The 144,179-nt window shown below is 32.5% G+C and overlaps 4 protein-coding genes across 4 annotated transcripts; 2 read left to right on the top strand and 2 right to left on the bottom strand.

Moving 5' to 3' along the window:
- Nucleotides 1–21,779: 21,779 nt before the first annotated feature.
- LOC147810752 (uncharacterized) lies at nucleotides 21,780–22,580 on the bottom strand. Its single transcript, XM_087162065.1, has one exon. The coding sequence runs from the start codon at nucleotides 22,578–22,580 to the stop codon at nucleotides 21,780–21,782; it is 801 nt and encodes a 266-aa protein (XP_087018191.1).
- Nucleotides 22,581–35,081: 12,501 nt separating this feature from the next.
- LOC110282573 (U20-hexatoxin-Hi1a-like) lies at nucleotides 35,082–50,646 on the top strand. The gene is made up of 3 exons (XM_087160353.1): nucleotides 35,082–35,175; nucleotides 39,754–39,860; nucleotides 50,274–50,646. The coding sequence occupies exons 2-3, from the start codon at nucleotides 39,764–39,766 to the stop codon at nucleotides 50,414–50,416; spliced, it is 240 nt and encodes a 79-aa protein (XP_087016479.1). The 5' UTR covers nucleotides 35,082–35,175; nucleotides 39,754–39,763; the 3' UTR covers nucleotides 50,417–50,646.
- A 19,217-nt stretch (nucleotides 50,647–69,863) lies between these two features.
- On the top strand, nucleotides 69,864–108,314 carry LOC107455072 (putative inorganic phosphate cotransporter). The gene is made up of 11 exons (XM_021145937.4): nucleotides 69,864–69,976; nucleotides 80,831–80,874; nucleotides 82,784–83,007; nucleotides 84,889–85,122; nucleotides 87,037–87,220; nucleotides 87,306–87,433; nucleotides 96,169–96,318; nucleotides 98,713–98,845; nucleotides 103,243–103,398; nucleotides 105,305–105,390; nucleotides 107,967–108,314. Exons 2-11 carry the CDS (start codon nucleotides 80,841–80,843, stop codon nucleotides 108,174–108,176), a joined length of 1,539 nt encoding a protein of 512 aa, XP_021001596.3. The 5' UTR covers nucleotides 69,864–69,976; nucleotides 80,831–80,840; the 3' UTR covers nucleotides 108,177–108,314.
- Nucleotides 88,597–94,181, bottom strand: LOC147810751 (uncharacterized). The gene has a single exon (XM_087160713.1). It carries the CDS (start codon nucleotides 93,911–93,913, stop codon nucleotides 89,537–89,539), a length of 4,377 nt encoding a protein of 1,458 aa, XP_087016839.1. The 5' UTR covers nucleotides 93,914–94,181; the 3' UTR covers nucleotides 88,597–89,536.
- Nucleotides 108,315–144,179: the final 35,865 nt, after the last annotated feature.

Raw genomic sequence — 144,179 nt, 5'->3', positions numbered from 1 at the left:
CAGCTACCATTTATCAACCTGAAGTTGTGTTCCTTTCACGGGATTCCCAAGGTCCTTGAGAATTTTAAAAAGTTGTAGCGAAAATAAAACGAATTTTGATATTTTAATTTCTGTGTAGTTACGACTAATAATTGTTTTTAAAAAAATGCATATATGCGTGAAAATTCCAGCATTAAACAACAAAATACTACCAAAAAATAAAAAAATATATTTTACCCTAAATTTACTACCACTTACTACCAATAACATTTTTCAAGGACCGCGGGAACCCAGTTACGAAAGATATGCAGCGACATCACAGGCCACTAAAATGAAAAAAGTGGTAGAAATTTTATTTATTTATTGTTTGTTGTATGTATTGTAAGTATTTATTGTATGTATTGTAATAACACTATGAGTTACATTTCAAATTGTTTTTGTTGAAAATTTAAGGAAAATCATTTTCGAAATCCACTTTCAATAGTAAACTAGAAATAAAAACTTCTCCACTTTCTGAAAAGTTCTAACAAATTGATAGCGAATTGAAGAGTAAACCATGTAGAATTAACGCCCACTCTTTAAAAGTTTTACTACGAGACAACAGTATTAATGTTGCATTTCTAACGATACTTCATATTTTTTAATATGTCAAATTACTTATCTTGAAATTTGAGCTAGGCACCTGGATCTCATGCCATGGGTGGATCTGTGATTAGGTTTTTATTTTGATGATTGTGATATGAGGCGTCGGATGTAAAGTGCGCAGCCATTGTTCTTAATTTTATGTCTTTTTTGTAATTTTCTAAATTGAATATCTGGTTGAAGTTCACTGCACTGCATGTTGGGGGCTTGTCACAGAGATCTGCATTAAATTTTTTAATATACTGCGTTAATGTCGGGATCTTGAGGTCTTTGTGGATATTTGTATTTTTGATGAACCATCTGGCACGGGTGATTTTTCTGAGTATCTTGTTCTGGCATTGGCTAAGTTTTTTCATGAGATGTTCCAGTATGGTTGTCCAGAATATGTGAGAATTGGTCTGATCATTGGCGTATATAGTAGTCTTCTTAGTTTTAATGAGACATTCTGGTTATAGATGAGTGGTTGTATTATTGTTGTTGCTGTATTTGCTTTGTATATTATATTTTTGATAGGTGATATTATATTTTGATTCTATTATATTTATAGATATATAGACTTATTTGAGTCTATAATATTTTGGTAGGTCATTTCAGGTGAACTTGCTGTTTATTATAAGGCCGAGGTAGTACGTGGAGGTAAGGCCGTAGTAGTATTTTTATTCCTGCTTTCTGTATGATTAGGATTTGAAATTTGTCTGCATTTATGGCTTTTTTCCATTTAACGCACCAGTCTTCTATATCATGTATTTCAAGTATCACTGAGCCAGCTCAAATACCCAATTAATGCAGCCACCGGAAAATTTATGTCAACGTCTACTGTGCATAAAAGGCTTCATGAAAGTCACGCCATAAAAAGGAACGTTAGAGGTAGACTGAACAAGGTGTCCACTGGACGGCTGACCGATGAAGGGCTGTTCACTTCACAGATGAGTCCAGGTTATTCACCAAAACCATAGTAGGCGTTGTTTGATTTGGTGAGAACCTAGAACCCAATATCATCCATCAAACATCCGTGATAGAGATGCATACCGAGGAGACAGTGTATGTGTGTGGGATGGTATCGCTGCAGATGACAGCATGCTTGGATCGATTCTATATATTTTATGCACTATGGTAAATGGGAGGGTCGCATTCATTTCATCGACAATCACTTCATCGACAGGCCATTTCATCGACACCACTTCCTCGACAGGCCGTTTCATCGACTAGGTCATTTCGTCGTCAGGCCGTTTCGTCGACAAGTCATTTCGTCGCAGGGTGATTTCGTCGACAAGGTCATTTCGTCGACAGGTTCATTTCGTCGACAAGTCATTTCGTCGACAGGGTCATTTCGTCGACAAATGATTTCGTCGACAGGGTCATTTCGTCGACAAGTGATTTCGTCGACAGGGTCATTTCTTCGGCAATTGATTTCGTCGACAAGTGATTTCGTCGACAGGATCTTTTCATTGACAGGGTCATTTCCTCGACAGGGTCATTTCGTCGACAGGGTCATTTCGTCGACAAGTCATTTAGTCGACAGGGTCATTTCGTCGACAAGTCAATTCGTCGACAGGGTCTTTTCATTGACAGGATCATTTCGTCGACAGGGTCATTTCGTCCAAAAATCATTTCATCGACAAATCATTTCGTCGACAGGGTCATTTCGTTGACAAGTCATTTCGTCGACCGGGTCATTTCGTCGACATGATCGGTTCCTAGACAGGGTCATTTCATCGACAAATCATTTCGTCGGCAGGGTAGCTTTGTCGACAGGGTCATTTCGTTGACAATATTAAGAAAAGATTGTTTTGTAGGCAAAGTCGTGCGTAATTTTGAAACTAGCCTTATGATTTTTTGGGTCGCATTCATTTCATCGACAATCACTTCATCGACAGGCCAATTCATAGACTAGGTCATTTCGTCGACATGCCGTTTCCTCGACAGGGTTGTTTCGCCGACATATTTTCTCTTTAAAAAAAAGATCGATATAGTAAAAAAACAAACTAAGTTGTATGAGTGGCTATTACGAAGGTTGGCGAGCGAAGTGAGCAAGGGGCTGAACTTCCTAGTATTATAAAAATCTAGGAAAAAAATGCATGTGGGGAAAAATAAAATGAAAATCCAACTTGGAAAACATATTGGGAAATAATGTTGATGAAATTTTTTGTTCTAATCCTCTTCCTCATGTCTTTGTCAACTATGCTGCTGAATAGGGAAGTTTCTGACAATTCTTATAAAATTTGAATGAAATATTATTTGAACCAAAAATCTTGTTCTCGCATTTCCAGTTTATTTTATTTCTTATTTAATTAATTAATTATAACGTTTTGGCGTTTAATAGTTTAATATGTATTTTATCCTATATGTTTCCTAAACATTTATAAGTTCTTTTACCTTATAAAATAAACTTCGTTAATGTAAAAAAAAAATAAAAAACTTACAATGACTCCACATTCTCGGTATGCGATGCAATCGAAATGATATAAAAAATGGTTCTAAATCAGAGGAGGGGTGGAAACCTGTCTAATTGGTTTTTATGATCTAAAACATTTGGGGAAAAACGCAATTTATTACGATATAACAAATAAATTGAATTTTGAGTTTATAATTGAGGAGAGTTATCCATATGCATCTGATTTTATTCTCATTTAATGTTTTATTAAAATAAGTTCAGCAAACTTGTTTTTTTACTCAAATATTAAAATGTTTTTCTTTTCGACTTGCCAGAGAATAAAAATTTATTTAAATTAATAAAATTTGCGGTGAGAGTATATATTTTAAAGGCGAGCAATAAGTCCTTTAGAAAGTGTAATCGGAAATGGAAATGTTTTTAAATATCATGTTTGATATGTGTTCTGAAAAAGAAATGTGAATTTTTGTTACCAAAACGAAAAAAGTGGAATTTTGAATGTTGATAGAACATTTTGTGAAATTTTGCTCCTTTTGGTTTTCGCTATGTGTGAAAATTTTCATAATTATTTTTTCTCATTTGTAGTCCACTGAACAAATTTGATATTTTAAATATATATGGGTCATTCTCACGAAAACTGTCATTTTTCAGTTCATAAAATCCCAAAAAAGTAAAGTGAATATAAAGCTCTGAAACTTTTTATATTAATAGAAATATGTAATGGCATTAAAAAGAAAGTATATATCCTATAAATTATACTTAATATTTAAATTAATTAATTTTTTAAATAATTAATTTATAATTAATTAATTTATAATAATTAATAATTAATTAATTAATTTAATAAATGAATAAATTAATTTAATAAATTAATTTATTAATTTTTTAATTTATTTTTCAAATTAATTAATAAGTAAATTAATTATTTTCGCTATTTAAAAAGTGAGGGAATGACACTAATAGTGAGGGAATGATATTTTATTTTAATGCATGTTTTTATCTAAGTTACATCTACCTAAAGTTTGAAAATGATAACATACTAAGTATATCTAATATTTATTATAATTTAGTCTTATATATTTAATAGTTTTTACAGGTTTGGGAAATAAAATTGGCTGGCACGATTGAACAAAAAATTTTTTTATAATAACTCATCTTGAATCATTCCCTCACTTTATACACCAGTGAGGGAATGACGAATTCAATGAAATTTAAAAATAACAGTTAGGCCTAATTAATTTCTGAAGTCAATCACATACAATTATATTCATACAAGAAAGCAACATATAATTATCCACTTTCTCGATGAAGTTGTATTTTATTTTACTCTGAAAAATGACATGAGGGAATGACAAATGTAAAAAATTTTACCTGGTTTGATTCATTCAAATTTATTCCACAGCAAAGCTTCTTTAAGTTGAAGATGGAAACATACTGCAATTTTGTTCTATGATGCCAGTTGTTAACTTCTGAAGTTTTAATTAAAATATTTTTATTCTAAGAAGATTGCAGGTGATAAGAACATTGTTGTGAGGGAATGACGCGAAACACTGGGGACAAAGTTTAAAATAGTGCTGTGTTAATATTTTTATCAGAAATTAATTATAAAATTGATTTTCTGAATTCTATATTTCAGTATTCTGAAATAAAAAACACGAATTTGTAAAAAAAAATTTTTTATTTCAGAAACAATTTTTTTCTTTTTTTAAATCAGCAGTGGGGACAAGTGAGGGAATGACATATTGGTATATTTTAATTACCTAAAATAAATAAAAAATAAAAATTGATAATTTTATTTTTATTCTTTTGTTAGCTTGCATTCTGAAGGACACTTTCCCTGAATTTTTTTTCTTCGTAAGCTGTAAAACAAGCATAAAATATACTGGGGACATGAAAATGACTGTTTTTGTGAGAATGACCCATATGCATTTTTTATTTTCATTTTTTCTGCATTTTAGTTTTGAGCCACCTGGCTTGTTCAGTTGTTGTTGTTGCTGTTAATTTACGTCGCACTAGAGCTGCACAATGGGCTATAGGCGACGGTCTGGGAAACATCCCGGAGGATGATCCGAAGACATGCCATCACAATTTTGATCCTCTGCGGAGGGGATGGCACCCCCGCTTCGGTAGCCCGACGACCTACGCGCGAAGTCGAGCACTTTACGGTAGCACAGTTTAACGAGGACCCATACCTCACACCCTCGGTCCCTACGCAGACTGATCCAAGTGGTCACCCATCCGCACACTGACCGCAGTCAGTGATGCTTGACTTCGGTGATCTGCTGGGAACCGTGTCTTAACGATCGGTCCACTGCGGGATTGGCTTGTTCAGGCAGAAAATAATCAAGATTTTGATTGGCGATAAGTCGTGCTAATAGTTGTCAGAAAGCGTTTGAAAATTGTGTTTTCATCCTGTGCAGAAAATCAGTTAAAAATTTATACTATTAAAAAATTGGTCAAATTTTAATTGCAAGATTTTTTTTTCTTTTTCGTAAAGTAAGAGTTATTTATTCTTACGTTTAAATTCCAGGCTTGACTTTTTGAAGGTTTGGTTTTTCCTGGTTTTTTCTTTTAAACAAAATGTGTCTAATTTAAATCCTACAAATAAAAAATGAATTAATTCATCATTTACTTACTACTATTATTATTCCTATTAAATTATACTATTTTTATTTAATTATAATAATAGTATAATTCAAAAATAGTATAATTTGATAATATTAGATTAGAATTGAATAATTAATACTATTATTAAATCCACTATTAATAGAAAAAACACATTTTGTGAAGAGCAAACACTAACACGCTTGCAACATTACGCCCGTGCTTCTAAACATTTTTGGTAAGGTGAGTAGCACTTTAAATATTGTGGCAATCTACAACCGCCTCGGTAAATACCTAAACATCAAGTTCGTGTTCCTATTGTTCTTCGAAATCTTTAATAGTAGTAACGAAACTAAGACTCAGTTCGATTGTCCGAATAAGCATATTCCTGTCCTAATGTTAACGATGCTGAACAAAAAGTTTAAAATTGCAATTAAAGTGAACATTAAGAAATTACTTTTCCATCATAAAAAACCTAAAAAAAAATTCTGTTGTTGTTGTTCATTTACGTCGCACTAGAGCTGCACAATGGGCTATTGGCGACGGTCTGGGAAACATCCCTCAGGATGATCCGAAGACATGCCATCACGATTTTAATCCTCTGCAGAGGGGATGGCACCCCCGCTTCAGTAGCCCGACGACCTGCAAGCGAAGTCGAGAACTTTATGGTAGAACAGTTTAACGAGGACCGATATCACACACCCTCGGTCCCTACGCAGACTGATCCAAGTGGTCACCCACCTGCACACTGACCGCAGCCAGTGATGCTTGACTTCGGTGAACTGCTGGGAACCGTGTCTTAACGATCAGTCCACTGCGGGACGAATTTTTTTTCTACTTATGCAAATATATATGGTCTACGATTATTTTCATTTCTGTGAGAATTCGACTGAAGTCTATGTTTTTGTTAAAATTTATGTAAAAATGTTCAAAATTTTTACAGCAATAAATTTAGCTTTACCCTGCTTGAAATAGTGTCTAAATTTTCATTGTAATATATTTTTATTACTTTTAAATCTAAAAATATATTTTATTAATTTGATTTGATATTAAAAACAATTTGATTGTTAACGTCACACTATATTAACTAGTGACCACGGTCCGGATATCATGCTTGGTAATGTTCTGAAGACAATCCTTACCAATCCTGAAAATAAGTGTCGAGCTATTACGATTTAGATATAGAAATGTAGATTTCGATACATCAACCGTTTAAACGCTTCTCAACTACCTATTAATTAATTTAAAAAGCGAACTTCTTTTAGTGCAATTGGAACAATAAACAGCCATAAAGAATTTTACTTTAGTATAAAATTAAATAAGTGCATTTTTCTTATTAATAATAGAAATATTTAGATTAAATCTCTAAAATAGTTTCAGAAATATGCATGACATTATCAACGAAATGACCCTGTCGACGAAGTAACTTGTCGAAGAAATGACCCTGTCGAAGAAATGACTTGTCGACGAAATGACTTGTCGACGAAATGACTTGTCGACGAAATGACCCTGTCGACGAAATGACCCTGTCGAGGAAACGACCCTGTCAATGAAAAGACCCTGTTGACGAAATCTCTTGTCGACGAAATCAATTGCCGAAGATATGAGCCTGTCGACGAAATCACTTGTCGACGAAATGACCCTGTCGATGAAATGACCTTGTCGACGAAATGACCCTATCGACGAAATGACCCTTTCGATGAAATGACCCTGTCGACGAAATGACTTGTCGACGAAATGACCCTGTAGACGAAATGACCCTGTCGATGAAATGACCCTGTCGATGAAATGACCCTGTCGACGAAATGACCCTGTCGACGAAATGACCCTGTCGACGAAATGACTTGTCGACGAAATGACCCTGTCGACGAAATGACCCTGTCGACGAAATGACCCTGTCGACGAAATGACTTGTCGACGAAATGACTTGTCGACGAAATGACCCTGTCGACGAAATGACCCTGTCGACGAAATGACCCTGTCAACTAAATGACTTGTCGACGAAATGACCCTGTCGACGAAATGACCCTGTCGACAAAACTACCATGTCGATGAAATGACCCTGTCGACGAAATGACCCTGTCGACGAAATGACTTGTCGACGAAATGACCCTGTCGACGAAATGACCCTGTCGACGAAATGGCCCTGTCGACGAAATGACTTGTCAACGAAATGACTTGTCGACGAAATGACCCTGTCGACGAAATGACCCTGTCGACGAAATGACTTGTCGTCGAAATGACTTGTCGACGAAATGACCCTGTCGACGAAATGGCCTGTCGACGAAACAACCCTGTCGAGGAAACGGCCTGTCGACGAAATGACCTAGTCGATGAAATGGCCTGTCGATGAAGTGGTGTCGGTGAAATGGCCTGTCGATGAAGTGATTGTCGATGAAATGAGCCAGACCCAAATGGGACTACCCTCAGAAAACCACATAGAGGCTTTCTGATTGATCTGGTGATGGTTTGTACCTCATAATCTAAATTCGCGTTTCACATATTGATTTTAGTAAAATGTTTCGAACTTTCGCTACAAATTACTAATAGTTATTCATCCATTGATAAAAACGGAGTTTAAGCTAACGATAGAATTCGTACACACTGGCCATCGCACGAATGCCGGCTTACTCATGGTTGAAAGCGGGACGGAAAAAAAATACTGGTAGAAGAACTATTTCAATATTAGATAATATTCGGGTGGAGTTAATCTATTCTCAACAATAACAATTTACTGTATAAATTTATTTTCAAGAAATTAAAAAAAAAGTATTAAATTCAAGAAATTTATAACGGCGGAGAAGCAATTCAGTATAAAAATTGCATCCGTTAAAAACAATTGGTAGTTATAGATTTTTATTATGACTGAAGTCTATGTTTTTGTTAAAATTTATGTAAAAATGTTCAAAATTTTTACAGCAATAAATTTAGCTTTACCCTGCTTGAAATAGTGTCTAAATTTTCATTGTAATATATTTTTATTACTTTTAAATCTAAAAATATATTTTATTAATTTGATTTGATATTAAAAACAATTTGATTGTTAACGTCACACTATATTAACTAGTGACCACGGTCCGGATATCATGCTTGGTAATGTTCTGAAGACAATCCTTACCAATCCTGAAAATAAGTGTCGAGCTATTACGATTTAGATATAGAAATGTAGATTTCGATACATCAACCGTTTAAACGCTTCTCAACTACCTATTAATTAATTTAAAAAGCGAACTTCTTTTAGTGCAATTGGAACAATAAACAGCCATAAAGAATTTTACTTTAGTATAAAATTAAATAAGTGCATTTTTCTTATTAATAATAGAAATATTTAGATTAAATCTCTAAAATAGTTTCAGAAATATGCATGACATTATCAACGAAATGACCCTGTCGACGAAGTAACTTGTCGAAGAAATGACCCTGTCGAAGAAATGACTTGTCGACGAAATGACTTGTCGACGAAATGACCCTGTCGACGAAATGACCCTGTCGACGAAATGACCCTGTCGAGGAAACGACCCTGTCAATGAAAAGACCCTGTTGACGAAATCTCTTGTCGACGAAATCAATTGCCGAAGATATGAGCTAGTCGACGAAATCACTTGTCGACGAAATGACCCTGTCGATGAAATGACCTTGTCGACGAAATGACCCTATCGACGAAATGACCCTTTCGATGAAATGACCCTGTCGACGAAATGACTTGTCGACGAAATGACCCTGTAGACGAAATGACCCTGTCGATGAAATGACCCTGTCGATGAAATGACCCTGTCGACGAAATGACCCTGTCGACGAAATGACCCTGTCGACGAAATGACTTGTCGACGAAATGACCCTGTCGATGAAATGACCCTGTCGACGAAATGACCCTGTCGACGAAATGACTTGTCGACGAAATGACTTGTCGACGAAATGACCCTGTCGACGAAATGACCCTGTCGACGAAATGACTTGTCGACGAAATGACTTGTCGACGAAATGACCCTGTAGACGAAATGACCCTGTCGATGAAATGACCCTGTCGACGAAATGACCCTGTCGACGAAATGACCCTGTCGACGAAATGACCCTGTCGACGAAATGACCCTGTCGACGAAATGACCCTGTCGACGAAATGACTTGTCGACGAAATGACTTGTCGACGAAATGACCCTGTCGACGAAATGACCCTGTCGACGAAATGACCCTGTCAACTAAATGACTTGTCGACGAAATGACCCTGTCGACGAAATGACCCTGTCGACAAAACTACCATGTCGATGAAATGACCCTGTCGACGAAATGACCCTGTCGACGAAATGACTTGTCGACGAAATGACCCTGTCGACGAAATGACCCTGTCGACGAAATGGCCCTGTCGACGAAATGACTTGTCAACGAAATGACTTGTCGACGAAATGACCCTGTCGACGAAATGACCCTGTCGACGAAATGACTTGTCGACGAAATGACCCTGTCGACGAAATGGCCTGTCGACGAAACAACCCTGTCGAGGAAACGGCCTGTCGACGAAATGACCTAGTCGATGAAATGGCCTGTCGATGAAGTGGTGTCGGTGAAATGGCCTGTCGATGAAGTGATTGTCGATGAAATGAGCCAGACCCAAATGGGACTACCCTCAGAAAACCACATAGAGGCTTTCTGATTGATCTGGTGATGGTTTGTACCTCATAATCTAAATTCGCGTTTCACATATTGATTTTAGTAAAATGTTTCGAACTTTCGCTACAAATTACTAATAGTTATTCATCCATCGATAAAAACGGAGTTTAAGCTAACGATAGAATTCGTACACACTGGCCATCGCACGAATGCCGGCTTACTCATGGTGTGGATGCTGCCTTAACACATTCACGCCGGGTGTTGCGCCTGAAAGCGGGACGGAAAAAAAATACTGGTAGAAGAACTATTTCAATATTAGATAATATTCGGGTGGAGTTAATCTATTCTCAACAATAACAATTTACTGTATAAATTTATTTTCAAGAAATTAAAAAAAAAGTATTAAATTCAAGAAATTTATAACGGCGGAGAAGCAATTCAGTATAAAAATTGCATCCGTTAAAAACAATTGGTAGTTATAGATTTTTATTATTCCCCCAAAAAAAGCTAAAAAATTAAATTTATTTGTTATCAGCTTTTACTCTTTTCCGTCTTGATATATAAGGGCTTCCAGCCCTGGTTCTACAACAACATTTTAATTTTCTCTCAGTAAAAGATACTGAACCCCAACTGATACCCAACAGAAAAGATACTGAACCCTTTCAGTTGCGATTCGGCGATTTATCATTTATTTCCACTCAGATGAATTAGTTGGAGCCCCTAGCTGGGCTGACGCTAAGATAACCAACACATATGAGTATGAGTATGAGTTCTACAACAACGAACGAACATTGATTATATATATGATTATGCTAACAATAATTCAAGTAAAAGCAAAGTAAGTCTGTCAAATTACAAATGACTACATTTCAGTTACCGTTTTTTATTTAATTACAACTTAATTATGAATTTGACTGAATGCTTTTCTGAATCACCCGTTCCCTAAGGGTTAATTTAAATTTTACTCTTTGCGTGTTTCTCAATATATCGACGAATTTTCAAGCTTATCGAAACATTTTATACACAGCTATAAAATTCATTAATCCAAAGACAAAGGGTTCGCGACAAATGTTGTGATAGAAATGAAGTAGATCAAATTTTAGAAACTACCGTTTCAGAAAATAAAATACATTTAATATAAGTTATAATTTTGTTAAATCTTTGAAATTAACATGTGTTTGACATATCTAATAAAGGTATCTGACAGTAATACATTTGCCTGGTTGATACCGAAAATTAAAAAAGGAGATTATTTCTGAGTGTTTCTCAATGTATTAAAAATTTTGTTTAAAGTTGTGATAGTAATTAATAATAAAAAGGTCTTCCTTTGAGCTCTATTGATTGGCTGAAAAGTATTCTTCTTTTAGGCCTGAAAATTTCTTCCGTTTACGCATCGCTCTTGAATCGGCTTTTCAACAATTAAAAATTTGTTCAATTATAAACACAAATATAGATAATTAGGTCTGTCTGAAAGTTCTGTTCGAGAAAAGACACTTATCATTTTCAGCTATACAAAAGGTGCATTTATTCTCGCTATAATGAATTGCAATTTTTTTAAAATTTTCTAATGCATTAGGATTTTGTCCGGAAATTTGGCTATTTTTCTGTCGCTGAATTTAAATTCGCAGTCGATTTCATTCTGCAAGGTACAGTTTTTGTGCAAGTTAATTATATATTTATATCCAGAATTTTTTAAAATTTAATTTGCGTGCTACCAAGAGTTCCCACTTTTTAGCTTCGTAGAAAGTGGTAGGAGGAAACAAATAATAAAATTACGTTTACGGTAAGAGAAATTATGTTAATTTGTAATGGGAAAAATAATCGATATTACTTTTTTCCATAGCAAACAAATGTTATTAATTCATAGCTTGCATTTATCACGCTGAAGTCGTGTTCCTTACAAAAGATGCAGCGACGTCACAGAGGTAACTAAAATATAAAAAGTGGTTGAAATTTTATTTATTTATTGTTTGTTTAATAACACTATGAGTTAAATTTCAAATTATTCTTGCTGAAAATTTAAGGAAAATCATTTTCGGAATCCACTTTCAATAATAGACAAGAAAAAAAAACTTCTCCGCTTTCCGCAAAATTCTAATAAATTGATAGCGAATTGAAGAGTAAACCATGAAGAATTAACGACCACTCTTTAAAGGTTTTACTACAAGACGACAGTAATAATGTTGCATTTCCAGCGATACTTTATATTTCTTAATATGTCAAATTTCTTGTCTTGAAATTTGAGCTGGGCAGCTTAGCGGCCCCTATCCCATCCATTATGTTTCTTATATTTGCTTTAGAACTTTAAGGTAAGCAGTCTATGTGGTGGCTGTTAGCGGGAATCAAGCACCATACTTGAGTAAATAATAATTATGGAAATTATAAGATGTAGGCTTGCTTTGACCCTTTTGAAGGCAGTGGGAATTATACTTCCCACCACTTTTAATTAATATTTAAGTTTGTTAATAACTTCAGCTTTCTTGAAGTGTGTTTGAATGAAATTGGAAACCGCGTGGAGGCCTTCAGTTTGATCCGGCGATGATTTGTACCTCATAATCTAAATTTGAGTTTCTCAGATCGATTTTAGTAAAATGTCTCGAAATTTTGCTTCGAATTAATAACGGTTATTCGTCCATTGAAAAATCGGTGTTCAGGCTAATGATAGCGCTCTTACACACAGGCCATCGCTTGAATGCCGGCTAAATAAAGCGCTTGCACATCATGTGGAAGACGAACATATATCGCTCTGGTGCACACAGTGCATAACGTGAATACCGCCTACATACGGCACTTGCACACCACGCCACCTTAAAACGGAGTTCATGCCGAAAGTGTAAATGATAAAATGTAGAGCAATGTGAATCTCTTATATCGTGGGTAAAGGGCAGAAATGAAAGTTAATACACAACAAGACTAGTTAAATAGGAAAAACTAGAAATGTAGGTAAGGAAATAATTTCTTTCGAGGTTGGGAAAGAATGATTTCGACGACTACTAAAATTCATCAGTTAAAGCAGCTATAAAGAGCTGTTTCTTCCTCCGGAAAAAGTAAATTGTGATGAATAATTCTTAATTAAGAACAGCAAAATTTTATTTTGCTGCAACATTAATTGTACAGCGTTAAGTTTATTCATCAAAGCGTTAATGTCTGATAAATTTTCAAGTCGGATCTGATGCTGTTATAACTAATGCATTAAGGTGCACTGACGAGGCGTCCCAGAATTCTATCCTCTGAGGAAGAAAGTTTTTTACATAGGAAGGATAAGTGAAAAGAAAAGCATATGTTAATATTAAGTGAATAGCTTTTTTAAGATAGATCTTTCGCTTCTAAGATCAAGTTGCAATTTGGCATTAAACATGGAGTTTAAGACTAAGATAGCACATTTGACGTTTTTTAATATTATCGTTGATGTGAGCGTTATTAAACTTAATTAAAATTAGCATTTGCCGACCGGCCTGTGTATGGGGTGGGGAACTGTCCTCGCATCAGAAAGGTCCTGGGTTCGAATCCAGGGCAAGGCATGGATGTTTCTTTCTCTCTTTGTACGTTCTATGTTCTTTCTCCTTCGTGCTTGAATGTGACCCGCCCTATAATCGGTTTCTGGTTGTGTGAATAGCGTGGCAGAAGTCGAATTTCTGGCCATAGATGGCGCCACTGAAAGACTGGAACAATCGCACCCCAACTGCCTAAAAACAGGCATACGAAGAAAAAAAAATTAACATTTACTCTATGTATTTGCTATCATTTTTATTGTTTATTACAATGAATTATTTATTACAGTGAACAAGCAATTTATGCCATGACTCTTTAATCAATAACAACATTTTGCAAACTCATCGGGTTTAACCCCTTGGGGACGGGTGATTCAGAAAAGCATTCGTACAAAATAAGAATCAAGTTGCAATTAAATAAAAAACGGTAACTTAAATGTAGTCGTTACTAATTTGACAGACTTACTTTGCTTTTATTTTAATTATTGTTAGTTTAATAATATATATAATCAATGTTAATTCAAAGTATAACTAAATAGTTTTATTTTGAACAAAGTAATGGTGAATTAAAAAAATCAAACAATTATAACTCCGCCCACAAATAAACTGCTAAAGAAATACTTTGATTACCAGTTTTATCTTTTCACCCTGATTGATACGGTTTTTTGCTGTCACGTATTTGTGACAGTCGGCGCGAAAGGGTTAAAAAACAAACTTAAGAACCTCTTTTATTAAAATTCTTAATTTTAATCGTCACCACTTTTTGCAATTTTAATCAATCCTGGATATGCATACTATTTAAATAAAATTTAAATTCTGTAATAAATAATGATTTAAAATAAGCTCATATTTAGCATTTATTGCATAACGTGTTTAGTCTCAACTTTATCTCGTTTGTACTTTGCTTTTGTAGCAAAAAAATAAGAACTCTGAATAACATATAAACTAATGATCGGAATTAAATTTCAGGACCGATCTTATTGATTTTAAGGGCCAAAACTTAAATTTGCAATAATTAATTACACTAATTGAGTAGTGAAGCAGACAATATTTTAAGAAACATAATAAGTCATATAACTGCGCATTTTTTTGTTAAGTTTCTTTTCCTTCAAATTCGAATTCTGTCCAATTCCCATAGCGTGGTCAGGAGAGCGATCAAAAGTTTAGTTCTCTTAATTTTAATTTTACTTTTTACGTGTTTCGCAATATATCGACGAATTTTCAAGCTCATCGAAACATTTCATACACAATTATAAAATTAATTTATCCAAAGATTATTCTACGACAAAAGTAGCTTTAAATGATTATTTATAATTTATTATTACTTTTGTGAAAACGTTTCAAAAAATTTTGAATTTTAAGTTATACGAATTATAAAATCATTTTAAGAAATGTAATTTTAAATAAATAAAAACATACTGCTTCCGTTTACGTGACAAATGCAGAGACGCCAACTTGCTCCATTTTGTAAAATGGTATTTTCTAGTGGCAACGAAATTTAAGTTACTTATAATTGAGTATTTTTAACTTTAAATAATTTTTCCATCACTAAATTTTAAAAATTATGAAAATCCTATTACATGCAACCTAAAAGCATTAATTATTCGGTTACTCCTTTTTAAAGAAAGGGTAACTGCGCATATTTTGAAAGTTATACTACTAAATACGTTACCACTTTATTAAAACTTTTCCAGAGAGATGAGCAGTTGGCATCACTGCAAATGTTGAGAGAGAAATGAGGTAGTTGAAATTTTAGGAACTACAGTTTCAGAAAATAAAATATATTACATATAAATTTTCATTTCGTTAGAAATTTTTACAGATGTTAATATGCCGAAAGCATTTAATGTAGAGGTATCTGACAGCAATACATTTGGCTGGTAGATACTAAAAATAAAAAAAGCAATATTTCTGAAAATTGTCTATCTCATTGAAATGGTTAGAAAAAGTTTATTTATTTCTTTAAAAATTTTGTTTAAAGTTGTGATAGTAATTAATAATAAAAAGCATATCATTTGAGTTCAGTTGATAAGTATTCTTCTTTAAAGGCTGAAAAATTTCTTCTGTTTTCGCATCGCTCTTGAACAGGTTTCGCAACAATTAAAAATTTGTTCAATTATAAACACAAATATAGATAATTAGGTCTGTTTGAAAGTTCTGTTCGCGAAAAGACACTTATCATTTTCAGGTATGCAGAAGGTGCATTATTCACGCTATAATAAATTTCAATTTTTTTTATATTTTCGAATGCATTAGGTTTTCGTCCAGAAATTTGAATATTTTTTGTCGCTGAATTCAAATTCGTAATCGATTTCACTCTGCAAGATACAATTTTTATGCAATTTAATCATATATTTCTGTCAGAATTTTTTAAAATTTAAATTGTGTGCCTACTAAGAGAATTTTTCGTTGTTTATAGAAGTTCTTTCTTAGTTAATTTTCACCCCATTACATGTGAATGATTTAAAAGTTGACATAAAATTTTTTTCAAATGTTGGCAAGATAGAACAAAATTTTGAAAGCTATAGTTTTTGATTGCCTACCATTCTAAAAAATATTTAGTCGCGTGTAGCAAATCAGAAAAAATTTGAAAAAAATCACAATTTTTGTTTATTGATCATGTTAGTTTAAAAGTCAAAGTTTTCTTAAAATTCCTTATTTTAAATTTTATTATTATGCCAAAATTTTGACCAAAATAAAAGGCACTCATCAGCGTTTCGAAGCATTAATAGGAAAATCGAAATAGTAATTGCTTAGTCAAAAATGAAACACGAAGAAAGAAATATTGTAATATTTTTATATATATTGAAAACAGATAGTATTAAAAAACAGACAAAATGGATTTGTATTTTGTAAAATGAAAAATAAATGTTTGAGAATTTTTGATCAAACTAAATGATAGTTTGGTTCGATTGTCTTTAGAAAGCAATTAGATAAGTGGTTCACAAAGTGGTCCGTACGGAGCCCCAGGAGTACCCGATATCATTCTGGGGGTCAGTAGAAAATTAAAATTGATTTAGGGGTCCCCGAACAACGTCAGGGGGTCCATGCAATGTTTAATATAAAATAATAAAACTGTGATTCATTTTATTGTATTATAAATTGAAATAAATAACAATAAATAAAATAGTAAAGATTTTTAAGACCTGAGTAAAACAGAAATATTGGTGGATGCGTAAAATACAGTATGTTTTTTAAGTATTGAGCGTTATGTAATACTTGTGAATGAGCATTGGCAAAACTTATTTCAATTGAATTTGTCACTTGCAGTAACAGTGGAGTGTATAACTTGTTTTGATATTATTACTAAAACTGTTATTGTTCAATTCAGTTCAATAAATTTAAGTTTTAAATTTCCATCAACACCCTAACTACAATAAAGTAACAATGTAAAAATGAAATAACAATAAAAGAAACTTAAATAATCCCTCACAAACGAAAATAAAAGAAAATCTACTGACACAATACTAATACTACCTTTTTGAATTTATGCCTGATAGGGGTCTACCTTTTTGAATTTGTACCAAAGTTGGTCTACCTCTTCCAATTTATACCAGAGAGAGATCTACATTTTTGAATTTATACCAGAGGGAGGTATAAGAGGTACCGCTACCTTTTTGAACCAGAGTGACCAGACCAGAGAGAGGTACCGCTACCTTTTTGAATTTATACCAGAGATAGGTCTGCCGTTTTGAAATTATTAGAAGTATCCAAAAATGATCAAATCAAGTTCATGTAAATGGTGCGACTTGTACTCATTATTTTGCATATTTATATTGATTTGCCAGTTCTAGACACGCCTATGATTTTCCTGTTCTAGATGGCGCCTGCTATTTAAGTTAATAACGAGCTTAGCATGATGTGAATCAGACGGTCGAAAACAGGTTTATACAGCAATACAATAAACGCAGCTACATGCACTAATTTGTCGACAATATAAACATAAACTATAAAAAAGTCGGACATCAAATCAACAATTTAGTTCAATGTTATGCTGATACGAAGTATGTAAGCAAATTTTGCCAGTCTTAGACAATAAAAAAGTTATGCATTGTTAATTGGAAGTTTTGGTTTAGTTGCATTTTTTGTATTGATGCGCAGACAGAGTACTTTTGTTGCGTAAGTATATTTGAATGAAATGGATCTCGTTTGAAAAAACTATATATCACGTTTTTCAATAGTAATCAACGTAAATTATTCCCTTAACTTAAATTAAGGAATGACTTTTTTTTAATTAAAATCTTAGGAAGAGATTGCAATTTTTTTTGTAAATACAGATGTTTTTGTGCGAGAAGTTAATTAAAAAAATTTTACTTTATACAAAAATTACCTGAAATTTTATCCTTCTCGTCAAATAATTAATTCAAGAGGGCTTTACTGCAGCATTACTGCAGAAAAAGTTAGTAATTATTAACAGTGGTTTGCTACAAGTATAATATTTAATATACAAATTATCATATTCTTTTTTGGCCTTTTTAACAGAAAATGTAAGCCGAAGTATTGAATATCTCTTTATTTCTTTAACAGGAAATAGTACTTGACCTATGTGTCTACTTTAGGCCCCAGTGTCTTCGAGGGTCTATTGAACGTTATGCATAAAGAAAAGAAATATCATTCATACATAAACTAAATTTATTAACTAAAAACAAGAACACAACCATCTGGTTTGACGGCCGAGAATGAAAAGGTAAAACTGGAAAAGTGAAAATCCAAATTACAACTCAGTTGTCAACGGAACGTTGCCAACGGTGTTAAATAAATTTAAAGCTTTAAATAAAGTTAGGTGAGGCTAGATCTGTAGCTCACCATAGTACTCCCCCTCCAGTGAGGTCCACGAACGTTACCAAAAATAAACTGCGCAAATGTCTATTGCGGGTAACGAACAGGTACTTGAACTTTTCTTCCTCTCATTGTAGTTTTGGTTAAAGATCGAGGAGAGTTTTCAAATTTAACCTTATGCTGTTTCGGTTTGGAAGGTGTAAGATTCGTTGATTGTTGTGAAGATTCCATACTGTTCTTTAGAATAGATTTATATGGAGGATTTGTGGGGAGATTTTCAACTCTTGGATGCACATTGGACGTATTGTCTGTAAAACATGGTTTAAGTCTGTCAATGGTTACTGTTGATTCTTTATTTCCAATTTTTAAGGTGAACACTTTGTCGTTGCGTTTCACAACTTTATGTGGGCCGTGATATGGAGGTTCGAGACTTCGGCGGCCACTGTCAATTCTCACAAACACATGTGTGCACGTTTTCAAGTCTTGATGCACAAAAATATTGTGCTGTCCGTGCCGTGGTACTTGAGTAGGAAGCAACGTACACATGAACTCACGAAGTTTTTGTACAAAAACCGGGACATTGCGGGATTCTTTGCCAGTACTGGAAGGTCGGAAAAAATCTCCGGGCAATCGAAGGGTTGTGCCATAGAGCATCTCTGCACTTGAAAAGGTGAGGTCCTCTTTAATAGCAGTTCTCATTCCTAAAAGAATTAGTGGCAGGACTTCGATCCATTTTTCTGTGGCATAGGCTCTAATGGACGATTTTAAGTGTCGGTGAAAGCGTTCGACCATTGAATTAGCTTGTGGGTGGTAAGCTGTTGTTCGAGTTCTGTGTATACCCAGCATTCTGGATAATTGTGAAAAAAGTTCACTTTCAAATTGTGCTCCTCTATCAGTAGTTACAGTTTCTGGAACTCCAAAGCGAGCTATCCAGGTATTCAGTAGGGCAGCAGCAACAGTTTCAGCAGTGGTGTCAACAATTGGCGTTGCTTCAGGCCAACGCGTGAAGCGATCAATTGTTGTGAGACAAAATCTAAAACCTTTCGATGTAGGAAGTGGTCCGACGATATCAATATGTATATGCGCGAACCTATCAGAAGTTAGAGGATAATCTTTTAAAGGTGATTTCGTATGCCTTTGAATTTTAGCTCTCTGACACGAGACACAAGCTCGACACCACAGGGTACAATCTTTATTCAAGGAAGGCCAAATGAACCTTTGTTTAATGAGACGAATTGTTGCGCGTATACCGGGATGTGACAGGTTATGAAATTTGTAAAAAATTATTTGTCGATAAGATTGAGGAATAAATGGACGTGCAACATTAGTAGAAGTATCACAACAAAGTATTATACCGTCAGGAGGAAATACAATATTTTTGAAAACTAAACTAGAATTAGCTGACGACTTTAAAGTGCTAAGTTCGGGATCGGATTTTTGCGCTGCTGCAAGTTCAGCGTAGTCCATTGGACCAGTGAGTGCTATTTCCTCAATGCGGGAAAGTGCATCAGCAACAACATTTTCTTTTCCAGGCACGTGACGAATCGACGTTGTAAACTGACTTATATACTGTAAATGTCGGTTTTTACGAGGTGAAGAGTCATCCGATTTTTGCTGGAATGCGAAGGTCAGCGGTTTATGATCCGTTAGCACATGGAACTCTCTTCCCTCTAACATGTGAGCGAAGTACCGTATGGAAGAGTAGACTGCGAGTAACTCTCTATCGTACGTACTGTATTTCCTTTCCGTGAGCGTGAGTTTGCGAGAAAAGAATGCTAGAGGTTCGAGTGTGGAGTTTTTTAGCTGTTGAAGGACTGCGCCTATACCGATGTCGGACGCATCTGTATGCAAAAACAATTTTGCGGCGGGTGTGGGGTGTGCAAGTGTTGCTGCCTTAGAAATGGCTTGTTTGCAACTTTCAAAAGCGCACACAGCTTCGGTTGTCCAATTAATGGGTGTAGGGTCTTTCTTTTTATTTGTGAGTAAGGAACTAAGGAGAGATTGTTTTTCGGAAGCGTGATCTATAAATCTATGGTAAAAATTGAACATTGCTAAAAATCTACGTAATTCCGATACAGTTTTAGGTTGGGGAAAATCGGTAATTGCGGACACTTTACTAGGTGAAGGAGCAATTCCATCGGGAGACACTTCAAAACCTAAAAATGTTAACTTTGATTTTCCAAACACACATTTTTCGGTATTCAAAACAATTCCGTATTCATCAAAACGTTTAAAAACTATATTTAAGTGAGTTAAGTGTTCTTCTAAAGTTTTGGAAGCAATTAAAACGTCATCAAGGTATACGAAGCAAAATTCTAATCCCCTTAAAACGACATGCATGAAGCGTTGGAAAGTTTGTCCTGCATTGCAGAGCCCAAACATCATTTTAGTGAATTCGAATAAGCCAAAAGGGGTTATAACAGCTGTTTTTTCAATGTCTGCTTCCGCGACTGGGATCTGATGATACGCTCGAACAAAATCTAACTTTGAATAAATTTTTGAGTCATTTAGGCTATAAGCGAAATCATGAATGTGTGGGAGAGGGTATCTGTCCGGTATTGTAATAGAATTTAACCGTCTGTAATCACCGCATATTCTCCAAGTGCCGTTTGACTTCGGCACCATATGAATGGGACTTGCCCATGGGCTACTTGAAGGCCTGCATAAGACGGTTTTTAACATATAATCAAATTCTTTTTTGGCGGCTGCAAGTTTATCCGGTGGCAAACGTCTAGCTTTTGCAAACACCGGAGGACCTGTAGTTTGAATATGATGCTGAACATCATGAGTTGAAGTGCTGAAAGTTAAGTTATTCGTACATATGCGAGGGTACTGCAATAATAATTTTCGATAAACAGCATCTTCTGCAATAGTTGTTAAACCCAAAGAGAAAGTAGGAAATGTTTCCCCTTTAATACCAGCGTAAGTTAAGGAATCAATCAATTTTTTATTTTTTAAATCAACCAGCAATTTAAAATGGGTAAGAAAATCCGCTCCTAAAATTGGTTGAGTAACGTCAGCGACAAGAAATTTCCATTGAAATCGCCTGGAAATTCCGAAATCTAAAGTACATGTTGTCTGACCGTAAACTGCAATTTTCGAACCATTAGCAGCGTAAATATCAAAAGATTTATTAGAAATCAAATTTTTCTGCATATGTGTTTTTGGAATAACTGAAACAGAAGCCCCGGTGTCTATAAGAAACTGGCGGTTGGTGAGTCTGTCGTATACAAATAGGCGACTTTGACTAGGACCTATATCTGCCGTCGCATGAACAGAGGGTCCAATCAGTTTTCCGAATTTTGAGCGTAATTGCAAGGAGGAATGCATTTATTAGCTTTAGTACCGAATTTATAGTGATACCAGCATAGAGGTCCAGCCACAGTGCGCTGTGTCGACCTTGAACGAGAACCTTGTCTACGTGTGCTAAATTTATTTTTATTCCGATATTGTTGTCTAGACAAACGTGTAACGGTCTCTGAAAGTTTACGAATTTCATCCTCCAATTTTTGAAAACGCGAATTGTCATCTGTCACATTTATAGAATTAACTGTCAATGAATTTTGAGTTACTTCCAAAATTTTATCGGCTTTCTCGGCTAGGAGAGATAAATTTTGCTCACCTTTTTCCATGCAAACTGAAAGAATTTGTTGCACGGAGACCGGTAAACGCTGAAGAAAAAGTGAACGTAAAATTTCTGTGCTTATAGAATTACCAGCGAGATCTTGCATGGAGCGTAATAAGTGAGAAGGTCGTTTATCTCCCAATTCTAAGTCTTTAAGAAGCATTTTCAAACGAGCAGTTTCGGAATCTGCATAGTTTGCAATTATTCTATTTTTAATCGTTTCATATTTATTATCAGTAGGTGGCTGCCGAATAATATCCGAAATTAAAGTTAGAACGTCTCCATCTAGAGCAGACACAACGCAGTGATATTTTGTGTCGTCGGCGCTTATCCCAGATACGACAAACTGAGATTCCAATTGAATAAACCACACTTCTGGATTAGCGCGCCAAAACGGGGGTGCTTTAAAAGCGACGCGAGCAACATCTGCCACGCTTTCAGAAGCAGTAATTTCGTCAGGCATTTTGTTTATATGAGCAAGTCAGAGAGCAAAAAGTAAAAGGCATGCACAATAAATCACAAATTTAAATTTCTAATCGAAGTATATCAAACACAAGTTAATAAATGCATTTTGAGAAAGAATGCAAAATACAGTTGAAGAATACTTCATTTTAAATTAAAATTATTGTAAGTGAAGTTGAAACTAATTAATTGTATTTCTTATACTCTAATTAAAAATTCATTGCTTTTCACACATTGTAATTGAAATTTATAGTAAATTAAGATTAGAGTAACAAAGTTTACGAAATTGAAAAGTAGTTATTAAATGTCAAATATAATGACAGAATATTTTAAAAAGTTCAATTAACTTTATAGAAATATTAAAAAATTTGCATTATCTTAAGCATTTATAAATTTAAATTTCATCTAATATTTGAAATAAATGACCATATTTACGTCGTAGAATAAGCTTACTGAACGCCAGTTGACACCACCATGAAAGAAACACATTCTATTTGCAGACTATACGTGTTCTATGTCCAAACGGGTCACCACTTTTAGGCCCCAGTGTCTTCGAGGGTCTATTGAACGTTATGCATAAAGAAAAGAAATATCATTCATACATAAACTAAATTTATTAACTAAAAACAAGAACACAACCATCTGGTTTGACGGCCGAGAATGAAAAGGTAAAACTGGAAAAGTGAAAATCCAAATTACAACTCAGTTGTCAACGGAACGTTGCCAACGGTGTTAAATAAATTTAAAGCTTTAAATAAAGTTAGGTGAGGCTAGATCTGTAGCTCACCATAGTACTCCCCCTCCGCCATATCTACTTCGTAATAAAAATATGTCAAATGATTCAATGAAACCTTCTAAGCTTAAGAGACATTTAATAAAATCCAGAGTGACAAAAAAGATAAGAATTTAACGTTTTTTCACAAAACAAACACAAAGTCCAAGAAAATGATTAGAAAACACCATCCCTGCAACAACTCATAAGGGCAACATCTAAACGAGATGACGATGAACTGTGCACTTCTCATAGCATTTCTTTATTGGTTGCAAAGTCTGAAAAACCGCACATTATGGGTGAAGAACCTATTTTATCAGCTGTAATTGAGATAGTACACACTATGTTGCACAAACCAGCTTTAAAACATCATTAAAAAAAATTCTACTGAGTAATAATACAGTACAAAGAAAGATCGAGGAAATTGCTCAGTGCGTAGAAATATTTTTTATGTGAGTACTTATAAATTTCAGGTGATAAAACTGCATTCATACCGAGATGTACACGTGAATGAGATTATGCTGAGATACAGTGCAGACAAGGCTGGTGCTAGTGTGCAAACAAAGCTGGTGAAATGCTTACAAAATCCCAGAAAGGAAAACCAAACTGCGCTGGATTGCCTCGTTAAATATGCTGCCAGTCACTCACAACAAGAGAAATCGAATGATTCTCTTGATTTTACACCTAAATCTGCAGAGAAAAAAGTCTATATAGCTGAATTGTATTGAATTATTAATTTGAAAATGTTCCTATAGTTTGTTTGTAATTGAAACCGCTAATCTAAGCTCTTTGCGCTTCACATAAATAAGTAAAAATTATTAGTCTACAACACAAAACAATTGTAAAGGCGGAATAAAGATGATTCTTGCACATAGAAACATTTTACACACAGTTATAAAATTCATTTACCCAAAGATTATTCTACGCCAAAAGTAGTTTTAAATAATTATTTATAATTTATTATTATTTTTGTGAAAACGTTTCAAAAAATTTTGAATTATAAGGTATATGAATTATAAAATCATTTTAAGAAATGTAATTTTAAATAAATACAAAAATACTGGTTCCTTTTACTTGACAAATGTTGAGAGAGAAATGAGGTAGTTCAAATTTCAGAAACTACCGTTTCAGAAAATAAAATATATTAACATTAATTTTAATTCCGGGAGAACATTATTTTGATCACACATTTTTAGAATATAATATAGGTATCTGACAGCAATACATTTTGCTGGTGGATACTGAAAAAATAAAGTATTTTCTGAATATTGACTATTTTATCGAAATGGTTAGAAAAGTTATAGTTATTAATAATAAATAGGACTTCTTTTGAGTTCAGAAGCTTGGTTGATAAGTATTCTTCTTTTAAGTCTGAAAATTTATTTTGATTTCGCATCGCTCTTGAACAGGCTTCTCAGCAATTGAAATGTGGTTTAATTATAAGCACAGATACAGATAATTAGATCTGTCTGAAAGTTCTGTTCGCGAAGACACGCATCATTTTCAGATATACAAAAGGTGCATTTATTCACGCTATAATGAATAACATTTTTTTAATGCATTAGAGTGATTTAATGAATTAGCGTGATTTAATGCATTAGGGTTTTGACCGGAAATTTGGATATTTTTTCGTCGCTGAATTCTATTCGCAATCGAATTCACTCTACAAGGTACAGTTTTAGTGCTAGTTAATTATATATTTCTATCTAGAATTTTTTAAAGTTTAATTTGTGTGCTTACTAAGAGTTCCCACTTCTCCGCTATGTAGAAAGTGGTAGGAAGAAGGAGATAATACAATTGTGTTTACGGTGTGATGAATTATGTTACTTTGTCATGGAGAAAGTAATCGATATTACTTTTTTCAGTGACAAACAAATATTATTAATTCATACGTACCATTAATCACTATGGGTGAAAGCCCTTATATAGCAAGACGGAAAAGAGAAAAACCTGGTACGTAAAACATTTCATTCCAGCATTTTTTTCGAAAGAAATGAAATATCTGTAACTATCAAGATTTCTTTTATAATTCTGGCATATATATAAAACTGCTTCTTTTCCAAGATAAAGTAGATATTGTTGAAAAATTAAAAAAAAGAATAAGTAAACTCCTCCCCAAAACTAGCTATAACTGAAATGGTTTTACTACCAGCCTTTCCTCTTTTCCGTCTCGCTTTCACCCCTGTTTATCACGTTGAAGTAGCGTGCTGCTTACAAAATATAGGCAGTGACATCACAGGCAACTAAAATGTAAAAAGTGGTAGAAATTTATTTATTATTTGTTTAATAACACTATGAGTTACATTTAAAAGTGTTCTAGCTGAAATTTTAAAGGAAAAAAATTCTCGGAATCCACTTTCAATAGTAAAAACTTCTCCGCTTTCTGGAAAATACTAATAAAAGGGTAGCGAATTTAAGAGTAAACCATGTTGAATTAGGATAATAACGCAAACTCTTTAAAAGTGTCACCACGATGCAATAGGAATAATGTTGCATTTCTAACGATACTTTATATTTTTTAATATGTCAAATTTTTGTCTTGAAATTTGAGCTGGGTACTTGGGCCCTTTAGCGGCCCCTATTGCATCCATCTTGTTCCTAATATATATGTCGTAGAACTTTAAGGTTAGCAGTCTATGGGGTTGCTGTTATAGGGATTTAAGCACCTTTTGCTTGAGTAAATAATAATAGTGGGAGTTATAAGAAGCAGGCTTTCTCTAAACTATGTGCGGCTTTGAATGTAGATTGATGGTCAACTAGGGGAAACGCTTGATCAAGTTCTCAGTATTGTTGTAGAATCTGATGCCGTTTGTGGATCTGTGATTAGTTATTTATTTTGAGGGTTGTGATATGAGGGTTCAGATGTAAAGTGAGCAGCTATTGGTCTTAATTTTATGTCTTTTTTTTTGTAATCTTCAAAATTGAATATCTGGATGAAGCTCACTGCACTGCATTTTAGGGGCTGGTCACAGAGATCTGCATTTAATTCGTAAATATACTGTGATAAGATCAGGATCTTCAGGTCTTTGTGGATATTTGTATTTCTGATGAACTATCTGGCAGGGGTGATTTTTCTGAGTATCTTGTTTTGGCACTGTTTGAGTTACTTCATGAGATGTTCCGGTATGGTTGTCCAGGCAGGTGAGGAATATGTTAGAAGTGGTTTGATCATTGACGTATACAGTAGTTTTCTTAGTTTTAATGAGACATTCTGGTTATAGATGATTTGTTGTATTATTGTTGTTGCTGCATTTGCTTCGTCTATTATATTTTTGATATGGCCATTTCAGGTGAGCTTGCTGTTTATTATAAGGCCGAGGTAGTTTCTTTTCTACCTATTGGTATTTGGATACTGAACAGTTTTGGTTTTCACTGTGGTAATATTTTTATTCTTCTTCTCTGTATGATCAGGATTTGCAATTTGTCTGTATTTACGGCTGTTTTCCATTTAACGCACCAGTCTTCTAATTCATGTATTTGATCCTTCAGTTTCTGTAATGTTATATTTGGATTTCTGTAGGATTTGGATATTTGGATTGATGATGATTACTGTGTCGTCTGCAAAAAAAATCTGTTCTCTTAATTGGAAAGTCATAAATGCATGAAATATATAGAATCGGTCCAAGTATGCTGTCATCTGCAGAGATACCATCCCACACACAGACGCTGTCTCCTTGGTATGCATTTCTTTCACGGATGTTTGATGGATGATATTGGTTTCCAGGTTCTCTCCAAATCAAACAATGTCTACTATGGTTTTGGTGGCTAAACATGGGCTCATCTGTGTAGAGAACAGCCCTTTATTGGTCAGTCGTCTATTGGACATGTTGTTGAGCCTACCTCTAACTTTCCTTTCCGTGGCACGACGTTCATGAAGGTAGAACAAATTTTAGTAACTACCGTTTCAGAAAATAAAATATATTTAACATAAATTTTAATTTCGTTAGAAATTTACATCACAGCAATTTTTAAAGGAATATAATAAAGGTATCTGACCGCAATACATTTGGCTGGTGGATACTGAAAATAAGTAAAGGAAAATAATTCTGAATATTGCCTATTTCACTGAAATGATTATAAAAAGTTAATTTTTATTTTTAAAAATTTTGTTTAAAGTTTTGATGGTAATCTATACATAATAATAAATGCGGCTGTGTGTGTGTCTGTCTGTCTGTAATCACAATATATCGCCCCAGAAGCTTCGCCCAGGCACGAAACTCGGCACATAATTGTGTTTTGACATAATGAAGAAGTACTTTTTTTCTTTTTCAAAAATTTTGATTAGTTATTTAGTTATCAGTCATTTTGTAAGTCTATGCTTTTCGTCTGCTTTTTCGTCTTCAAAGAGCCATATTCAAAAAACTATTAAAAATGCATATACTTTTCCCCACTCTTATAAATGTATGCTAATGCGAACCTCACAATTGAAATATTAATTTTCGACAACTTAAACCAATAATATACGAAGGAATTAATAATTTAATTGTAAAGTTCGCATTAGTTTACATTTATTAAAGTGGAGAAAAGTTTAACTTCTGTATTAAAAATGTGGCAACATATTCGATACGTAAATAGAACGCTTCGCTTTGATATATTTGTCGCTGCTCATAATTGTTATAATAAGTTTTTCTTCTTCTTTCCACGCTCTATTTTTTTTTTCTTAAGCGAAGACGATAATTTTTATAGCGATATTGTAGTACTTTGTACAACTAAAAATTCTTTTCACAACACTTTAAAAATATTTACTTTATTTTCTTTATATATACAGAGAACAGTCGGCAAAGAATTCGATTAGGTTGAAAAACATTTCGCTAAAAAGGAACGAATTCCAAAAGAAAAAATAAACAACTTAAAGAATAAAAATGCTGATGCCAGCCAATTTTTTGAAAGTTAACTTAGAAATAACAAACCAAACGATGTTAAATAACAAACCAAACGATGTTAACAAAATGACGTAGAAAGCGCAACTAGATCAAAATTATACAAGCACAACTAGATCAAATTATAATACCTGAGTGCTTGACGTAACAGATATAGAAATAGAATTTGATACTATAAAAAATTATATAGAAATAGAAATTGATACCATAAAAAATTTATTCGTTTTCGTGTTCTTTTCATGTATTTAGCATTTTAGTTTTTTTTTTCTTAAGCGTTGTAGCTATATAATTTCAAACATCCTCAAGAGCTATAACACATCTGCAGCAGAACTGGATATGAAGACAAAATTGCTGGACAGGAACACTTTAATTGTCCACTAATCTTCAGATTTCCGGCTATGTTTTAAAAAACTTTATTTGTGAAAACCTTTAGCTTGGCGAACAGCTGGGCGCCTTTGGCGGCTAGTTGATAATAAAAAGGACTTCTTTTGAGTTCAGAAAATTGGTTAAAAAGTATTCTTCTTTTAAATCTGAAAATACCTTCTGTTTTCGCATCGCTCTTGAACAATCGCTTGAATCGCTCTCTTCTCAGCAATTGAAATGTGGTCAATTTTATTTATTTCTTAATTGTTTAATAATACTATGAGTTACATTTCAAATTGTTCGTGTTGAAAATTTAAGGAAAATCATTTTCGGAATTCAATATCAATAGTAAACAAGAAATAAAAACTTTTCCGCAAAATTCTGATAAATTGATAGCGAATTGTAGAGTAAACCTTGTAGAATTAGGATAATAACGTCCCCTCTTTAAAAGTTTTACTACGAGACAGCAGTAATAATGTTGCATATCTAACGATACTTTATACGAGGGTTGCTATTTATATTTCTGGCCTTGGCAACAGTAAGTGTTGCTAGGCGACCGCAGACGATTTTAATCGAAAGTTTGATATTTTTAAACATAAATTCAGCAGACGATTTACCATTATAGCTTCATTTGTGTTGTTGACAGTAAATTGAAAAGTTCTTCTCTTTCAAAAAATGGAATTGAATCGTGAACATTTTCGTGCCATTATTTTTCATAACTTTCGACGTGGATTGTCAAGACAAGAGTGCTTTGATGAACTTAATTCTTTATTCAGCGATAAATCGCAATCCTACAGTACTGTAAAAAATTGATACAACGAATTTAATCGTGGTTGATGTTCGATCCAGGACGAATCCCGTGCAGGTCGTCCAAAATCCGTCGTTGTGCCAGAAAAGATCGATGCTGTGCGTGAACTGATAAAGCAAGATCGTCATGTGACATACCGTGAGATAGAGGCGTCTTTGGGCATTAGTATGATTAGCATCAATAAAATACTGCACGAACATTTGAGCGTAAAAAACATTTGTTCGCGTTGGATCCCGCATAATCTGACAAACGCTCAAAAAAAGGCTCGTGTCAATTGGTGCAAGGAAATGTCGGAAAAATACATTCAAAGTACATCAAAGGCTGTGTATAACATCTACCTAGGTGACGAATCATGGATCTATGCATATGAGCCGGAAACAAAATAGCAATCAACTGTATGGGTCTTCCAAGACGAGGCAAAACCAACAAAGCTTGTTCGAAGAAGAAGCACATCGAAACAAATGATTGCCTGTTTCTTCGGCATTAACGGTCATGTGGCAACAGTGGCGTTAGAACAACGCAGGACGGTCAATTCTGAATGGTACACGACCATTTGTTTGCCAGAAGTCATGGGAGAAATTCGAAAAAAGCAGAAGAACAGGCGAATCATTCTTCATCATGACAATGCGAGCTCTCACACATCGACTCAAACAAAGGCATTTCTGACGGAGCGAAAGATCGAACTGATGGGTCATCCGCCGTACGGCCCTGATTTGGCACCCAATGACTTCTTCTTATTCCCACACATCAAAAATAAATTACGTGGACAACGATTTTCGACCCCCGAAGAAGCGGTTGATGCATTCAAAACGCATGTTTTGGAGTTACCTCTATCGAACTGGAAAAAGTGTTTTGAAAATTGGTTCAAACGCATGCAAAAGTGTATTGATCATCATGGAGAATATTTTGAAAAACAATAAAACCAGTTTCGATCCTACATATTTGTTTTTTCATTATTAGGCCAGAAATATAACTAGCAACCCTCGTATTTTCTAATATTGCAATTTACTTGTCTTGAAACTTGAGCTGGGCACAAGGGCCGCTCAGCGGCCCCTATCCCATCCATCATGTTTCTTATATTTGTGGTAGAACTTTAAGGTTAGCAGTCTATATGGTTGCTGTTATAGGGATTCAAGCACCTTGCTTGAGTAAATAATAATAATGGAAATAATAAGAGGCTGGCTTGCTTTAAATTATGCGTGGGTTTGAATGTAACAGGGCTGAAAGCCCATATATATCGAGACGGAAAAGTGTAAAAACTGGTAACAAATAAATTTTATTTTTAAGTTTTGTTTCGGGAATAATAAAAATCCATAACTACCAATTGTTTTTATCGGATGCAATTTTTATATAGTATTGCTTCGTCGCAGTGATAAGTATCCTCACAGTAAATTGTTATTGTTGAGAATAGATTGACTCCTCCCAAATATTATCTAATATTGAAATAGTTCTTCTACCAGTATTTTCTCTTTTCCGTCCCGCTTTCAGGCCTGGATTGTAGATTGATAGTCAACGTGTGGAAACGCTTGGTCAAGTCGTCAGTATTGTTGATGAATCTGATGCTATGGGTGGATCTGTGATTTGTTATTTATTTTGATGACCGTGATATGAGGTGTCGGATGTAAAGTGAGCAGCTATTGGTCCTAATTTTATGTCTTTTTTGTAATTTTCAAAATTGAATATGTGGTTGAAGTTGACTGCACTGCATTTTACGGCCTTGTCACAAAAATCTGCATTTAATTTGTAAATATATTGCGATAAGGTCGGGATCTTGAGGTGTTTCTGAATATTTGTATTGCTGATGAAATATCTGGCACGGGTGATTTTTCTGAGTATCTTGTTCTGGCATTGGTTGAGTGTTTTCGTGAGTTTAACGCTTCTTGTTTAAAACCAGTAAGTAATGTGTTTTTTTGTAAGTTCATTGCTGAAAAGCCCCTTTCAACCGCTGCAGTACTTCCAGACAGAGAAAACATCAATTCCACCGGACGCAGTATGTTGCTGTATTTCGAGATTAGAGGGTCATTTTAGAAGTGAGGCGCTAGATCACGAATGTATCACGAAGAATGTATCACGAACATTAACGGGAAATGGCCGTCCTCGCGGATGCTGGATTCGAGAAATTTGTTTTCCTCGGGGAATTTTTGACCGCCGAGGACGGGCTGTTTTTCGAGCCCTGGTGGCTGTATTATTGTTGTTGCTGCATTTACTTTGTCTGTTGTATTTTTGATATTGTTATTTCAGGTGAGCTTGCTGGTTATTATAAGGCCGAGGTAGTTTGCTTCTTTAACTATTGGTATTTTGATATTGAACAGTTTTGGTTTGCATTATGGTAGTATTTTTATTCCTATTTTCTGTATGATTAGGATTTGAAATTTGACTACTTTTACGACTGTTTTCCATTTAATGCCACTGTCTTCTAATTCATGTATTTGATCCTTCAGTTTCTGTAATGCTATATTTGGATTTCTTGATTTGATGATTATTCTTGTGTCGTCTGCTTAAAAATCTGTTCTATTAGTTCGAAAATTGTAAGTGCATGAAATATATTGAATCGGTCCAAGTGTGCTGTCATCTGCAGAGATACCATCCCAGACACAGACACTGTCTCCTTGGTATGCATCTCTTTCACGCATGTTTGATGGATGATATTGAATTCTAGATTCTCTCTAAATCAAACAACGCTTACTGTAGTTTTGGTGGCAAAACCTGGGCTCATCTGTGTAGAGAACAGCCCTTGATCGGTCAGCCGTCCAGTGGACATGTTGTTGAGCCGACCTCTAACGGTCCTTTCTATGGCGGGACGCTAGTGAAGCCTTTTACGCACAGTCGACGTTGACATAAATTTTCCGGTGGCAGCATTAAGAGCTGGCTCAGCCACTGAGTCACAGTTTTATTCCTTTGTGCATATGGGCGTTCGTCGCAGCTCGTAAGTGAAACTTCTGGATGCCGATCCAGTGGTTATAAATTCTTGCCAAAGTTTATGTCCCACAGAATGACTCACATTAGCCATGTGGCCACTTTTATCTGACTTCGTCCTGCCAGTTTTTTGTCCCATCTTCTAATAGACCTCCATCGCAGTTCTTCGGACAAATGATACCTGGAGGTCACTGTTACAAATTAGCTATCTCAAATTTCCAATTTCAGAAGCACAGTGAAATTCGCAGGCTTGTGATTAAACATACAGTTAGCTCATTGCAGATGACGTCACTCCATTGGAGCGTCATTTTTATATTGCAGTTTAACTTAGCTTTTCTTATTCGATTACATATTGAAAATTTATTTGGATTAGCTTATTTTTGGGTGTGTTATCGCTATTTTGGGAGTTTTATGACAATTAGTGTACGAAATATACTAATGCATTAGTATGAAGTGTACTTATGAATTCATTAGTTAATTGTTGAGTAATTTATCGAATAAAAGAGTTGTAACATTCCAAATGGCATATAAAAGGTTTTTCGTTTTCTTGTTTGGGTGGGAGGAGAAAAAAAATGTCGTGATGAGTGAATGACGGTTGCAGTCGTCAAGAGTTTCCACAAAAAAGCTGTGACAAAATGTGATAATTTTCACCTCCAAACATGAGTTTGACGTTCAACTTCATATTACTACATATGGTGGTTATGAACAATTGATAAATTTTTTTATGAGCCCGATTTACAAATTAAAAGTGTGCGGCAACGTGTTAAAAAGCTTTCATTCTCAAACTAGAAACCATCTTCAATGATTTATAAATAGATTGGTGTTCCAACCACATTAAAAGCTTCACTACGAAATACTTGGAGTTAAGAGACATTCTATAAACATGTTTTAATTATTTATGTGTATTGGAGAACAAAATCATTCTTTAAAAGGAACAAGAATTTTCCTGAAGAGGTGAAAGAGTTTCTTTTTTGAAAGTAAAAAATTGCCGTAACTGAAGTGAACACAGATATTTTTCATAAATATTCTCATAAATATCCTCATAAATTTTATAGCATCGTATGATTTAATCAAATATACTCGTTTCGGCATTGTTATATTTCTTTTTATGTAATTTAAGGGAATAGTTTAATTTTACAGATCGGGTAATAATAATAAAGTTATAGTTTGTATGTGCAATGTTTGGTATTGTTCAACTCAACAACTTCAAAGCAAAAATTATTTTCTCAAAATAGCAGAGTATTCAAAAATAATGTAAAGATCAGAGGATCCCAATTTTTTTCACCTACGGAACCCTAAATGATCAAACCCTCTTCCGGCGTAACTCCGATTTTATAAGGCAAATAAGAACAACTCTGAAGTATTAACTAATTAAAAAACTGCTTTATTTTTGAAAACATTTAATAAGAGGAATGAAAAAGGCCGTTATGACTCAGGGGATAGAGTACTAGCCTCCCAATGAGGTGAGCCGGGCTCAAATCCCAGCGATGGCTGGTTGAAACGAATTCTGCACCCGACTCTCTGCGATCTCATAGCTGACGTAAAATATCCTCAGTGGTAGACGTATGATGGGTTATAGTCCTCTTACCCTCTGGCTAACCGGGGGAAGTTTTCATGGTTTTCGTCTCTATGTAACGTGTCTCCGAGTAAGTTCCATAGAAAAAACTTCCCCACGAAACCTGTCTTAAATAATGACACAACTACTTTTACTTGAAATAGTTAAACCTCGTAACCATAGTTACCCCCACTACTCCAGACGAATGGCCGAAAGAGTTCTTTACATTGATAAAGTATAGAAAGCAGTTACTAAACAATAAACAAAGGAAAGGCGTTATTAAACAAGAAAAAAAAAAGAAGTTATTAAAAAAAGGAAAAGGAAAAAAGTTATTAACTTCCTCTCCTCACTTCGGTCGATTCGAATCTTTATTAGTTAATAATGACACCATTTCTAAAAGCTTTAAACATGATCTAACAAGTTGAGACTTCACTCTTGGCCTGCTGAATCTTCTAAAATATTTGCAGTTAAAAGAAAGATACTTTATATAGAATTAGTACAGAAGTGGTTCAGCATTATTTTGTCCTGTATCCGTAAATGATATCTTCAATTGAAGTTTCGATTTTAAGAAATATTTTGTTCTTATTTTTTATTAATGTACTTGAAGAAAATCTTATATATTTTTTTCCTTCCAAAAATTTAGCATATTTCTGAGAAAGAATTCTTTTTATTTGAACAATTTGAGTTGTTATTGTTTAAAAAGCAAAACTTTAATTAACGTGAAAATTGTATACATTTTCATAATTTTTTGATCAGGTAATAAAGTAATCAAGAAATACTTCTTTAAACGTGGTTTAAAATTTTATCGATTTCGTTCAATATTATTTGTTTTCTTATAAATATGACAAATAACGTCTTGCTGATAAGCGAAAAATTCAAATCATTGTTTAAAATTTTTTCCTGAAAAACAACACAGCATCAATTTCATTTTGCATTCGCATATATTAACTATAATATATTTTGTATCAACATTTCTTTTTTTTTAATTTTATATTTTTATAGTGATAAATTTGCTGCGTTTGTAAGACTAAACATTTTTGCAAAATTGTAGAAAGTAATTTCCACTGATAGTAAAAATTAATGACTTTAGAGTTGACAATTATCACAATGAGCAAGCATGATTTCTGTAGATATCTATGAATATTGAGTTGCACAGTAATGTAAATTGCTTTCGAGGTTTTATATATAAATTCACATTTTAATGCAATGAATTTAGAGTTTTTCCTACTCACACGAAAGTAGTGAAAACATTTTGCGAATATTGGAAAGTATTTTTATAGAAGAATTGTTTATAAACACATCGTAAGTAATTTTTTCCTAAACTTTCAATTTTCATGTTTGAAACAGTGTTCATTTTCTCCAACATTTCAGCTTTTAACAAAATTTTTGTTTTCTAGAATTGATGCACTTAAGGAAAAAACAAATTAAGTTCTGTTGTTTCGAACGAAGCTTGAATAAGCTTATCTCGTCAGTCAGTGACCTTTTCATGAATTAAGTCAGGAAGCGTTAAGCGAATTAAGTATAAACTTAGAGAGAACGTTTAGCACAGAAATCTACCGAGAGATGGCAGCACCGTTCATCCGTGAGGCCATTTTCTCTATTCAGTCATAGATCTAATTCTAAAGGGAAGGAGATTTTATTGAACTCTAATAAAACGTATAGTTCATGGCTAAAAAATTACGTGAGTTTTAATTTTGTTCTAATTAGTGGTTGGCGAAACTTCTTTTATTCTTATTTAAAGGGCTGCTGTCTTTTTGTGCTTTTTGGAAAAATTTCTTCCTGTGGAAGATAAGTTTTTTGATTTAATGTACGATTTTTATGAAACTTGATTAAAAAATATTTTCCAGACCACTACGTGAAAGTCACTCATAAAATAATACGAAACATCTCTTTGTTCCAGCTTTTCCGTAGTAAACTATTAAAATATCGACAAAATTATCGAAAATTCTAAAAGCTTTAGTTTTTAATTGTCATCCACTTTATCAAAATGTTTCCGAAAAGCGCTGCAGTAGGCAGCTCAGAATAATTAACATATAAATATAACATATATATTTTCAATAATAATTAACGTAAATAATTACTTACAAAGAAATTTTTTTTGAAGAATGCTCAAACTCTGTGGTTATTAGAGCCTTGTGCAGTGATAATAATATTTGCGATTTGACGTTTATAATCGGTTTAAATTATTTATATGTAATGGTTATTATATTTTTTAATTCTAACTTATTAAAACATTAACACATTGTCTTTACTAACACTAGAAGAAATATTTTCTAAAAGTGAGCAAAATCTTTTGTATTTGAAGAGAATGATTTTAACAGGGATGCCAGAGGCGACTAAATATGTTAAAAGTGATGAAAACTCAAATCACTTTCATTTATTTATTATCTTTTTAATTATTCAATCTTAACTTCCACTATAACTTAGATTTCAAATTGTTCATATTTAAAAAAACAAAAAAAAAACAAAAAAACACACACAACAGCGATGCCAACTTGCTCCGGACAGCAAATTAATATTTTAAAGTGGTAGTTTATAAATTGTGATTCTTGGTTTAATAAATTCAATTTAATAGATTTTAATCTACCACTATTTCTAAAAAATTCGTCGGCTTATGTAATTCGCCACTTTAAATATTGAAGTCGCGCTAGATCTTTTAAAAAGCAATTAAAAAGTGTCAAATAATTGCAAAATTTAGTTTGTAGTTATTTACCGTTTTTTTCTATTATTTTGGCGCGTCCGGAGCAGTTGGCATCTCTGACACAATAGCAGTCAGTCGCAATAATAATCTAAAAAGTATGCAACGAAAAGGTGCTAGTTTTGTTGTTGTTTCTCATCCCCACTGGTCTTGCGGAGCTAGACCAGGGGACAGTTTCTGTTGGCTGACAAACCCCGAGCACCCGAGGGTGGAAGTCTGACTTGGCTCCGTTCACCTACTCGCTTTAGCTGGAGTAGGACTTGGGGAGGGGTGCTAGTTTTAATCTCCTTTAGCAAAATTTTGAAATTTATTAGTCACCCGTGACAACCATAGGCTTACGCACCACTTAATATATACATATTCCTTTTTCACCTGCTGTACATAATTGTTGCTATTGTTTCTAAACATTTTAAATCTAAAAGCAGGGATGCCAACTTCTTCACTTTCTGCAAAAGTTTTAATAAATAGGTAGCGAATTAAATAGTAAAACTTGTAGAATAACGACAATTACGCGTACTCTTTAAAAGATACATTGAATGTTTGATATGCAGTGGTGGAAGAATGACTTAAATTGAAAAAAAAATATTGTTTTATTTTCGTTACAACTAGAAAATATTTTTTTACAAAGCGGCGCAAGTTGGTTTTTCTGCGTAAGTTAAAGGTTCAAATAATAAAATTTGGGGGTAGAAGAAAAGCCTTTAAAGGATATTTAAATCTTTTATTTTTTTTTCAAATATTGAAATTTTAATATATTTACAATTAAAAATGTTGGCACAATGTTTAACGATTCATGGTTGACTTACTTAACCACTTAACGGTCTCCTTTTCCTACCATATTGTGACAAAAAATAATCCAATTTTTAAAAACAATTTTATTCAATTCGATCATATGAATTTAAATCAGTCATCAAAACTGTTCTAAGCATTTCATTTATTAATTTTGCATAACTTTTAATTGTAGGAATTTTAATTTAAAATTGGCTTTTTTCTAAGGATGTTACAGAGCTGAAAAATATTTTGTAGAGGAAAAAAATGAAAAAAAATTTTTTTTTTCATTACTTGTTTAATTCTTTTTAAAATTCCGTTATGGTATGGTATATTTAAAAATATTGATATACCAAAATTGCATTCCAGTATGAACGATTTATTGTTCCCAATCTATCTTCCCTTATTTATTTTATTTTACTATTTCTTTTCATGACAAAATTACAAAAAAATGTTATTAGCAATGAACAAATTCGTAGTACAATGAACATGTTAAAACAAACTTTCTCAAATTCCGAAATTATTCGCCTAAAGGAAAAGCGCTGAAGCTTGTCCTTGCAGTAGATTTTACAATCGAATCCCTTCTGGATAACTAAGAAGCAGCTTTTGCCGGATAAAATCACCAACCGAATTCTTTTCGAAGCGAGGAGGTAGCGCATTCGAATCCCGTTGTTGCCCAGGATATGATTTCGTGCTGTATTTCTCTGCAAATGTGCTATCTGGCCTTCTGCTTGACATAGGTTTATTCGTCCTAATAGAAGACACCAGCCAGTAAATATATGTTGTTTCAATAAACAATGATGGATTACTAGAGACATCGATTAGAAACTCTGTGAAATGAAAAATGCGATTAAGCCGGACAAATCAGTGTTTCGGTGTAAGAAAAAGCTCTGTTCGGGAGGTGTTTGGACAAACAAGTCCCCTTTCGCAACGGCTTCTACAACTGAAAGCCTCTACACGGTTTCTCATAGGTAGTCCGATTAGACCACTATGAAGGTAACTTGGACTAGGATAAGAATTTGACCGAAGTACCTGCCCGCGAATGCGGGCACTTCACTTCTTTATCTGATTTCTGGCGCAGGGCAACTGAGACTAGTGGCTTTAGGTTCAAGGGGGGGGTGGAATGTATTGGAGATTTACTAACATAAGGCTAGTTATCTGTAGTGAAATTAACTGGGAAGGTTCCTTGAGTCAATAGCATGTAATAGCAATGGATAGTAAAAAATATGTACAAGATTATTCACAGAAGTAGTAGTATTGAAAATAGAAAAAATATCATATATTTATTTAGTATCATAATTTATATAACTTGTTTTTTTTTTATATTGTTTTGAGAGATCCTCTGTTATAACGGTGACCCGGTCGTCTCGGTGTTCGACCGCTCGTGCCGGGTTGCTCATCGACTATGAAGGTAAATCTAGTAAAAATAAGAAAGTGGTAGCAAATATATGTCTAAAACTTTGTGTAATTTACGAATATGATTGGTTTGTCTTATTTACTTGTCAAACACTACAGATTCATTTCTCAAATATTAGATGATAAATTTCTGGTTGGTTGGTTGGTGTCGTATCCTCTATTGAATCATATCTCATAGTGTGCATGAATAGTTTTTGTTATCTCTATGGCATTAAATGAATACAAATCCTCTTCTGTAGGGTAGTTTAGGAGGTGAAGGCCTGCAGCAACTGCAGGGCAGTTAAAAACATGATATGGTGTGAGTTCCACATTAAGACAGTTGCCACAGTTTTGATATTTTCTCGTCCCATCTGTAGAAATTTTCATGTTTTTATGATGTTTTGTTCTTAGTCTGATGAGAGTGGTGGCTGTCTTCCTGTCGATGTCAAGATTAGTTATTTGATTGCGGGCTTTGATTTTTAAAGGGGTAAATAGTCTTGACTTTGCAAAAGCATTTGCATCTGCCAACGTGGTTGGGATAGTATTATGATTGAGATCTCTGGCATTTTCAGCCAAGGAATCAGCTATTTCATTGAGCTCAAGGTTTGCATGGGCGGGAATCCACTTCAAGAAGCTTTTTTTCTGGAGACGTTGAAATTGCCCAAGTTGTTCTACGATAGTCAGGATTAGGCTTGAGGTACCTTTGCTGAGGGCCTGTAATGATGATACATTTCTCTCAAGTACTTTTAAAATAGAAAATGGGTTCATGCGCACAATTAGTTCACTTTTTAAATAGTCTGCGCAGTCTAATTATAAAATACTGTGTGGAGGCTTTCTGATGTAGGAGCTGATGGTTCTATTAATTTGTTAACTGACTTTTTTTTAAAAACTTAAAGGCATAAAATTCCCCATCATCTAAGAATGAACGATGTTGAAAAATTAAAGTGAATTTTAAGCATGGAAATAATAATGTTTTTTTAATTATTTCAACTTGTTCAGTAACTTCTGTTTATCTTTTTCAGCCAATCAATTATGAAGGTTTTCTACGTTTTACTTGTTCTCAGCTTGATTGCAGTCACTTTCGCTGCTGAAAATTGTACACTGGTTAGAGAGAAGGCCGAAAATTCTAGTAAGCACTTTTTTTTCTTAAAACATACTTCACTCTAATGAATGCTCTTTTTAAGGGCAATTTTAAAAGCTGAAATGTGAGTCCTCTAATTCCGCGTTTCTCAAACGACGTTCTGAGGAACAAAACTGTTCCATGGAAAAGTTAAAGAGGTTCCGTGAGTTAGTACTTTTTAAAACCAGTGACGAAACCTCCAATAATTTCCTAATCTATATTTTATTATTTATGTAATTTTTCGGTTGTCTTGATGAAGTTATTTTAAGTAAAATGCCAATGAAATAGAAATGACATTTTTTGAAAAGGAAATTTATTTCCATTAACAATATATTGAGCAAACTATGGAAAGAATAAGAATTTATAAAATATTGCCTTTGTTATCGCACTTTCCAAATTTTCAAAACAAAATAAACTAAATAAGTAAAATCAAAATACTGGCCCGTAAATAAAAATAAAAAGGCAAATTTTATACTATTCGCATTTTGGTTAACATTTTGTGTTTCACATCGTTTTTTTGTATTTTTTTTTTGTATTTTGTTTTTTTGCATTTCAATAAAAAATAAAAAAAAATATAAAAATTTTTGATCTCTTTATGACGATTACTGGTTACCTATTGGTCAAATACTTTTTTTCTGATTTGACTCCGATAAACGCCACAACATTTCAAATCATGGGTTGCAAAAACTGTCTCAATGGATGTCTGTCGTCGGATTGGTTTTCAAATCCTGACTATATTCGTGTTTCAAGACGTTACCTTCCTTCCTCAAGGCCTGGTTTCTTAAGGCCTGGTTTCTTAGGACAGGACGCCGTCAGCTGGAAATCAGCGCTAACCTTTGATTGGTCCATTTGTGAGCTTGATAGTATACGTCATCGAACGCTCATCTTGAACTACAATTGCCGTCCAACTCAACTGCAGTTGGATTACAACGTGACGTTAACCACAGAAGCAATGGCGGACAACATCCAACAGCACATTGAAATCAGCCAAGATTTTGATTTTGATATTAAACATAGCTTCTTCATAAAGCATAGCACTCTTCATTTAGCTCAGCTATAATGTGTTTCTTCTTGGACAAAGTCATTATTTGCTCTCTAAAACACTGGTCGACAATAACAAAATCAATATAAATTCAAAATAAATATTTGTTTACGTTATCAACGCATGCGCAAAGAGAGATAATGTCTGCGTTGGACGAACTGCTCACGCTGAGCTAACAAAAAAAATTTTTTTTGGCGTCAGCTCTACGTCAACTTTCCGCTGACGCCCAGATTATTGATGTAGATGTGTTAATAAGAAAGAAAAAACATTGGTATTTACATATTTAGAAAATCTGGGAGCACATCAGCACTACTAATTTAACTTTCACCTATGAAGCCCGTGCTCTTTATTATTTTTATATATATTACGATCATCGTTCCATTTTTGTTTTCTTTTTGTAGTATACTCAATAAACCATTAGTTTAACTTTGAGATGTTATGTTCAGTTATTACTTGCATAACTCAATAATTTCTACAGGTTATGGACTCCAGCAAGCTATTTACGCGAAGTTAAAATAATGAAATAATTGAGTTTGGCGATAGTTAAGCGGAAGTGTTAGTGCTAAGTTAATTCATATTCCGAAAGTCAGCAATTGCAGTTAGTTTAAGTAATGGATCAAGGAAAAATCCAAGTGAAACCATTGAGTGGTAAAAGTGATTGGGCAATTTGGAAATACAGAATTAAATTTGCTTTGAATTATCATGCAGATGCTCTGGAAGTTGTTGAAGGAAAGATGTACAAGCCAGAACTGCCTGAGCCAACAGCTTCTGAAACTATCAAAAAGAAATATAAGGATGATCTCAGAGAATTTAATAAGGCAAATAATTGTGCTATGATGGTGTTAACCAACTCTATGACAGAAGACACATTACAAAAGGTAATGAGATTTAATAGCGCAAGAGAAGTTTGGCTGGAACTTCAGAAAATTTTTGAAGATTCTTCTGACAACCAGCTCTATAGCATTTGTCTTCAATTCTTTAAATTTAGTTGGTCGGATGATGATATGTCAGCTCATTTATCAAAGCTCAAAAATTTATGGAATGATTTAAATAGTGGTCTTGAGAGTAAAAGTGAAAACCGGCTACCAGAAATGTTGCTAATTTGCAAAATTTTGGACACTCTTCCTCTCAATTATCGTACCTTTAAATCAAGTTGGCTACTTTTGAATGATGAAAAAAGAACTCTAGATGAACTAACAACACAGTTGTGTACTCATGAAAGAGAGATAAAGAAAGATTCAAGTTTTAGTGAATCATTAAATCAAGAAGCATTAGAAGCAAAAGTAACTAGAGCCAAACCGATTTTTAAAAGTAGAAGACAAATTGGAAAGTGCAACTACTGTCATCAAAATGGTCACTGGGTGAAAAATTGTCGAAAGTGGATTGCCGATGGTAGGCCAGCTAAGCCAAAGCAAAATGAGAAATTTCAAGATAGAGATAATGTTATAGCAAATAATTCATTATTAGCTCTTCACGAAGAAGTTTTTTCATTTGAAGAAAGCAGCTACGATTGGTTTATAGATAATGGTGCTTCAAAACATGTCACCAATAATAGTAAATTTTTCGCCAGTTTTGAAGTTTTTGAATCCCCGCATGGGATTACTGCTGCAAGCGGTAAGGTACTACCAGCTATAGGCAGAGGCACTTTAAAGATTATGACAAAAGTTAATGGTGAGAGACAATTTAAAGAACTTAAAGAAGTTTGGTTAGTCCCAGATATTAAGAAAAATTTATTTTCAGTACTAGCAGCACAGGATAGAAACGAAAACAGTAAATTCGTATCAACAACGGAAGAATGTTGGTTGAAAATTGGTAACAAAACTGTACTCTATGGTACAAGAAATGTAAGAGGTGGTTTATATAAAGCACATATGCAAGTTCTTATTCCAAACAATCCAGTGGAAGTGAACTTAGTTACCACAAGTGATTCTATTCTGCAATTATATCATGAGCGCTGGGGACACCAAGACAAACGCCATGTAAATAATGTTCTTGAAAAGCAAATGGAACTTAAAGTTGAATTTAACAATCAATTCTGTGAAGCATGTATATACGGTAAAGCTCATCGATTAAAATTTGGTAATAGACAGAAGACCAAAAGCCCAGGAGAGCTTATCTCAACAGATGTCTGTGGACCTTTTGATCAATCATTTAAAAAGTATCGTTATTTTGTAGTTTTTAAAGATCATTTTACTAAATTTCGCTATGTATTTTATCTTCATAAGAAATCAGAAGTTACCCAAGCTCTTGAAAATATGTTAGCACATGCCAAAAATCTAGGGCACAATATCAAGGAGATCTTGAGTGATAATGGGGGAGAATTCGATAATGAAAATGTGAGAAGAATCTTGCATAAAGGTGGAATTATTCAAAGACTAACAGCTCCTTATACGCCTCAGCAGAATGGCGGCAGTGAGCGAGAGAATAGGACTTTAGTAGAAATGGCAAGAACTTTGAGGAATTCCAATTCAGAAATAAATTTTCCTTCATCATTATGGGCAGAACTGATAAATACGTCTGTGTACATATTAAACAGAACAGGAAAAAGTTCATTACCAAACATAAGTCCTTATGAATTATGGATGGGGCAAAGACCCAGAATAAAACATATGCGAATAGTAGGATCATCATGCTATGTCCATATACCAAGACAGAAGCGTAGAAAAATGGATAAGAAAGCAATAAAAGGTTATCTATTGGGATATGATGGTGATGAAAGATATCGTATCTGGATAAAGGAAAACAATAATGTTATCTGTTCTCGAGATGTAATATTTGATGAGAAACCTCTAACTAATTGTGTAGATACTGCAGTAATACCTTTGATTGATACAATGAGTCAGTTACCTACAGAAGCTGAAAATGAGGGAAAGTTAGATCAAAATTACTTAAAAGAGAAAATGAGTTCAGAAAATGAAAGCGAAGATAGAGAAAATTTATTTACTATGAAACTGAGAAATCGCAGTGAACTAAAACAGCCAAAAAGTTTTGAAGACTATGTAATGGCAGCTGAAAGTTTCATATCAGATTCAAATGAGCCAGAGTCATACGAAGAAGCTATCAATTGCAAAGAACACAATTGTTGGATAAAAGCAATGGATGCGGAAATGAAATCACTAAAAGAAAACCAAACATGGATATTAACACCTTTACCAGAGAAAGCTAAGGCTTTGCCTTGTAAGTGGGTGTTTCGTATCAAGAAAAATCCTGACGGTACTATAGATAAGTATAAAGCAAGACTTGTGATTAAAGGATTTAATCAAAGAAAGGGTATTGATTACAATCAAACTTTTAGTCCAGTTACTAAGTTAGGAACTATACGTTCAATAATAAGTATTGCAGCTTGTGAGAATATGCATCTTACGCAATTTGATGTATCAACTGCCTTTTTATATGGTGATTTAGAGGAAACCATTTACATGTATCAACCTGAAGGTTACACTAATGGCACCAACGATGTATGCAAACTCAAGAAAAGTTTGTATGGTCTTAAACAAGCTCCTCGTTGTTGGCATAAATGTTTTGGTAGATTCCTTTTAAACCTTGGCTTTAAAGTTAATGAAGCGGATCAGTGTTTGTTTATTCGGGAGAAAGAAGATAAAAAGCTACTCGTAGCTCTCTATGTAGATGATGGACTAGTTGCTGCTACTCACGAAGAAGAGTCAAGAGACTTCATAAATCAGTTGAAAGCTCAGTTCAAAATTACAAGCAAGCCAGCATCAAATTTTTTAGGAGTAGAAATTTATAGACTTGATGATGGAAGCATTAAAATTGGACAAGAAGCTTACGCCACAAAGATACTACAGCGGTTTGGTATGAGTAATTGTAGGCCAGTTCATACACCCATTTTGAAAGAGGAAGAAACATGCACTACTGAAGAAGAAAATAAAACAGTATTTCCTTATCGTGAAGCTGTCGGTGCATTAATGTATCTTATGATGGGCACTAGACCTGACTCGGCATACGCTATTAGCGTTTTGTCACGTAAGTTAGAAAATCCTGCCAAAGAAGATTTTATCAAAGTAAAACGTGTATTTCGATACATTGCGAGTTCCAAGCAAAAATGTATTATCTATAAATCAGGCTATAAACCAGGAATTCTAGAATGTTTTAGTGATGCTGATTTTGGAGGCTGCATGAAGACAGGAAGATCGACGAGTGGAGTTTTAGTTTTGCATGGAGGTGGCGCTATATCTTGGTTAAGTCAGCGTCAAACTATGGTTGCAATATCAACCACAGAGGCTGAGATAGTTGCTGCAAATGAAGGCGCTAGTTCTAAGAAACCAGACCTTGAGCTAACAAACCAGTATTTTGTTGGCGTCAGCGGGACGTTGACGTCACGCTGACGCCCAGATAAGGCGCTTGTCCTAAGAAACCAGACCTTTAGGACAGGACGCCGTCAGCTGGAAATCAGCGTTAACCTCTGATTGGTCCATTTGTGAGTTTGATAGTATACGTCATCGAACGCTCATCTTGAACTACAATTGCCGTCCAACTCAACTGCAGTTGGATTACAGCGTGACGTTAACCACAGAAGCAATGGCGGAAAACATCCAACAGCACATTGAAATCAGCCAAGATTTTGATTTTGACATTAAACATAGGTTCTTCATTAAACATAGCACTCTTCATTTAGCTCAGCTATATTGTGTTTTTTCTTGGACAAAGTCATTATTTGTTCTCTAAAACACTGGTCGACAATAACAAAATCAATACAAATTCAAAATAAATATTTGTTTACGTTATTAAGGCATGCGCAATGAAAGATAATGTCTGCGTTGGACCGACTGCTCACGCTGAGCTAACAAAAAAGTATTTTTTTGGCGTCAGCTCTACGTCAACTTTCCGCTGACGCCCAGATAAGGCGCTAGTTCTAAGAAACCAAGCCTTGAGCTAACAAACCAGTATTTTGTTGGCGTCAGCGGGACGTTGACGTCCCGCTGACGCCCAGATAAGGCGCTTGTCCTAAGAAACCAGACCTTCAGTATTCATATTTATAATAAAATCACCGTCAAAACAGTAATTATAAGTTAATAATAAAAGAATATTAAAATCTATTATATATAATTCTTTTACTTGGCTCCCAAATTTTGGCTGTATTTCTTTTCCGCTGGTGGCAACAATTTTCATTTCCAAAGAAGTACTTTGTACAACTAAATAAGATTCTTTTCACAACACTTAAATATTTACTTTATTTTCTTCATTTATAGAGAAAACAGTCGGCAAAGAATTCTGTTAGGTTAAAAAACATTTTGCTAAAAAAATAACGAATTCTAAAAGAAATAAAAATGAACAACTTAAAAAATAAAAATGCTGTTGCCAGCCATAGAATTTTTTGAAAGTTAACTTAGCAACATAAATCAAAATAACATACACTCCTCAAAAGGGAAATTGCAACACCAAGAAATAATGCACGTAGCGTCATTCAAATTTCAGGAGCGATAGTAGTGAGATGGATATGCAAATGATTAAGAAAACAGACTAATAAAATCATTATAAAGCAATTTATTCAATATCTGATGTGGTCACCTCGGGCAGCTATACAGGCCTCTATCCGGCGAGGCATGCTATCAATGACTCCTTTGATGGTTGCCTGAGGTAACCTTTGCCAAGCCACATCCACTGCTGTGTGCAGATCATCGATGGTTTGCGCCATTGGTCCTCCGTTCATGCCACGTCCAATGAGATCCCATAGGTGTTCGATGGTATTGAGATCTGGAGAGGCTGTCGACCAGGGAAGGATGTCAAATCCAGTCAGGCTGTTAAGAGTTCGCCGTGCGACATGCGGCCTGGCATTGTCTTGGTGGAATACCGTGTTGGGTGCGCCCTGCAACAAGAACAGAACATCGGGATACACAACTTGTGTGACGTAGCGGTACGCTGTCAAACTGCCGTGAATGTGTACCAGGGGCGTTCTGCGATCAAACATTATGCCATCCCAAACCATGATGCCCGGTGTAGGACCGTTGTGACGCTCGGCGTAATGGGCTGGTTCGTAGCGTTCTCCGGGTCGCCGCCATACCCGTCGACGGCCGTCATTTCTCCACAGACAGAAACGAGATTCATCCGTGAACAATTCCCGATGCCATTGGATGATCCAGGTACGATGATGATGACACCACGTCAGGTTTCTAGCCCTGTGTAAAGCGGTCAACGGTACCCCTGTTGCTGGTACCCGTGCACGTAACTGTACTTCATGCAATCTGTTGCGTATGGTTTGGGTGGACACAGATCCACCTGCTCCTGAAGGCAACCGGCTTCGGATGGCACGTGCCGTGGAGAAAGGGCCTCGAATAGTCAACTGGCGAATACGCCGGTCTGTGCGCTCTGACGTGCACCTGTACGCACCACTTCCTCTTCGGCGTGCACGTAGACCTTCCTGAATCCATCGTGTGACACAACGTTGGATGGTACTCACGGTGTCCCCAACACGAGTTGCTCTTGCGCGCAGCGACAAACCAAGTTCGTGGAGTTCGATAATACGGTCACGTTCCCCGGTCGTTAACTGATGGTATTGAGCTCGCCGATGAATCAGAGGCATTTTCTACGCTTTTTCGAAAGTCGCTAATGCTACGCAAAACCTCAGATGCCGTTTATGAGAAGGGAAAGTAGCTGGCCTTTATAGCCCGAATAGCCGTACCACGTGATCAGATGTGTGCGCAAATTTAATCATTTGCATATCCGTCTCACTACTATCGCTCCTGAAATTTGCATGACGCTACGTGCATTATTTCTTGGTGTTGCAATTTCACTTTTGAGGAGTGTAGAAGCGCAACTAGATCAAAATTATGATACCTGAGCGCTTGACGTAACAAATCCTTCAATTCTATAAGTGTTGTATCGCCAAATGCCCAGATTAACAATTGTGTTTTAAAAGAAATTCTATAAAAAGTTTTAAATAAAAAGACTTCTATCCAGCTACTTCTACAACTTTGTTTTAATTTTACAGATCTAACTTTACTTCTACTTACATTATTGCTATGACCCTCTTTCATTACATTTTACAACTTCATGTTAAATTTGAGGACTTTAAGTTGTTTTGTGGTTGAATACTGACATTTAGAAATGTGTACATAAAAAAATAATATTTAGAGGTTAAGAGTTGCCTCAGAAAAATTTGAATTGTTGACACTGAATTTAATAACGGAAACAATCGTTTTTGTGAAAAATTGAATTGTATTGCTGACATCAAAACTAAAAATATTGTGTTTCAACTTAACAATACTACTTTAATTTTTACTTATATAATTACTATCCCTTTTTTATATATATATGCATATATATATGCATTTTAGAACTTCATATTAAACTTCTGTTGTGTGTCTGAAAACTGACATTTAGAACAAAATTAAGGTTTAGAATTGCCTCGGAAAAATTTGAATTGCTAACAATGAATTAAACAAAAAGTTATATTTTAACTGACAAATACTATATTATAATTTTAACTTCTTCTATGACTATACTCATTTTCTTGCTCTTTTCTTTGTTTGTTTTTTATATATTTAATATTTTTGTGATAAAATAAAAAACTTATAGTTGTTCTGCTTCTGAACACTGATGAAAACACAAAGTGATAGGCTTCATCAACAATCAAAAATATATACATTTATTTTACAAATTTCATATTATTAGGGTGGAGCCCTTCAGAGAATTAAAAATACAAAATTATCTTCATCGAAGCCGATGCTTAAATCTGGCGTTCAGTGGCAGACTACTATTTCATATTGTTTTACAACACATGGCTTTAGCCCTCTGGTGGGAAAGACTTTAAAACAAAACTTACAACAGTTACTTTTCTCAACAACTGAAATTTAGAATAGTGTGATTAAGCAAAATATGTGAACTGTTTGCAATTTCAAATTAATATTGAAATGATAATTTTCTACAGGGAAAAGTTTTCGGAACTTCAGTATTCAAAAAAGTATACAAAAGCTAGACGTTAAGAACGTATCCAATAATCGAGCAAAGCGAGCATTGGATTGCGAAGCAATCCGAAATGAGCTGCGAAAGCTGTTCCGGGGGTTGGCGAGCGCCAGCGAGTAGGGGGCAAAGCCTCCTAGTACTGTAAATTATTATTATGTAAATACATTAAGAAAGAAAAAAAGAATTCTGAAAAAGCAATTATCAAACAGCAGCGGTCGCCATAGCAACTCATGCAATGACGATGCATGCGACAATAGCGCTTTGAATCAGATAGGAAGTAGGTACAATTTTTCAGTAACATGCAGAGATGAGGGTGAAAGGGATAACGGCTCCAAATATCAAAAAAAGAAAAAAAGTGAACACCAGGGGCAACCATTTGAGATCTAAGGACATTAAAACTTAAAATACTTAACCTATAACTTAAATCTTTAACAAATAAATATTTATCTTAAGCAAAGAATAAACTATAATTTTCGGACAGATTTAATACAAAATTTTTGAAATTTGAATATATTTTTTAAATTTTAAGGAAAACTTAAGGATACTTTGCAAAAAATTTTAATTTTTTTTTACTACAGTAGAATTTGACCCTTCCACACATTATAAGCAACTCTTTTCAAGTGTATATAATTGGGTATAATATAGCCTACGTCACAGGTTGTGTTGTTCCTACTAAATTTAACCCATGAACGGCATTTTCTGCGAGCATAACTTCAAGCCACAAATAAACAAACGAAGTGTTCGATCGTTTAAATAGCTGCTCGCCAGATTTTATTGCATTATAAAGAAAAGTTATTGAAACTAAATACAACTAAATAAACAACAACAACTAAAACAAATAACAACAACTACTAATAACAATAACTAAATAAACAACAACTAAATTCCATTCGTTTAGCATTGCGTCATATGTTGTTCCTACTAAATCGAAGTAGTTGTGTTTTTTTCATATTATACCCAATTGAAGAGTTAAAATCTGGCATCGCCTCCTGTAATTGAAAGCTTCGACACTGTTTCTTAAAATTAGTACTATCAGACCAACGTGCAATTAAACCGGGTTCGATCCTCGACTCCGCTAGGACCCACCGAGTACAAGCGATATACGTGGTCACAAAATCTGTGGAATCGAATGTCTTGTGGTAGGTCACTGAGCAGTACCTTGGGTACAGGGACCAGGAGAAAATTTCCTTCCCCTTCAGATCTATGTCTAAATTGAGGAAGTGGCCTCACTGATTGTCATGGCATGTTATTTTATCGTCCTCAGGAATATTTCCCAGACTGTTGACTATAACCAGACTGTTGACTGTTGACATCGTGCAGCTCTAGTGAGCAGTAAATGAAATACCCATCTACCTAAATTAGACAATGAAGCATTCTATTTTTGATTAAAACGCATGCACTGACGTTGTATGTGAAAGTTTATTTGATTACTGATTATTCTTTAAACAAAAATTTAGATGGCGGATTCAAGCCTGATTGTTTGGAAAACGGTGACTATGCTCCTGTTCAATGCAACGGTAGTGTGTGCTGGTGCGTTAACAAGGAAGGCAACTTGCAAACCTTTCCCCAAAACGGAAAACCAGATTGCAAGAGGAAATAGAACATTGAATCACAAGAATAATGTTTGAAATTTAAATTGTCGTAAGAAGCGTAATTATTTTCCTTATGATTTAAGTGATTCATTCATTGTATTTTCCATCTTTAAATGTAATTATTTATACACATTAATAGCATTGCATTGTGACAATTCCTTTGCTAATGTATATAAAAAGTATGTAAAAGTACTTTGTTGTAGTATATAAAAAGAAAATAAAAACTATGTAGCGGTTCAAAGAATTTGTTGATTTTTTGTGGGCAGCCATAGATCACAAAAAAATCAACCAAATCACAACAAACAGTATCCAAATTCAATCAATAATATATTCGCGAGCAGGTCGTCAGGCTATCGAAGCAGGGGGGCCATGCAATGTTTAATATAAAATAACAAAACTGTGATTCATTTTATTATTATGTCAATTAAAATAAATAGCATTGAATTAAATTGCAGCGATTTTTACGACCTGAGTAAAATATAAATATAGCTGAATGCGTAAAATACAGTATTTTTTTAAAGTACTGCTCGTTATGTAACATTTGTGAATGAACATTGGTAAAACTTATTTCCATTGAATTTGTCACTTGCAGCAACATTGGAGTGTATATCTTGTTTTGATGTTCTTACTAAAACTGTTATTGTTCAATTTAGTTCAATAAATTTAAGCTTTCAATTTCCATCAACACGCAAATAACTACATTATAGCAACAAAGTAAAAATGAAATAACAATAAAAGAAACTAAGATAATCCCTCACAAACGAAAATAAAAGGAAATCCACTGACACACGCCTTTGATTTACCAGTTCTAGATGGCGCCTGCTACTTAAGTTAATAACGATCGTAGTATGATGTGAATCAGACGGTCGAAAACAGGTTTATACAGGAATACAATAAACGCAGCTACATGCTCTAACTTGTCTACAATATAAACATAAATTATAAAAGAGTCGTACATCTAATCAGCAATTTTGTTTTATGTTATGCTGATACGAAGTATGCAAACAAATTTTGCCAGTCTTAGACAAAGAAAAGTTATGCATTGTTAATTGGAAGTTTTGGTATAGTTGCATTTTTTTTGTATAGTTGCATTATTGATGAGCAGATAGTGTACCCTTGTTACGTAAGTGTATTTCAGTGAATTGGATCTCTTTTGAAAAAATTACGTATTACATTTTTCAATGGTAATTAACGTAGATTATTCCCCTCACGTAAATAAAGGGATTACTTTCTTTAATTTAAAACTTAGGAAGAGATTATAATTTTTTTCAAATACAGATGTTAATTTGAAAGAAGTTAATTATAAAAAATTATCCTTTATTCAAAAATTGCATGAAATTTTATCCTTTCGTCAAATAATTAATTCAAAAGGGCTTTACTGCAGCATTCCATTGAAAAAGTTAATAATTATTAACAGTGGTTTGTTACAAGTAAAATATTTGATATACAAATTTTCATTTTATTTTGTTCCCTTTTTAACAGAATAAGTATGCCGAAGTATGATACAGTGTTGCTTATCACTTCATTACTTTACCAGTAAATAGTACTTGACCTACGGTGACGGTGACTTATGGTGACTTGACCTATGATTTACTTTGTAATAAAACTATGTCAAATGATTCAATGAAACTTTCTAAGCTTAAGAAACATTTAATAAAATCCAGAGGGAAAAAAAATAAAGATTTAAAGTTTTTTCACAAAACAAACACAAAGTCAAGGAAAAAGATTTGAAAAGACCATCCCTGCAACAGCTTATAGGGTCAACATCTAAACGAGATGACGATGGACAGAGCACTTCTTATAGCATTTCTTCATTGATTGCAAAGTCTGAAAAACCGCACATTGTTAGCGAAGAACTTATTTTACCAGCTGTAATTGAGGTAGTATGCACCATGTTGCAGAATCCAGTTTTTCCCAGATTATTAAATAAAAATTCAACTGCGCAATAATACAGTTCAAAGAAATATCGAGGAAATTGCTCGGTGAGTAGAATTTTTCTTTTTGTGAATACTTAAAAACATCTGAATTTTTTTTTAAACAGTTTGGAGAGTCAGCATTAACAGGAAACGAAGCTAATTGTCAGCTTATGTAAGATTTGTAAAAGAGGAAACATTTTGCCGAGAATTGTTGTTTGCTAAATGTTGGAAAATCGAAACAAAAGGTGAAACGTTATTTACTGAATTAAAAGAATTTTTCTATGAAAAAGCTATGCCCTTGACTAGGACTGGGCTATACATCGACATACCTGCCAACTTTTACGCATTTGGTGTAAAATTTTATTTTGATATTTAAAGTGGTAGTAAATATATACTATATTTCCTTCTTTAAACTTAATTTTTAAACGATTTTGATCACCACTATTCTTAAAAAAATTAAGCATATATAGTAATATGCATTACTATCATGATTGTCAACCCCCATCATGCTGACTTACACCCAAGACATCCACAGCCCACCTGTGGTTTTACTTTCTGATGACATTACACTAGGCGCCCACGGGCACTATCTCAGTTGAAGGAGTGAAGTGTCCGCTTCGCGGACAGGTACTCCGTGACAGAAATTAGTCTAAGTCTAAGTCATGATTGTCAGCTGATGTTTTTTCAAATACAACGTATTTTTTTGCTTGCAATTGAAATTTTTATTCTATTTTACTACTACTGGGAAAAATTATAATGGAAGGGATTAAAAGTTGGCAGGTATGTATCGAGACATATCGAATTAACACATATATCAGAAAGCCGATACAGCAACTTTCGTTTCAGGCGATGAATCAGAAATTTGATGCATCGGATTTCTGATGCATCAGAAATCTGATTTAAGCCGTAGACTAAAGACGACGAGCGCAAAACGATGTATCGATATAAGACGCACAAGGATCTTCTTGCAACTGATACCGACTCGCGTTGTGGAAGACGATGTTCGTTTCGTTATATTGAAATAGCCTTGATTGATGAGTGGTAGAATCAGAACCATAGTTTTGAGAATATATATCGTGATCTCGCGTGTTCGTTTTCGCTCCTCATAGTTTTGCTTTGTCGCGTCTTGATATCGTTTCTTGTAGATTATTTTCAGAGGGACTGACTTTGTGATCGCCGTCGTTACCTTGTTCTGAACGTAATCTATTATTGAAAAGAATATGTTAAGAAAAGTTTCTTAATTAGGTTTTTTTTTTTTTTAAAACAAAACTTTTTTTTCATTTTTAAATGTGAAAATTAATTTTGATATTATATGTTTAAGTAATTTTATACATTATTGAATTTATTACAATTGGAAATCTAATTTAAGGTGCCCATAAAGAATTAAATTACAAAGTAATTGAATTTGTTAGGCTATTTTTTACTTTATTTTAATTTATTAAAAACTCTTTGGATAAAACTTCTAATAATTTAATGGGTTTTTATTACTGATTTTAAATTTATAAATCTTTAGTTGTTTTTATAAACAAAATTATAACAAAACTTATTTTTCCTCTTTTGGATTTGGACATAAGTCAATCAACTTTGTTTATTCAAAAAAATTAGTAAGCTTTGCGACTTATTATTTTTTAAAAAATCATTTAGCACTTCATTTTATAAATGAGTATAATCGTGTTTTTTAATTTTCTTTCAATATTGTTAGTTAAATATATTATCGAATATCATAATTCTTTCGTTTTTATTTCTAAGAAACTAAACCTTACTTTGTTTTTTCGTTCAGAATTCGGTGATTATTCAATTTAACTTAATTATTTATGTGAAATAATAATGAAAAAAAAGTGTTGTTTCAAAAGAGTTTTTTTAAATTTATTTAGCACTTTGTTTTAAGCATACTAAAAAATTTTAACCAACTTATTTTTTAAATTTTCCTTCTATATTGTTAGGTAAATATATTGATAAATTTCAATTTTACTTATTTTTTTATTATTTATTTTTAAACTAAGAAATCTTTCGTTATTTGAGCGATCATTTTTAGAAAATAGAACATTAATAATTTTCTTAAGCAAAACATGTATATCTTCAAATTCATAAATTGATTTAAATCAATCTGAGTATGAAGTTTTGATAGAAATCCGACTTTCTGTGCCTTACAAGTAAATGAAATTCAAAAATGCTATATCGCGATGCGAAACTGACGATGCATCACGATATAAAATTTCTTATATCGCCCAGTCCTACCCTTGACTAATATCTCTATTGCTATTGACGGTGCTCTGGCAATGGTAGGAATAGAAACCGAGGCTTTCTCACATACTTGAAACAAGCTGTACCGAATTATCATTCATCAATATCATTTAGTTGAGAAAAATCTTAGTGAATGTTTGAGTGGATCACAAGATTATCATATAAGAGCAGTTAATAAAATCAAAACCCAAAAGTCACGTACATCAACCTTGTTTCGGAATTTTCCTTTCATTGTAACGTTTGTTTAATGAAATGTTTGTACTAAAAACTTTTCATCCAAACCTTTCATCTAAAAAGAATAAAAAATAATTTTTTAAAGCTCTTTTAAAAACTCACTTTTTTAAAGTGTCACTTAGATAAAATGGTCCTTTAGGTCCTTTATGACGTTTTAACTGACATCCTACTACCAATAGGATCAAATTGCATTGTTCATTAAAATTTCGTGACAAGGTGGATTTTAGCCGAGCATTCAAGACATTGCGAAAAGAAACCTTATAATTACCTAGATATAAAATTATTTTCATCGTGAGACTAGCCTTATTAAAGAATTTTTTCCCGCTTGAAAAACCAAAGTCAACATCTAATTAAGGTTTTTATTTAGAAGGTTGTTTTCCAAGGTTTCAGAGTAGCGTAATGTGCATAGAATAGATCAGATTGCCACAGATCTCGTTTTAAGGTTAGAAGGTTTACACGTAAATCGCACAACAAACCCTTTTAGGTTTACAATAGGAAATTTTTGCTGGGTTAAAAAAACCTTATTTTGTTATCTGGGAAAAGAAATGCCTTCAATGAGAGGTTATTTGCTCCAACTTTGTTTGGAATATGACGAAGACTATAATCGTTTTCTACTTCGCACAGAAGTACGTCGGTTATCTATAAATGCGAAATCGATTCTATGCTCTCTTTGATTCAGTGTCGGAATTCCTGGGAAGTAAAGACTATGATTTGAGACACATTTTAATTAACTCAAAAAAAGGACATAGACTATATGATTGATTTATTTGCAAAATTTAACGAAACTAATTTGAAACTAAGAGGTGACTAATTACATTGAATCAAAACTAAAAGCGTAATATATGTACTTGTTAATGCGTAATTTCTGTACAAACAAAACAACAAGTACAGTAATTTCAACAACAGTAAACAACAGTAATTTCTGTACAAAGAGAATGTTCTCGGTTTCCAAATCTTTCAAAGATGAAGACTTGCTGTCAACACTTAATGACTCTTCATGTAGACTTGAACCAAAGACTGGAAGGCATTCTTCGCTTGGATATTCCCGACTGGATGTTGACCCCCTTTACGCTTGGACAAATTCAGATCCCAAGGACAGATGAATCCATACAGGAGGAGCTTATTGAAATACCCACAAATAATGAACTTCAATGTTTGAACAAGGATACCATAAATTCTGGTTTATAAAAAACAGTTCCCAATTTTATCCTGCAATCCATGCATTATGAGTCTTTGTACAGAAGTTTTTGGCCGCTTACCTGTCTCCCTATTTGGTAGAACATGGATTCAGCGCCGCTATAAACCTCATCACTTAAAAAAAAAAACAACACTAGAAATTACTGATCATGTGGATTTGTGGTTGCTACTCATAAACATTGAGCCAGACATAAATACACTCATAAAATCTCACGTTCATCCAAGTCTTTGCTTTTTTTTTAAATAGAAGTTATAATTTCAATAAATACTTCAACTAAATATTTTTTTTAAATTTTTAATTTTTATGCTAGGTATTTATGTAGCTTTTCCACCAGGGGGTTCGTGGAAAAGTTTTGATTACAAAATGAGGTCCATGGGTCAAAAACGTTTTTTAACCACTGTTCTAGCAAATAAATACAGAAGCTATCGAAATCTGTAAACCGCAGTTGAGGGCGGCAATTAAAGGAAACACTTAAACCCGCTTGATTGCAGGAGAAGACAGAAGATGTGAAAGACGTTTATTTGAAACACCTTAATATTTCAACCGGAAATTAAACAGGTCTCGATGTTTATGTACGTATACTCGCTTTTTTTAACATAAGAAATTCCATAGATTTTGATACTTGAAACATTTTTGTTTTTCCTTCTGTTAAGAATTTCTTAGCTATTTAAATAATTTTAATATTTTTTTTGTCTCATTTTTTAATAAGACTTTTTAAAATAAAAAATTATGTTTCGCTGCGAATTAACATTTCATACGATTTAAGGACGGAAAATAAATAAAAGCAAAATTTATTTTTGAAATTAATAAATACTATTTTTAAGTTTTACAATCTTAAGAAGCAAAATAGTTTGCTACCTTTTTATATTTTATGCGACATTTAGTGACATAAAATAGGAAATGATTCCTTTGGATGACTCTCTTTTGATAATAAAAATAGTTTTGACGAATCATGAAAGAAAAGTGAAAGAGAAACTTTCATAATACAGTTGTTATTTTTATGAAATGCTAATAACATTATTTCATGACATCATCATATTGTCCTGCCTCCTCATTTTATTGAGTTATAGCATGATCAATAACATTTAATTATTCCAATAAAAAACTAAAACTTCATCAATTAGAATTCACCACCTTTCTATTAATTAAGTACTCAACCTTTCTGAAAATAACGTTTCCTCATGCTGATACAATTCTGAGCAACTCCAAAATCAAACAAACACAACTATAGAGCAAGTTGCTCATTTTATTTTTTGATTCCTTTTTTAGTTATTCAAGCAAAGTGCTTGAAACATTCATAAAAGCAACTCCACTTCCTGCTTACCTCAATGCTCAACCAAAACAGTATTAAAATTCTAGATGAATGGGATAGGGGTCGCTTCGCAACCCGGGTGCCCAATAAAATCAAAACTGCTAAACCTTTTAAAAAACAAGCAAAAATAGTGAATTATTTGCAAAAATTTGTTTGTAGTTATTGATCGTTTTTTAAAAAAAAATTTATTTTGGCATGTCCGGAGCAGTTGGCATCTCGGCAGACTACTTAAAAAGTGGACAAGCTGGGCGCATGAACCCAGATTCTATATTAAAAGTAATTGAGAGAAATTTATCCTATAGGGGAGAGTCGGGTAGCCCCGCCCACTGTCTATTTCATATGTATAGAATATTTTTTCAAGTCAATGGGCCATCGGACATTAATTGTTTTATAAAAAAAAAAGATTATTTTCAAAGTTTCAAGTATTTATGCAGCTGGTAACATGGTAAACAATAGTTTTGAAAATATGTTGAATACCGTAGTCATGAAATTAAGAAAAATTGGTTGAATGTTTCGATTAAACTTCATTTTAATACTAAAAAAATAATTTTTTCTGTACATACAGCATTAAAGTATGTAGTCTTAAATTTAATTTGCACAAAGAAAGAAGTTTGTATGTAAAAACTTGTTCGAGTAATTACAAATTTACAAAAAAATTGGATTTCGGGTAGCCCCGCTCACATGAATGTCGGGTATCATCGCCCAATTTTATTTCGTCGATAAATGTACGGTTTCAAAGATTATTATTTTATTGCTTCAAATTTGAATGTTATATGCATTTTTAACAAATATATGTTTTAATATTATATGAAACATAAATTTACATATTTAAAAATGAAATATTAAATATTTTTAAAATGTAATTGATATATCCAAATTAAATTTAATATCAAGAAATCATAAATATTATGATAAGTTATTTGCTTACTTATTTATTTTCACTTATTTGTGAACGAATCAATTTACAGAAGCATTTGAATGCAATCAAAATACGAAGTGAATTTGTAATTTTATAAGAAGTATTTTATATTAAGTTTATAAGAAGAGATCAACCAAATAAGATTATATTGAAAACAACTATTGTTATTAATTATTGTTACTTAAATTAAAATATTTTCGTTAAATATTTAATATAAATACATTAATATTATACTATATACATTAATAATGATAAAAAGTATGGCATTTGCTGTTATTAAATGATAGAATTCACTAAAAGTATATAAATATGTAATAAATAAAATAATTTTGTGATAAAAATGATAAATGAGGTTTATCTATTGTCAATACATTGGTCATTCTCATTTACACCTGAAAAAATAGCCAAAAAACACAATTTTTGTAACTGGGCGGGGCTACCCGACACATTTTGAAAAGAGCTGAAAAACATGTTTTTTTAAATTTCTATTTTTTTAAGTTTAACTATTCTTTTTTGGTTTATTCTTTTTGCATTATTTAATTAGATGATAAAACAATAGAAACATACAAAAATGTTGAATATTACTCAGTATTATACAGAAATATGAGCAATACTCCTTAAGTGAGCGGGGCTACCCGACTCTCCCCTATATTTGAGAATTGAATCTGTTATGGTTGTTGACTAGTGAATAAGACAAACTAATCATATTCATAAATTAAAAAAATTTTTACACATATATTTGCTACCATTTTCTTACTTTTATTAGATTTCGTATTAAATCGATCTTTCGTAAACAGGTTTACTTGCATAATGGTCTGATCAGACTACCTGTGAGAGACCGTGTGGAGGCGTTGCGATTACTCCTGTATGATATAGCTGTCACTAACGCGATACCTTGTGTCTACATGCGCCGTAGTTAGCCATCATCATCGCGATACCCTTTGATAACCGACCGAATCTGCTGCATGCTGCCACTGGCTAATATTCCATTGACCCATACTGAATTAATACCAGTCAAAGTATATTTTGAATGATTTTATGCAATTCATAACTCAGGAAATTATTTTCCTTCAGTTAATTATCCCTTTTGAAGGCCGTGGTAAGTATACTACCACCACGTTTTACCACTTTTAATTTAGGTTTCCATTTTTCAATGACTTCAGCTTTCTTGAAGTGAGTTTGAATAAAATTGGTAACCATTTGTCACTTTTAAAAAATCGTATAAAAGTTATAAAATACATAATTCCTTTCGAATTTTGTAGCATGTAAGGAATTTATTTTATAAATAAAGAAAAATAAAAGTCAGTAAGTTCCTAATAGTTCATGTTAAATATATTTACCACCAAAACAATGGCATTTTTATAAACTAAATGAGTTTTTTTTTTATATATCAATTACTGTTCTTAAAACAATTTCAATTCCAAAAATACTCTAGTTTACCTTTACTAGAAATAAAGGGCCCATTAAAGGGTTAAGAGCTATTATTTTGAACTTCAAACAATGTGTGATAGTAATATTTTTTTATAGGCTTGATTTATTTTTTAGATTGAATTATGTTATAAACAATGAATATTGTGTTCTAACTTCTAAAAATTTTTTTCTTCCGCTGTGGAAAATTTCAAAGTGCAAGGTAATTTCTTTAACCCCTTGGGGACGGTTGATTCAGAAAAGCATTCGTACAAAATCAGAATCAAGTTGTAATTAAATAAAAAGCGGTAACTTAAATGTGGTCGTTGCTAATTTGACAGACTTACTTTGCTTTTTCTTTAATTACTGTTAGTTTAATCATATATATAATCAATGTTAGTTCAAAGTATAACTAAATAGTTTTATTTTGAACAAAGTAATGGTGAATTAAATAAATCAAACAATTATAACTCCGCCCACAAATAAACTGCTAAAGAATTACTTTGATTACCAGTTTTATCTTTTTATCCTGATTGATACAGTTTCATGCTGTCACGTATTTGTGACAGTCGGCGCGAAAGGGTTAAAAGTGAAAGAAAAATATGTTTTAAGAGGTTGTTCTAAAGAAAGTATCAACAACCGACAGGTTTAATTTGCCATATTTTTAGTACATCGCTGCCTGGTTATGGACATGCACGCGTTTACATAGAGCATCGATGCTTTTCAGAGTTATGCTCTGTAAAAGTTAGTGAAAAATTTAGTTTTTGACATTTTTCTGTCCTGAAAATCTTGGTCAAACAACAGCACCCCAATAATTTTTTACCCGATATCACAGTTCACTATTATGATATAAGCTCTGTGACCTAGCACTTTCCTGGGTTATTGAAGTTTTTCGTAGATAAGCCATTTGAATTTTTAAAAAAAAATTCCAAATCGTCCCTCTGTTTATTCAGCTTCTCTGAAAACAGCATCGTCACTCAAAAAGTATAACAATGCCATCTTATAGGTAAATGCATTTACTAACACTTAGCAAAGAAAAATCATTGTGATATCGTGCGATTTTTAAGATAAATATTACAAAATTTGCTTATAAATGATATGTAAGAAATCATGTCCCTCCACTTTTTCTAGACAGCTATGATGAATCTTCCCCTTCAAAACAGGCTGAAATAAAGAGATTTTATAAGAATTCTACTTTTAATTAAAATATATAATTATTATTCAATTGAAAAAACAGAGGCGTTGCTCAATAAAAAAACTGAAAAAGTATAGTTTTCTTAGTAATGTATTTGTATGAATACTGTTAGAAACGAACAATTATTATTTACTTATTTCTTCGTGTAACTTGTTGTTGTTGTTGTCGATCATTAAGGCAGAGGGAGAGTGACTGTTCTTGCTTTTCTAGTGGCGCCATCTGTGACCAAGAGTTCGACTTCTGCCACACCCATACGTCACATCCCGTGTATAGGGCGGACCCATTCATACATCCATTCATTCATCCACAGATCGTAATTTTGACCTGAGCCAGAGAACGATCAATCTCCAATTCAGTACCCCCAGAGATATTCATTTGCTATGGGAACATGGAGGACTTTGTTGACCCGACAGATTTAACGTCCTCCAGTTACCATTTACTACACGGGGAGTCTTCGGCCGACTGGATTCGAACTCCCGTTCTCACGATCATGAGAACATGGCCCTACAAAGCAGTTTATTCCGGCCCTATGGTTCTTATAACCAATGAGAGTGATTTCGTTTACTGCAATGCATTGCTAAAATTTCGATATACAACCCTTTCGTTACAAGCGCTATACTTAACCGGCATTTACGCGATACTCTGCGCATAGGAGCACCGTATTTAGCTTGTATCCACACATGACGAATGTTTACGAGAGCCGTATTAAGCCGGTTCATTTTTTAAATTCAAGATATCTTTACTTTCTTCCCAGTAATCACCTTCTTCCGATATTAACATCTTCCCGCCTTAAAACTGATGCAATTGACTTTTGCATCACTGTTTCAGATAACAATTATTTTGTCAGAATAGCACATATTATTAAATAAAATAGCAATCTGATTAAAAGAATCACTAATATTACTGAATATGAACCTCATAATATTTTCTTCCGTTTCCTCTTTTATTATCAAAATCGTTTTTTTCTGATGAACTTTGTATTTCACCAAGTTGAAAGATCCTTTTTCTTTCTTTCACATTGATGTAGCACGTGATGCTGAATCGTATTTTTTTTTTATCTTTAGGATAAAATCTTTTTTATCTCTTCTGGTATATCCGCTCCAATTACATGCAGAATTCTGAATCTTTCTAATGTCTTGATTTTTTTCAAAAATTAAATATGTCAACCAAAAATTCATTTTGTTGTTTTGAAATATAAGAATCTTTCTCGCAAGAAAATCTTTACCCTTTAAAAATATTCACATAAAGTTTGCTTAATGAATTTTTCAGAGATTTCATACATTATCATAATATATGCCAATAATTGTACATTATATTATTTAATCAAGTGAGTTTGAAATCAAGTAAGTATTAATCAAGTAATTTAATAAAGTAATTCAATAAAGTTTTATTATGTCTTTTAATTACATTAATTATATAATTATATTAATTAATTACATTGATAAACACAATTAATGCATTAAGTAATTATATTAATTACATTAATGGCATTAATTTCAGTAATTAATTACATTTAGTATCTTAATTAATAGCATTAATTAATTACATTAAATAAAATTAATTACATTAATTAAAATTTCTCATAAAATCTTCTTATTTTAGCCTATTTCAAAGAGAGGATTCTTCATTACTATCTCTAAAAGGAAAAAGAATGCCATTTCTAACTTAGAATAAAGATGGAAAGTTGGAAATTTTTTTCACGAAAATAGGATGATGTCCCATAGATTTTTCTTTTTAACGTATTAGTAGATACATTTATCTACAAGATAGTACTGTTAGTTTTTCTTCTTTTTTTTCGAACAACGATGTTGCTTGGAGATAAACTAGTTAAAAAAAATGCAGACTTTGCATTTTTATGGAAGTTTAAATGGTTATATCTAATAAAATAATCAACAGCTCAGGAAAGTGCTGGGTCACAGAGCTTGTCGTAATAGTGAACTTAATTTATTCAGCAAAAGAATTATTGAGGTACTGTTGCTTAATTAAGATTTTAAGGGCAGAAAAACACCACAGAACGGAATTTTTTACTATTTTTGACAGAGTATAACTCTGAAAAGCATCAATGTTCCACGTATACCAGTGCATGTCCATAACTGGGCAGTGATATACTAATAACACAGCAAAGCAAAACTTTAGGAGTAATTGTAAAACGCACTTATAATTAAATTTTAAAGAAATGAAAATGACCTTTAAATTTGAAATTTTTCAAAGCAGAGGGAAATTTTTTTTAGGATCTTAAACTTGCACATTATTCATTTTTAATAACCTACTTGGCGGGATCACACGGTCCTTCAAAATCCCATAACAACTCAATACCTCTGGGGCACTGATTTGGAGATTCAAATTACAGGTTCAGCTCTAAATTACGACCCGTTGATGAATGAATGGAGTATAATTGCGTCCCCATTGTGAAATGGGCTGTGACGTGTGTGTGGCTGAAGTCATATTCCTTGTCATAGAAAGTGCCACTGACAGGCTTGTTGGTATTGGAAAGTGACATAAGTAACAACAACATCATATCAATCTGCACAACAGTGGACAAATCATGGAATTATGTTGCTTTCTCTATCGCTCTTTTGATTAAAAAAAGGCTTGATTTTTTTTCATTAAAAAAAGGGACCATGATTTATCAAAGCTCCAATTATAGAAGAATTTTATTGGTTGCTAATATTCTTAAAATCGTGTTGAGTTTTACTTTACTCACTTTGCCAACAATTTTTTTCGTCAGATGCTAGATGTTAGTTTGTCGGCGAGAACATATATGGTTTCTTCAAAAGTTTAAATTCTACCCCATTTTATGCGAACCTTTAAAATACAAAAAATGGAAACTAACTGCGATTTTATATTTGGAATTTAGGTCATGTCATGAGGCATTCATCGAATATCCGATCATAAAATATCCTCCAATATAAGATCAATATACAGAAAAACTTAAATGGGCATAACTGTAAATAGAAAACTGTCACAAACTGTCAATCCAAAAAAAACAAAAAATGAAAATAAATAAATAAAACATAAAACTTAATTATTTTTTTCCTTTCTAAATTCTATCATATCTGTGAGGAAGGATCCTTCTTATTTCACAATTTTAATTTTTTTTATTTTAAAAGACAAAATTTCAATTATTTACAGATTTGGAAACATACATGGGAACGTTATTTTAAAGTAATATGTAAAAGTTCAAGTACTTTAAGCGAAAGAAACGACTAAAACGTTTTGATTTTAAAAAATAACGAGTAAAAGTACAAGTACTTTAAGCAAAAGAAACGAAGTAAAAAGTAAAAAGTTTTGATTTTAAAAAGTAACGAGTAAAAATGCAAGTACTTTAAGCAAAAGAGACGAAGTAAAAAGTAAAAAGTTTTGATTTTAAAAAATAACGAGTAAAAATGCAAGTACTTTAAGCAAAAGAGACGAAATAAAAAGTTTTGATTTTAAAAAGTAACGAATACATGCACTTTAAGAAAAAGTAATGAGTAAAAAGTTTTGATTTTAAAAGTGACGAGTAAAAAGATAAAATTGTTTTGATTTTAAAAAATAACGAGTAAAAGTACAAGTACTTTAAGCAAAAGAGACGAAGTAAAAAGTAAAAAGTTTTGATTTTAAAAAAATAAGGAGTAAAAATGCAAGTACTTTAAGCAAAAGAGACGAAGTAAAAAGTAAAAAGTTTTGATTTTAAAAAATAACGAGTAAAAGTACAAGTACTTTAAGCAAAAGAGACGAAGAAAAAAGTAAAAAGTTTTGATTTTAAAAAGTAAGGAGTAAAGTAAAAGTAATGCAAGTACTTTAAGCAAAAGAGACGAAGTAAAAAGTAAAAAGTTTTGATTTTAAAAAATAACGAGTAAAAATGCAAGTACTTTAAGCAAAAGAGACGAAATAAAAAGTTTTGATTTTAAAAAGTAACGAATACATGCACTTTAAGAAAAAGTAATGAGTAAAAATTTTGATTTTAAAAGTGACGAGTAAAAAGATAAAATTGTTTTGATTTTTAAAAATAACGAGTAAAAGTACAAGTACCAAAAGAGACGAAGTAAAAAGTTAAAAGTTTTGATTTTAAAAAGTAACGAATACATGCACTTTAAGAAAAAGTAATGAGTAAAAAGTTTTGATTTTAAAAGTGACGAGTAAAAAGATAAAATTGTTTTGATTTTAAAAAATAACGAGTAAAAGTACAAGTACTTTAAGCAAAAGAGACGAAGTAAAAAGTAAAAAGTTTTGATTTTAAAAAATAACGAGTAAAAATACAAGTACTTTAAGCAAAGGAGACGAAATAGAAAGTTTTGATTTTAAAAAGTAACGAATACATGTACTTTAAGAAAAAGTAATGAGTGAAAAGTTTTGATTTTAAAAGTGACGAGTAAAAAGAAAAAAGTTTTGATTTTAAAAATAAAAAAGTAAAAATTTTAAACTACATTTCGAGGAAATCGAAAATTCCAAGTAACCTTAAATTTCATTAAAAACATGCAAGAAAAATGCAATTTAAATTGCATTGCATTTTAATTAAAATGCATGAAAATAATGGTTAATGCATGAAAATAATGCATGAAAATGTTATAAAATTCATTGAAATAGTGAGCGTTGAAAATATCCAGGAACAAAACCAGAAACAAAGAATCATTGTTTGCATATAAGAGTTAGTTTATTAATTTTAAAGCTACAAATAATTAGGAATTTTGTTTTTACTTTTGAAATTCGTAGTATTAAATTAATATATTGAATTAATTTGATAAATATTATATTTTTGTTTAAAAAAAATAAGTAAGAAAAGTATTCAGGTAATCAGTTATTCTATTCAGGCAATCAATTGAATTAAAAATTAGATTACGTTTTTTAAAAAGTTAAAAATATAATTTTTAATATTGATGATTTATTAATTTGCGATTTATATTTTCCATATTGAATTCATCAACAAAAATTGAGCATTGAAGTTTTATTTTTAAAATTTGTTTATATGATGATCGAAAGAAAACGAAGAAAAAAAATTGCTATTCAAAATCGAAGAATTTTTTTTTTACAGAAAGATCAAGGAATTTCTCTGAAATTTCTTTGCATTGCTTACTATATTTTAATTAAATGAAGTACAACTTTTATATTTTGAAACTTGAATGCTAAAAAATCAAGTAATACTCTTGATATAAATTTATATAAATATCAACAACTGGCCGCTTGATTGAAATAATTCTAAGAATAGGAAATAATTGGTTTTGGTTCTGTCAAAAATAAAGTAAAGACGAATAATTTGTTATTTTTCGAGATTGTACGAGGGTTGCTATTTATATTTCTGGCCTAATAATGAAAAAACAAATATGTAGGATCGAAATTGGTTCTATTGTTTTTCAAAATATTCTCCATGATGATCAATAAACTTATGCATGCATTTGAAACAATTTTCAAAGCACTTTTTCCAGTCCAGTCTTCGGGGGTCGAAAATCGTTGTCCACGTAATTTATTTTTGATGTGTGGGAATAAGAAGAAGTCATTGGGTGCCAAATCAGGGCTGTACGGCGGATGACCCATCAGTTCGATCTTTCGCTCCGTCAGAAATGCCTTTGTTTGAGTCGATGTGTGAGAGCTCGCATTGTCATGATGAAGAATGATTCGTCTGTTCTGCTTTTTTCGAATTTCTCCGATGACTTCTGGCAAACAAATAGTCGCGTACCATTCAGAATTGACCGTCCTGCGTTGCTCTAACACCACTGTTGCCACATGACCGCTAATGCCGATGAAACAGGCAATCATTTGTTTCGATGTGCTTCTTCCTCGAACAACTTTTGTTGGTTTTGCCTCGTCTTGAAAGACCCATACAGTTGATTGCTGTTTTGTTTCCGGCTCATATGCATAGATCCATGATTCGTCACCTGTGTAGATGTTATAAACAGCCTTTGATGTACCCTGAACGTATTTTTCCAATATTTCCTTGCACCAATCGACACGAGCCTTTTTTTGAGCGTTTGTCAGATTATGCGGGATCCAACGCGAACAAATCTTTTTACGCTCAAATGTTCATGCAATATTTTATTGATGCTAGTCATACTAATGTCCAAAGACGCCTCTATCTTACGGTATGTCACATGACGATCTTGCTTTATCAGTTCACGCACAGCATCGATCTTTTCTGGCACAACAACGGATTTTGGATGACCTGCACGGGATTCGTCCTGAATCGAACATCGACCACGATTAAATTCGTTATACCAATATTTTACAGTGCTGTAGGATGGCGCTTTATCGCTGAATAAAGAATTAAGTTCATCGAAGCACTCTTGTCTTGACATTCCACGTCGAAAGTTATGAAAAATAATGGCACGAAAATGTTCACGATTCAATTCCATTTTTTGAAAGAGAAGAATTTTTCAACTGTCAACAACACAAAAGAAGCTATAATGGCAAATCGTCTGCTGAATTTATGTTTAAAAATATCAAACTTTCGATTAAAATCGTCTGCGGTCGCCTAGCAACACTTACTGTTGCCAAGGCCAGAAATATAAATACCAACCCTCGTATATAAAATACAACTACAAAACTAGTTCAAAATTGATATTTATTTATAATGTTTTTATTATTTTTTATTTATTTTTTCTTATCTTCAGTCACAAAAATACGTGACTGCTAAAAATTATAATTTTACTGCAATTAGTTTTTCCTTTACATTTAAAAATCCAAAAAAAAAAGGTCAAAACAAACTATTTAAATACTCTGAAACTAATTCAAAATTTAAGCAAACTGAGAAGAATCATTCTTTTTCAGAAACTATAACAGTGCTTAGCTTCAAAGATCGTCAGATAATCTAAACGAAATATTAAGAAAATGTTAAAATGACTGTCGTTTTCCGAGATCATTTTTTTTATTGACGTTCATAAATTCTTTAATCACTTAGACTAATATGTTTCAGTTTTGAAAAATATTTAAACTTTTGAAGAGAATAATTTTTCCAGCCTCAAGTCTTAAAGTGAAGTAGATCTCAATATTTTTTAAATATTATAATTATTTAAATTATCTAAAGCAAATTAAAAATTAGGAGAATCTGAAAATTTAGAATTTCTTCTTAGCCCGTAACTTTGACCTTGATCATACATAAAAAAAATTCCCTAAAATTTAAAATTTTAGTGATGTCCTAAGTAAGTTTTCACAGAACTTCCTTAACATAAAGGACTCAAATAATTCCACTATTCAAATTTTATTGATAACACAATGTTAAACTATCAATATATACATGAGTTACATAATTATACAACTAAGATATACATGAATTATTAATACATATGACATATAAAAAAAGCACATAAGTATTTTCTTAATTTAACGAAAAAGGGACTAGATGGCAAAGTATTTTTTAGTGATGAGCGCAAGCAAAATACTCACATCAGGAGGGCCAAAAAATTTGGTGCTGCTCCTGGTGACTTCAATCGAAGCTCAAGGTTGTCCATCTCTGTGGTTTCTGATTAACAATTAAGAAAAAGAACCCCCCGAAAGTTTCCACAGGAAGAAATTTGGGTCTGAAATTCGGAAAAATGACCCTGTTGGCCCCCAAGCTATAGGAGAGAAAATTTGAAGCTCCGAAAGTCCGGCAACACTTTTTCTGAAGTAATAAAGATAAGATCGAATGACGTTTGAATTAAAAGTATTTTCCCATTGGTCAGCAAAGGGACATACGTCACCTCTGAAGGGAATGATTTTGTTGCAGTTTCCGCCTTGAAATTCAGTGCAGAACCAGTTATCCGGAAATCAGAAAACCGGAAAACCAAAAAACTGGAACGAAATTCGAGAATTTTCCCGCCATTTTTTTTTTAAAAAAAAAAATTTTTCTTTATAAGATTTTAGGATTTTTCTTCTTTTTTGAAAGATGTTTACCTTACCATCATTTTGGGAATAATCATTAGTGTATTACTTTATCGTTTTTTCTTCTTTTTAAGATTATTTCCAACTATTTTCGTTTTTTTAGTTGGGTTTAACAATAAAAAAACGGCTTTTTGTATCGATTCAGAAAACCGGAAAAACCAGTTATCCGGAATCGCGATGGTCCCGATCGTTCCGGATAATCGATTCCCTACTGTAATGACTTTTTTTTTATTCTTTCTTTTTTCTTTAAAACCGAGAACTGAAGGGTTCTATCAGAACATTTTGTTTCTGATAGAAACAAAATTAATTAAGCACGTGGGGATGGTTGTTATTTACTAGGAATTTGCCATCGGTTATGCTATGAACTTCAACCTCTTTGCACCCCCCGTTGTGGTCAGTTGTAAGAAAAGGAAAATAAAAAACTATCTTCCTTAGAGAGAAAGAAAATATAATACATTAAATTTATATCTTAAAAGGGAAATAATTTCTTACAATTCTTAAAAAAAAATTGTTGTGGAGGAAAATTAAATAAAAAAAAATTATAAAAATATTCTTTTGAAATTCGACGATTTCTTTTGACATTTTCGTTACAAATACTTGCATTTTTATTAAGTAAAAGTACTGAATTTAAAAAGTAACGAAGTACAAGTAAAAGTACTTTTCACTTTATTACTTTCGTTACAAAAAACGAAAGTTTAAAGCATTGCCATGGTAGTGAAATATCAGAATAGGAAATATTTGTCTGGTAATGAAATACCAATAGGAAATATTTTAAAATAGCATTGAGTTTATCGATTTTTGCTAAATATTATTCGCTCTCTTATATATACAAAAACCGCAAATGTAATCTTGATAAGCAAAATAGTCAAATCATTCTTTAAAATTTTATCCTGAGAGATACAATGCAATTTAATTTTAAACAAAGGAAAACATCACGAATCTATTTTACATTAACATTTCTATTTTTACTTTATTCTATTAAAGTGATAAATTTGCTGCGTTTGCAAAGCTAAACATTTTTCGTAAAATTGTAGAAAGTGGTTTTCACTGATGGTAAAAAATAATGAGCAAGAATTGACGTATACGACAATGATGACACATTTACATTTGACATCAACTCTAGATTCTCTAAAGATATCCGTAAATTCTGACGATATTTATGGATATTGTGTAGCATCGTTATGCAACTCTATTTTAAAGATTTTATAAATAGTTTTACATTCTTGTAATTCCTTCTTTTCATTCTTGCTTTCGTCAGACGAAACTTCATTCTTCAAATTCACTGACACGAAAGTGGTGAATGTTTTGTGAGTATTAATATTTTTTTTTATCGAAGATTTGTTTATAAATACATCATAAGTAGATTTACTGGCTAAATGTTTAATTGCAGTGTTGAAAACAGTGCTCAAAATCTCTAACATTTGAGGTTTTACAGAAGTTATTTTTTCCAGTTTTGATGCACTTAAGTAGATATTGCGAAAAGGAATTGCATCTATTAAAACGTATTTAAAACTTTAGTACATGGTACAATCAGTATTCAGTACGGTCTAAAAGAACATATTTGAAACTTCAGTACATAGCTACGAAAATTTGTGATCTTTTATATGTCTTCAAAGATGCTAATTTGCTCCGGACAGCAAATCTTCTAGTCTTTTAATGTATGATTCTTGGTTTAGCAAATTCAATTAATAGGGTTCTTACTTATCGCTTCTTCTAAATAATTCAAAGGCATATAATGGTACTCCAGTTTTTTTTTTTAACATTTAGGCCGTGTTGATCCTTTCAAAAAGTTTGCAAAATTAGCCGAAAATTTACGAATTTCAGTTTGTAGTTCTCTGCCGTTTTATAAAAATATTTTGTCAATTCTGGAGTAGATGGCATCTCTGGGTCTATTTTAATTATTTCTATGTAGTGGTGGACGAAATCTTTTTTATTCAATTTTAAATGACTTCCAACTTTCTACGCTTTATAAGAAAGCTTCTTCTAATGATAGCTAAGTTTATAATTTAATACATTATTCTTTTTTAAGCAAATTTTCCCCATCACTGCATATAAATGATTTTAAAGTTTGTGTAAAACGCTAAGTTCCAGCTGTTGCTTTAAACATATAGGCAACGTTACCGAAAATTCTAAGGGCTTCAATATTTTATTGTCTAAGAGAGTCTTCTATAAAATTTTTTACGAAAAGAGTAGAAGTTTGCAGTCCTGAATGATTTATTAAAATATAACACATATTTTATGATATACGTGGATAATCATTTAATAGGAAAAATATCTTCTAAACGTACTCAAATCCTATAGTTATTTGAGGCATATGCAGTAGAGATATGACGTAACAGGTATTTTTTTAATAACAGGTCACAGTTGTTACCGTGCAGAATCATACCTCTTAATAACAGGTCTTTGTCAATTGCTTTTTATTTGAGATATTTGGCATAATCTTTTTTTTCGTAACTGATGTATATTATTCTCTTATTTATTTATATGTATTTTATCACCTTTTTATGGGTTGAAAAAATAAGTGAAAATTTTTTCAAATTATTTTGTCAATAATAGGAAGGCAACTAAAATATATTTATTTTCATATTTTTTTTTTTTGTGTTTTTGGTAAAATTTTTTGATTATGTCTCAGATAAGTAGAGAGTTTGAAATATAAAATTCCCAAGCAATTTATTATGATAAAAAACTTTTGTAAAACGTTTTCGTTAGCGTGTGAATAATAATAAAAATGATAATTAAAAAAAACATAACCCTTTTTTTCAATACATTTCTACGTGAAATAAAGTATGCAAAGAATTTCGTTTACCAAAATTTGAATCTTTTTACCAAACCTTAAATAATTTAGGAAGCTTACGGAATTGAAAACATTAATTTCTGATTATACTATACAATATTGCAATTTACTATTTTTAAAGAAAAACAAATTTGAAGCTACACATTGCATTCTGTATACGTAAGGATATAATCAGCATTTTATTCACTTTAAAGAAAAAAAAGGCAAAAATTAACCATTTTTATTTAAAAGAAATAATTTTAAAATAAAATGTGTCGGGGATTATTACATGAAATAAATTCTGAATAAATTGAAAGCAATAATTGGATAAAGTGTAAATTTTCTCTCTCTCTCTCTCTCTCTCTATATATATATATATATATATATATATATATAAGTTCAAAATGAAGAATAAAACAAAAAAAAATTATTGAAATATGAAAAAAAAGTGGGGGGGGGGGTAAATAATAAGTAAAAAAAATAACAAACAACAGTTTAAAAAAAAAAAATTGATGAAATTTTATTTGAAAAACTGGAAAAAGATATAATCTTTTCATCAGCCCACACGATTATATCCGCAAAACAGATGCAATCCTTTTTTTTACTTTTTCTCTGTTGTTTGTTATTTTTTTACTTATTATTTCCCCCCCTCCTTTTATTTTTCTTTCATATTTCAATAATTTTTCTTTGTATTATTCTTCATTTTGAACTTATCTAATGAGTTCTGTTTACTTGCAGCCTAAGCGCAATAAATGAAACTTATTGTTCTTCTTTACTTTCTTCGTGTTTTCTTGTATTTATTTATTTATTATATATATATATATATATATATATATATATATATATATATATATATATATATATATATATATATATATATATATATATATATATATATATATATATATATATATATATATATATATATATATATATATGATTTTAAACACTTTTTCTTAAAAAAATACTAATATTTTATAGATGTTTTTTTTAAAAAAAAAGTTTAATAAAAAAAGAAGCAAAGAAGCAGAGTGTCAAACTTTTTCCTTGCTTGCTCTGCAATGTTTAAAACTTGCATGAAACAACTTAAGTTTTTATTTCTTTTTCTGTCATAAATCGAACTATATTCTTTTTAATATTTCTTCTTGTTACAGATTTTTAGAAAAAAGTTAAAATACCTTACTGTAAATTCATAAACAAATTTCTAAATGTTTTTTTCCCCAAGACTTTTTAAAGATGAGTCAAGAAGTCGGGAAGACACTTGTTGCCGAACACAATAAAAAATTTTGTAGTACCTCAACATATATCGTTTTCATCCTAGTACAATTTATTTTATTTAAAAATGAATTACAATTTATTCAATTTTTATATCTTACAAAATTTAGTTATAATTTTTTATTTTCATTCCATTCGCTTGTTCAATTGTTTAAGGAAGCATTGTAAGAGTTACAAAAAAAAAAAAATAAAAATAAGCACACATTTTCGTTCTAGTAATCCAAAACGTGACAAAAGAAGAAAAAATGCATTTTGTTTCAAACTCAAACAATCTACAAAAATAAATTGTATACCTTTTGAGCATAATGTTATATGACCAAATATAAGCATTTAATTTATTACAAGGCCTTACAAGCTTGGGCAGTGGTCCTTTGAATTTCATAAAAATTTTGTCTTTAATATTTGTTTCTGGAATTCTAAATCAGGCCTTCCAACTTCGACGCTTTTTGCAAAATATTCAATAGAGTATTAGATATCTCAAAATTAAAGCTGTCAGAATTTTCGGCAACATTTCAAAAGCCTCACCACGAATGATCTGCAATAAAAGGACGTTGCATATGAACTTTTAAATCATTTGCATGTAGTGTTGTGGTAAATAAGTTTAAAAGAATAACAAAATATACATCAAAACATAAACATAGCTATCACTGGAATAAATTTTTACTAAAAGAGTAAAAAGTTAGCAGCCCTGTCTAAATCAACAAAAATTAAAATGGGCATAAGCCTAAATTATTTTATTGTGTCTACTTTATTATGTTTCAAATTATTCAAAATCAGTTGTCCATCGACAATATGTATGTTTGTTTCAAAATTACGATTTGAAGAACCCCAGAAATGTATGTGCCTGAAGGCTCTATTCGGATGATAAAATTTGTTATAGTAAATATCAAATTTAAATTAAATTTCAAATTTTTTGTTAAACTGATTATCTAGTAAAAAAAATTGTTGTTTTATTTAACTCCGAAGAAAAGGATTGAGCATAACAAATCAGGGAATCTCATTCATCAATTCGCATTCATTTTTGTTTCTCAGAGCAAAACAGATCGTTTTTATCCAATTGGAAAATGTTCACTTAAATATTACTTTTCTTTGCTAATGTCATCATTTTTCCTTTCCCGAAGATTTCTTTTGTGATTATTTATTACTGAAATACCTTTGTTAACTCCTCATGCCGCTTCCATTTTCCGTCATTATACTAAATTTAGGTTATTTTGCTGATATTGAGCAAAAATTTTGTTTTTTAATAAGACAAATAGGCTCATTGCATGAATTGCAATTTTAAGTATGACGGTGAATATTCTCTTCGGGATGATGTTATTGGCAACGAACATGACACACTTTAAATTTTTTTATTTTTATTTCCAAACAGTTCTTAAAGTTGCAAAGCATAAGTAATGTAATACGCGCGTAGTTAAACTTAAATTTACTTTATTATTCCATTAATTTATATTTAATACAGCAAGAACTAGTTATTAATTGTTCGAACAACATAAGTTTGTAGTTTTAAACTAAAAAAGTGTGCTTATTAAAATGAAATGGATTAAGCTCTATTAATTTAAGCGAGATGAAACAGTTAACGAATAAAGAACATCTAGAGCATAATATTAATTTTGTGGTATTTAAATAGATAAATAAAATTAAAATTGAAATTCGAGCTTAGTATAATTTTAAAAATTGAAGCAAATCTGTTTAAGAAAATTAAAAAAGCTTTCATGCTTTATTTGAAAGTTAGTTTTTTTTCTAAGCAATTAGCACATTAATTTCAAATTATCTCATAGTATGTAGCCCTTTAAGGTAATTTTAATGTCAAATAGACATTGGATAGTTCTGCTTCAAGAAGAAGAAGATCACGGTTACCCACACATGTGACCTACGAGCTCAGCGTCAGCGGATCTTTTATAAGCAAAATGGAGTGTTAAAGTCGAGTTAAGTTTCTCCACATAAGTAAGAATATTAATTAACTTGAGATTAATTAAAAACAGTTTCGTATGCCCATCGAATATGTTGAAATGTAATTCTTCCTCGTTTACGTCTTTTACTTCATTTAGATTTATTATTTGCTTATGTATTTTATTGCTACCGTGGTATACTTTTGTTTTGCGTACCTGGCAACTTCGATGCATAATTAGTTTGGTACCCATAGCTAGGTATTAATTTAAAGGTGTAAATAAATAAAAATTTCAGTAAGAAACACAACATTTTCTATTCATTATTTCTCGTGATGTTATCCGACCAGTTTGGATATCACCGGGTACTAGCAAACTTCAAAATAATTAATTAATTATAAAATAATTAATTTTTCCTCCGAAAATATTATTTTTCTACTTTTAAAGATGCTTGTTATTTAAATTAAAGTGCGATTTTATCATTCAAATAAAAATTAAGTTATATTATTTACGTAGCGTTTAGAGAATATAAGAGAAAACTTAAAGACACTAACTTTTGACAAATTTTCCCCAAAATTAAATTATACTAATAACATAGTTTATGTCCAAAAATGCGAAATGGACGATTTTGTTGTTAATTAACGGATTACGCTTAAGTTTGTTTGAGCTATTTTGAAACAAAAATTGAAAGTGTATTCTTATGAGGGAAATATAATTTCATGACGAGAGGTTGAATATGTCTATTTTTGTTTAATAGATGATAGTTAGACCTGAAAATTTAAATAGGTTAGTAGCCACTAAACTCTAATAACTTCACTTTTTCCTCAAACCTAATGAGTCGGGCACTGATATCGATAGGTTTTTCTCATTTAATAGCCACGTTTTGGAAAACGTTCTTTTTTTTTTAGCTCGGATAAAATTATATTAAAAAAATCGTAGTAGACATAATCTACGGTTATAAAAAATTAATATAACAATAATAAAAATAATATAGCAAACTTTAGCTAAACATACTGACTTTAAAGAACTTTATTTAAAAATATTTAGTATGGCAAGATACATTTAATGTACGTATATATTACCGCGAATGGCTAAAATTGGTAGTTAATTTCTATCGATGAGTGTTGATAATCATGTCCGAATGGTAAATGTCCGAAATATATACGAGAATCACGAGAACCTCCCAAGGTTAGCCTGACGGCAAAGGGACTCTAACCCTTGATCCGTCTACCACTGAGGATATTTCATGTCAGCACTGTGGTCGGTGCAAGCCGGATGCGGAATCGTAACAACCAGCCATCGTGGAATTCGAACCCGGTTCACCTCATTGGAAGGCGAACGCATACCTGCCAACTCAGGTTATTCCAATTAACTTTTTGAATTATAATGATAATTACAAATGAGTTTGACCACCACTATATATAAATAATTACAATAAATATATAAAAGCATAATAAATCTTGCGTAAGCGAATTTCAACGGAATCAAATTAAAAATATATTTTTGCGCCAGATTCTTTTTCGTTTATTGTTTTACAACCCCTCTGAAAATCCATTCTCGGACAGAGTGAAAGTTGGCAGGTATGCGAACGCTGTATCCTTGAGCCATCGCCGCTCATGTTTTTCTTTTATCAATAAATTATAAAAACACATGAACGATGTTTAATAATTTTTATCATTTAAGTCTCGTATGCTTATTTAATATAAGTCGCCACTCCTTTCTGTTGACTCGCCATGTGGCGAGTGGTGGATGCTTATTTTCATGTCTAATAATAGTCGCTAAACAAAAACTTGTTCCATGTGTCGAAAATTTTATTCCAAAAGCTTGTAATAATATCGACTACCATGAATGGTAGATGCCTTTTGCAACGAAAAAAAAAAGTTTTGCTTTCACAATGTGAATTGGGACTTGGCAGAAATTTATTCAGATTGAATTGTTTGATTATTTATCGTTTTGTTACTTGATTATTCATTGTTTTCGGTTTCGTAAATTCTTTCGAAACGAATTTAAATTGGATATTACAGCTTCAGTTTTTGAAGTATTTAAGAACACTTCAGTTTAGATGAATTAATCACTCGTCTGGAATAGATAGCTTTAACCATTATAAATAAAATATTGAGTTGAAAAAAAACTGATAAAACTCATTGTCATGATGGGATGATAGCAGAGAAAATAAATATCGCTTCTCACTTGAAACAGATCTGCAAGAGTAAATAGATTTTTAAAATAATCTTAAGAAATTACGATTATTTCTTTTTGTTTTATTCAATTAATCTTAATTCAATATTGTAAATGAAATAAAATAATAATTTAAGATTTACAATTTTAGCTATTTTTCTAAAAAGAACTATGTTTGTGATTTAAAGAAGAATTGATTTTATGAGTAAAAATCCTTTCTTAAAACTTCTAAGTGAGGAATCTTTTACCTTAAGGATTTTAGCGTGACTGTAAGTATTGAAAATAACAATAACTAAATTATGTTAGTTGCACTGCATAATATAAATAAAAACGAGATTTATTTTTTTTCCGAAAGAGAGTAAGTAAGTAATCTGAGGTTTTAATAAGTAATTAGAGTAAGTAAATGAATTTTTAAAATAATCTTATTAAATTAACATTATTTCCTTTTTATCTACTTTATTTTGATTTTAATTTATTATTATAAATTTAAAAAATTATTTCGCATTTCTGATATTCAATTTTAATGATTTTAAAAAAAATCAAATGAATGATTTAAGAGTCTTTCCTAAATTTTTTTTAAAGAAGTAACAATTTTTAGCGTCATTGTAAGTTTTGAAAATAGCAATAATTATATATTAAATCGCATTGCATAATCTAAGTAAAAGCGAATTAATGTTTTCTGCGAATTAGATTACCAGTAATAATGGGTTGTTAATGGATGATGAGAGTAAATAAATGGATTTTTAAAATAATCTTATGAAATTAACATTATTTCTTTTTCATCTATTTTATTTTGATTTTAATTTATTATTATAAGCAAAAAAAAAAATATTTCATGTTTCTAAAATTTAATTTTAATGATTTAAAGAAGAAAAAATTCAATGAATGATTTAAAAGTCTCTTCTAATTTTTTTTTTAAAGAATTAACAATTTTTAGCGTGATTGTAAGTTTTGAAAATAGCAATAATTATATATTAAATCGCATTGCATAGTCTGGGTAAAAGCGAACTAATATTTTTTACGAATTAGATTACCAATAATAATGGATTGTTAATGGATAATAGAAATAAGTAATTGGATTTTTTAAATAATCTTATGAAATTAACATTATTTCAATTTATCCCTTTTATTTGATTTTAATTTATTAATATAAATGAAAACAATTATTTCATGGTTCTGCAACACAATTTCAGTGAATTAAAGATTGGTTAAAGTGTATTTTAAGATTGCATAGTGGACTAAAAATGTATAGCGTGAATTTAAGCATCGAATATAGTGATTAGGAAATTTAGTCATTTTCATTATATTTTAGTCATTTACATCATTTCATTATTTCATATAGGGTTGAGTAAAAAGTAATAGCGTTTTTTTCGCAACAGATGGCAGTAGTGCAGTTTCCAAAATACCTGAACCATTTATAATTGTAGTTTCAATGCCGCTGATAACAGTCAGTTTAAGCTTCATTGTAAAGAACAAATTGAGATATTTCGTTGAGTTTCGGAGACTTGACAACACGTTAAACATGGAAAATCAATGTTTTCATTTTCGCTATATTTTACTATTTTATCAAAGTAAATGGAAAAACGTGTATCAAAGTTGTGAAAAGCTGCGTAAAGTTTACGGTGAAGATCAGGAAGGCCTAGTTATATTGATGATATGACAAAATAATGGCACTCATTATGTCGAACCTACTTTACATGACGCGAGAGATTGCAGGGACAGTTAAAATCACTCAAAAAAGTATTAAAATACATCTAAAGAAACTGGGATGCGTAAGCAAGCTGAGATGTGTTTCTTATGAACTCTAAGAAGTTCTTGAAACGTGAAGAAAACTACCAGTTCTTGAAAAAAATGGTTGTTTTGATATAAATGGTGATGAGAAATGGTGTGTATATGGTTGTGTGAGCAGTGATACGGGTTTCGTCGCGCGATGAGGATTCGCCATTGACGAATAAAAAAACAAAACTTCATCACAGACAGACTATTGGGATTGGAAGTAGTGTATGGTGTTTTTTGAGCTCCGACCAGGGAACGGAACAATCAATCTAGACGTGTACTGTAGGCACTAGGACAGTTTGAACGTAATTCTCTTCCAGAAGATCCCTAAGCTTATCAATCTTAAAAAGGTAGTGTTCCATTACGAGAACGCGAGACCACGCATATTTGGCGTCCAATTGAAAGTTGTTGGAGTTTGGATGGGACGTATTGCCCCACCTATCGTACTCTCCTGACCTTGAGTTGTAAAACTTCCACTTCTTTCACTCTCTTCTAAACTCCTTGCTACGATAAATTCAGATGTGGCTGTAATTCAGTTCGCTTTTCCGCAAATGAAGACTGGTCTTTCTACGAACGAGGGTTATGAAACTCACCAAATTTTTACTAAAAGTAATAGAACAAAAGCAAAGACATATAATTGATACACCTTTCACTTTTTGTGTAAATATATGCCTTCCAAAAATTTGAGAAAAGGAAAAACGCTATGACTTTTTACTCAACACAATAGTTAAGAGTGTTATTTATAAATTAGGATATGCTATAAAATTTTAATTGCGACTATTAGCCTTCATTGAAAACTACGCAAAATCATCGCTATTTTATTACAGCTCGATTTAAATAGTGATTTAATAATATTTTCTTGAGATATTTTTATTAATTTAAAGACCTTTAATGTAAATGTAAGTGTTGAAATTATCAATTAATAAATTTAATCATTTGCATTACTTAATAAAATTAAAAGCAAAATAAATTTTTTTATGAATTAGAGTAATTAATGATCTTTTTGATTTTTTGATCAAGACTGTTCAAAGTCAATGAAAACATGGAAAAAATCACATAGCTATTACATTATAGCTTAATTTAATGAGTAATTGAACTATACTTTCTTCAAACATCTTAGTAACTTAAGTAATGTTTGAGGAATATTATTTAAAGTTAGATATATTTATTTAAATTAATTTACTCAATCATAATAAAACATCAAATTTGTAGAACCAGGATAAAAACGATTACATTATAGCTTGATTCAAAGAGTAATTTAATTCTATTTTCTTCAGAGTTCTTAGTGATTAAAGTAATTTTCGCAGAATATTATTTCAAGTTGTGTATATATTTATTTAAATTATTTTGCACAATCATAATAAATCATCAAATTTGAAGAACCAAAATAAAAACATAACTGAATACTTAACCAATTCAGGTGTATAAAAAAACTTCCCGATGAAATCATTTTATTTCATAGCTATGATATTGTTACAGATGATTTGCATGGTCCTTAAAAAACTTAAGTAGTAGAAAAATTAATTAAATAATGTATATTTTAATAAGTCTGCATGTACCACATTACTTAACGCTTCCAAAATGAGGTACCTAAGCAACAGGTTTCCAATTTTTAACTTTAAAGTGAAAATTAGTATACTTAAATTTGTAACATTATTGTCTCCTCTTGTATGAACCCTGCCATAGATAATTTTAATATTTATTCGTGCATTGAAATAAAATTGACTATAATTTTTAAAAAAATGCAGTGGCTTTTAAATAATTTAAAAAGTAAAATTAAAGCGTTGAAATTCATGACGAAATACCAAGTTTGCAAATTAATAAATAAATAAAATTAATAAAAAATTAACAAATTTTTTTTTAAATATCTATTACATTTTAATGTCGTTGAAAAAAATCTTCTGCAAAAACGTAAAAGTTAATAGCTATAAAATTATTGAAATTTTAAGTTATAGTGACTAAAGTTTAGTAATAATTGGGTAACAATAAATTGGGTAATAATAATTAGATAACAATAAATTTGGTAACACTAAACTGGGTAACAATAAATTGGGTTATTGGGTAACAATATTTTGGGTAATAATTATAATTTGGTAACAATAAATTTGGTGATAATAAATTGGGTAACAGTAAAATATATAATTGGTTAGCAATGAACTCTGTGACAATAATAATTGAGTAATAATAAATAAACCTACACAGGTTACATTTTGTTTTATTTTTTTCTTTAAGCAGATCATCTTTAGATAATAACCAAATTATTTGTATTTTAGGAATAATGAAATGGTAAATAATTTCTTAGGAATAATGTATCTAGGTAAGTTGCTTTATATTTATTGTTCTGTTTATCTTAATAAAATTGTCGGCAAAATTGGACAAAATTTTGAAAGCTTTTGTTTTTTGTTTGTTTGTTTGTTGTATGTAACTTCTATGAAACATTTTGTTGCTCTATAAAAAGCGTAGTAGTTGGCAGCCTTGATATTAAAACAAAAAGATTCCTTATCGTACTTTCTGGAACTAAAAAAATTTTACATTTCGTAATAGAACATAACGGTTGACGAAATAAACTTTACTAAATATGTACAAAGTAATGGAATAGTGCAAAACCATTATAAGAACAAAAAAGTTTGACAATTTTCGCCAACGACCTGAACTGAGTACGTTTGAATCAGGATAATACTTTAGTTATACTAGTTGCAGTTCATTTACGTCGCACTAGAGCTGCACAATGGGCTATTGGCGATAGTCAGGGAAACATCCCTGAAGATGATCCAAAGATATGCCATCACAATTTTCAATCTCTGCAGAGGGGATGGCATCCCCACTTCGGTACCCTGACGACCTGCACGAGAAGTCTTGCCCTTTACGGTAGAACAGTTTAGCGAGGACCAATACCGTACACCCTCGGTCCCTACCCAGTTTAATCCAAGTGGTCATCCACCAGCACACTGATCGCAGACAGTGATGCTTCACTTCGGTGATCTACTGGGAATCGTGGCTTAACGATCAGTTCAATGCGGGATATAATACCTTAGTGATGTATATTAAGAATAATTCTTAAGTAGTATAAAGCAATTTCTTGATCATAATTTCCAAATAGCAAATATTACTTAGTTTCAGTGAAATTAAATTTTAATGAACATCGCGGATTTATGTTACGTGAAATTTACGATTTATTATTTCAATGTTAGAGTTTAACATAAAGTACACGGTTAGAATAGTCATTCTAGAAACCGACAGTCGGCTAAAATAACCAGTAGCAGTCTCCCCATCTAATTAATCGTAAAATTTATGGTAAAGAAAATTTTTACCTTTACGATTTCGAAACCATTTACTACTAGCATGGTAATAAAATTATGAATACAAATCTATACGTGTTTTTACAATTTATAGCTAGCATAGTTTAAGAACGTGAGAAAGAATAACTTGTCACATGATCTTTTCGTTAGGTAATGGTTATCTGAGAGTGCAGGATTCTGGAAATTGTTCATGTATTAAAGGGAATGGAGGAACGTTTTCAACGTTGGACCTTTGCTCTGTCGGCTACCAGATTAATCTTCCCGGCAACAATACGTACCCAGCTGCAAGGAACTACGTGTCTTCATTAGGAGTGACAGAATTCTGGTTGTTTAACGGTATTAGATAAAAGTAGTTAATAAATGATTTTTCACACATTCAACGTCCCTCAGTGGACTGATCGTTAAGACATGGTTCCCAGCAGATCACCGAAGTCAAGCATCACTGGCTGCAGTCAGTGTGCCGGTGGGTGACCACTTGGATCAGTCTGCGTAGGGACCGAGGGTGTGCGGTATTGGTCCTCGTTAAACTGCTCTACCGTAAAATGAGGTCGTTGGGCTACCGAAGCGGGGGTACCATTCCCTCTGCAGAGGATCAAAATTGTGATGGCTTGTCTTCGGATCATCCTCAGGGATATTTCCCAGACCGTTGCCAATAGCCCATTGTGCAGCTCTAGTGCAGCGTAAATTAACTACAACAACAACACACATTCAACAGTTTGAATACCATCTCCTTTATGGTTATTTGACTTTTTTGTTTGAATATGGTAAAATAACACTTAAATAAATTGTTATTTAACCATATTTTTCATGAAATTTCAACCAGTGTATTGATAAGTTCTTCTAATTTATTAGTTTAATACTTGAATCATTCAACTTAAAATTTCAGAAAAAAATATTCTAATCATGCTAATAATAATATATTTCTAGATCCAAAGACCATCTACTTCCCCAGAAGACATGTTATTGTTCTTCTTGGATGTTTCGGCTTGCTTGCAGTCTACACCATGAGAATCAATCTTAGTGTAGCAATAGTGGCCATGACGAACCACAACCACACGAAAACAATTCCTGAAAATAGCACAATCGAGGAGGTTCTAGAATGCCCAAATCTTGCTAGAAATCAGTCTACAAATGAAGTCCCTTCCTATAAAGTAAGAATGGATTCATATATGCATAAATGTCAACTTCTCCCGTTTTGAACAATATGTGCCATTTAAAAAGACAGATTTTCATTTTCAGAGAAAAATAAAGGGTTTTTTTTTAAATTTTTTATTTTTATTTTGCTGAAATATAGTTCCATTTATCCTTATAAAACAATAATATAGATATTTACAGGGATTGGGCAAGAAATATGAAAACATTTCTATACTAACTGTAGGTAAACAATATTTCTCTTTGCTCCAAAAGTCTTGGAAGATTTTACATGCTATTTGTATTCAAAATGTACATTATATTTCATATTTATTTAATAAATAATTCTTAAGAAACTGTTAAGCGGTAAGATATTACCTGAGTAAAAACTTCCTTCGCTTCAAAAATCTGTAAATAGGAAATAACAGTCGACAGGTTTCAAGTGCCGAAAAACAGGCACCCATTTTTGTTTCTTGAATGATCAGAAACAAAAGTGACTTGAAATATAAAACGGAAAGTTGCCAATGAAAAATGAAAAAAAAAAAAAAAGAGAAACCACAATAACCAAGAGAAAAAAAAGAAGATAAAAAGGAAAAACTGACTAAACAAAAAATAAAAAACCACATTGGCCGAGAGGGGAAATCAGGATAAAATGCATTTTCATGCGTTTACAGATAGGTGGTGAGGAACTAATGTTGTTAACATAGGAATAAAACAGGATTCCAGGGCATCAAGATAAGCTGATGTGACTGGGGGGGGGGATAAATAATTTTAGCTGTGCCGAAATTGAATTCATGCCTAAGATTCCAGCAATGTGCAGCAATTGCTGATTTCTCGTATTCTAGATAAAGAAAGTAATTTAATATGGGACTTCTCAAATGTTGCATTTTAATTGTCCTAGAGATAATGTTTGAAAATTGATGCACCTCAAGAAAACCTTTTAGAAAGTTAAAATCTGTAAATATCCTCCACGGGATGATCCGAAGGCATGCCATCACGATTTTGATTCTTTGCAGAGGGTGTGGCTCCCCAGCTCTGGTAGCCTGACCAAAGAATATACATCGAGGAAGAATTCCAGCTCCATAATGTAAACCAGTCTCCCAAGGTTTGGTTCGATTCCTGTGTATAAGAGAAAAAACAACATTTAGGGGCATAGCAGCAGATGTTTTTGAGAATGTTTTGCTTCTTTCTGTCCTCCCAACCACTGCTAGGGTTGGGGAGGGGAAGTTTTGCTTTTTTTTTGCACTATTTATAAACAGTACTCTACTATTATTAAGATATTTCTTTGAGATATCATCCATATTGATTAAATATGCTAACACATTTTGACGTAAAAAGAAAGAATGAAGTTGCTGTTTGCAGTACGCAGCAACCGGTCCAACAACCTTCTCACAGGGGACGTACTCCGGACTGTCACTTTGCTTCTAATGCGCATGAACTGAATTTTAGTACACATGATGCTTTGCTAAATTTAAATATATTTCTCACCCTATAAGTTGTTTTTCTGGTATATCATACCGCACCGAGCAGTTTCCCACATTAGTTACGTATTCTAAGAGCCCTACTTTATTCCCTTTCCTTTTTCTATGACAATACGACCTGCGCGAGTACTGTACTGTAAATACGGTAAAACGACTTGATGAGGTCCGATACTGCGCACTTTCGGTCCCTAAGCAGGCTGATCAAAATGGTCACCCAGCCACTTCCGGGGATGGTTGAGTTCTGTGTTATACTGGGCTTCGTGACCTAACGATCAGCGACCTTACGATCAGCCTACTGCTGGAAATTTAAAATGCATTTACCACATTCTAATAGTTTGAACACAATTTATATAGTCTGAGTAGTAGATATTTCACGTGCTACAACCTAACTTATTAAAAACATAACATTTTTCTTTCTAGGGAGAGAAATACGACTGGAATCCTAGAATTCAAGGTATAATTCTTGGTGCATACTATCAAGGGTACGTTGTTACTCAGTTGCCAGGAGGCATTCTGGCTGAAAAGTTTGGCGCCAAGTGGGTGTTTGGCGGTGGTGTATTGGCAACATCAATATTTTCCTTGTTAACTCCCCTGGCTGTCAGTTGGGGTACAACTGCTTTTATTTGTGTTCGAGTTCTTCAAGGGTTTGCTGACGTAAACATACTTATCATTAAATTTTTAATCCTAACCCATTTAATTAATTCAACTGATTAATTAAGTTTTATATTTATGTTTAAAGTGGTTGTAAAATATATTTCTCAGATTCATAAATTTGATTTAAAATGACATTGACCAACACTACAAATTAATAAGTTAAACGAACATATAAGTGCATAAAAATCATTCAATGTTGTGATTAAGCTCCAACAAAATAAAACGTATTTTTCTGCCGATACTTATAATTCAAATTTTAATCCACTCAATTAAATCATCCTCGGAAAGATTAAAAGCTGTCATATTGAAACTAACGTCTTATTAAAAAGACTTTTCCTTTTTACGAAAAAATGATGGCATAATTATTTTATTATAAAGATTCATATTACAGAAACAAGTTTTAACAATCACCATGTATTAATTACGTAAATGTTTCAAGTTAGATCTGAGTATTGCTTGAATTCGCTTAAAATAAATTTTACTCTAATTAATTGAGATTATGAAAAAAGCCCTCCCTAGGGACAAAAATACTTCACTATTCTAACACTACATGATCTTGGCACTGCAATCGATTTAAATTGATATTTTAAGAGGCTCTCCAGTAACGTACAGTGGCGCTGCTGTCGATTTGAATCACGACACTCTAATAGTTTTAGGCGTCGCAGTTGTACGGTCGTCGCTACTCTTAGAAGCTATAATGGCATCACATTAACTAATTATATTCTAGCTTATATTGTATGATTTTGTTTGCCCAATAATTTATTTATATTTTCTTCTTAATTTTAATTTATGAGTAAAACTACTTCAGGATTAAGCATCACGTGATATAAAGAAAAAAGGCCCATACGAGGCCTGAAGGCCCCGGACAACCAAATGACTATGGTACAATTGTTCTTTGAAACTAAAGTTAATACAAACAAAAGAACATTTTCAATTTAAGGGAAATATAACTGAATGTTAAAATCTTCGAGCTAATGCCTATAGTAAAATGAATCGTTTGCAATCCAATGCCCAAGCTGATAGCTATTGCCAACGGATATTTTGAATGATTCGCATGAGCCCAAATTCTATTTGAAAAGTACTTGAGAGAAATTTATCATTTATATTTGAGAATTGAATCTGTGATAAATAAGATAAGTAAATAAGACAAACCAATCGTATTCATAAATTAAAAACAATTTTTAGACATATATTTGCTACCACTTTCTTATTTTTACTAGATTTTGTATTAAATGGCTCGTTCGTAAGCGGGTTTAACTTCATAGTGATCTAAACCAAAAACTTACCAGAAACCGTGTGAAGGCTTTCAGTTATAGGAGGCGCTTCTCTGCTCGCAGTGCTGATCCAACGCCTCCTATAACTGAAATTCTCCACGCGTTTTCTCAAAGGTAGTCCGATCAGACCACTATGAAAGTAAACCAGTTTACGAAAGATCGATTTAATACGAAGTCTAGTAAAAATAAAAAAGTGGTAGAACATATATGTCTAAATTTTTTTTTAAATTTATGAATATGATTGGCTTGTCTTATTCACTTGTCAACCACTACAGATTCAATTTTCAAATATACATAATAAATTTCTCTCAATAACTTTTAAAGTAGAATCTGGGTTCATGCACCTAACTTGTTCATTTTTTAAATAGTCTGCGCAGACTACTTCTAAAAAACCGTGTGGAGGCTTATCACTTTGTCACAATCATGCCGTATTGATGAAATTGTGGAGCCTTAACCTAGATGTTACCCCTGGTCCACAGCGGGCTATGTGAAACAGAAAAAAAACGACAGAATTTTGCAAATTTTTTTAAAGCAAGAAATAAATAAAAAGATATTTAAAGTCTAACAAACTATCTAAACAAATTTTCTAAATATTTATTTAACTGTTTGAGATTTCATCTGAATTACCTCGTTTTTATAGGGTGTAACAGCACCCTCAATCCAAATCGCCATAAGCAAATGGTCACCAAAGATGGAACGTAGCAGAGCTTCAACAATTATTTTTTCTGGAGTCATGGCTGGTGAAGTTATAGCTATGACACTCTCTGGAGTGTTATGCGGCTTAGATACATTTGGTGGATGGCCATCTGTTTTTTATCTGTTTGGTAAGCATATAGTAATATTGATTAAAGCTAATAGAAGTTATCTCTTATGAAAAACTCTAAACTAAATGCATATCTTGTATTTCAGGGGGAATGGGTGTCCTGTGGTGTATTTGTTGGTTTCTTTTTATGTATGAAACACCAGATATACATCCAAGCATCTCCAAGGAAGAGCTGTTTTATATTGAAGACAATCAAGACGTGCAATCAGAAAAGGTTTTATTTTTTACAATACAAATTTTCAGAACTGAAATTTCAAAAGTGTCTATGTTAAAAAGAGAAAGTTAACAGAAGATGAGACTATTATGGTCTTTAAATATTTTGGTTGGTGCTTAAGGAGAAAAGGAAACACAATTATCTAAGGAACTAATACATAAGTTTAATTGTAAAGTCAGTGTTCGGTTTATTCAAATATTTTCGTTAATTAAATAGATAAAATACCATAGAATTTTGATGACCAAATCTCTCATTTATTTCTTATTTAGTTATCATATTTTGAGATTGTGGGTGTTCTGAGGACTGCACCGAGTCTCTAATATAGTTCTTATTTAGTTATCATATTACTAGCCGTAATCATATTAAGTTTTCATATTACTAATCAGAATATATTTGAGACCTAGTGTCTAATATATTTCTCATTTAAATATCATATTTTAAGATTGTGATTGTTCTGAGGACGATATTGAGTCTCTAATATACTTCTTAATAAGTTATCATATTTTGAGATTGTGGGTGTTCTGAGGACTGCACCGAGTCTCTAATATAGTTCTTATTTAGTTATCATATTACTAGCCGTAATCATATTAAGTTTTCATATTACTAATCAGAATATATTTGAGACCTAGTGTCTAATATATTTCTCATTTAAATATCATATTTTAAGATTGTGATTGTTCTGAGGACGATATTGAGTCTCTAATATACTTCTTAATAAGTTATCATATTTTGAGATTGTGGGTGTTCTGAGGACTGCACCGAGTCTCTAATATAGTTCTTATTTAGTTATCATATTACTAGCCGTAATCATATTAAGTTTTCATATTACTAATCAGAATATATTTGAGACCTAGTGTCTAATATATTTCTCATTTAAATATCATATTTTAAGATTGTGATTGTTCTGAGGACGATATTGAGTCTCTAATATACTTCTTAATAAGTTATCATATTTTGAGATTGTGGGTGTTCTGAGGACTGCACCGAGTCTCTAATATAGTTCTTATTTAGTTATCATATTACTAGCCGTAATCATATTAAGTTTTCATATTACTAATCAGAATATATTTGAGACCTAGTGTCTAATGTATTTCTCATTTAAATATCATATTGTAGTATCAGCGGTTCGTGAGTATGGACTTATTGAATAAATACCAAGATTAAACTTAATAACATTTATTAAAAATTAGGAAAAACAAAATATAAACAAATGAGCTTAAGCCGGACAACCTTGCTCGTTGCCGGTTAGAATACTAATTACTCCTTTTAGGAAGGAGAAAACTACCAAAAGCAATGCGATGGCAGCGCCATCTCTGAATTAACACAAATAATAGTCAAAATGATAAATTCTGGTATCACACCTTTCCCCCAAGTTATGGGTTTGGGTTTTTAAAATAAAATTCAAATACAAAACTGACACTGAAAATTAGAATTTAGCATAATAAACAGAAATAATAAAATATAAACATATGAAACATTTAACCATATGAAAACATGAACTGTCCTAGACACATTTGCTTGAAGTACTTAACAAATGCTTCAAAATGTAATTACTTGATCTAAATTATTAGATCCCAAAATCAAGCTAAGAAATACCGAAGAATTAAAATTCAAAATTAATTTTCAACCAAAATTATTCACAAAAATGGGTATGTTCGTACTAAGAAAATAACATAATACACACAATTCAATGAAGGTTTCAAATATCAAAAAAAAAAATATTTTTATCAAGCAATTCTCATCTCAAATAATCAGCATTAATATAACATAAACATTACTAAAAAAAAACTTCTATGAAACAATTAGCTTGATAATAAACAAAAGAAATATATTATCAATTATTATACACTTATTCTCAAAATATAATTTAATTTATATAACTGAATTAGCTGAAATTACATAACAACAAACATTTGAAATGTTAAAAATTATTATTACGTAAAGTAGAAGTTTGAAAATTAAGTAATCTCATAAAATGTTTAATTACCTATAACTGAGTTTTTAAGCACTTCTTATATAATCTATTATAGGTTAATGAATAAAATATTTACCTTCAAGCATACAAGAAAAAAAAAAGAAATAATCCAAAATTAAACACATTGTTTATGAAGTAAACAATCTACTTAATGCATCTGCATTAGTTAATTTTGATCCTGGACAGTGAACGACCTGTATATTATATTTTTGAAGAGCTAGTGCCCAACGTTGTAATTTTGATGATTGTGGTGCATTTTTCACCACAAAAGCGAGGGGGTTATGATCGGTAATCACTTTGATGTTTGAACCAAACACCCAATGTTCAAATTTCTTTAGAGCCCAAACAATGGCGTAAGCTTCTCTTTCAATTGTTGGCCAGTGTTGTTGAGTCGTGGAAAGCTTCTGACTCGCGTAACAAATGGGATATTCTTTCTCACCACTCTGTTGAGCTAAACATGCTCCGATCCCGATTTGAGAAGCATCAGAATGGATAATGAATGGCAGTTCTTTAGTCGGTGTATATAGCTCCGGTGTATAACTTAATTTTTCTTTGAGCTCAATAAAAGCTTTCTCATGTGTTTCATTCCAATGTTCCAGCGCTTCAGGTGCTCTTTTCTTTGTGAGTTCTGTGAGTGGGTAAGCCATTTCTGCGTAACGAGGGATATAATCTCGGTAGTAATTAAATAAACCTAGCAGGCTTCTCAATTGTGTTTTCGTCGTAGGAGTTTCAAGGTTTCGGATGGCCTTAACCTTTTCGGGATCAAGTTGATGTTTCCCAGATCCGATGATATGACCAAGATACTTAATTTGAGATTTGGCAAAGGAGCACTTCTTGGAGTTCACAGTAAATCCGAGGTTTTCTAGTTTGGCAAACACTTTCTGAAGATGTTGTAAATGTGTTGTAAAGTCAGGAGAAAATATAGCTATGTCATCTAAGTAAGCTCTAGAGAATTCTTTAAATTCTTTTAAGGCATTATTCATTACTCTCTGGAAAGTAGCTGCAGCATTTTTCAAACCAAATGGCATAACTTTGAATCGGTATTGGGCCCGATGTGTTTTGAATGAAGTGTACTCTTTACTCTCTTTCTCCATTGGGATTGCATAATAACCCTTAAGTAAGTCTAAGGTAGTTATTACATTTGACTTCCCTATGCAGTACATTAGATCGGTAGAATTCTCCATAGGAAAATCATCAGGTTTTGTAACTGTATTCAAAGTTCTATAATCGATACATAAACGTAAACTTCCATCCTTCTTGCAAACACAGACTACAGGGTGTGCGATATCAGCATCACTTTCTTCAATCAAATCTGCATTCAACAACTCTTCGATCTGTTCATCCACTCTTGGTTTCAACGCTTCAGGAATTCTGTAAATATAAGGCTTCTTTCGTTCTTTATTAGGAATCAGTCGAATTTTGTGTTCTTCCACATTAGCTTTCCTTATTTTACCTGTGAAAAGTGCTTGATGTTGGCACATAACAGACGCGATTTTTCTTCGTTCATCGGCGCTTAGATGATTAAGTTCTATTACTTCGTTGATTTTTGTCTTTTTTGTTGGCACGGAATAGTCCTTTTCTGGAATCGTTAAGATTTCTCCAAATTCATCTTCATTTTCAAAAATTACACCAATGGCATTAGTTCGAGCTTGATATCGTCTCACCTTGTTTACATGAACATGTTTAACCCGACCGTCTGGTAGTTTAACCATATAAGAATGTGGCGGACAGTGTCTGATGACTTCTCCAGGTCCAGTCCATCGAGCATATAATTTATTGCTGCTATCTGGAATAAGCAAGTATACTAGATCTCCAGGCTTGAAACTTTTGCAGACTGTTCTCCGGTTAAAGTAATCTGAATAGGCTTGTTGTTTTCCTTCTGCTACCAACTTTGCTTGTTCTGCTGCTTGTTCAAGGTTAATTTTTAATTCTTGTAGATAATCAATTATAGATTTACTCATATTCAAAGGGATAGGAATGTCTCCGCACCAGCTAGACTTCAATACACTGAGTGGTCCTCTCGCTTCCCTACCATACATGAGTTTGAAGGGTGATACACCAGTAGTGCAGTTGGGAACTTCTCTGTAAGCGAATAATATAAAAGGTAAACATTTGTCCCAATCATGTGGATTTGTACGAATTACGTGATGCAGAGCACTCTTTAGTACTTTATTATATCGTTCTACTAGGCCATTGCTCGCAGCATATCCTGGAACTGATAATCTGGGTGATGATCCGAGACGATTTATGAATTCTTGTGTCATTTTTGATACGAAATTGGTGCCCTGGTCGCTTGCGATCATTCGGGGTATTCCGGTCCTCATAAAAATTTCTAAAAGAGCGTCGCAAGTACTCTTAGCATTTAAAGATCGTAAAGGGATCGCTTCTGGCCATCGGGAATGTTGATCAACTAAACATAAAACGTATTTATGTTTTCTGGCAGAGGGTGGATCAATAGGTCCAATAATGTCAACATTCACTACTTCAAATGGTAGGTTAGGTCTTACGACAGGAGTTATCGGAATTTTATCGGTACATCTTTCTGGGCTTCTTAACTGACACGCCTTGCATGTTCTACAATATTCTTCAACATCTTTAGCAAGTCCGGGCCAATAAAAAGAATACCGAACTCTTTCTTTTGTTTTTTTCATTCCTAGGTGACAAGCAAAAATTGAATCGTGAGCAAGTTCAAGGACTTTTTTTTGTTTTGATTTCGGAAGTACCAGCTGAGTAGTAGGCTGTCCTAAGATGTTTTCTTTATGGTGCAGTATTCCATCAATAAATAAATAACCGTTCTTCTTAATTTTCCCATAGCGCCAGGCGTCTACTAGTGACGTACATTTTTGTTGTTCTTTTTTAAATTGTATTGCTTCACTCTCGCTATTCAATTGCACTTCTGAGTCACAAGCTCCGCCTTCAATTATGACGTCTTCACTAATTTGACCACACAGTATGTCTTCTTCGAAATGTAGGTGTTTCTTTTTTTCGTTCGCGTTTTTTTGTTCAGCCTTGGTTGTCATGGTAACGACTTCATTATTTTCAATTAAATTCAAAATGTTCGGAGGGAGTATACAATTTTCTTGAATTCTGTCTGTTACTGCAGCGAGAATTTCGACTGGCTCCGATAACATAGTATTTTCTTTTTTCAAGGCTATTTGGAAGCTCATGAGATCGGCGTCGATCCTTTCTCCGAATGCGCTACTAAGCATAATTTTACCCTTTTCTGTTTTCGATTTTGAAACTAAATTCTCATGTATCACTGGAATTTGACACCCGCTGTCTATCAAAGCTTTTGAAGATTTGTTGTCAATTAGAACATCAATGAAATGTAGAGGATTAATTTCAAGGTTGGAATTCCCATTAAATAATTCAGAACGAATCTTGGCTGTTAAAACTTCGTTTTTCTTCGAATTATCCGCCGCTCTACTAAATCGTTTTGAACATTCTCTTGCGAAATGGGATTCGCCACAAATATAACAATCTTTTGTAATTCTTCTTGTTGTATTTTCTTCTTTTTTAAAACTTCTAAATTTCTGCTGTCTAGCATATGGGGGGATATATTTCGATTCAGTTTGGATTCTCTGTTCTCGTTCAAAACTTGGTTGTTTGAAAGTTTCTTTTTGGAAATCTCTCGGTTTTGTTTTCATATTCATTCTAACGTTTTCGTAATCATCTAATTTACTGGATAAATCATTCGGAATTTTAAATTTACTCCACACATCAATAAAATGTTCTTTCATTTCCAAAGGGACTTTTCTTTTAATTTGTTCCGTAATCATTAAATCACAAAGTTGTTCGAATGTTGTTATTTCTAACCCTCTTATCCATTCGTTGAAATAATTACTTAGTTCGTATGCGAAATCAAGCCAACTCGTCTCTGGCTTTTTCTGATGTTTTGTGAAAAACTGTCTGAATTTCTCGGGCGTCATTTTGAATCGTTTTAACAATAGTTCTTTCACTTTGCTGTAATCATCTGTTGTTTCTTCTTCTTCTCTGGCGATAATATGAACTACATCGTACGGCAATAATCCTATTAAATGCGATACCCACAGTTCTTTCTTAATTCCTACTCTTTTCGCTTGCCTTTCGAACAATACCAGGTATAAGCTGACGTCGTTCATTTTCGGGTCGAACTTTTGAAGAATATTGTGCAGTTCTAGTTTCGGTTTTATCAGATCATTTTCGCTCCTTCCGTTTTCATTACTTCTTGATTCATTTTGCAGACGCAATTTCTCTAATTCAAAATTTATTTCTTGGGTTCGATTTCTTTCTTCCGATTTCATTTCAGCTTCTTCTTTTCGTCTATTTTCTTCTAATTCGTCCTTACGTTTTCTTTCTTCTATAAGAGAACTCAACCATTCTTTCACGAAATCTTCCTCGTAGTTTTCGTTTTCCACTATGCATTTCTTAAGTTCAAATAATTTCAAATTTTCAGCATTCGTAATGCCCATTTCGTTGGCAATATTCAGCAAATCTTCTTTCTTGCCTCTCGCAAGGAAAGTCATCTTTTATTTATCAATATAAGCAGTTCGAGATAGAATATAATTATTCAAATAGATCCATAAAATCCTGTACGGGTGCGACAGTGTAGTATCAGCGGTTCGTGAGTATGGACTTATTGAATAAATACCAAGATTAAACTTAATAACATTTATTAAAAATTAGGAAAAACAAAATATAAACAAATGAGCTTAAGCCGGACAACCTTGCTCGTTGCCGGTTAGAATACTAATTACTCCTTTTAGGAAGGAGAAAACTACCAAAAGCAATGCGATGGCAGCGCCATCTCTGAATTAACACAAGTAATAGTCAACATGATAAATTCTGGTATCACACATATTTTAAGATTGTGATTGTTCTGAGGACGATATTGAGTCTCTAATATACTTCTTAATAAGTTATCATATTTTGAGATTGTGGGTGTTCTGAGGACTGCACCGAGTCTCTAATATAGTTCTTATTTAGTTATCATATTACTAGCCGTAATCATATTAAGTTTTCATATTACTAATCAGAATATATTTGAGACCTAGTGTCTAATATATTTCTCATTTAAATATCATATTTTAAGATTGTGATTGTTCTGAGGACGATATTGAGTCTCTAATATACTTCTTAATAAGTTATCATATTTTGAGATTGTGGGTGTTCTGAGGACTGCACCGAGTCTCTAATATAGTTCTTATTTAGTTATCATATTACTAGCCGTAATCATATTAAGTTTTCATATTACTAATCAGAATATATTTGAGACCTAGTGTCTAATATATTTCTCATTTAAATATCATATTTTAAGATTGTGATTGTTCTGAGGACGATATTGAGTCTCTAATATACTTCTTAATAAGTTATCATATTTTGAGATTGTGGGTGTTCTGAGGACTGCACCGAGTCTCTAATATAGTTCTTATTTAGTTATCATATTACTAGCCGTAATCATATTAAGTTTTCATATTACTAATCAGAATATATTTGAGACCTAGTGTCTAATATATTTCTCATTTAAATATCATATTTTAAGATTGTGATTGTTCTGAGGACGATATTGAGTCTCTAATATACTTCTTAATAAGTTATCATATTTTGAGATTGTGGGGGTTCTGAGGACGGCACCGAGTCTCTAATATAATTCTAATTTGGTTATCATATTACTAATCGTAATCATAATAAGTTTTCATATTACTAATCATAATATATTTGAGACCTAGTGTCTAATATATTTCTTATTTAAATATCATATTTTAAGATTGTGATTGTTCTGAGGACGATATTGAGTCTCTAATATACTTCTTAATAAGTTATCATATTTTGAGAATGTGGGGATCTGAGGACGGCACCGAGTCTCTAATATAATTCTTATTTAGTTATCATATTGCTAGCCGTAATCATATTAAGTTTTCATATTACTAACCATAATATATTTGAGACCTAGTGTCTAATATATTTCTTATTTAAATATCATATTTTAAGATTGTGGATGTTCTGAGGACGAGACCGAGTGTTTAATAAGCGTTTTATTTAGTTATCATATTTTAAGAGTGTGGTTGTTCTGAGGATGAGACCGAATCTCAAATAAATTTCTTATTTAGTTTTCATAGTTCAAGATTGTGGATTTTCTGAGGACAAGAACCGACTCACTAAAAAATTCCGTATTTAGTTATCATATTTTAAGATTGTGGATGTTTTGAGGACGAGACCGAGTCTCAATATATTTCTCATTTAGTCATCGTATTTTAAGATAGTGGATGTTCTGAGGATGAGACCGAGTGTCTAATAAGCGTTTTATTTAGTTATCATATTTTAAGATTGTGGTTGTTCTGAGGATGAGACCGAGTCTCTAATAAATTTCTTATTTAGTTATTATAGTTTAAGATTGTGGATTTTCTGAGGACAAGAACCGACTCACTAAAACATTTCGTATTTAGTTATCATATTTTAAGATTGCGGATGTTGTCAGTTTAAATTTTAATGACATTTATAAACTAGAAATCACAGATTGAAGTGCTGTGCAAATTCTTAAGAAACGAACAAGTTTCATAAATTAGTTTGAAAAGTGAAATAAAATTTTATGTCCATTTTCTTAAACACGCTTTCAATCTGCGTTCAGCTTTCTGCGAGACTCATTCCGAGCTATTTCCAGAATAGAAAGTTCGACTAAACTATTTCCCCTTTAATTCTTAACTTGTTATAAATTTCTAAAATATTTCTTCACAAAGATACAAGCTGGCAGCTATGTAATAATTAAATTTTAATATAACAGAACATCTCGATCCCATGGAAAGAAATGATGTTATCCGCACCTGTATGGGCATTTACTTTTGCTGTGATAGGACATAGTTTCGGTTACATCATGTTGATGACAGAGTTGCCAACGTATCTACATACAATTCTTCGTTACGATTTGACATCGGTAAGTACTTTTATGATTTAAATGTTCTTTCTCTGCAAAATTTAAAGCATTTTTGATACATTTAAATGTGCTTTAAGAAATAATCAAGGGCCGGGAGAGCAAGTGGCATCATTTACAATATTTTCTTTCATTTATATCTTTCCATTCTATTCTTTCAAATTTGCTCGCAGGTTCTTGATACAAATAAGAATAATTCAATAAGTGGTATTTAAGGTTTAATGTTGTTTTTCGAAACTCTGTTGTCAAGGAAAATTAAAAAAACCATAGTTTAAATGCTTTTTACTTGAAGCATAGCGATAATTTTAAACTATATATATAAATCTTGACATGATGCAGAGATGCCAACTGCTCCGGACACGCCAAAATAATTTAAAAAGCGGAAAATAACTACAAAGTAAATTTTGCTAATATTTGACTATTTCTGGTTGCTTTTTAAAAGGTATAGCATTACTTAAGTACAGTACAATGAAGTGAGGAATTTTATAAGCCTACGAATTACTTAGAAATACTGGTGGATAAAAATCAACTAAATTGAATTTATTAAACCAAGAATCACAATTGATAAACTACCACTTTAAAATATATATTTGCTGTCTGGAGTAAGTTGGCATCTCTGATGATGGATTATCTGGGCTTTAGAACAAACAAATAACTTGAATATTTTTTAAAAGTTTTTTAACTTTTTTAAAATCGCCAATTCGGTGACATTTTCCTACCTACATAAAAATTATCAAAATCACTGCCTTATTCTCAGTTTTTGCAAATGTTTATGATCCCAAATAATGCAGCATTTAAGCAAGATTTTAACTATTAAAAATAGACCACAAATGCTTTTCATTTTCACAAATGTTATGGCTTTTCTCCAGATTTTACGCCCTTTTCAAAATAAGCGTAGACAGCGCTGGCTTTAGATAGGCTAAACTTGAGCTAACAGTCATAAGTAACAGTTGCAAACTTACATCAGTAATAAAAATAGCTTATTATTTGCGAAAAAGCATTATTTCATATTTCAATGGAGTCTTCAAAAAACAGTTTTAATGAAGCTACTGAAAAATGTTATATTTATCAGAGATCTTTATATTTAGATCTGAGCATAACAAAAAAATTCCTTACGTTAAGTTTTAATTTCCTTTTGATTATTAACTTATTTTTCGTTTATTAACTTATTCTTTTGCATCTATATTTTCTTTAAATTGAAATTTTGTCAGTAAATAGTTATAACTTAACACATTTATATTTTTCAGAACTTTGCGAACACCTTAAAATCATTTTTAATAGGGTAAAATTCTCACAAAGTTTTAAAAATTAAGCCCACTAAACATTTTAGTCCAGAACTTGCAGTTTAACATAATTTAAGGACTTTAAAAATATAGCAAATAATTGCAAATGTTTATTAGAAGATTCATGTTTTCAGATACAAAATGAAAGCCGAAAGACATGCTTGAATAAATCTTGTAAACAATTTAACTTTTGAGGATAAAGTATGATGCTGAAAAAAAACCATGTTTAATAAATTTGGATCTATAAACCGTTTTTTCACGTACTAGAACTCAATCTTATAATAATTATTTCATAATGACGAAAAAATAGGACCAAATTTTTTCAATTTTTAAAAAATGAACTATCCCTTAAAAAGATACCAGTCACAAATAGGTTAATGGTTTGAAATGAAATGAGGCAAAATATTTTGCGAACTCGATATTTTGCGTAACGACATCAGACACAAAAACGGATTTTTTTGTGTATAGTATAATTTTTCTTCTGTATTTGGATTCTTAACAGTCAAATAGGGGTAGGGAGATTTGTAAAGTATGATCCCTATAGTTTAGACAGGAAAACAGTACTTTAATGCTATTCGCAATGTTGTAAAAATTTACAGAGTCTTTGATTTAAAATTTTTTAGACAAGTAGTAAATAATATAATAATAGCAAAAAATATTTCTTCACGAACTTATGTTTGGATATTTGAGCTTTATAATTGTGGCAAGGAATTTTCAATTTGTTTTAGAAACTTCTAACGTATGGTGAAATACGTAGAAAGAGTAATCAACATTAAGAGCTCCAAAGCTTCGAACACTGTCATACATAAATTATCGGAAACATATTTTCCAGAATACAACTACCCCCCCCCACCCCATAAATTTTGAGGGTCAAGTATCCAAATCCATCGGAATAAAAGGTATGTTTATTCAGAGTAAGTTTATTTTTGTGTCTGATTCTGTAACTTACTTGATAGCACAAATTGGTTAACATATTTGAGGTAAGGTTTTTGAATCATTAAGAGTGAGTTCTAATGCATGAAAATCCGAATACAAGATCACCAGGTACTCAGTATGTTTTTAACTTTGCGCATTGTGGATCTATATTTATGAGTGTTTGTGTTCGGTTGTTTAGAATGGAATCCTGTGTGCAATTCCCTTTATTCTACAATTGGTTGTTTCATGGATTGCATCATGGGCTGCTGATAAACTAAGGACGACAAACAAGTTTTCCATCACATTCATTCGAAAATTATTCAATACTATAGGTGGGAATTCAGCTTTTTTATCTTATTTTGTAATCAGTAATATAGCATACACAAACTAAGGTAAACAACGTTTAAGAGCACAAAAAATATTTATAAATGCAGAGAGCTGTTTCGGATGCTCAAAGGGCAACCTTCATCAGTGCAACAGAAAGAAATGAGAGAAAACAGTGTTCTCTCATTTCTTTCTGTTGCACTGATGAAGGTTGCCCTTTGAGCATCCGAAACAGCTCTCTGCATTTTTAAATATTTTTTGTGCTCTTAAACGTTGTTTACCTTAGTTTGTATTTTAGCACAAAGGTCGCTCACTTGTGTATTTAATACAACATATAGTAATAACATGGGGTAATAAGAGTAACATTTACTATTATTACCCCATGTAAAGTGGGAAAGAAAAAAGCTCACATCGAACAACTTTTGATCTAATGATCGGATCATCACGTACTAGGCATAAATTGTAAGGGTTCTAAGGAGTGACTTCAAATATGCTAATAAATTAGGGCAGCACTACTGAAAGTTACGAAATCAGACACAAAAATGTACTTTCTCGGTATAAACATAGTTTTCTTATGATAGATTCGGATTTCCGTCCACTAAGGATAGGGAGTAGCTGTAATCTGGGATATACTTGTGTGATCTCCATAGTTTGGAGTGGAGAGCGATCCCAAATTTCAACCTCTTAACGTTAATTTCCTTTTTTGCTTATATTGCCATATGTCAAAAACTTTTTAAATGAATTGAAAGATTTTTTTATACAAATAATAAAATTCGTTTCTGATTTTATAATTAAAATTTTTGTCACACTAAAGAAAATTTCAAGAAAAAAAATAACTTTAACTAAGTATTTATTATTCGTCATTATTTTATTTATTAATAGTTGAAAAAAAAACTGATTCGTGGGTTTAAAGAATGCAAGTTTACATTGCAAAATACGAAGTTTGAGCGAATAGTTCCAGAGAAATTGAACTTTAAAAAAGTCGTACATTTAAAAATTTGATTCGATTCGACCGATTTTGCTCAAATTTTAAATTTTGCGAAGTGAAATTGCATTTTTTAATGTATTTTAAAATTTTATATAGCTTATACTTCGAAATTGTTACGACAATTAATAAATAAATTAATAAAAATGATAAACATTTACTGAAAGTTATTTTGTTGCAAAAATATTTCGGGGTGCAAAATTTTTTCTATTCGTTTGAGAAAATTCTCAGGATATGGCGAAATACGCAAAAAATAAAATTGACTTTAAGGGGTTCATACTTTGGATCAGTCTCCTGACCAAATTATATAGACTATATTTCCCAAATTGAGGCCACTTTCTACATTTTAGGGGTCAGTAATCCGAATCCATCATAAAAAACTATGTTTATTCAAAGAATGCGTTTTTGTATCTCATTTCATAACACTGCGCTGATTAATTAGCATATTTGAGATTACTCCTTCTGAGCATTGAGATAGAGTTCTAGAAAGTGAAAATCCAATCATTCGATCAAAAGTTACTCAGAGTGATTGTTTTCTTTTTTTGCACACTGTATACCTAAGATAAGAAAAAATTTAGTTAATTTATCTTAAAAAATCACTATAAATTAACCCTTTGCACTCGAGGGTGCTGATCTGGAGCCGTAAATTTTACCTACCATTCTAAATGTTAAAATGTATGTATTTTATTGTTTTATAACTTATTAATGCAATGTTTACTGTGTGTTATATGGTAGTTATGTAAATTTTGCCTTGTTAGCTCTTTGTAGTTTACATCTTTCATTTGAAATTGTAGAAAAATCTTGAGTGCAAAGGGTAGAATGCGATTAGCATATACCATTTAAGACCCATTATTTTGAACTTCAAACAATGTGTGACAGTTGCATCTTTTAATTGGCTAGATTATTTTTTAATATGGAAGTAGGTTATAAAATATAAATATTGAGCTCCTAAATCCCCCCACTTTGTAGAAAATTCCAAAGTTCAAGGTTATTTCTTTGAAAGTGAAATGTAAGTATGCTTTAAGGGGTATATCTTACAAAAGCAACAACACCTAAAGCTTTGCTTTGCTATATTATTAGTATATCACTGCCCAGTGATGGACTAGCACTCGTTTCTATGGGGCATCGTTGCTTTTACAGTTATGGTCAGTTAAAGTTAGTGAAAAATTCGGGTTTTGGCGCTTTTCTGCCCCAGAAAAGTTTGGTTAAATAACAAGACCCCAATGATTTCTTTACTGGATATTAAAATTCACTATTAGGCAAGCTCTGTGATCCGGCACTTTTCTGAGTTATTGATGCTTTTAGTAGATATAACCAGTCAAACTTTCAAAAAATGCAAAATCTGCATTTTTTTTATTTAGCTTTTCTCAAAACGACATTGACGCTAAAAAAACACTAACTGTACCTTCATTTACAAAAATAAATCTACCAACATGTGGAAAACAGAAATCAATAAGATCTCACCTCGTTTTCAAGAAAATAATGATCAAATTTGCATATAAATGCTACGTCAAAAATCTTAGCCGTTATTATAAATCGTTATTATACCTGAAAGATCACCTGCTCACATCTGCACTCTCTCCCTTCTTTGAGGCTCATTGAGATGATTTGAGGGGGACGGTTGAATTATTTCTAGACGGGCAAGTGATTTATTGTTTCAGGTGTATTTTTTCACGATGAATTGAATCGTAGAATTCGGAGGATTCTAATAGTTTAGAAGTTATAAACGTTCCGTGTACTTAAAAAAACAATTTTCTTCAAGTATTTGTTTACGCACCTGACATAGCTAGCAAGAAATACACCGAAGAGCCATTTCCTTAATAACATGTATGACCACCTTTAGTCCTCAAAACTGCTAGCATCCCCCGTGGCATTGATTCCACCAGGTGCTGATAGGTAGTCTGATGTATCTGGTACCAAGCGCTCATCAACTGGTCCTGCAATCTCCTTACATTGCGAAGGGGTAGCGTGGCAGCATGAATTTGGTTTTTCAAGTAGGACCACAAATGTTCTATTGGATTAAGGTCAGGTGAATTTGGGGGCCAAGACATGACTTGAAAGTCACTGGAATGTTCCTCGAACCAATCCATGACGATTCGACCCTTATGACATGGTGCATTTTCCTGTTGGTAAACACCATCTCCCGCAGGAAAAACTGTTGCCATGAATGTGTGAACCTGGTCTGCAACTATGTTCAAGCAGCTTACAGACGTCAGGGATTGTTGTATGAGGATTATGGGTCCCAATGTGCCAACACCTCCTAGAAAAGAGTAGGCCTCTGCACGGGTTACCATAACTATCCTTTAGTAGTCCAAACGTAATGACATATATCGTATTTTCAACCACTGCGCAGCTTAATACCCCGAACGTAATGACGTCTTTCTTATTTTTCATCAACTGCGCAGTTAACTTCGTCACATCGGACTACTAAATTGATCCGTGCTGAGGCCTTCATACTTCTAGGAGGTGTTGAATGTGCCCCATGAAAACATTGTTCCTGGGCGAGAAACCATGAAAACCTGGGCGAGCCCATTATTATAGATGGAGGGTGGTCATAATGTAATGGCTCTTCGGTATAATAAGCTTCGTTTTCTATATTTGTTTACGCTAAATTGAATAAGATTATAATACTGTTCCGAATTTGTAAATATGTGCTTAGTTTTGTAAATATTCCCTAGTTACGAGGCTAAATGTCTCAGACTGACAGTAAATAAGCAGTTTAATATGAAACTTTCCAAAAAAGTCCCGGAATTCTAATGTAATTTAGAGAAAAAAATAAAGCATACATTTCTAACACATTTTTGCCGACCAGGCGATAATCTTGTGTATGGTACTTGGAGACTATTTTGGCGACAAAGTTAAGTTTTGGAAAATTTGAATTTGGAAGCTAATATTTACTGAGTCATACGAGAATTTTCAGGAAACATCTCTAAATTTCCTCGCCAAGCTGTATATACAAGAATATACCTCGTCAGATAGTAGATAGTATTAGTCTGCTTGAAATAGATTTCTGATTTGCGAGTTCGTTGAAACCGCTTTGGAATGAAAAGTCTATATAGTACACTGCTATTTAATTTGTAATTGAGTACTAGAAATAGCTGTATATTTTGGAAGATTCTGCTATTACATTTTTAAGAATTTAGAACTGTTTCATTCGTCTCCAAATGAAACGAACCCCTGTGCTAATCCCAATACATAAGTCAATAGAAACAAATAGTTCGAAGTAAGAGTTTTTATATATAAAAAAGTACTTCTTTTGGCACGTACTTGTGTAGACACTTTTTAACTACTTATTGTTAATTTTACTCTACCAAATTGTGAAAACATTATTAGTTGGTAACTTATAAAGACAAATAATTTTTCTTTTAGGAATGTTTGAATTATGCCGAATTAAATGATTTGTGATTAATTATTTCTTAGGTATGTCGGGACCACCTATTTGTTTACTAGCCGTGACGCAATCTGGTTGTCGCCCTGAACTCATAGTTGCGTTATTGTCAATTGGATTGGGAATTGATGGATGCGTATTTTCAGGTTATAACATAACCGCTGTTGATATGACTCCTAATTTTTCTGGTAAGTTCAAATGAATGAACGATTAATTGATTGAATGAATGAATGAATATGTGGACGGATGTGTGAATGAATGGATGAATGAATGAATGAATGAATGAATGGTTGGATGAATAAATGAATGAATAAGTGGATTGATGTGTGAATGAATAGATGGATGAATGAATGAATGAATATGTGGAAAGATGTGTGAGCAAATGAATGAATATGTGGAAGGATGTGTGAATAAATGAATGAATAGATGGAAGGGTGGATGGATAAATGAATAAATTAATGAATGAATATATGGATGGATGTGTGAATGAATAAATGGATGGGTGGGTGAATGAATGAATGTGTGAATGAATGAATGAAGGAAGCATTTTTAGGTAGAAATTTGTATGAAACGTTAAAAATAATTAAAACTTATTATTGGTTTTATTGTTTGTACAATTTCAGATTTAAAACCCTAGCAGACCTTCATACATTGTTTTAAATTAGTACTAGGAGCCTTCGCTCCCTGCTCGCTGGCGCTTGCCAACCCCCGGAAATGCTTTCGCAGGTCATTTCGGATTGCTTCGCAATCCGATGCTCGCTTTGCTCGCTTATTGGATATGTTCTTAACGTCTAGCTCTTGTATACTTTTTTGAACACTTTTCACTGTAGAAAGTTATAAACCTGTGCATTTCAGTATTAATTTGAAATTGCCAACAGTTCACATATTTTTTTTTAATCACACTATTCTAAATTTTAGTTGTTGAGAAAAGTAACTGTTGTAAGTTTTGTTTTTAAGTCTTTCCCACCTGAGGGCTAAAGCCATGTGTTGTAAAACAATATGAAATAGTACTGAACGCCTGATGTAAAGCATCGGCTTCGATGAAGATAGTTTTGTGAGAATTTTTTGATAATTCGGTGAGAATTCACCCGATTAGACATATGATGCTCACTACGTGCTCTTGCTCGCCGAAGCCTATCAATTAAAACGTATTAGCGTTTTATTTAATATAGATTAGTCATATGATGCTCACTATGTGCTCTTGCGCGCCGAAGCCTATAAATTAGAAATGAAAACCGTTGCCAACGCGAGAAACAATATATCATCGGTTTTATTGATACATACGTACGTATTAGCGTTTTATATAATACTAGGAGGCTCCACCCCCTGCTCGCTAACGCTCGCCAACACTCGAGAATTGCTATGCAATCCTATGTGGTTCACGCCGTGAACCATGGCTCGCTGCGCTCGCTCGCCAATGAACACAATGTTCTAGCACAAAGACATAATATATTATCATCAAAGACATAGTATTTTATCATCAAAGACATAGTATTGTACTTATGTAGAAGAATTCTACCAATGTTCTTATTGGCTTTTAAAAAAGTATATTAGCATGGTGAAAAAATCAAAACATTAGCTAAATAAGAAATATATTAGCAAAATAAATTATCAAATATTGCTTCACTAATATTCTGCATTTTAAAGCGTGAAAATTCAATGCATAAATAAACGCGAAATATAAAAAAATTCAATGCATTCAATACAAACACTTAAACGTTTTTTAGACGTTTAGGTAGCTCCTTGTAGAAAAATATCAATTCAACAGCGGCCTTTTAAAGCATTCTCACTTCAATTAATTAATTAATTCCTAATTGAGTTTAAATTAAATATTGTCATGTTTTTAGTGCATGAATCTTAATTGAACAACCTGATAATGCTCACTCTGGTTATTGTTATCTGGTTGCTCACTACGTGCTCTTGCGCGCCGAATCCAATCAATTAAAAATGAAAACTGTTGCCAGCGCGAGAAAAGAAATATCATCGGTTTTATTGATACATACATACGTACGTATTAGCGTTTTATATAATAAGATAGAAGATAACATTTAAAAAGCTTTATCAAATATATTTTTAATTGTTTAATCTCTTTAGGAACTATTTATGGCATAGCAAATACAATCGGTAGCATATCTGGCGTTATAGCGCCAATGGTGGTAGCCTATTTCCTACATGGTGGAGTAAGTTACATTTCTTTTTCTCTTATAGTTTCAATGTTCAGAGCTTAAATGTTAATCCCACATTTTGTTAAAACAACATGTGAGGTTAACAGGGATGTAAGATACGCTAAAAAAGTAAAAGGATATCTGGTCATGAAGTGTGCTAAAAAATCATATTTATCTAAACAGTTTATTTTTAAAAGTCACAGACGGTCAGACCTTGTACTATGAAGAATCATTAAAAGTAATAAAAGGTTAGATCCTGCTGTTTGAAAAAGTAATTAAAAATTATTTTGATCTTATGAAAATTATTCAGACAAATATTTATGCTAAAAGAAATATTACCTCTTATGAATTTTATGGCAATTGTTTAAAAATTTACATATTACACAATCACATGTGAACGATATTGAACTTATGTTTAACTGAACTGTTGAAAAAAAACACGCGAAGAAAAAATCGAAACTTTTTAAAAATCAAGATAAATAAATGAATTTTCTTTTAATTTACCCAAAATCAATTTTTTAGATAAGTTACATAGTTAATTAAAAGAATATGCGAATGAATTTAAATTATAGGTTTTCTACGTCAGAAATACTCTCGAAACAATTCACTGGGGATAAGACATTATGCGAGTGCGTGAGTGATATATAGTTCTTTTCTTATAATGGTGTTTCACAATTTAAATATTTTTAACTGACATATTTTTTTAAAATTAATTTAAATTGTTACGTTAAAATACGAAATATAATTTTATTTCATAACCGTCGTTGAAAGGATTTCTGTCGTTAAAATGTTAAATTGGAAAGTTAAAGCGGCGCGTTTTCAAAGATTTGTATCGAAGTTTCACTACCAGTTTTTTAATTAAGAAGGATGCTGGTCAGCAGTAACACCACTGAGAAGTGCACCACGTGACGAATTGTGTCCATTAAATGCCGTTAAGCTGATATTCGGACTTTCTTTTTTTAAGGGATACTAAATAGGTTAGGAGATCTTGTAAGCATTATTAAAAAAATAAAAAAAAAATTCGAAGGACTTAGAAAACATATTAAGAAGGTTCAAAATATGCTTTTAGTTGTATAATTTCAATGTAGGTTAATGGAAAATTAGTCTGTGGTAGTTTGAAGTAAATTGGACCGGTTATAAAACTGTACTACGCTCTTGCAAGCTAAATACGGCGCTGCGACACATAGATCAATGCGCGGATATCGGTTTAGTACGGCTCTCGTAAACATTGGTTATGTATGGGTGCCGGTTAAATACTGCAACGTGCTAACAAATCATGGCGCGAATTTAGGCTAAATATGGTGCTCCTATGCACCGGGTATCGCGTAAATGCCGGCTAAATATGGCGCTTATAACGAAAGGGTTGAGTATCGAAATTTTCAGCAATGCATTGCAGTAAACAAAATCACTCTTATTGGTTATAGGATCCATGGGACCGGGATAGCCTACTTTGCAGGGCACTGTTCTTACGATCGTGGGAACGAGAGTTTGTATCCAGCCACTCGATGACTCCTCGTGCTGTAAATGGTGATTGGTGCACGTTAATCTGTCCGGTCACAAAGTCCATAATGTTCCCATAACAAATTATACCTCTAGGGGTACAAAATTGGGGATTGTTCTCTCATTCAGTTCAAAATTGCGATCTGTGGATGAATGAATGGTGCATGAATTGGTCGGTCCTATAAAACGGATGTGACGTATGGATGGGGCAGAACTCTTGGCCATAGATGGCGCCACTGTGAAACAAGAGCAATCGCACCCCTCGCCTTAATGACGACAGCTACTACAACATAGGAACCAAAAATCGTGTTGGTGACAATTCAGAATAGAGCCAGGATAGCCTGGTCGGTAGAGCGCTGGGCTCATGTCCAAGAGTTCGTGGGTTCGATCCCCGCCTGCCGAAGACTCCCAATGTAGAAAATGGTGACTGATGCACGCTAAATCTGTCAAATCAGTACCCCCAGAGGTATTTATTGTTATGGGAACAAGTCCTCCATGTTCCCATAAAAATCAATACCTCTGGGGGTGCTGATCCAGGATTTCCTTGTCTTCTGTATTGATTCAAAATTACAAAGCTGCGGAGTTGAACATTAATAGTCGTAAACCCAAAAAATTGGGTCTGCTGTTCAACGACGGTTACAATAATTCAGAATGGCAAGGCCGGAATACCCTGGTTGGTAGGGCACTGGCCCCATGTGCAAGGGGTCGTGGGTTCGATCCCTGCCGGCCGAAGACTCCTCGTGTAGTAACTGGTGACTGATGCACGTTAAATCTGTCGAGTCGCAATGTCTTCCATGTTCCATAACAAGTCATACCTCAGGAGGTACTGATCCAGGAATTTCCTTGTCTTCTAGATTGGTTCAAAATTACAAGGCTAGGAAGTTGAACATTAGTAGTCGTTAATCCAAAATTGGGTCGGCTGTTCAACGGTTATAAAATAAAAATAAAATTCAGAATAGCAATCGCCTGCACACGTTCGCTTTAGCTATTAAAAACTAGATTTTCAACTTGATAATTCTCCTTTTCTAGTAATTTTTCTAACCATTTCACTGCAAAAACAATTTATTTATTAATATTAATTTCTTTTTCAGAACACAACAGCAAATTGGAGCAAAATATTCTACACTACTGTGGCTATTTATTTCATTTGTTCAGCCGCATTTCTTGCTTTTGGATCTGCTGAATTGCAACTGTGGAATTCAGGAAAAATAGAAGAAAAGAAGGAAAAGGACAAAGAAACAAATATCTCTAATCCTGTTATAAACCATAGAATATCAATTTCGGAAACGTTCAAGTGCTGATGACTGTATTGTGATACTTGGTTGAGTTGCCTACATGTGGATCCCTACTTCATCAGCATAGTTGCCAACCCGGAAGTCCAAGATTCTCTGAATATTTTTAAATAAGAACCAAATAACAATAAAGTTAAAATCAAATAATTTTGTTCGCACTTACAAACTTTTTAAAATTAATAAGTTTTGTATATATATTTAAGTTGTTTGTATTTAGTGGAAAAAATCATTCTAAATTTAATTTAATAATTCAGTAATGAAGTGTTAAATCAGGAATTTAACTACCAATCTAAAATTCTTAAATAAAAACGTTTCGAAAAATTAATACAAGTTGAGATATATGTAGCAGTCAACTTATGAAGAAGGTTGATTCATTTTTTTTCATTCCTCATATGATGTTATTCTTATTTATTCAATGGAAGTTATGTTGTTGTTTACATAAGATCACACTTTCTAGATGCCAACTTGATCCGCTTAGTAAAGAAATATTTTCTTGTGGTAACGAAAATTAAATGAATTTTAGTGGAGGATTTTTGAGTTCAAGTAATATTTCCACCACTACGTATCGAAAATTCAAAGAATCATATGAAATGTTATGAAAGTATCATATGTTTATATTTCAACACAGCGGTTCCCCGATTTCTTTCAGCAACTGAACACTTAATGATCACAATTCTTATAACGGAAATCAGTATTCAAAAATAAAGCTTATTTGCAATTCTGAAGAGATTAACCAAATATACTACTAATTATTTTGAATATATTTAATCTTAAGAACGAGATTTTTTTCCATCGTTTTATCAATGATAGTTTTGAAATAAGATTTATAATCAATTAAAGAACTTTCTGAATGTACCAGAAAAGTGAAATTTTTCGAGTTGCTATAATCAAGGTGAAAAGAAAAAAGTGGTAACCGAAATTTCAAATAAATTTTATAATAGATTCATTCGAAGGGCGATGAATTATTATTTGCCTTATTTTATTTAGCGCTCTCTAATTTGAATTAAAAATCTTGTAAGCATATTCAAAATTAGCGTCGATTATTTATGGCAACATAAAAGTAAAAGCAATGACATGACATTTAACGGTACCCATATTGATGCCATCACATTAATGTTATTTGGCCTGATTTTTAAATACCTCCGAAAATGTCACACACTTCCACTAAGATCTTCAGTTAAATTAGCAGGGCTGGTATGGCCTAATGTAGTTTTGGTTTAGTTTTTTCGGATATACATGGAATGGTTACCAGGAAATCATATTTCTTCATTGATGAATTTTATTTTAAATTGAAAAAGTTTGAGGGGAAATATTGATGCGTGTTTTTTTAGAAATCGGTATCTTTATCATTACTTGAAATGTATTTGAAGAAATTAATTTCTTAAAAATAATAGAAATATTAAATAAGTAATAGATCATTGATTAGATAAAATTTTGATTACAGGTTCAATAATTGGATGAAGTAAATATTAACACTCAAAGTCCATGCAACCTTTCCACAATATTCAAAACCTTTTGGGAACCGCTGCTTTAACGTATAAATCTTCATTTTTAGAGTCTAAATCTTAAATTGCTTTACTTAATGACAAATTGATAATTCAAACATATATATAAAATATACATTAATTACATAGTTATGCATTCAAATGTTAAACAAGCTTAATTTTCAGAAAATACTTAATATCTTGTATCTTGTACACAACCACTTTGTAAAATATTTCCCAACGACCATACTTGTTGGCAGCTATGTGCTCACACATTTCATATTTATAACAAATTAAAATAAAGATATATGTTATTAAGTTTTATTTAACATGACTCTGAAATTTTATTTAAAAAATTCACTATTGTATACACCTTAAGAAATCAGATTAATTCCCGAATGAATTACAACTTGTTGTATAAATGATATATTAACCCGTTTTGTCCCGAATTTATTTACTGAAATGATACAAAAAGTGGTTTTATGAAAAAAGTGGTATAATATATTATCGAAATTAATTGGTTTTTCTACTGTTAGGGCATTCAAAAAGTCTTTGATAGATCGAAAAGTACTTCTCTTTCTCTTCTCTTTATTTAACTAAAACTGGGTGCCTGGGCCGCGCAGCGGCCCCTAACCCATTCATCATGAAGTATTTACAAGTTGAATTAAAAAACATTTTGAATTATGCAGCATTTAGGTAGCATTACAGAAGATCAAGCATATTTGCTTGATAAATTAAACATGATTTGATATTTAATATAAGTCATGATTTATGCAATAATCAGAAATTTTCGTGAATATAAAAAGAACAATTGATATTTAAGCATTAATTGGTATTAAATTCGATGCAATCATAGGTTGTGATTAAAATATGAATTAAATTAATATATAAACAATTACAATTGATATTTTAGCATTGAATGGAATTTAAATTTGATGCATTCATAAGTTGTGATAAATTATGAGTAAAATTAGAATATATACAAATGCGATTGACAATTTAGCATTGAATAAAGTTAGAATTGTGTAATTTTAAGTTGTAAAACAAATATAACATGAAATATGATAAATTTACAGAAGTTTTGTTTAATATTGGTGTCGTCATCTATCGGATACAGTTTGCAATTTAATTGAGCTGTTTTACTTTTTTCATTGAAGAAGAGTTTGATAATCTACATATTACTTTAATGCAAGAGTTCAGAATGAATAGTCCGGAATTGGGCATGACTATGACATTATGGAGCATTATCTCTAATGATTCCTTGCAGTAATTGGAGTACCTCTTCATTCTTTATGAGTTCTTGCAGTTCTTTTATTATTATGACAAGTCTGCGAGCCATACCGGCTGTTGTTGTGGAAATCGGGCGAGAGCCCTTCCTAGTGGGACGGGCTATGCACCCAGTGTAGTTTGCGGTGTGGGATTCACTACAATTGCAACATTTTGGTGGAGTGTGTCTGTCCTTTCTGCATTCATGGGAGCGATGATTGCCAGCGCATTTCACACATCTTGAGGCAGCGTTGCATGATCTTTGAGTGTGGTGGAATGCTTGACAATTAAAACATTGAATTGGTCCACGACCCCCCCCTAAATCTCTCTATTCTGACTGGAATACTTTGAATAGTGGTGATGGAGTTAATTTGATGATTTTGCACTGTATTTTTAAGAATTATGAGAAAAAGTGGGAGGAGCCTATAGGCCTCGCCCACTTTTCTCTTAAACTGTATGACTTTATGAGTTGTAATGCCTGTTTTTGCCAGTTGATGGGAGATCTCATCTGTTTTGTATTCTGTTGATAGTCCACGGAGTAATACTTTAATATGTATGGTTGGATGTGCTTGTGCAGAGGTTGTGGGTGTGTCTGTTTCTTCATTGGGAACTTCCATGGGTGGAGCTATGTCGGAGTTGACTATTGTTTCAGATAGTAGCAAGGAGGTGGCGGCATCTATTGGTGAAGAAGAGGTGCTTTCTGTAATCATGATTTGTGTATCCTCAATATTTTTGGCTTTGTTTTGCTTTTTCTTCTTCCTTTTTCGCTTTTTTGTAGGAGGCTCTGCATTATTTTTAGCTGTATTTTCTGTATCGGTTGTCATTTCGCTTTTCTGCTCTAAATTTTGGCCTGCATCTTGAGTTTCCATAAGTTGAGTTTTGAGTTGCGAGCAATCCTGGAGCTCTTTCGCTGTTGTTTCAATTTCTTCGTTGGTCATCCTTATCATTTCCATCCATTCTTCATATAACTTTCGTTCACCTGGACTCATGCTTTCCACGTTTACCGTTGGTTCTCGTGAAGTCTTTTCGGTTTGGCATTTTCCGCCACGTGGATGATTTTGATATGTAGCCATATTGCGTGATTTGAATTCTGTGGATTCCTCATCCGTCGTAGAGTCACTGAGGTTTTGACGCCCGGTAGGCGTGCTTGTCTTTCCACCACGTCCGCAACGTCGAAGACTCATTTTGCAGTACAAAAGGATTAAACATCAATAACTCAAAACATCAAAATTTTTTCCTCGTCAGGAACATCAAATGGGCTGACCGGAATCGTCAAGGATCTGACTTCCACAATACAAAAACTACATCCAAACTTCGAATAAAGCTTTTCATCCAAATCTAACGGTCAGACATCAGAATTTTTCGAAAAGTACTTGCTCCTCATAATTCTAAATCTAATCAGGAATAACTAAATCATTGTGGTATCTGAGAATCTTTTAATTCACCCAGATAAATGAAAATATTGAAAAAACTTTCCCACCGCAATGAATGTCCTTGAAAAAAGGAACTGTCCTATATATATGACGCTGGGCGTTAACCGGTTAACCACTTGAGAGTTAGTTTCAGCTTCGTGCGAATTTTGAGCTGCAGGTTTTTCTTTATCATAGAAGAAACAAAAAAGAAAAAAAGGAAAAAGCATCGTAGAAAGGGACCAACTCGAATAGTATAACTCGTAGACCCCGGGCAAAGATTTACATGTTTTTTATTTTTTTATTTTTCCATCTTGAAATCAATTTGGTGCCTCGGCGATTGTATTTCGCGTGGAGATCACGATACGGAAATATCCCCATTAAAAATGCGAAAGAATGACTTTGACCAAACTTCTTTCGCTGTTATTAATAATAGCTCGGTAATGTGATAAATTTACTTAAAGTATTCATTTTAAATGGCTTATTTGGTTATTATTAGTATTGACAGGTTATTATTAATAATAATCGATTATTCACACTGTAACATATACATGCTAGAGCGTATGAGGTCAATACAATGACCTACGGAACAGTTAGTGCACCATATCCAGCAGCAAGAGTTTTGCTTCAATTGTCAAGACACGAGAACTATCCTTTAGCATGTCATGTGTTAGAAGGAGACTTCTATGTGGATGATGTTTTGAGCCCAGCAGTTGTCCTTGAGAGAAACAAATGAACTGCAATCGGAGTTATCAAAGACTCAGTACAGAAATTCTCATGCATAAATGGTATAGCAAATAAAAACTGATACCAGGGCTTGACAGAAGCTACAACGTTGAGGAGGAAACAAAATCACTATGTGTCATATGGAATTCAACCAGTGACCACTTGCTTTCTAAATTCAGATGGAAAGTACGGTCCTCCCACGAAGAAATCAGTGCTTTCAACATCTGTACGTATATTTGACCCCCTCGGACTTTCAGGTACAGCTGCAAAGAAAGCTAAAATATTTCTGAAGGAACTGTAGTATATAAAATTAGACTGTAATGATCCGCTTGCTCAAGAAGCGCAGCAGTGGCTAAATTTCGTCGAATCTTTGCCAGTAATAAACAATGTGAGTGTTCAGCGATGTATCCTATTAGAAAAATCAGTGCACATGGAGTTTCATGGTCTTTCTGACGCCTCTGAATCTACTTATAAATACTTCATTTATACACACAGTTATAAAATTCGTTTACCCAAAGATTATTCCAAGCAAAATGTAGCTCTAAATAATTATTTATAATTTATTATTATTTTTGTGAAAACCTTTCAAAAAAGTTTTAATTTTAAACTATATGATTTAATAAATCATTTTAACAAATGTAATTTTAAATAAATAAAAAAAAAATTCTTCTTTTTACGTGACAAATGTTGAGAGAGAAATGAGGTAGTTCAAATCTTAGCAACTACCGTTTCAGAAAATAAAATATGTTTAATATAAATTTTAAATTTGTTGATACTTTGATCATTACGGGAGCGCTAATGTATTTAGTAAAGGTATCTGACAGCAACACATTTGGCTGGTGGATACTGAAAATAAAAAAGGAAAATATATCTGTACATTGTCGAACTCATTGAAATGGTTAGAAAAAGCTTATCATTTTTCCTAAATTTTTATTTAATTGTGATTGTAATTAGTAATGAAGAGGACTTTTTGTGAATTCAGAAGAATGGTTGATAAGAATTCTTCTTTCAGAACTGAAAATTTCTTCTGTTCTCGTATCGCTATTAAAAAGGTTTCATTCATTCTCGGAATCCACTTTCCATCGTAAAGTAGATAAAAAAAACTACTCAACTTTCTGCGAAATTCTAATAAGTTGGTAGAGAATTGAAGAGTAAACCATGTTGAATTAGAAAAAATTACGCCCCCTCTTTTTAGAAAATAAGAAGAAAAAATAGAATAAAATATATTTAATACAAATTTTGATTTCGAATTCACACTACACTTGAAGCTTACCGAGGGCACATAATAAAAGTATCTGACAGTAATACATTTGGCTGGTGGATACTGAAAATAAAAAGAAGGAAAATATATCTGAATATTGTCTATTTCATTGAAATGTCAAGAAAGTTATTTATTTCTCTTTTTCATTTTCATTTTCAAAATTGTGGTAGTAATTAATAATAGAATGGACTTTTTTTATTTCAGAGAGAGAGAGATTAAATTCGAATAAATTTAAAATAATTATACTAAATAATTATACTAGGATTAAAATAATTATACTAGGCGAGAAAGATTCAAATTTAATTTCTTCTTACATAAGTTATAATGAATGAGTGATCATGATAAAGAAAATTGTATTAAAAGAGTTTGAACCGTGTCCCCAGTCGTGTTACAAGGAATTCCAAAAAACTACGAGGCATGCAAATGAAACTCACGTACAATTTGTTTGGAGATTTCTGTATCGTAATCTGTGGCAGGATAATTGCCAAGTCTTGGCTACTTCCGGGCAGCGCCCCGCAGGAAATTAAAAAAAAAGAAAGAAAGGGACAAAGTTGGAAAACTCGAAACCACCCCTGAGCAAACATCTACATGTTTTTTTTTTTTTTTTAATTTGCCAGTTTAAAACCTATTTGGCGATTGCAGTTGGAGAAACAGATAAAAATACGGAAATATCCCCCAATTTGCATCGCGTTTGACAAATAGCCTTGTTTATTATTTAAAATTACTAGAAGTGACTAATGTCGAGAAAATGAAGTAACGTATTGTATCAGATAAACTGTTTCAAACATTAGACAAAGAAACCGTATTTAAACAATCAGGAAGTTGGTTTTATCCCGTAACCTTGAAAAAAGAAGCAGATTTCTTCTTTGTGTCAAGGGGTAAACCATTAACGGAGAATTATAGTCAAAAATATTCTAATTCGAGAAATGTTACTGCACTTAGGTGGTGTATTTTCATCTTTTTGGCACTCGTATGATCGGTGTTTGGCGGCGCACTTAACACATCTTGATGGTGAATTACATGATCTTTGACTGTGTCCATATTCTTGGCAGTTGTGACACTGGATTGGATTTTGCCCGCCTCGGAACCTTTCAATACTGACCGGGATACTTTGAATATTGGTGATAGAGAAAATTTGTCGATTAACATCTGTTTCTGTGAGAATTGTGAGAAAAAGTGGGAGGAGCCTGTAGGTCCCGCCCACTTTTCTCTTAAACTGAATTACCTTTTGCGTTATGATGTCTGACTTTGCCAGTTCCTGGGAGATATGATCAGTATAGAATCCAACTGGAAGACCACGAATAAGAACTTTTATATGCTTAATTGGTTGAACTTTTGCTGGAGTTTTGGGTGGATCTACAGTTGAACTGGAATCCTCCTTGGGTGGAGCTAAGTCAGTATCAGATATAGATTCAGATGGTTGTAAGGAGGTGGCGGTATCTATCGGTGAAAAATGTTTACTATTTGTGGTCATGATTAGATTTGCTTCAGCTTTTTTGACATTCTTTTTCTTCTTCTTCAAAGGGGGTTCAGCAATATTTTTGGTTGAGCTTTCTGAATCTCTGATTGACTCATTCCCCGTCTGCTCCAAAAGTTGGCCGCCTTCATAAGTTTCCATATCAATGACATCAATTGGTGTTGTCGGTATTTCGGGCCTATTTGGCACAGGCATGAGAGACTGCTCCAAATGATTTAGTTTCTCAAGTAGTTCTTTATTTTTCCTTTCATCTTCTTTAATTCTCCTTCCCATGTCTGCTAACTTTTCAGCCATTTTGGTTTCAAAATCCGAGCATTCCTCATCCGTCGTTGAACCACGTGCACGTCTTTCGGTCAGCCGCTTTCCGCCTCGTCCGTGTTGGTGATACGTAGCCATTGTTGCGTGATTGCGAATATTAACTTCAGCAGTGATGTTAACGTAAATTGAAAGCTACTATATCGGGCAGAATCATTTAACTTAACTTGCATCTACTTATACTCTTTAGTTGATTCAGAATTAGAAAAACATACATGATTGCAAGAGTATGAAGTAGGTATTACTCACTCAAAAGACACCAATGAAAATCCGAAAGTTCTCGCATAACCTTGACCGTATGACATCAAGTTGACCGCCAAAATTCACATTCTCGGACACCAGACTCCCATTCCTCATGAAAAAAAATATTGTTCGTTCTTTTATAGAACACGATGTCTTACGTCACATTGATTAACTGATCACTTCTCTTCACTTCCATCCTGGAGAGGAATCTGCAAAAGACTAAAACACTAAAGTTTATAACTTGAAATTACTTATTTCCACAGTAATATAACTTAGAACAAACTGTGTGCGTCATACAGGACGATTTATTTAAAATTTGGACTATATTTTGTTAATATATTTATGCGTTTGCAGCAGACATTAGGTAGATGCATATGATTATTTTAATTGATCCGAGTCAAACTAAAATTTTCAGAATACTTTAAAGGGAGGGAGTGTATGATACAGTTAAGACGTATGAGGTCAAAACCATAACCTACGGAACAGTTAGTGAACCATATCTAGCAGCACGGGTTTTGCTTCATTTGTCAAGAGACGAGAACTATCCTTTACCATCTCATGTGTTAGAAGGGGACTTCTATATGGATGACGTTTTGAGTCCCGCAGTCACCTTGGGAGAAACAAAAGAACTGCAATCGGAGTTATGAAATTCTCAGTACAGAAATGCTACTGCATAAATGAAAATAAAAATTGAAGCCTGAATTGACAAAAACTACAACTTTGAGGAGGAAACAAAATCACTAAGTGTCATATGGAATTTAACCAGTGACCACTAGCTTTCTAAATTCAGATGGAAAGTATGGTCCTCCCACGAAGAAATCAGTGCTTTCAACATTTGTACGTATATTTGACCCCCTCGGACTTTCAGGTACAGTTGCAAAGAAAGCTAAAATATTTCTGCAGGAACTGTAGTATATAAAATTAGACTGTAATGATCCGCTTGCTGAAGAAGCGCAACAGTGGCTAAATTTCGTCGAATCTTTGTCAGCAATAAACAATGTGAATGTTCAGCGATGTATCCTAATAGAAAAATCAGTGCGCATAGAGCTTCATAGTCTTTTTGACGCTTCTGAATCTACTTATAAATATTTCAGCTATGCACAGTTATAAAATTCGTTTATCCGAAGATTATTCTGTGCAAAAATTAGGTTTAAATAATTATTTATAATTTATAATTATTTTTGTGAAAAAGTTTCAAAAAAGTTTAAATTTTAAAGTATATGATTCATTAAATTATTTTAACAAAGGTAATTTTAAATAAATAAAAAAAAAAATACTTCTTCCTTTTACGTGACAAATGTCGAGATAGAAATGAGGTAGTTCAAATTTTTGAAACTACCGTTTCAGAAAATAAAATATATTTTATATAAGTTTTAATTTTATGTAACATTGATGGAGAAACTCTCAATATATAATTAAAAAAGGTATCTGACAGCAATAAAGTTGAATGGTGGATACTGAAAATTAGAAAAAAAAGGAAAGTAGTTTTGTATATTGTCTAACTCATAGAAATAACTAGAAAAAGTTTATCATTTTTATAAAATTGTGATAGTATTTAACAATTTAAAGTACTTTTTGTGAGTTCAGAAGAATGGTAGATAAGTATTCTTCTTTCAGATCTGAAAATTTCTTATGTTCTCGTTTCGCTCTTGATCAAACTTCTCAACAATTAAAATGCGGTTCAATTCGGGTTCATTTCGGGCCTATTTGGCACAGGCATGAGAGACTGCTCCAAATGATTTAGTTTCTCAAGTAGTTCTTTATTTTTCCTTTCATCTTCTTTAATTCTCCTTCCCATGTCTGCTAACTTTTCAGCCATTTTGGTTTCAAAATCCGAGCATTCCTCATCCGTCGTTGAACCACGTGCACGTCTTTCGGTCAGCCGCTTTCCGCCACGTCCGTGTTGGTGATACGTAGCCATTGTTGCGTGATTGCGAATATTAACTTCAGCAGTGATGTTAACGTAAATTGAAAGCTACTATATCGGGCAGAATCATTTAACTTAACTTGCATCTACTTATACTCTTTAGTTGATTCAGAATTAGAAAAATATACATGATTGCAAGAGTATGAAATAGCTATTACTCACTCAAAAGACACCAATGAAAATCCGAAAGTTCTCGCATAACCTGGACCGCATGACATCAAGTTGACAGCCAAAATTCACATTCGCGGACACCAGACTCCCATTCCTCATGAAAAAAAAATTGTTCGTTCTTTTATAGAACACGATGTCTTACGTCACATTGATTAACTGATCACTTCTCTTCACTTCCATCCTGGAGAGGAATCTGCAAAATACTAAAACACTAAACTTTATAACTTGAAATTACTTATTTCCACAGTAATATTAGAATATAACTTAGAACAAACTGTGTGCGTCATACAGGACGATTTATTTAAAATTTGGACAATATTTTGTTAATATATTTATGCGTTTGCAGCAGACATTAGATAGATGCATATAATTATTGTAATTGATCCGAGTCAAACTAAAATTTTCAGAATACTTTTAAGGGAAGGAGTGTATGATACAGTTAAGACGTATGAGGTCAAAACCATAACCTACGGAACAGTTAGTGCACCATATCTAGCAGCACGGGTTTTGCTTCATTTGTCAAGAGACGAGAACTATCCTTTAGCATCTCATGTGTTAGAAAGAGACTTACTTCTATATGGATGATGTTTTGAGCCCTGCAGCCACCTTGGGAGAAACAAAAGAACTGCTTTCGGAGTTATGAAATGCTCAGTACAGAAATGCTACTGCATAAATGGTATAGGAATTAAACATTGAAACCTGAATTGACAAAAACTACAACTTTGAGGGAGAAACAAAAGCACTATGTGTCATATGGAATTCAACCAGTGACCTCTTGCTTTCTAAATTCAGATGGAAAGTATGGTCCTCCCACGAAGAAATCAGTGCTTTCAACATTTGTACGTATATTTGACCCCCTCGGACTTTCAGGTACAGCTGCAAAGAAAGCTAAAATATTTCTGCAGGAACTGTAGTATACATACCTGCCAACTCTTCCGGAAGATTTTATTTTCATATTTAAAGTGGTAGTAATTATATACTATTTTTTCTTTTATAATCTTAATTTTTGAATGATATTGATCACCACTATTCTTACAAAAATTAAGCACATATATTAATATGCGTTACTATCATGGTTGCCAAATTAAGTTTTCTCAAATACAACGTATTTGTTTGCTTAAAATTGAAGTTTTAATTCCATTTTAATACCACTGGGAAAAATAATAATGGACGGGATTAAAAGTTGGCAGGTATGAGTATATAAAATTAGACTGTAATGATCCACTTGCTGAAGAAGCACAGCAGTGGCTAAATTTCGTCGAATCTTTGTCAGCAATAAACAATGTGAATGTTCAGCGATGTATCCTAATAGAAAAATCAGTGCGCATAGAGTTTCATAGTCTTTTTGACGCTTCTGAATCTACTTATGAATATTTCAGCTATGCACAGTTATAAAATTCGTTTATCCAAAGATTATTGTGTGCAAAAGTTAGGTTTAAAAAATTATTTATAATTATTTTTGTGAAAAATTTTTAAAAAAATTTTGAATTTTAAAGTATATGATTCATTAAATCATTGTAATAAAATATAATAAATTTTAAATCAATAAAAAAAAATACTTCTTCCTTTTACGTGACAAATGTCGAGATAGAAATGAGGAAGCTCAAGTTTTTGAAACTACCGTTTCAGAAAATAAAATATATTTTATATAAGTTTTAATTTTATGTAACATTGATGGAGAAACTCTCAATATATAATTAAAAAAGGTATCTGACAGCAATAAAGTTGAATGGTCGATACTGAAAATTAGAAAAAAAAGGAAAGTAGTGTTGTATATTGTCTAACTCATAGAAATAACTAGAAAAAGTTTATCATTTTTATAAAATTGTGATAGTAATTAACAATTTAAAGTAATTTTTGTGAGTTCAGTAGAATGGTAGATAAGTATTCCTCTTTCAGATCTGAAAATTTCTTATGTTCTCGTTTCGCTCTTGATCAAACTTCTCAACAATTAAAATGCGGTTCAATTATAAACACAACTGTAAATAATTAGGTCTGTCTAAAAGTACTGTTCTCGAAAAGACACGCATCCTTATCAGATACGCAAAAGACGCATTTATTCACGAATTACAATTCTTTTTTTTATTTCGCAATGCATTAGGTTTTTGACCGGAAATTTGGATATTTTTTCGTCGCTTATTTCAAATTCGCAATCAGTTTCACTTTACAAGATACAGTTTTTATGCAATTCAATTCTATATTTCGATTTAGAATTTCTTTAAAATTTAATTTGTGTGCATATTAAGAGTTCCCACTTCTCTGCTACGGAGAAAGTGGTAGGAAGAAGGAGATAAAACATTTACGATGTGATAAATTATGTTAGTTTGTAACGAAAAAAATAATCGATATTACTTTTTTCCATAACAAACAAATATTGTTGTTTTCATAGGTACCATTTATCACGCTGAAGTCGTGTTCCTTACAAGAAATGTGCAGCGACGTCACAGGCAACTAAAATGTAAAAAGTGGTAGAGGATTTATTTATTTATTATTTGTTTAAAACACAATGAGATACAAATTGTTCCTTTTGAAATTTAAGGAAAATTATTAGCCAAATTCACTTTCAATAGTAAGCTATGCCTATGCCTATGTGGGGTGGGTATCTAAGTGTCGGCCCCGAAGGGGCCCTAACTCATTCATCTCAATGGGAAAGTTCTTAAAATATTGCCTAAGCAGATCTGAGGTAGATGTTGTAAATCAGTTGGGGCAGGAGATCGTCCGTGGTTGAGGTGGGCTTGAGGGTGATATTCCGTTGGCTAGGTCTTGAGTGTTGGAATGAGAGAAGTAAGCAGCTGGATTACTGCTTCATCTTTGAGTAACTCCTGAAGTTCTTTGAAGACCTTCAGGAACCTAGTGGCGTTCGATATGGAGTCATTTGGTCTGTTCTGTGAAGCTCGATGATTTCTCTTAGGCCGGGCACTACATCCTGTAAAACAGGCTGGGTGGGCGTCTTTACAGTTGGCACACGTCGCTGGGAGGGAGAGAGGCTTCGTGCAGAGATAAGTGAAGTGGGCTCCGGCACACTTCATGCAGGCAGGTTCGTTGGGGCAGGATTTCTGCGTATGCTCAAACTTCTGGCACTTATAGCATTGAATAGCTAAGCGCCCTCCATGAAATTTCTCAATCTTTACTGGAAGAGTAAGGAGAGTCTTCACGTCGATGAATTCCCGATGTTCTGGGGAGTCTGGGAGTATCACTAGAAACAGGGGGAGGAGCTTGTAGCCGTCGCCACGCCTCTTTCTAAGTTGCTCAATTTTGATTGGGCGAAGTCCATTCGCCTCGATGTCGTTCCGGAGACTGTCCGTCGGGTGGTCTACGGTGAGTCCTCGCACGAGAAATCTGAGTTTTCTCGGCGGAATTGAAGGAGTTTTCGGTGGAGAAGGCTCCATCGGAACTGGTACTGCAGGGATGGTCGCTGGTGGGGTTTCGGGGCTAGCGGGAGAAGGCACCTTGGGAACACTGGCTTTATGGTTCTTTTTCTTCCTCTTCCTTGGCCTTTTTGCAGGGGAAGTCATTGAATCAGGCTCCTTTTCTTTGCTAGTCTCAGGTGTCTCGGTGATGGGAACTAATTCAACCTCAGGTGAATTTGGAGTTTCAGCACAAGAAGACTCAGGCACGATTTCGACTTCCGGGGGTAAAACCTCTTCCATCGGTTCGGGCTTTGCTGGGTGATCGGCACTTGGTGTCTCAGTGGATCTGTCGCTGTCCTTGGGAGGGATTCCTAGGCTCGGCTTTTCTTTGGATTCCCGTTGTCGAAGGTAGTACAGGTACCTGGCATGAGTTGCAAAATCCTGGAATGAGTTGCAGGCAGCGTTTGCAATTTTCAGGAAGTGCTCGTAGTGGGGTCCAAGTCGGTCGGTGTCGAGGAACTTGCTCAGGATAGAGTTCGCTTCATTCAGTTCTTCAATGGACAAATGCATGACGAATTCAGAGAGATTTCCATTATACACTCGTTCTTTCGGTGGAAGATACTTCGCGGGAATTCCGCAGGTCTCTATGATTTGCTCAAGGGAGATGGTCGCATCGTGTCCGCGGACGGTAGGCAAAACCTTGCCGCCGCGTCCTTTCCGGTGATATGGCATGTTCGCACAGAGCTAGACTTAATACGTCCGCACTCTGTAAAGGCAGTGAGGTTCAATAGTAAGCTAGAAATAAAAACGGTTCCGCTATCTGCAAAATTCTAATAAATTGGTAGCGAATTGAAGAGTAAACCACGTTGAAGTAGGAAAATTACGCCCACTCTTTAAAAGTGTAGCCGCGAGACTACAGTAATAATGTTGCATTTCCTAAGTAACTTTATATTTTCAATATGTCAAATTACAGTAAAATGAAAAAACTTAACCAAAAATACCTTTAATTTTGATTTTACTAGAAAGAATTTTTTTCCAAGCTGAGCAAGTTGGCATTTCTGGTAATCTAAAAAAAAATATGCTATAAAATTTGAAAACTTTTATCTCTTGAAAATTTGAAAATTTTTATCACTTGTTAAAATTTTAAATTTTAATCGTCACCACTTTTTGCTATTTTAGTCGCCCCTAGCAAACCTGGAAATGCATGCTATTAAAAAAAAACATATTTTGTAATAAATAATGATTTATAATAGACTCACGATTAACATTTAATGCATAAAATGTTGGGTTTTAACTTTATTCTTTTTGCATTTTGTTTTGGTAGCCGGAAAATAAAAACTCTGAGTAACATATGAACTAATGATCGGAATTCTGAGTAACATATGAACTTATTATCGGAGTTCAGAACTGATTTTAATGATTCAAGGGCCAACACTTAAATTTGCATTAATTAATTGCACTCATTAATTAGTGCAGCAGACAGTATTTTTAGAAACAAAATCAGTCATATAACCACACACTTTTTTTAAGGTTTCTTTTCCATCAAATTCGAATTCTGTCCTATTCCCATAGCATGGTCAGGAGAGCGATCAAAAGTTTATTTCTCTTAATTGAAATTAGACTTTTTGCGTGTTTCGCAATATATCGACGAATTTTCAAGCTCATTGAAACATTTCATTCACAGTTTTAAAATTCATTTACCCAAAGATAATTCTATGCAAAAAGCAGCTTTAAATATTTATTTACAATTTATCATTATTTTTTGTGAAAACGTTTCAAAATATTTTGAATTTTAAGGTATATGAATTATTAAATCATTTTAAGAAATGTAATTTTAAATAAATAAAAAAATACTGCTCCTTTTACGTGACAAATGTTGAGGTAGAAATGAGGTAGTTCAAATTTCAGAAACTACCGTTTCAGAAAATAAAATATATTTAATATGATATTTAATTTCGTGTGACTATTGTTTTGATTCATCTTCCAAGCATATAAAAAAGGTATCTAGCATCAATACAATTTGCTGGTGGATACTGAAAAAAAAGAGGAAGATTTTTCTGAATATTGCATATTTCTTTGATATGGATAGATAAAGTTATAGTAATTGATAATAAAAAGAACTTCTTATGAGTTCAGAAGATTGGTTGATAAGTCTGAAAATGTCTTCTGTTTTCGCATCGCTCTTGAACAGGCTTCTCAGCAATTGAAATGTGGTTTAATTATAAGCACAGATATAGATAATTAGGTCTGTCTGAAAGTTCTGTTTGCGAAAAGACACACATCATTTTCAGATATACAAAAGGTGCATTTATTCACGCTATAATGAATTACAATTTTTTTTCACGCTATAATGAATTACAATTTTTTTTAATTATTTTTAAATGCATTAGGATTTTGACCGGAAATTTGGATATTTCTTCGCCGCTGAACTCAAATTCGCAATCGATTTCACTGTACAAGATACAGTTTTATTGCAATTTAATTATATATTTCTATCCAGAATTTTTTAAAATTTCATTTGTGTGCCTACTAAGAGTTCCCACTTCTCCGCTACGTAAAAAGTGGTAGGAAGAAGGAAATAATAAAATTGTATTTACGTTGTGATGAATTATGTTACTTTGCCGTGGAAAAAGTAATCGATATTACTTTTTTCAATAACAAACAAATATTATTAATTCAAAGGTACCATAGGTAAGTCATCATACGTAAGTACAAAGGTAAATCACGTGTTGCTTACAAAATATAGGCCGCGACATCACAGGCAACTAAAATGTAAAAAGTGGTAGAAATTTATTTATTATTTGTTAATATGAGTTACATTTAAAAGTGTTCTTGCTGAAATTTTAAGGGAAAAAATTCTCGGAACCAACTTTCAATAGTAAACTAGAAATAAAATTTTATGAAATGGTATAAAATTACTAATAAAATGGTTGCGAATTTAAGAGTAAACCATGTTGAATTAGGATAATAACGCACACTCTTCAAAAGTGTCACCATGAGGCAACAGGAATAATGTTGCATTTCTAACGATACTTTATATTTTTTAATAAGTCAAATTCGTGTCTTGAAATTTGAGCTGGGCACCTGGGCCGCTTAGTGGCCCCTATCCCATCCATCTTCTTCCTCATATATGTTGTAGAACTTTAAGGTCAGCAGTCTATGTGGTGGCTGTTAGCGGGATTCAAGCACCTTTTGCTTGAGTAAATAATAATAATGGGAGTTATAAGAGGCAGGCTTGCTCTAAACTATGTGCGGCTTTGAATGTAGATTGATGGTCAACTAGGGGAAACGCTTGATCAAGTTGTCAGTATTGTTGTTGAATCTGATGCTGTAGGTGGATCTGTGATTTGTTATTTATTTTGAGGGTTGTGATATGAGGGTTTCGGATGTAAAGTGAGCAGATATTGGTCTTAAATTTATGTCTTTTTTTTCAAAATTTAATATCTGGATGAAGTACACTTCACTGCATTTTAGGGGCTTGTCGTAGAAATCTGCATTTAATTTGCAAATATACTGTGATAGGATCAGGATCTTCAGGTCTTTGTAGATATTTGTATTTCTGATGAACTATCTGGCACGGGTGATTTTTCTGAGTATCTTATTCCGGAATGGTTGTCCAGGCAGGTGAGGAATATGTGAGAATTGGTCTGATCATTGACGTACACAGTAGTTTTCTTAGTTTCTGCGTGTTTCGCAATATATCGACTAATTTTCAAGCTCATCGAAACATTTTATACACAGTTATAAAAATAATTTACCCAAAGATTATTCTATACAAAAAGTAGCTTTAAGTAATTATTTATAATTTATTATTTTTGTGAAAACGATTAAAAAAAACTTGAATTTTAAGGCCTATGAATGAGACTTAGACTTAGACTGAGGGTGTTTACGGAGTACCTGTCCGCGAAGTGGACACTCCACTCCTTCAACTGAGAGCCTTCCCGTGGGCGCCTGGCGTAATGTCTTTAGGTTAAAAAAGACTGAAGTTGTAGGTGAGATGGCTAGATAGTCGGCATGATGGTGCAGTGATGATCACTATGACTTGTTCTCAGGAAGCAAAGATTTGAGAAGCTTAACTAGCTCCTCTTTCTGTATAGTTCTTGCAGCTCACGGAAGATCTTCAGAAATCTATTGGCTTTATCGGTAGCACTCCAGTGCTGTGTTTTCTTCTGAGGTGGCTCTCTCCTTGGCCTAGCACCACAGCCTGAAAAGCAGGCCGGGTGCGCTCCATTGCAGTTAATGCAGGTGGCGGGAAGACTTCTGGGTTTGGAGCATTCGTATGAAAAATGAGCTCCCGCACACTTCATGCATGCAGGATCATCTGAACTGTTCTTTTGGGTGTGTTAAAATTTTTGGCAACGATAACATCGTTCCGAGACTATAACATCATTACTCATTCCGAGAATGGAATTTCAGAGTGGTTGTATAACAATAAACGAAAAACAATCTGACTCTAAAATATATTTATATTTTGATACCGTTGAAATTCGCTTGCGCAAGGATTATTAGGCTTTTATATATTTATTGTAATTATTTATATGTAGTGGTGGTCAAACTCATTTATAATTATCATTATAATTCAAAAAGTTAATTGGAATAACATGAGTATTGCTACCACTTTAAATATGAAAATGAAATCCTCCGGAAAATCCGGAAGAGTTGGCGGCAGTTGGCTATACGTTACATATCGGTACCAAAGCTCGTCTCAAGGCATTAAACAAAAGTATCTGACAGTAATACATTAGGCTTGTGATACTGATAAAAAAAAAGGGAAATATTTCTGAATTTAGTCTATCTCATTGAAATGGTTAGTAAAAATTTATTATTTTTATAAAATTGTGATAGTAATTAATAAGGAAAAGGACCTTTTGTGATTTGAGAAGAATGGTTGATAAGTATTCTTCTTTTAGATCTGAAAAATTTTTCTATTCTCGCATCGCTCTTAAACAGGTTTCTTAACAATTAAAAATGTTTTCAACTACAAACATAAATAATTAGGACTGTCTAAAAATTCTGTTCGCGAAAAATCACGTATCATTTTAAGACATGAAAAAGGTGAATTTATTCAATTTTTTTTATTATTTTCTGATGCATTAGGTTTTTGACCGGAAGTTTAGATAGTTTTTCGTTGCTGAATTCAAATTCGCCATCGGTTTCACTCTACAACATGCAGTTTTTATGCAATTTAATAATATATTTCAATTTTGAATTTTTTTAAAATTTAAATTGTGTGCCTATTAAGAGATCCCACTTCTCTGCTACATAGAAAGTGGTAGGAAGAAGGAGATAATACATTTACGTTTTCGATGCGATAAATTATGCTAGTTTGTCATGGAAAAATAAAATCTTTTTCCAAACTAAACCAAATTATTATTTTTATTTCATAGGTGTCATTTATCAGGCTGAAATAGTGTTCCTAACAAAAGATATGCAGTGACGTCACAGGTAATTAAAACGTAAAAAGTTTTCGAAATTTTATTTATTTATTATTTTTTAAATAATTCTATGAGTTACTTTTCAAATTGTTCTTGTTTCTTGTTAAAAATTGAAGGAAAATCCTTCTCGGAATCCACTTTCCATCGTAAATTAGATATAAAAACTTCTCCGCTTTCTGCAAAATTCTAATAAATTGGTTGTGAATTGAAGAGTAAACCCAGGGATGCCAATTGCACCACTTTATGAAATAGTTCTAATAAGAGTGGTAGCGAATTGTATCGCAAAATTCATTAAAGAAGGATAGTTACGCCTTTATTTTTGATAGAGTAACCAGTAGATTGATGCATACCTGCCAACTTTTAATCCTATCAAGGATGATTTTCCCCAGTGGTAGTAAATTTAAATTTAAAATGCAATATTAGGTAGTAACATTTGCTGTGTTTTGAACAAGCTTATCCGGATTACTACTATAGTATTACATATTAATATGTATGCTTATTTTTTTAAAAAATAGTGGTGGATTAAAAATATTATAAATTAAGTTTATAAATGCAAATAATATATCGAAAACACATATTTTACTACCACTTTAAATATAGAAATAAAATTTTACGTCAACTGCGTAAGAGTTGGCAGGTATGTTTATGCTTTAACGTTGCGTTGTATATGATACTTATATATTTTGATATTTAGTGGTGAAAAATTGCTTAAAAGGAAAATACTAAACTAAAAGTAACTTAAATTTCTCTACCACTAGAATATACTATTTTACAAAGCGGAGCAAGTTGGCATCCCTGTAAACCAAGTTGAATTAGGAAAATTACACTCTTCCTTTAAACGTGTCACCGCGAGACAACAGTAACAATGTTGCATTTCTTTCGACACTTGATACTTTCAATATGTCAAATTACAAAAATATGACAAAAAAGTTAACTAGAAATAACTTTAATTTTGATTTTATTAGAAAGCACTTTTTTACGAAGCTGAGCAAGTTGGCATTTCTGGTAAACTAAAAAAATATGCTATAAAATATGCAAATTTTTATCTCACTTATTAAAATTCCAAATTTTAATCGCCACCACTTTTTTCTATTTAAGCCGCATAAACCTAGAAATGCATGCTATTTAAAAAAAAAAAACATATTTTGTAATAAATATTTATTTATAACAGGCTCATGATTAGCATTTAATGCATGAAGTGTTTAGTTTTATCTTTATTCTGTTTGTATTTTGTTTCTGTTGCAAAAAAAAAAAAAAAAAAAAAAAAAAAAACTCTGAATAACATATGAACTAATGATCGGATTTAGAGTTCAGAGCCGATTTTAATAATTCAAGGGACAAAACTTAAATTTGCGTTAATTAATTGCACTCATTAATTAGTGCAGCAGACAATATTTTAAGAAACAAAATCAGCCACATGACAGCAAATTTTTTATTAAGTTTCTCTTCTGTTAAATTCGAATTTTTTCTTATTCCCATAGTATTCCCACGAGAGCGATCAAAAGTTTAGTTCTCTTAGTTTTTCTTTTAGATTTTGCATGTGTCGCAATATCTCAATGGATCTTCTAGCTCAGTGTTTCCCAAAGTGCGGTACGCGTACCCTCAGGGGTACGGGGATAGTTTAGCGGGGGTACGCGTTCTTATGTAAGATATCTTGCAACGAACGAAAATTTCAAAAAAATTGATATAAAAACAAAGCTAGCCATGAAAATTTACGATTGCGTATTTTTCTATAGCTATATTTCTGAAGAGTTAACGGTTAATAATTAGTTGTGACAGCAGCCAGTTGTGATTTTTAACTTTTGTGCAATTTTTTGTAAATTAAAAAAATACATTCATTTTTTTATTGGTGGTACACAGCGTTACGAAATATTTAGAAAGGGTACACAAAAGTCATAAGTTTGGGAAACACTGTTCTAGCTCATCAAAACATTTTATACACAGTTATAAAATTTTTGTTTACCCAAAGATGCCAAAAGTAGCTTTAAATAATTATTTGTAATTTATTATTATTTCTGTGAATACGTTTCAAAACATTTTGAATTTTAAGATACATGAACTATTAAATCATTTTAAGAAATGTAATTTTAAATAAATAAGAAAAATACTGCTTCCATTTACTTGACAAATGTTGAGATAGAAATGAGACAGTTCAAATTTTAAAAACCACCGTTTCAAAAAATAAAATATATTTAACAAATAGTTTAATTTAGTTACGAAATTGTAATTCTTCAATTCCTATATTCCATTTAATAAAGGTATCTAAAGGCAATAAATTTTCCTGACAGATACTGATAATAAAAAGAAAAGGAAAATGGTACGGTTTATTAATTTTTCTTTTTTAATTTTCTTTTTAAAAATTGTGATACTAGTTGATTATAAAGAGGATTTTTTTGTGCTAATTCAGAAGATTGGTTGATAAGTATTCTTTTAGCTCTGAAAATTTCTTCTGTATTCGTATTGCTCTTGAACAGACTTCTCAACTATTGAAAAGTATTTCAATTATAAACACAGATATAAATAATTTGGTCTGTCTGAAAGTTCTTTTCGCGAAAAAACACGTATGATTATCAGATATACAAAAGGTTCATTTATTCACACTATAATGAATTACATTTTTTTATTATTTTCTAACGCATTAGTTTTTTGACCGGAAATTTGGATATTTTTTCGTCGATAGATTTCATTTATCAGTACGAAGTCGTGTTCCTTACAAAACATATACAGTGACGTCACAAGCAACTAAAATGTATAACGTTTTAAAAATTTTATTTATTTATTATTTGTTTAATAACACTATGAGATACATTTCAAGTTGTTCTTGCTGAAAATTTAAGGAAAATCATTCGCTGAATCCACTTTCAATAGTAAACTATAAAGAAAAACTACTTCGCTTTCTGCAAAATTCTAATAAATTGGTAGCGGATTGAAGAGTAAATCATGTTGAATAAGGAAAATTTCGCCCACTTTAGCTCAAAAAACATGAATGGATAAAGTAAATCTTAACAGTCAAAGTCCCTGAAACCTCTCCACAATATTCAAAACCTTTAGGGAGCCGCTGCTTAAACTTATAAATCTTCATTTTTAGAAATTAAATAGTATAAGTTAATGAAAAATCGATAATCCAAACACATACATATATATATAAATTATACAGTCATGCATTCAAATGTTAAAGAAGCTTTATTTTCAGAAAATACTTAATATCTTATACCTTGTATACAAACACTTTGTAAAATATTTCCCAACGACCATACTTGTTGGCAGCTATGTGTTCACACTTTTCATATTTATAACAAATTAAAATAAAGATATATGTTATTAAGTTTTATTTAACTAATCACCGTATGAATTACAATTTGTTGTATAAATGATATATTAGCCCTTTGAGAGTTAGTCTCAGCTTCTTGCGAATTTTAAGCTGAATGTTTTTCAGTAACATTGAAGAAACTAAAAAAGAAAAAAAAAGAAAAAAACAAAAAAAACATCGTAGAAGGGGATCAACTCGTAGACTCCCGGCAAACACCTAGATGTTTTTTATTTTTTCAGTTTAAAATCAATTTGGTGCCTCGGCGATTCTATTTCACGTGGAGATCACGATACGAAAATATCCCCAATAAAAATGCGAAAGAATGACTTTGACCAAACTTCATTGGTTATTATTAATAATATCCGGTCAATGTGATAAATTCATTTAAATTATTCACTCGAAATGGCTTGTTTGGTTTTTATTAATATTTACAGGTTAGTATTAATAATAACCGATTATTCACACTGTAACAAATACATGTTATAACTGATACATACTAGACTTTAGGTTTCTGACGTAAGCCCTGCCACCTCCAGAAATTGCCTCGTTGGGGACTCCTGGGGGGTTGCGATTTTCTGGAGAACTTGTACAATTTATAGAAGAAATTTATTTTAGACTGCATGTGCTTATTAAAATTAACTATTTCGTTTGTTTTGTTGTTGAAAAGACAGTACATGTTTTACTCTGCATACATTAAATGTTATAGAGAATTATTAATTTATTGAAAGAAAAATTACTAACCAATTATAGTGAAGACCGGAGCTTTTTTTTAAAAAAAAATAACACTAGAATGTTCAATGATTTTTATTTTCCGAATAGTTTAATTTTTTGAAATTCAAAATTTTTTTTGCGATTTTTAATAAAATATTTTGAGAATTTTTTCATTTATTATGAACGTTATAATATTACAATAGTTTGAATTATTAAAAGAAATTGATGACAAGTTATTCTCTGCTTCAAAATTTGTAGCAAATAATTATTCGCTTTAGTAAGGTATAGTAAGCTTTTCAAAATAAATAAAGATATAAATAAATAATAATTAAAAAAGATTAAAGATATAATAAGTAAAGATGCAAATTGGAATGACCATATCATTAAAATCATTGCTAAAGCCTTTACGGTTTATTAATTAAGCTAAAACTAAAATGCATATCCAAAAATGTCACTTAAACGCCAACGTGTTACAATCAAATAACGTACATTAAACAAATAAACACCTATACCTCCACTACCTGATGGGACATAACTAAATTTCAAAACAAAAAACTCATCCCATTCCAAATTAAATGATCAGTAGAATGAGCAGCCTAACTTATTTTATAAGAAACAAAGCCATGTATACTGATTTTAAACTAAAAACTTGAATTGAGGGAAGCAAGACGATTTCGATGTCGAACAAATTATTTTTTCAACCATATCGACAAGCCATTTTTTCTTAATATTAAATACATTTTAAAACTTTAAACTTTACATTTATGAAAACTACATATTAATATGATTCAATAACAATAAAAAGGAAATTAAAATGTTTATATATTTAATTTTTTAAATATTTGAAAATTTAATGTATATATAATTTTTTTAAACTAAACATAGCTTTCGGTACGCTCAAAAAATTTTCTACATGAAATATCAACAAAAAATTGGCATACACTCATGTAAATATGTTTGAAAAATCAGGTGAAATAGTTTGTTTCATAATATGTACAGAATATATTATATATAAGCAAAATAAATGTAGTATTTCTGAAAAAAATGCAAAATTTCGTTCAAATTTTGAAAAACTTCCCCTGTATAACAAAATTATAATGAAGAAAATAAACTTTATGTAGTTAATTAAATGTAAATAAGGTATATGTACAAGCATAGAAATTTTCATAACTTTACAATGATTTGTTTTTTGTACGAGTGTACCGAAAGTTATGTCTGATAAAAAAAAATTATATTTACATCAAATATTTATAAAAATTAAATTTATAAACATTTTAAAATTCTTTTTATTGTTATCGAATGATATTAATATGTAGTTGTCATAAATGTAAAGTTTTAAAATGTATTTAATATTAAGAAAAAATGGCTTGTCGATAAGGTTGTAAAAAATCATTTTTTCGACATAGAAAACGTCTTGCTTCCCTTGAAACACGTATGAATTTAAATACAAAATTTCATAAAAAAGCTCAAAAATGCACAACTAGTTACAACAAAATCTGTTGAAATGCTGAAAGAGGATTTAAAAAATAGACCCCTTGATCGCTTTCTCTTAAATAACGAAATTCTCTCAAATAAGTTTTTAAATAATATTTACTCAAATCGATTATTATTTAAAATTACTAAAAGTGTCTAATTTTGGGAAAATGAAGCAATGTATTGTATCAGATAAACAGTTTCAAACATTAGACAAAGAAACCGCATTTAGACAATCAGGAAGTTGGTTTGATCTTGAAACCTTGAGCAAGGAAGCAGATTTATTCTTTGGGACAAGAAGTAAACCATTAGCGGAGAGTTATAGTCAAAAATTCTCTAATTCGAGAAATGTGTCTTAAGATATTTTGAGCTTATAACAAGTGTTCAAACTGCATGCCGAGTTTTGATAATGCATCCAGCATTGTCATTTTCTGAAAGAATAGAAGTAATAAAGAGTAACAATCTTTGTTTTAATTGCCTGTATAACTGTTTGGTTAATAGTAATAAATCTAAATTTTCCTGTTCTATGCCTAAAAGAGAGGTAAAAAAAATAGGTGTCATTATTTTACTTTACATTATTCGAGAAAGAGTGAATAATTGCAAGTGCCATTGACCGAGGATTTCTGAGGAGAGGGAATCTGCATTTCCGCTGCCTTTATTCCACACAACTGACACCGCTAGTCGTCAAAACAATGTTACTTCCTCGCGGCTAATAAATCAGTCAAAAACAGTTCTTTTGAGTACAGTAAATTATTTATTAAAAGATGAGAGGGGAAATAAATACCCATTGCCTCAGCAATTTTAGTTCTAGGAGCCATGAATGATTTTATAACGTCGGATTTTGCAAATGCCCTTAATTTAAAATGAAAGAAAACCCATTTGGTTGCGTGTAGTATTGGCAATACATTCAAATCAAATAAATCTCATGTTAATGCAACTAACTTGAAAATTTGTTTTGAAAAAGAATTAGATTATTAATTGTTTCTAATATTACAGACTTCATGTTGTCAAAAGAGTTAATGATTAATCTACCCGAATAAAAATACACTAAACTAGCAGAGGAGAATTGAAATATGCCAGGTCGTAGAGATTTGTTTTTAAGTGCTGAAATCATTAGTGACGTTGTGGCCCTGTTAAATTTGTCTCGCTAATACTAATCTAACTTTCCAGAATACTATTTTTGGATATGTAGTGAGTGGAAGTGTTCCCTTTGAAAATCAGAGAAGGGTACATTGAGGCTTCATTTTATATTTTTATTGTATAACAGTTGCTGTGAACAGCAGACCCTATGTTTAACTCTGTAGATTTGCAATTTTGAACTTAATAAGGAAAACAAGTGAACTCCTGGATCAATTATTGGCGAAAATTGCCTTCGTGGAGGACTTCTTGGTAGAATTAACCTGCTGTAGCGTGACATGGAGAGGATAACTTCGAAAACCACTCACGGTAAGCCTGATGGAAAGGGGACTCTAACTGATGATCTGCCTAAAGTTGAGGATATTTTACGTCAGCACTGTTGTCGATGCAAACCGGAAGCGGAATTTGTATCGACCAGCCATCGTTGGCATTCGAACCTGGTTCATCTAATTGAAAGGCGTAAGCTCTATCCCCTGAGTCATCACAGAGGCATCATTCATTATAAACTGCTGTTTGTAGAAAATGCAACACCATGAAGGAATCATCAGAATCAAATGAAATTCGCAGCAAATGTCAATTATAGGATATTATGCAAATTAATAAAGTTTCAGAGCCATCGCGCGTGCGTGGCGCGCGCAGCGCCCTCTGAATTGATGCTGAAAGCGTATAAATAAAGTGCTGTAGCGGGACGTTGAAAATAGTCTATGATTATTTGTTAGTGGCAAACGTTTAGTGAGACCTGAGTATGCCTCCACGACGGAAGAATAAGAAATTCAAGCAACTTACGGAGTTTGAACGAGGGAGGATAATCGGCCTTCGAGAAGGAGGATTTTCCTATCGCGCAATAGCAGCTCGTATGCAGCGGAACAGTTCCACAGTGATGCGAGTTTGGAAGCAGTGGACCGACGAGCACCGAACAACTCGAAAAACAGGCACTGGACGACAGAAGGTGACGTCAGAGCGCGATGATCGACACCTGCTCCGCATGGCGGTGAATGATCGCACAGCTTCCTCCAGGCAGCTGGCAGCACATTGGTCTACTGCTACAGGTGTACAATTGTCGGCTTCGTCAATTCGTCGTCGTCTGCTGCGCCGTGGATTGCGTGCAAGGGTGCCATTATACAGGATTCCCCTCACGGCGGATCATCGACGGCTGCGTCGGCAGTGGGCTCTTGAGCACAGAGACTGGCGAGCTGATTGGCACCAAGTTGTCTTTTCAGATGAATCACGCTTCAATTTGTGGACCCATGATGGCCGTGTTCGTGTTAGACGTTATGCCGGTCAACGCTGCCTTCCTGAGTGTATTATTGAACGACATAGTGGTCGAACACCCGGAGTTATGGTCTGGGGTGCGATTTCGTATCATGGACGATCCAATTTGATACGAATTGAGGGTAATCTCAATAGCAACAGATACGTCCGTGAAGTGCTACAGCCCGAAGTCGTTCCTTTCCTTCAAGGCATCCCTGGAGCTATCTTTCAGCAGGATAATGCACGCCCACATGTTGCGCGGACTGTTAGAGACTTCTGTTCAGCACAACGCATGCAACTTCTTCCTTGGCCTGCTTATTCGCCGGATATGTCGCCTATTGAGCACGTGTGGGATATGGTTGGTCGGCGTCTCAGTCGTGATCCGCGTCCTGCAGTTTCCAAAGACGAACTTTGGTTGCGCATACAAGCGATATGGAATTCTCTTCCTCAAGCAGATATTCAACATCTGTTTGACTCCATGCCACGTCGTATAGCAGCACTTATTGCAGCGCGTGGTGGCTGCACCAAATACTGATTTCGGACGCTTAATTTGTTTCTTTTGTTTTGAAAATTTCATCATTTATTTGTATCAGTACAAGTCGTTTCTGCATTAAATTTCATTTGATTCTGATGATTCTTTCATGGTGTTGCATTTTCTACAAACAGCAGTTTAGATAATACTAGTATAAACAAAACTGTCTGAAACTTTTGGGAAATAGAAGATGCTCAGATTTAGGTACCCAGGAATAAAGAAGCAATAATTTGTGAAAAGAAGTTGGAATAAAATATTAAAAGGGATAACGCAGGGAGGCGGTATACAGTAAAAATGCTGTTAAAAGATGACCTAACGCATACCTGCCAACTTTTAATCCCTTCCATTATTATTTTTCCTAGTGGTATTAAAATGGAATTTAAACTTCAACTTTAAGCAAACAAATACGTTGTATTTAAGAAAACTTAAGTTGACAACCACAACAGTAACGCATATTTATATATGTGCTTAATTTTTGTAAGAATAGTGGTGATCAATATCATTTAAAAATTAAGATTAAAAAAGAAAAAATAGTATATAATTACTACCACTTTAAATATGAAAATAAAATCTTCTGGAAAATCCGGAAGAGTTGTCAGGTATGCTAACGTGTTTAGGGAAGTCCAAGGATATGACCCTTAAAAAATTAAATTCTCTGCTCAAACGTTTTTTAAAGGAGCTCGGGTATTTGTGCATTGAATTATTTTCGCGAATATGAAAATATGAGTCATATGACAAAAATATCAAAGTGTGAGAAAGAAGTAGGAATGTATTAGGAATTCATAGCCCTGATAAAAGTACTACAAAGCTTCGTATAGTGTTCATTCAATGCCTCCTAGATAAGAGATGGCCTCAGCATGGGTTACCATAAAATTCACTGCTCAGTTTATATTCGTTAAGTCGGACTTTTAAATTGATCTGTGCTGAGGCCTTCTTTTTTATAGCAGATGTTGGTTCTATTCGAACCGGTCGAATTTTTGCCAGCAATAAACAATGTGAGTGTTCAGCGATGTATCCTAATAGAAAAATCAGTGCGCATAGAGTTTCATGGTCTTCTGACGCTTCTGAATCTACTTATAAATACTTCATTTATACACAGTTATAAAATTCGTTTATCCAAAGATTGTTATAGGCAAAAAGTAGCTCTAAATAATTATTTATAATTTATTATTATGATTGTGAAAAAGTTTAAAAAAATTTTGAATTTTAAAGTATATGATTTATTAAATCCTTTTAACAAATGTAATTTTAAATAAATAAAAAAAAAATACTGCTTCCTTTTACGTGACAAATGTTAAGATAGAAATGAGATAGTTCAAATTTTAGCAACTACCGTTTCAGAAAATAAAATATATTCTATATAACCTTTAATTATTTTAAAACTTGGCATTTACATAATTTGGTAAATAATATTGTTAAAAGTATCTGACGGCAATACATTTGACAGGTGGATACTGAAAGTAAAAAAAAGGAAAATATTTCTTTGTATTGTCTAATTCATTGAAATGACTAAAAAAAGTGTATCATTTTTTTAAAATTTTTTATAAAATTGTGATAGTAATTAATAATGAAAAGGACTTTTGTGAGTTCAGAAGAATGGTTGATAAGTATTCTTTTTTTAAATCTGAAATTTTTTTCTGTATTACTCAGATTTCTCATCAATTGATCAGGTTTCTCATCAATTAAAATGTGGTTGAAATATGAACACAAATGTTATTAATTAGGTCTATCTCATAGTTCTGTTCGCGAAAAAAAGCGTATCATTTTCAGATATGCAAAAGGTGCATTTATTCACGCTATGATGAATTATAATTGTTTTTTATTTTCTAAAGGCTTTTGACGGAAAATTTGGATATTTTTTCGCTCTCATTAATTAGTGCAGCAGACAATATTTTTAGAAACAACATCAGTCATATAACCCCACATTTTTTTTAAAGTTTCTTTTTCATCAAATTCGAATTCTGTCCTATTCCCATAGTATGGTCAGGAGAGCGATCAAAAGTTTAGTTCTCTTAATTATAATTTCACTTTTTGCGTGTTTCCCAATATATCGACGAATTTTCTAGCTCTTGAAACATTTTAAACACAGTTATAAAATTCGCTTACCCAAAGATTATTCTATGCAAAAAGTATCTTTAAATAGTTATTTATATTTATAATTATTTTTGTGAAAACGCTTCAAAAAATTTTGAATTTTTAAGTATATGAATTATTAAATCTTTTTAAGAAACTTAATATTAAATAAATAAAAAAATACTGCTTCCTTCCACGTGACAAAAGCTCAGATAGAAATGAGGTAGTTCAAATTTTATAAACTACCGTTTCAGAAAATAAAATACAGTTAATATAAATTTCAATTTAGTTGAAACTTGCGCTCTGCACTGCAATGTGAAGTCCATTCATTAAATGTATCTGTCAGCAATACGTTTGGCTGGGGGTTACTGATTATTCAAAAGAGGAAAATATTTCAGAATACTGTTTACATCATTTAAATTTCTTGAAGAATATTTTTTTAAAATTTTGTTTAAAATTGTGATAGTAATTGATAATAAGTAGGACTTTTTTTGAATTCAGAAGATTGGATGATATGTATTCTTCTTCTTAGTCTGAAAATTTCTTCTGTTTTCGTATCGCTCTTGAACAGGCTTCTCAGCAATTGAAATGTGGGTTTAATTATAAACACAAATGCAAATAATTAGGTTTGCCTGAAAGTTCAGTTCGCAAAAAGACACGTATCATTTTCAGATGTGGAAAAAGGTGCATTTATTCAAGCTGTAATGAATTACAATTTTTTTATTTTCTAATGCAATATGTTTTTCACCGGAATTTTGGATATTTTATCGTCGCTGATTTCAAATTCGCAATCGGTTTCACTCTACAAGATACAGTTTTTATGCTATTTAATAATATATTTCAATTTATAATTTGCTAAAATTTATGTGCCTATTAAGAGTTTCCACTAATCTGCTACGTAGAAAGTGGTAGGAAGAAGGAGATAATACATTCATGATGCGATAAATTATGTTAGTTTGTAATGGAAAAAAATAATCGATATCACTTTTTTCCATAACAAACAAATATTATTAATTCATAGGTACCATTTATCACACTGAAGTCGTGTTCCTTACAAAATATATGCAGCGACGTCACGTGCTACTAAAGTGTAAAAAGTTGTAGAAATTTTATTTATTTTGTTATTTGTTTAATAGCACTATGAGTTACATTTCAAATTGTTCTTGTTGAAAATCTAAGAAAAATCGTTCCCGGAATCCACTTTCATTCATAAACTAGAAATAAAAACTACTCCGCTTTCTGCAAAATTCTAATAAATTGGTAGAGAATTGAAGAGTAAACCATCTTGAATTAGGAAAATTACGCCCCTTTCTTAAAAGTGTCGCTGCGAGACTACAGTAGTAATGTTGCATTTCTTATGACACTTTATATTTTCAATGTGTCAAATTACTTGCTTTTTCTTGAAATTTGAGTTAGGCAGCGCAGCTTCTCCAATTCCAGTCACCATGTTTCTCTTATTAGTGGTAGAACTTTAAGGTTAGCAGTCTATGTGATTGTTGTTATAGGGATTCAAGCACCTTGCTTGAGTAAATGATAATAATGGAAATTATAAGAAGCAGGCTTGCTTTAAACTATGTGTAGCTTTGAATGTAGATTGATGGTCAACGTGGGGAAATGTTTGATCAAGTTGTCAGTATTGCTGTAGAATCTGATGCTATGGATGGATCTGTGATTATTAAGAAAATAATTCAAAATATTAATGCAAAAAATTATTAAATTAAAAATTAAGGAAAAAAAATAAAACATCCAAATGGAAAAATGCGCTTAGCATAGAAACCAAGAAGAATTAAACAAATGAGACAATGAAGAAAAATTAGTAAAAAAATTGAAAAAACATTGAAGAACATGACAATCAAGGCTGACGTCATCAAGGGGTACCAGTTTTGAATTGTCATAAAATGCAAAACTTTTTTTTATGAAGAAAAGTACAGGGAAAGCGATTTTTTTAATTTTGTCTTAGCTTTCTTAAAAGAAAAAGTTTTGCATTTTATGACAATTCAAAGCTGGAACCCCCTGATGAAATCAGCTTTGATTGTTATGTTTTTTCAATGTTTTTTCCTTTTTTTTACTAATTTTTCTTCATTGTCTCATTTGGATCTGTGATTAGTTATTTACTTTGATGTTTGTGATATGAGGTGTCGGAAATGAAGTGAGCAGCTATCGGTCTTAATTTTGTATCTTTTATGTAATTTTCAAAATTGAATATCTGGTTGAAGTTCACTGCACTGCATTTTAGGGGCTTGTCATAGAAATCTGCATTTAATTTGTAAATATATTGTGATAAGATCGGGATCTTGAGTTCTTTGTGGATAGCTGTATTTCTGATGAACCATCAGATTTTTCTGGGTATCTTGTTCTGGCATTGGTTGAGTTTTTTCATGAGATTTTCCGATATGGTTGTCCAGGCAGGTGAGGCATATGTGAGAATTGGTCTGATCATTCATGTATACAGTAGTTTTCTTAGTTTTAATGAGACATTCTGGTTATAGAAGAGAGTCTGTATTGTTGTTGCTGCATTTGTTTTGTCGATTATATATTTGATAGGGTCATTCCAGGTGAGCTTGCTGTTTTTTTTAAGGTCAAGGCAGTTGGCTTTTTTAACTATTGGTGTTTGGATATTGAACAGTTTTGATTTGCATTGTGGTAGTATTTTTATTCTTCTTTTCTGTATGATTAGGATTTGATATTTGCAATTACGGCTGTTTTCCTTTTAACGCACCAGTCTTCTATTTCATGAATTTCATCCTGTAGTTTTTGTAATGCTATATTTGGATTTCTTGATTTGATGATGAGTCCTGTGTCGTCTGCATAAAAAGTTGTAATACTATTGTAATCTGTTCTTTTAATTTTAAAATCATAAGTGTATTAAATATATAGAATCGATCCACGTATGCTGACCGGAGCAACTCCAGCTGTGATATTTCTTTATGATGACTTGTTGTTTTGAATGAATACTTGGATGGTTCTTTTTGAATTATAGCAGGAAAGTAATTTGATGAGACCAGGTGAGAAGTTAAGCTGATTCAATTTAAATATTGTACCATTAGGCCAGACTTTTTCAAATACTTTTTAGATGTCTATGATTAAAAATAAAAATTGTTTCTTTGTTGATTAGAGCTTTGCCTGTATAGTCTATTATACAAAGTAGTTGTTTTGTGGTGTCCAGTTTTTGGCGGAATCCGAACTGCTGGTCGGGGCGGGTTGTAAATAGTGGCTTGATTCTTTTGTATATGACCTTTTCTTATATATTTTTCCCAGTATGTTTAACCCCTTGGGGACGGTTGATTCAGAAAAGCATTTGTACAAAATCAGAATCAAGTTGTAATTAAATAAAAAACGGTAGCTTAAATGTAATCGTTGCTAATTTGACAGACTTACTTTGCTTTTACTTTAATTATTGTTAGTTTAATCATATATATAATCAATGTTAATTCAAAGTATAACTAAATAGTTTTATTTTGAACAAAGTAATGGTGAATTAAATAAATCAAAGAATTATAACTCCTCCCACAAAAAAAACTGCTAAAGAATTACTTTGATTACCAGTTTTATCTTTTCACCCTGATTGATACGGTTTTATGCTGGCACGTATTTGTGACAGTCGGCGCGAAAGGGTTAAGAGGCTGATTGGTCTGTAACGCTCAGGACTGCTTGGATTTTTAGTTTTCTTTAGAAATAGAACGATAGATGTGTTTTTACAAATTTGAAGATAATAATTTAGAGCAAGATAGTTATTGATGATATGGATGATTTTCGCTATCTAATTGGGATGTAGTAGTTTTATTTTTTATACCATCATCACGTGGTGCTTTGTTCTTTTTTAAATTACGGATAATGTTGCAGATTTTTCTTATTATTTGTGGGTTCTTTTGTTTCTGGGATAGGATGTTTGTGATGGAAAATGTTTACTTCTTCTGGTATTTAATTATGATGGCTTCGATCTGAGTTTGGATTAGGTGAAAACTGGTTTTGGAAGGAGTCTGCAAAAATTTGAGCCTTATCTTCCATTGGGTGTGCTGTGCCAAATGGTCCATTGATTGGTCTGTTTATGTGTGGTACAGTCTTTAATATTTCGGTCATTCTCCAATTATAGTAAAATAGTGCTTGTTGTCAGCTATCGTTTCAGATTCGTCATCAACCTGAGAAGTTCAACTGAAAAACGTTTATGAATTTTAAATTCAAGGAAATTCGCCAAAGTGAATTATTCATTATAAAAGAAATTAAAAAACAAAAATTTGCCGAATAAATACGGAGTTAAAGTCGCGCGAAAAATCTTCCTGATAAAAGTAAATAAAGTATTTAAATCATATTTTTTTTTGACAGAGATGGAGTACTGAGAGTCAAAGATAGAATAGGACATGCTAATGTCAGTTTTAGCAGTGAATTCCCAATTATTCTACCCAAGAATCATAAATTAAATACAGGTAAATTTAGAATCCTTCCTTAAACGATATTTCTGTTTCGGTCCTACTGCTTTACTGCATTACGTCCGAAAAAAATTTTGACAAGAGTAAAGCAATGGGTAGGAAAGTTGTGCTTGATAGTGTAAAAAGTGTTAAAGTTAAATTCATATGAGTTGAAAATTATGTGTAATTTGCCCAGAGAGAGGGAGAGCGAAAGGGGGGGGGCAGGGAGAGAATGACCTGACTTCCCATTTAATTGCTAGAGTAGAGCAGGTATAGATTTGTGGTCCATTCCTTAATAAATGTAAACATCAAAGGATAGGAAATTGTCATGATACTTTGTATGCTTAGTCACTAACGGTGCTCACCTGGAAAATGTGACAGATTTAACATCAGAGGCCTTTATAGCATGATTAAGGAAGTGTGTGGCTCAAAGAGGTGTATATGCCCAAAATTATTTTCTGATAATGCCACAAATTTCATCGGAGCGAATAAAGAGTCTTCTAAGTTACAAAATTTAATTATAAAGCCCGACAAGTGACTGCAAAATTATGTGTCAATTCAAGGTGGAACTGAGAGCTCCCAAATTTTGTAGCCTCTGGAAAAGTGCAGTTGAGCCTTATATAATTTTAAAAGGGTTTTAGGAAATTCCAGAATGAGCTATGAAAAAATTCCTAACAGTCGTTAGTCAAATAGAAGGATTTCTTAACTTCAGTTCGCTTGCACGTGCGTCATCTGATACTGATGTGTATGATGTCTTAACTCCATTTTCTAATTGGTGGACCCTTAACTCCTTTTGTAGAAATAAATTTAGTTGAGGTGAAAGATAATCGATTATCAAACTGGAAAAGACTGAAAAAAAGTTATTCAAGTTTTTTTGTGTGGAAGAAATAGCAAATACAATATCTTAATAATTTGCAACCGAGGTCCAAGCGGATGGTAGAAAAAAGCATTGTAAAAATCATTGAGTTCGCACTTCTAAAAGATGAAAATCTACAGCCTCAAAAATGGACACTGGATAGAATTATTGAACTTTATTTTGGTAAAGACAAACGAGTGAGAGCAGTTAAAGTAAAATCCCAATCTGAAATTTATTAAAGCTCAATATTTAAAATTGTATTTTACCTATTAATGAGTTATCTTGTAAAGAATGTTGTGTTAATGAGTAATCTTGAAAAGTGTATTTTTGAATAAGTAGTTTAATTTTATTTATCTATTATTATTGCTTTTTATTTAACTGTGAATTAATTGAGACTCTTAGTGATTGAATTTTACCATTGCAATGTGAGGCGGAATGTTCTAAACTTAAAAGTCAGTGCTATTTTAGAAGCTCCCTCATGCGGTGAATATTGTGAAAGCTTTGTGTTGAATTATAAAATGTGACGAGAGGTCGCATTGTGAGAGTGGGAGATATTCAGAAAACATGAGAATTAAAAATAAAAGCTAATACAGTGTGTGAGCTTCATTAATTATTACGAGAGGGAGAAAAGCTTTCACTTGAATATTTTTCGCAGATCTTTGGGTGTCCAGAACATGGTTCCCTTTTCAAAAGATTAAGGTAGGTTAATGGGTCGGTTATATATTCAGTCTGAAAAGGTTAGAAACGAGTTTTGCGTACATAATAATATAATAACGTAAAAGTCATTAGAAAGGGCAACAAATAACAATAAATAAGAAAAAAAAATAAAGTACGTATTGTAGCTTTATTAATTGCATCGGTAAGTGCGCTATTTATTTTGTGCCGAATTTCGTAGCTACCTTTGTGAATTTTATAGCATCATATGATAATTTCTAATATGCTTGTTATGACATCGTTATATTCCTTTTCAATTAATTTACAAAATAATAGTTTTGTATATAGGGGAAAAATAAACATTATTGTTTGCTTGTGCGATGTTTGAAATTGTTCAAAAACTTCAAGAAAGCTAACCCACTTTGTAAATTTGAATATTATGATATGATTACTTTGTAAATGTTACCACTGTGCCACCTTGATTCGGAGGAGGATAAATGCAAGACAATAACTGTGCACCGAGCAAAATCTCATTAACAAAAGAC

The sequence above is a fragment of the Parasteatoda tepidariorum genome, chromosome 4 (genome assembly GCF_982258835.1).
Source record: "Parasteatoda tepidariorum strain Cologne lab strain chromosome 4, Ptep-v5.0, whole genome shotgun sequence".
NCBI lineage: Eukaryota > Metazoa > Arthropoda > Arachnida > Araneae > Theridiidae > Parasteatoda > Parasteatoda tepidariorum.
The sequence above is the reverse complement of the archived record's forward strand: the minus strand, read 5'-3'. Positions and strand labels throughout refer to the sequence as shown.

What these genes read in the sequence shown, in the direction of transcription:
- LOC147810751 (XM_087160713.1), bottom strand. Translation starts at nt 93,913, where the DNA reads ATGACTTTCCTTGCGAGAGGCAAGAAAGAAGATTTGCTGAATATTGCC.
- LOC110282573 (XM_087160353.1), top strand. Translation starts at nt 39,764, where the DNA reads ATGAAGGTTTTCTACGTTTTACTTGTTCTCAGCTTGATTGCAGTCACT. An exon ending in AGAGAAGGCCGAAAATTCTA is followed by an intron (nt 39,861 to 50,273) that starts GTAAGCACTTTT and finishes ACAAAAATTTAG; the next exon opens with ATGGCGGATTCAAGCCTGAT.
- LOC147810752 (XM_087162065.1), bottom strand. Translation starts at nt 22,580, where the DNA reads ATGCCTGACGAAATTACTGCTTCTGAAAGCGTGGCAGATGTTGCTCGC.
- LOC107455072 (XM_021145937.4), top strand. Translation starts at nt 80,841, where the DNA reads ATGGTAAATAATTTCTTAGGAATAATGTATCTAG. An exon ending in ATCTGTTTTTTATCTGTTTG is followed by an intron (nt 87,221 to 87,305) that starts GTAAGCATATAG and finishes CTTGTATTTCAG; the next exon opens with GGGGAATGGGTGTCCTGTGG. An exon ending in TTCGTTACGATTTGACATCG is followed by an intron (nt 96,319 to 98,712) that starts GTAAGTACTTTT and finishes TCGGTTGTTTAG; the next exon opens with AATGGAATCCTGTGTGCAAT.